This window comes from Mchenga conophoros, linkage group LG16 (genome assembly GCF_057382185.1).
Source record: "Mchenga conophoros isolate Kocher_MC1m ecotype Shallow Benthic linkage group LG16, M_conophoros_male_GT1.1, whole genome shotgun sequence".
NCBI lineage: Eukaryota > Metazoa > Chordata > Actinopteri > Cichliformes > Cichlidae > Mchenga > Mchenga conophoros.
The window spans coordinates 18,974,015-19,096,558 of NC_140541.1; the positions used below are offsets into that span (position 1 = coordinate 18,974,015).

General features: G+C 40.6%; 6 protein-coding genes across 20 annotated transcripts; 3 read left to right on the forward strand and 3 right to left on the reverse strand.

Moving 5' to 3' along the window:
• Nucleotides 1-1,714: 1,714 nt before the first annotated feature.
• On the reverse strand, nucleotides 1,715-9,566 carry mpc2b (mitochondrial pyruvate carrier 2b). Its single transcript, XM_085248335.1, has 5 exons — nucleotides 9,235-9,566; nucleotides 5,220-5,260; nucleotides 4,747-4,831; nucleotides 4,075-4,186; nucleotides 1,715-2,767 (listed from the first exon to the last, which is right to left on the reverse strand). Exons 1-5 carry the CDS (start codon nucleotides 9,326-9,328, stop codon nucleotides 2,719-2,721), a joined length of 381 nt encoding a protein of 126 aa, XP_085104461.1. The 5' UTR covers nucleotides 9,329-9,566; the 3' UTR covers nucleotides 1,715-2,718.
• Nucleotides 9,567-27,786: 18,220 nt separating this feature from the next.
• On the forward strand, nucleotides 27,787-53,967 carry dcaf6 (ddb1 and cul4 associated factor 6). Of its 8 annotated transcripts, none has more exons than XM_085248706.1 (21): nucleotides 27,787-28,176; nucleotides 34,009-34,070; nucleotides 35,885-35,977; nucleotides 37,403-37,588; nucleotides 37,673-37,786; nucleotides 38,951-39,086; nucleotides 41,095-41,306; nucleotides 42,562-42,655; nucleotides 44,120-44,239; nucleotides 44,381-44,725; nucleotides 45,037-45,243; nucleotides 46,838-46,897; nucleotides 48,760-48,943; nucleotides 49,597-49,706; nucleotides 49,848-50,139; nucleotides 50,311-50,340; nucleotides 52,486-52,624; nucleotides 52,774-52,930; nucleotides 53,014-53,102; nucleotides 53,182-53,287; nucleotides 53,382-53,967. In XM_085248706.1, the coding sequence occupies exons 1-21, from the start codon at nucleotides 28,080-28,082 to the stop codon at nucleotides 53,438-53,440; spliced, it is 2,892 nt and encodes a 963-aa protein (XP_085104832.1). In that variant the 5' UTR covers nucleotides 27,787-28,079; the 3' UTR covers nucleotides 53,441-53,967. The 8 variants fall into 8 exon arrangements, with proteins under 8 accessions (XP_085104832.1, XP_085104830.1, XP_085104831.1 ...); XM_085248704.1 differs by having other exon boundaries at nucleotides 27,788-28,176; nucleotides 50,299-50,340; XM_085248705.1 differs by having other exon boundaries at nucleotides 27,789-28,176; nucleotides 48,763-48,943; nucleotides 50,299-50,340.
• Nucleotides 53,968-55,118: 1,151 nt separating this feature from the next.
• Nucleotides 55,119-64,695, reverse strand: gpr161b (G protein-coupled receptor 161b). Of its 4 annotated transcripts, none has more exons than XM_085248713.1 (6): nucleotides 64,490-64,695; nucleotides 62,559-62,946; nucleotides 60,261-60,982; nucleotides 60,014-60,121; nucleotides 57,987-58,112; nucleotides 55,119-57,811 (listed from the first exon to the last, which is right to left on the reverse strand). In XM_085248713.1, the coding sequence occupies exons 2-6, from the start codon at nucleotides 62,900-62,902 to the stop codon at nucleotides 57,540-57,542; spliced, it is 1,572 nt and encodes a 523-aa protein (XP_085104839.1). In that variant the 5' UTR covers nucleotides 62,903-62,946; nucleotides 64,490-64,695; the 3' UTR covers nucleotides 55,119-57,539. The 4 variants fall into 4 exon arrangements, with proteins under 4 accessions (XP_085104839.1, XP_085104840.1, XP_085104842.1 ...); XM_085248714.1 differs by having other exon boundaries at nucleotides 62,559-62,949; XM_085248716.1 differs by having other exon boundaries at nucleotides 64,555-64,690.
• A 707-nt stretch (nucleotides 64,696-65,402) lies between these two features.
• Nucleotides 65,403-71,432, reverse strand: otc (ornithine transcarbamylase). Its single transcript, XM_085248968.1, has 10 exons — nucleotides 71,134-71,432; nucleotides 70,911-71,049; nucleotides 70,739-70,820; nucleotides 69,028-69,115; nucleotides 68,682-68,835; nucleotides 68,481-68,603; nucleotides 68,260-68,313; nucleotides 68,018-68,167; nucleotides 65,900-66,037; nucleotides 65,403-65,788 (listed from the first exon to the last, which is right to left on the reverse strand). Exons 1-10 carry the CDS (start codon nucleotides 71,214-71,216, stop codon nucleotides 65,729-65,731), a joined length of 1,071 nt encoding a protein of 356 aa, XP_085105094.1. The 5' UTR covers nucleotides 71,217-71,432; the 3' UTR covers nucleotides 65,403-65,728.
• Nucleotides 70,994-94,241, forward strand: rpgra (retinitis pigmentosa GTPase regulator a). Of its 3 annotated transcripts, XM_085248965.1 has the most exons (18): nucleotides 70,994-71,535; nucleotides 72,582-72,815; nucleotides 72,990-73,095; nucleotides 73,243-73,412; nucleotides 73,921-75,080; nucleotides 78,277-78,356; nucleotides 79,634-79,759; nucleotides 79,842-79,934; nucleotides 80,429-80,491; nucleotides 80,580-80,738; nucleotides 80,827-80,976; nucleotides 81,077-81,235; nucleotides 81,730-81,885; nucleotides 82,657-82,781; nucleotides 83,315-83,521; nucleotides 84,796-85,351; nucleotides 85,461-85,525; nucleotides 89,560-94,241. In XM_085248965.1, the coding sequence occupies exons 6-18, from the start codon at nucleotides 78,326-78,328 to the stop codon at nucleotides 92,854-92,856; spliced, it is 5,187 nt and encodes a 1,728-aa protein (XP_085105091.1). In that variant the 5' UTR covers nucleotides 70,994-71,535; nucleotides 72,582-72,815; nucleotides 72,990-73,095; nucleotides 73,243-73,412; nucleotides 73,921-75,080; nucleotides 78,277-78,325; the 3' UTR covers nucleotides 92,857-94,241. The 3 variants fall into 3 exon arrangements, with proteins under 3 accessions (XP_085105091.1, XP_085105092.1, XP_085105093.1); XM_085248966.1 differs by lacking the exons at nucleotides 70,994-71,535; nucleotides 72,582-72,815; nucleotides 72,990-73,095; ... (2 more) ...; nucleotides 78,277-78,356; nucleotides 79,634-79,759 and having other exon boundaries at nucleotides 79,865-79,934; nucleotides 80,599-80,738; XM_085248967.1 differs by lacking the exons at nucleotides 70,994-71,535; nucleotides 72,582-72,815; nucleotides 72,990-73,095; ... (4 more) ...; nucleotides 79,842-79,934; nucleotides 80,429-80,491 and having other exon boundaries at nucleotides 80,608-80,738; nucleotides 80,829-80,976.
• A 5,033-nt stretch (nucleotides 94,242-99,274) lies between these two features.
• Nucleotides 99,275-118,678, forward strand: srpx (sushi-repeat containing protein X-linked). Of its 3 annotated transcripts, none has more exons than XM_085249368.1 (10): nucleotides 99,275-99,424; nucleotides 106,550-106,606; nucleotides 110,247-110,435; nucleotides 111,385-111,561; nucleotides 112,146-112,272; nucleotides 112,362-112,483; nucleotides 113,370-113,549; nucleotides 115,550-115,683; nucleotides 117,820-117,941; nucleotides 118,032-118,678. In XM_085249368.1, the coding sequence occupies exons 1-10, from the start codon at nucleotides 99,364-99,366 to the stop codon at nucleotides 118,213-118,215; spliced, it is 1,353 nt and encodes a 450-aa protein (XP_085105494.1). In that variant the 5' UTR covers nucleotides 99,275-99,363; the 3' UTR covers nucleotides 118,216-118,678. The 3 variants fall into 3 exon arrangements, with proteins under 3 accessions (XP_085105494.1, XP_085105495.1, XP_085105493.1); XM_085249367.1 differs by lacking the exon at nucleotides 99,275-99,424 and adding an exon at nucleotides 99,480-99,569; XM_085249369.1 differs by lacking the exon at nucleotides 106,550-106,606 and having other exon boundaries at nucleotides 99,288-99,424.
• Nucleotides 118,679-122,544: the final 3,866 nt, after the last annotated feature.

Consider the following 122,544-nt stretch of genomic DNA (forward strand, 5'->3'; position numbering starts at 1 on the left):
ATAACCTGATATGAACTGAAAAGACATGTTAAGTAAGATTAGCACTTGGCTTGCCTCACTCATTAGATTTGTTGAGCCTGTTTTGAATGGCAAAAAAGTTAAATGACCTCATAGCCATCCTACTCTGACCTTTGTAAACGCCTAATAACACCGGTGAGCGGGATCTAAAGTGGCTCAGGTGGTGCAGGGTGTGTGATCTCTTTCAGATCACTGAATGCTGTCCACACAGAACTTTGCCTTTAAACAGAGCTAAACGTTTTTTTTTTTTTTCTTCAATCTTTCATCACACGGCTCCGAAGCTGTTACAGAGTTGTAGTTCACAGTGTAAACAGAAGGGGGAGTTTTTGTTTCATCTTTATCACCTCTCAACCTGAGCTCATCTTATGGAATTAAAGGTGTTTATACTGATGACCCCAGCTCACACCTTTATGCAGTCAGAGAAACAAATGGAGCAAAGCTCTTCCTGGTGACTCAGAAATGATTCAGTGACTGATCAAGTGTTTGAAGGACATTTGCAAGTTTTTATGGCTGCTGCTTTTGTAATAATTAAGCTATGGTTATTTTGATTAGTTTAATTATTATTCAATAAATGTTAATCATGTGAAACAAAGATCCTCAGTGCTTACTAGGTTTAAGTGGTACTTTAAAGCTGAACTTTCACATAAGCAAAACATTTTTTTACTGTTATAGACGTGGAAAAAGGAAATGTTCATGCTGGGTGATCTTTTGCCTTGAAAGTGAGTTGCCTGAGTAACGGAAAACAGTTTATTAGGTACACAGAAATAGTTGGATCTCATTTTGTCTCCAGAACTGGAGCTGGAAGCATTCCTCTGACATTTTGGTCCATGCTGATATGATAGTGTCAAACAGTTGCTGCAGATTCGTCCATGATGCAACTCTTGTGTTGGATTGAGGTCTAGTGACTGTGATACAATTGAGCTTTCTGACATCGAGAGTTATCCTGCTGGAGGCAGCCAGGTGGACACACTGTGGTCATATAGGGACAGACATGGTCAGCAACACTACTCAGGTGCTATAAAGAGTGATCACTTGGTACTGAGGGGTCCATCACACCATCAAAAGCCAGAAGTGTGGATATAAGGCATGGTGGATGCATGCTTTCAGGTCGTTTAAGCAAAATTGACCCTACTATCTGGATGTTGCAGCAGAAATCAAGACACAGCAGGCTAAGAAAAAGGTTTCCAGTCGTCTATCATCCAATTTTAGTCATGCTGTTTGAGTTTCATTTGAATTATTGTTGCCTTCCTTTCAGCTGGAAGCAGTCTGGCCATTCGCCTTTGACATCAAAAAGGCATTTTCACCCAGGGAACTGCTGCTCACTGTCTATTTTCTTTCGAAAACTTGGAGGTGGTTGAGGAAAATTGCCAGTAGATTAGCACTCAAACCACGCCTCCTTCACAGTCACTTAAATCACCTTTCTTCCAAATTGTGATGCTCAGTTTGAACTTCGTGAGGTCGGCCATGTTTACATGCCAAACTGGACTGAGAATTAGCCATGTGATTGGCTGATTAGATGAGCAGTTGAACATGTATACCTAATACAGTGGCCCCTGAAATATACATTCCTCCACAAATGGTGGATCCCATCATTCCAGCTGTTCTTAGAGGAGCACTGTAATAAGTGAAGCGATGTTAGTGCGGAAAAATGTTGATCTCTTATTATTCTTAGTCAATGCTAAAAATTTAAATCAGCTGTAGGCATCAAACCATATTTATTAGCATTAGACAGTCATCACAGAGCCATAACGATCAATCCTCAAAAGTGCCATTTGTTCAAACAGTCTTCTAATTAATTGTTAGCACTAATTATTGCTAAATTAGTCAGGGGTTAATTTATACAATGGGAAGACCTCAAATAATTATTGTTACACAAAAACTATAAAACACCTTCATCAGAACAACAATTTTGATAATAGAGCGCTGTTAGTGTGTCAGTACGTGCTACCAATCAAGACAAGGCTTCAGAGGTTAAATATGTTGCATTAGGTAAGTATTCCTGAAACACAATTAGAAAATAACAGTATCTTCCTATACAGTTTTGACTGCAAATTTTTAATCAAGTAATTCATAAATCAACATTTGAGTTCACACAGATTTAAAGTCATTAAATGGAAGAAATCGTTACACGGTAATCAATGACAATTTAATGATCTCAAGCGGGACATGATGATCAAATTATAAATAAATCAAAAGGTTAAGTGCAATGACATCCTTAATTTCATCTGGACACATTCCTTAAACCATGTTCAACACAACTCTAAGAGTTACATGTTTCGTTTTTTTGGGAATTGTCTGCCTGAGGTACTGATTGCTACACCTGAAAAATCGATGATGGAAAAGGCAAAGACCTCCCAGCAAGTGTGCAAGATATAAAGCATGAACTTAAATTAAACACTGTACAATCACAGAACGTGTTGAACAAGAAGTATTTGTGCGTTGATGACCATTCTTGAGCGTGTGTTGACTACAGTTTAAAAAGAAAAAAGAAAAAAAAAAGCTTTGTTTTCCTTCCCTCCCTCAGCACACCCTGAGGAGATGTGAAACTTAAAGAAAAGTGCATATTTCCAACAGGGACAACAGGCTTAATGTGGTAGAACAATGGTTATTATGGCATGGATGTTATGGAGACAGCATGGTGTGATGTCGAGATGATAAGAAGTCTCCCTTTTAGTCCGCTGCAATGGAGCGTCGATACACTCAGGACTCCGCAGCCTGTTTGGCCTCCGCCTTCTTATCCTGCTCGTACCTGTTAGATGATTAAAAACAAACAAACAAACAAAACAAAACAAAAACATTGTTTAAATTGCCTCTTAACTAAAAATAGTGTTCCATGTTAACTATGGCCAAAGCTTCAGATAAGGACCATAAAATAATCCCAGTGAGCTCAGATGTCTGCTGAAGAAACTGACCAATCAGATGAAAGTGGGGCTTAAAGAGACAGGAACTCAAACTTTCAGAGAGACCATGAACTGATGTGCTGCATCAAGTACTAGCTGAACGTGAAATAATAATAAATAAAATATAGAAATCGTGCAAAGCTACTTTGGTAGAGTTCTAGAATACAAATAAAGATACTTTCAGCTGCTCCCTTATTTCCCAAGGGAGTACCACAGAGGAAGGATCCACCGATTCAACGGCGGATGCCTTCCTCACACAACCCTCCCATTTGTCCAGGTATGGGACCATCACTAAGAGTGCAATAGCTTGTGATCCCCCCCCCCCCCCGACTGGCTTTCGTGTCTCCTCTTGGGCTTGAACTGGGATATTGTGGATGTGCCGGGAAGCTATGTTCACTAAAACACTAAAAATCTAGTGGTATGAATACTTAGCAGCAACTCATCTCAGCGAAGGGACTAGTTTGTGTAGCAAAACTGAATTCCAAGAATCACTTGACTGATACACTACTGTGCAAAAGTCTCAAATCAAGTCATTTTTAAAAACTTGTTTCCGATGAGCTAAACTTTCCTGTAATTTTTTTTTTTAAGTCCTGTTGAGCAATAGTTCTCCAGACTTTGTGAAGGTCTTTCAACATTGTTGAGACAGGTTTTTGCTGTCTCAGCAAGTGGTGTTGGAGATCTTGCCAAAATTTAATAACAGTGCAGAAAAGTACAGACTGGCCTCCCCAGTCCAAAGAAGAGATTTGAATATCCTTCACAAAGCCTGGGGAACTATTCCTGAAGACTACTTAGATAAATGAGAAGAAAGCTGTCAAAGAGAGTTCAGTGTGTGTTGAAGAATAAAGGTGGTCTTAACAAATATTGACTTGTAATTGAACTCTCCTCTGATAGAGTTCAGCTGACACTAGAAAGCAAAGCACACATGAAGACTACACTACATTATACATTCACTATAGCTACAGCACTCTAGGGTCAAACATTAACATGCCTGCATGATTTCATATCAGTAATGATTAAGAAATAAGCACTCTACATAAGGCTACTGTGCAATTATCTTGCATTCCTTATTATAACTAATCTTTAAAATGCTTCTAACAGTGATTATGAGCTCATGTAACCCACTGGCAGAAACATCATTTACTGTGCATTCACACACCTCCAGATCCTGTAAAGCTGTGAGGCTCCGGCACTGCCGACAAAGAAGTTGACAGCAAACAGGTTCCAGTTTTTCGGGATGATAACCAACGAATATCTGGACCAGATGAGCCCTGATGGAGAAACAGAACAGGAGGAGTGAACGTGACGCACACTGATGGTACACCAGGGTCACTCCTCAGGACAGAGTCTGTGTTTTGGCCAAAGAGTCGCAGATAAGATTTGTTTGAAGAGACATAGTGCAAAAAAAAGTGGAACAAAACAGGCGACCTTTAACACAGATTGGTTAAAAAAATAAAAAATGAATATGGAAAAACCTGAAAACTGAACAGAGATCAAGTAACGAGATGTGAAATGTACAACAACAACTCAAGGCAGAGCTTAAGAACTACAAACTATGCATTACCTCTTTCAAAGTTTAAACCAGGATTAAGTTTCCAGTTAACCTTTTACTCACTGAAAACCCTAAATTAAGAAAAAGACTCAAAGGTGTCGACCAGCTGTGAACTCTGCCCAAGGGGAATATTCTGCAAAAGCCCCAGAGAAAGACTTACCAGGGAAACTTTTCCATTAAACTGTCCATTGTCTCGCACAAAACCCATTTGGATGTACGTACGCGTTTATTCCAAACTGACACATTATGAAGTCGACTTGAGTTTCGGTGTCGTCTCACCTGTGGCCGTCAGCACTGCAGACTGAGAGGTACTGAGTTTGTCTGCTGGTCGAGTCATATCAGCCAAACCAGCTCCAACCAGACCCTGTAGAGAAGAGACTGATGTATTTACTCCATTAATGATCAGTCAGTTTTAAATGAGAATCCCAATAATCAGGTTTTTAAAAAATAAAATATTCTGGAATAACTATAGACCCATAAAAACAAAACAAAAAAAACATCCAAATAACACAATCTTCTTATTGACAGAACTGCCACGTGTGACAAATTTCATCCGAAGGAGTCAAGAGTTAACAAGGGAACTACTTGTGTCAGATAATGTGCGAGCTACAGGGTAAGAGGCTTAACTGCTGACTGTCTGCTGATGAGGTGCGGATAAAGGCATGCTTGGTAGCAGTTTTAAATAAATCAGATTTTTAAAGTCTGTCTGCACTTTATGCTGTGGCTTACGAGCTGGGTGAATGTGCACTTACCCATTTAAACACTGGGGCCCAGAAGAAAACAGTTTTCGGACCTACAGAAAAAACAAAACATAAAATCACACCGTTTAGTTTTCCAGAGGTAACCAGCTTTCCCACAGTATTAACCATACACAATACATTTGAGGATAAATAAAAGCTCCTGATATGAAGGCTGTTTCTCTTATAGAAAATTATACAATGACAACCCAGGTTTGAGCTCATTTAGAAACTGGTGGTTGAGGGGTGGAAAATAAAAACACATAAATAAATAGCTACAGCACAGAAGTGTTATATTTTGGTAGTGATACTGCATCATCTCGTGTACCACCCTCCTACTAATTGAGCAGACTTGTATTAAATAAGCAAACATATGACACTTATGCTGGCATAAGTGGTTGCTGGTTGGCCAGAGCTTGAGGACATCGCACACTCACGACTACTCCTGACTGCAAGGCGATTGCACAGGTCGCCTTTTTTCAGGCAGGATGCTGTCAGCTCAATCCACTCTGATTTTCAAATGTTTGCAAATAATCGCTGTCTAATTTATAAATGCAGAAACTGCTAACATGTTGCCATCACTCTGAATACGTTCCTGCTAGCATCAACTGGCTGCCAGCTAGTTGCATTCTGTTTATGTTTCAATAGAAGAGGAAGGCTGCTGAGCATAAATGCAGTGGTCAATATGAATTTCTATTTATGCAGTCAGCAGGAGATATGGGATGTTTGACGATTTATCGCAGTTAACTGCCGAATTATCAGAAACAAACTGCGTGTAATTGCCAACTTGACCCCATTCAGTTGCAGGCTGATCGACTGTCTTATGGCAGATTTAATCACAACTTTATCTTATTGACTAAAACAGATATTGAAAAAGGTAAACTTTGACACAATTTGCATTTAACAAAAATTTGTTAAACTCACTATGAGTTACTGCAGTACTCAACATATCGCAAAATGTTAGAGACCACAAGAACCTTGTAACTGGAGAGAAGTACTGCGATAACATTGTATTGAGGGGTGTCTGGAGATTTTCATCACCAACAGTATCACCGTTACACATTTTGTCCACAGGAAAATACTGTGAAGCTGACTTTTACTCTCTGTGCTCACAAAAAGATAATTTGTGTCAAGAGGATTGATAATAAAAATGTTCTGTTCTGTTTCTATACTTTCATATATTTTGGGTGGTCAGTTATCAAGTTTAAATGTCACTTTATAAACAAAACCAATTCAGAGATCAGCACATTAATAGATTCTGAAAGCAACAACTAGCTGCAGTCCTTAATGTAATAAAAGACCATGTGATAACATTGCCACAGTTTTTTTTTTGTTTTTTTTTTTAAAATAGCAATACCTTTACACCTTTGAACTCCTGTCAAACAAACACCACCTCAACAACCCTGATGCAATCGTGGCGTTATTACATCAGAACTGGAAAGCAGCAACAGAAAACATCAGATGATCAGGACATCACAGCACTGGCTGTTAACACTCAAAATATAATGCTCGTATTTGAGCTCACTGAGTTTTTCCTGCTTAAGACATCCAAGCTCTGGAAGAGTGAAAAGCTCAAATCAAAACCACACCAATGGATCTGAGTGTCACAGATCAGACACTCGGTGTCTGTGAGCCACTGGGAGGAGACTCACAAAGACTTAATTAGCCACAGCACAGTGAAGAAAAGCTGCTGGTCTGGAATCAGCATTCCCGGCAGCGCTGCGGGGCAAAACAGAAACTAGAGCGTTTGTGGCTGCCAATCATCTTTGAGGGAGTGGGCTTTTGTCTCCACCCCTTCATACCTGATCAGAAAAGTTGTCCTTGACAACCCCGGAGCTCCAGTACCCTTTCTCAGACAAATCTAAGACCAGTATCACCAGTGACACTAGTTACTCCTTAACCAAGATCCCTTTAGATAATATCAAGTGTCCTCAATACATAAGCAAGACTTACGAGAAACACCTTCAGTTTAGTTTGTGCTTCAAATGAGAGCTAAAGATTTTAGCACAGTGTTCTGAAGGGCATTGCTGCTTAATTATAGTGTGTTATACTCGTAGGCGATTCTTCTGTATTTATACTACCCTGACTGATAAATAGTGACAAAATATACCTTCATGAGGGAAAGTGGGAGGTGAGTGCACAAATACCAGAAATGTTCAGTGTGCATTGCAACTCACTGGATAAGGATGATATAGACATGGCCAAATTTGTTATTGGGTCTGGTTTTATTTAGAGTTTATCGTCATCTTTAAATCGTTAAAAACAAAACAAAGAAACAAACAACAAAAAACAAAAAACACCAAAACTGTCAAATAGAAATATGGAGCTACCAATTATGGGGGTCCCCTTGAGAAGAATAATCGAGCATCTAAAAGTAGTCAAGTTTATTCTACACCTCCTACTTCACTCTGCTCAGTGTAGGTGCCGCACGGCCACGCTCCTGGAAATCTAGTCTGCTCTGAGAGGTTAGCCAGCATGATAAAAACAAACAACAGTGATCATGTTGTCCCCAACAAATCCCTTTAAGAACAAACTGTTGCCTCCAACTTTCTCAGCACGGCCTTTAAGTTAGGTGTGTGGCAAATTTGTCGGGGGACAAAACAAGTGGGTGCCAAAATCTGGATTTCAGCTGTGCAGAGCATAGATTTGATTGAAGTGAGCTGTGTTTGTGTCCCTGCTGTGCTTGATACCAGGCACACAAAAAAGTAAGTTAGAACAGTTTTATTTGCAGATTTAGCAAGGATCATATCCAGGATACCTGAGCACAAAGAAGGAGGGGTGTCACCAAATAGAAACATTACCCACTTTATCCAAGCTCAGATGATGTGCAGCAGTAACAAGAGGACACCGCATTCAAAAATAGAAGTAATCCACAGGGTCTTTAGCTGCCCTGATGCATGCAACTCATGCATTACATTTTAAGAGTAAGTATGCAGATTCGGCACTGAAATAAGGAGGTGCTGCTGAAACAGCTGGCTGCATCTGGATTACGTTGAGACAGCTGCTTATTCTTTGAGGCAGTGCCAAACAAGCTGATGGGAGGACATGGTCACTGTTCCATTTATCTCGGAAGTTTTATGCCAGAGCATGATGTCACTCCTGAGTTTAAAACTTGCCAGTTGTAAAGCCGGAAAAGCGAGGATCTGTTTTTCTACCCTGCGAGGTAGAGCAATTCATTCATCACTAGCTAGTGCACGTTCATAGATAGAGCTTGGTCTGTTCCCTGTGTATTAAGTCACAAACACACAACACTTACAGTACACAAGCCAAGTTTTACTAATTTTTTTGTCCACTGTTGTAATGGTGGACCATAAATTAGGCCAACCTTTTAAGTTGACTGGAGGGCATTCCAGCTGAAACTTCCATCTTGGAAGTCAGCATTTCTGATTTCAGATGGAATGGAACATATCTGTGATTCACAGTTAAGTAGATAAATAACAGAAGTAAAGCCTGAACAGAAAAAAGTAGCAGAGAGCATAACGGGTTTTTTACTTCTGCAATCAAACAGATTTTGACCTTCCACCAAAAGAAGAAAATCAGTTTTTGTGCAAGTTGGGCTTAATTTATTCAAAACCAAGTTACGACCAGGAAGCAGCATGAACTTCTGTTTAGCCAACCTTAACTATATGAAACCAATCAGGCTTACATTCATAGTCACTCTCCAGAGGCACAATACTACTTTTCTTATCAAACCGAGCATGCGACTACATAGTTTAGTGATAAAGGACTGATTGAAATGCACAGTTAAACACCCAGAACGCGATAAACTGAATGAAAGTGGGTTTGGCTTCCTCCACAGACCGAGGTTCTTGGCTCAGCCCGCGTTATCCCGGAAGGTTACAGATTACACTGACAGCGCAAACACAATTAATTTCATGCAGCATCGGCGCAAGAGGTGCTACTGTGATCCCTGAACGATGCGGTGCAGAAAGGTCAGTGCATCCTCATCCCATATCACGGCTGGACAGGGCGGCTGCGGTCACCCACCTCCCAATACCAAACAAACTCATTACGGTCAACTGTGTCTTACCTGCCGGGTGGTTGTACACAGGTCTCAGCTTGGCGGGCAGCATGTGCTCGATCCTGTCCAAAATCCTGTGATAGGACGCTCTGAGCGCAGCCATGATGAAGGTGTTGATAATGAATGCGAGAGATGAGCGGAAACTTAGTAGCAAGCTCGCAAAACTGTTAGCTCGGCGAGTAGCTAGAGACCTTTAAAAGCTGTTTGTGAGATTTAGATACGGCTCAGAGAGGATCCTGCTGTCGACCTTCTCCCGGTGGTACTGTGACCGCTGCTAATGGTGCTAACTGTCAGTAGCTTCTCCCACTCTGACACGACGAGGTGACTTTCTGTACGATGCAACCTACCGCGTGACGGCGGGGCTATAGGTTTGCGCTATTCTCATTGGGCACTGCGGTCATACCCATGATGTGATTGGTTTACACAGGCCTGTTAGGTTATTGGCACAGTTTGTGCCAACTGGGTGGAGCTAAAAGTAAGAACAAGTGGAAGAAACATTGGACCAGACGCCTGGTTAAAGAAAATAGTAATGATGAGATATTGTATTTTATGCTTGAGGGCCAGAGAATGTTTAACAGGAGGGAAAAACCTTACAGGATAGATATATGTGCAATATGTGCAATAAATTGTCCAATGGGTCCAATGTGCAGCCATGAACTACACATATAATATTGTAAAAGTGATGAGACATTTAATGCACAGAAGATATCGTTACTGTGCAAAGTCTTTCGCCTCCCCATATTTTTTATTTATTTTTTGCTGGCAACTCTGGTAAACAAGATCAGAGATTTCTTGAAATGTGTGCAGATGTGGTGAGAAATTAAGATGCACTCATCATGGACGTGAATGTTATGGTAATTTGGAGCTTTTAATGATTTCTCGGAGCTGTTCTTTTTCCTAAGTAATATGACTCAACAATATACATTGAAGTTTGAATTTTGTTTTAGAGTTTCTCTTATCCACACTAGTGATGGGAAATTCTGACTCTTTTTAGAGAACCGGCTCATTCAGCTCGACTCACTAAAAAGTGCCGGCTCTTCCAATAGCCAACAGGCACTTCAGGTTGTTTTGTTACTTTAATTAATTTATTATTAACAACAATATAAAATTATGCACAAAAGGAATTACTAATGCAAAAAAAAAAAAGTGGTTTTATTTATATATGTTTATAGATAAATATATACGGTGGCCCCTAGAGACAAAGCACGTACACACTACAAAGCATGTTGCTAGTGTTAACTGAACTTCCTTACACAATTGAAAGCATATGTGTATTGTTTGTGTATTTATACACAAACACTCATATATGTTCAAATAATAATTGTAAAAAAATGTTTATTTACCAAATTCGGTCATTGGTACTTCCTGGCTTGTGTAGCCACTAGGTAACAAAATCTCAACACTGCCCCTTGCATCGAAAAAAAGTGCGAGAGAGAGGGTGAGAGAAAGAACTTGTTGAAAGCTTCACTAAAGATTTGGTTCTGCACGCTATAAGCAAAATAAAAGAGGCAAGGAAATTGCCTCCAGGGGCAGATAAAGCCATTATGAACAGGTTTACCCACAGGATTTGGGCTAAAATTTTGTCGCAAAACCTTAAAATGTCCTTAAAGAACACTGAAGAAGTCAGTGTGAAAGTTGCATTTTCAAAAATACCTGGGTACATGTGGACATAGCCTAAGTGGATAACATTTTTAATTAGAATTATTTGTTGTAAAGGTTAAAACCAGACTAGTTTAAAATAATAGGCTCATGAACCACCTGGTTGAAAAAAAATGTCACCACAGGAATGTTACAATAGGTATAGGCTGCTGGAGGACTCCCATGATGCACTGAGTATTTCCTCTCCAGTCAACTTTCTCATTCAACATGTGTTAATAGACCTCTCTGCTGAGTCATACTTGTTATTAATCTCTGGCTCTCTTCCACAGCATGTCCTTTATTCCGTCTTCCTTCTCTCACCCCGACCGGTCGCAGCAGATGGCCGCCCCTCCCTGAGCCTGGTTCTGCTGGAGGTTTCTTCCTGTTAAAAGGGAGTTTTTCCTTCCCACTGTCACCAAAGGGCTTGCTCATAGGGGGTCATATGATTGTTATGAATGTAGTGACAGCGTAAAGACAGCCTGTTCTTCTGATTTTCAGATGAATTTTGGGAGCCATTTTAACATTGGTTTCTATGGAAAAGTTGCAGCGAGGAGGGTGTGCATTGGTGAAATTTCTGAAAGAACCATAACATCTATTACAATAATAATAACATTGGATGAAAGAGGACAACGATGGCTACGTTTTGACGGTAAAATGATGGCTGTAGAGCAAACGCTGTGTTCATAGCAGCAGTTTAAAGAGAAGATTTTAAGATAAATTTTCCCCCTGCTCCCACTCTAGCAGTTGACCTGTCTCCTCCAACATTCCGTCCCACACACAACCATTATAAACTCTGAAACAGGTGAAAAAAAGGCATGAAACTTAAAGTAGAGCTGAAGAAAAAGTATAAACAATATTGAAAAGATAAATACCAGTTGAATAGTTCAATGTCTTGGCTTTGTTTTAAAGTTTGAATGGTGGTTCTAGGTCAACGTATGTGAAGGTAGATACAGTTGAAAGGGGAGTAACTTGAATGAGGATTTGAAGGGTTTCCCCACTGAAATACATCATAAATATTTGTTGAAGGAAGTTGAATAATTTAAAAAATATAAAAGTTAAAAATGAGAAAAATACAAGCAGTCATGTCCAAAAGAAGAGGAATCTAACGGTGGTTGAATGGTTTTTCTAAGTTGAACGGAGATAGATGCCAAAAAACATACGGAATATGAAAAGTAAAAGAACAATCACCACCCACGCTAATTAATAGTTTATGCCATTTAAATGTCATGCAGCTGTGTCAGAGATTAGCTTAAACCCCGCCCCCAAACCTTTGAAGGTTCAACGTCAAAGAAAAGTGGATGACGTCACAGTGGCTGCAGCCGAACGTGGGCGGGGCTTAAACCTATATAAAGGAGCCGTCCAGACTCCCAAGCATTTGGTTTACAAAGAGCACACATGCCTAGTCCAACTCCAACCAGCCAACAATTTATTTCCTCTTCTACATTTCAGAGTCAGAGAAATAGTAATACAAACTTAAACATGACAACTCCACACAGTAACACCTCAGTGGAAACATGGAAGTCCTTAAGTGACCACTTTTTTGGTACAATTGTACCACAGTGGCAATCTCTGCAGTTCAACCCAGAGTACTGCAACACTGAGCTGCCTTCCACTTTGCTGAAAGACATGTTGAAACTTTGTTCCATGTTAGAGGACGCAATGGACACAACCGTGGAGAAGGGAGATCCAGTGTCCACGCAGAATAATGAGCTCTCTCTTCACTCAGTGCAAACAGAGTCCCCTGAGCAAACAGAAGAAACAGGAGCAAAGGACAGCATCCTGAAAGAAATTTCTGTAGATGACCACTGTGATAAAGAAGAAACAGAAACTCCAGGACTGGAGGACTCTTCAGACTCAAAAAACCTCAAGCTGCATTTGACTGCAGAGGAGAGCAGTCTTGATGAAACATCCACAGATGACAGTGAAAACAGAGAAATTCTAACACTGCATCGTGTACCTGCACCACCTTGCGTATATCCAGATATTTTAATAGGTTTCAGCTGTGAGTCATCTGAGGAAGAAGCGTCTGTGTCATCCCAGATGTTTCCTCCTCAAACCCTCACCGCAGCCACAGTAGAACCGAAGAAGAGCTGTTTGAAGGAAAACTACTCAAAAGACTTGGACAACATAGAAGCTTTCCCCCTGGAAAAGCCTGTGAAGAATGCTATACATGTGTCAGTCGGTAATGGTGATTCAGATATTGGTTCTTATGATGTCACTCTGGCATCTGATTATCTGTCTGAAGAAAAGATTTGTGTTTATAAAGTTATTCAGTTGGTAGTTTCAGAGGCCACAAGCAAAGCCTCGTCTAAATACAAGGACTTCACACGGTGCTCGACTCTGGACTCCAACAGCGATCGTCTGCTTGAAAAAATCTGGCCTCAGATTGACGAGAAAGATTTGGATCTATCTCCAAAAACGCTGACCAATATCAACAAGGACATTTTCACCAATCTTTGCAAAGCACATAACTGCAAGGAGAAGTATTTGATTTTATGTCTGAGGGAACAGCTTGACGATATTACTGTCCCAACATTTACAAAACACCTGTTGGCCTTACCAAAAAGAGTACTCACTATATATAAAAACCGAGAAGAGTACGTAAAAGTTGTTGAAAGCTTCACTAAAGATTTGGTTCTGCACGCTATAAGCAACGCAAATGAGGCAAGGAAATTGCCTCCAGGGGCAGATAAAGCCATCATGAACAGGTTTACCCACAGGATTTGGGCTAAAATTTTGTCCCAAAAGCTTAAAATGTCCTTAGAGAACACTGAAGAAGTCAGTGTGAAAGTGTACAATGAACTCCGGCAAAAGTGGAAAAATCCAAACACTGTCCTGGAGTTAATGTTTAATGGCCAAGACAATATTGACAACGTGATTGTCAAAAGTTTCAAAAGAAATGCCCCATTGAAGAGACCTAATTTCTTCTCTAGGGTTTTCTCACGAACACGTTAAAGTTTACCTGACACCTGCATCTAAAAAGCTGCGTTTTCAAAAATACCTGGGTACATGTGGACGTAGCCTAGATGCATTACATTTTTATTATAATTCTTCATTGTTAATGTTAAAACCAGACTACTTTAAAATAATTGTCTCATGAACCACCTGGTTGATAATAATTTCACCACATTACATTATAACATTTTTCTGTCCTTTATCCCGTCTTCCTTCTCTCACCCCAACCGGTCGCAGCAGATGGCCGCCCCTCCCTGAGCCTGGTTCTGCTGGAGGTTTCTTCCTGTTAAAAGGGAGTTTTTCCTTCCCACTGTCGCCAAAGTGCTTGCTCACAGGGGGTTTTCTCACGAACACGTTAAAGTTTACCTGACACCTGCATCTAAAAAGCTGCGTTTTCAAAAATACCTGGGTACATGTGGACGTAGCCTAGATGCATTACATTTTTATTATAATTCTTCATTGTTAATGTTAAAACCAGACTACTTTAAAATAATTGTCTCATGAACCACCTGGTTGATAATAATTTCACCACATTACATTATAACATTTTTCTGTCCTTTATCCCGTCTTCCTTCTCTCACCCCAACCGGTCGCAGCAGATGGCCGCCCCTCCCTGAGCCTGGTTCTGCTGGAGGTTTCTTCCTGTTAAAAGGGAGTTTTTCCTTCCCACTGTCGCCAAAGTGCTTGCTCACAGGGGGTTTTCTCACGAACACGTTAAAGTTTACCTGACACCTGCATCTAAAAAGCTGCGTTTTCAAAAATACCTGGGTACATGTGGACGTAGCCTAGATGCATTACATTTTTATTATAATTCTTCATTGTTAATGTTAAAACCAGACTACTTTAAAATAATTGTCTCATGAACCACCTGGTTGATAATAATTTCACCACATTACATTATAGCATTTTTCTGTCCTTTATTCCGTCTTCCTTCTCTCACCCCAACCGGTCGCAGCAGATGGCCGCCCCTCCCTGAGCCTGGTTCTGCTGGAGGTTTCTTCCTGTTAAAAGGGAGTTTTTCCTTCCCACTGTCGCCAAAGTGCTTGCTCACAGGGGGTCATATGATTGTTGGGTTCTGTACTATTGTAGGGTCTACCTTACAATAGAAAGCGCCTTGAGGCAACTGTTGTTGTGATTAGGCGCTATATAAATAAAATTGAATTGAATTCAAATAAAAATGAATTTTAAAAAAAGTTTTAAAAGTGTACTTAGTTTTATTTGCTGTCAATTTGCCTAGAATGGAATATCAGATTAGAACGGCCTCTAAAATATAATATTTAATTTATTAAATAAATCAAATGATTTACAGAAAATAAAATTCAAAAACACTTTCATTTTCACTGTATCTGTATGGCTATAGAGGAGCTGTTATTATTTTGCCTGTTTGTCAGTGCTGGTACGAACCCCGTTGGTGCTGTGTTGATCCTTTTGCAGAGGTTTGAAGTTTCTTTCGATAAATCTGAGTCAGTTTGGGTCGATGCTCAGTGTATTTTTCCACAACAATCTTGGTGACGAGGATGAGATTTCTTGAGTGATTTTTGTTCTCTACTTTCATTTTGATTCCAGGAAACCTGCAGGTAGACTCAATGAGTCTGAAAGAGCGCTTATGTCTGAGCAAAGTATGGAGAAGGCGAGTGCGTGGCAACTGAGATCAGACAGAGTCACCGCTGAAATCTCAATTATTAAAGAATCCAGAGTGGAGAGCGGCTGAGACCAACTTGAATTTCAGATTTTATTGAGGGTTTTTAAGGGGCAAGTATGATTAAGAACTGTAAAGTTACCCGGCGTTTGGTAAGGGTGTCAGCCATTCAGAGAAGTTCTGTAAACCGACAAGCACCTGATCAAACTACAAGGGTGCGCCTTGAGAGGTTCAAAGGTTTATTTTTATTCTTTTCATTGTTGGTTGTGGACATCTTAACTGTATAAACAACACACTGATTATACAGTTAAGATGTCCTTTTGTAATAATTACAGTTGGACCAAAATCAGCTCACAAAATGCTATAAGAAAGAAATGTTTTGATAAAATATAAAGTGTGGTAAGTGATAGTAAAATAATGAAATATATAAGAAAGTCAAATGTGTAAAATTATAAAATAATATTGCAAAACCTAGTATGAACCATAACTAAGGTTAAATTACTATGATGTCCGCCCCAAATTTGTCAACAGATGCTGGGATCACCAAAAATAGTGCCAGGAGTTTCATACAGATGTGGTGAGAAGTTTAGAGGCTCTTATAATGATTATGAATATTATATTGTAGTTTGGGGCTTTTAATGATTTCTCTAACTTTACAGTATACATTTTAATGACTTTAAAAAGGAAGAATTGGGTGCAGAAGTTTGAATTTATTCACACAGGGTAAAAAGTATACATACAAGCTCAAGTATACCCATATGGAAAAGAAATAGAAAAAACTTATAAAAGACTTGCATAAGATGTGGCCTACTTCATATAGTGAATCATATAAGGCTTATGCGATTCACTCATGAAGGTGGCCACTTTCTCATTACTTTCATATATTGTTTTAGTAAGTATCCAAAATATACAAGTTTCATGTATATAATTTTTCAAGGGATCTTATATCTGTTTTCACTCTTGTATGCTTTTCATACAAGTTTCACACAAGACAGATACAGACTTTATAAGATGTATATATATATCGTTTCCATATGGGTATGCATGCACCCCACCTTAAGCTATATTAAGATAACAATGAATTAATATCAGTAGATATGAATACAAACTTCAGTCTAAGTAAAAACAAACCCCAACAACTTTTAATCGTACTCAGCTTGAATCTGAATAAAAAGAAGCAAAATAAAAAATATCTATTTCCTGATGCCTACATTAAAATTTAGGGAACACCTAAAATGTCCAATTGTAATTTGATATACAATGAAAAATTACAGTCTTTGAATTATGCATTTATTTAAGCAAATACAAAATAATTTGAAAATATCATGTGGTGAAATTATTATTAACCAGTCTGCTTTAAGAACAACATTTACAATGGGTAATTTAAACTAATAGTTTATGCCATTTAAATGTCATGCAGCTGTGTCAGAGATTAGCTTAAACCCCGCCCCCAAACCTTTGAAGGTTCAACGTCAAAGAAAAGTGGATGACGTCACAGTGGCTGCAGCCGAACGTGGGCGGGGCTTAAACCTATATAAAGGAGCCGTCCAGACTCCCAAGCATTTGGTTTACAAAGAGCACACATGCCTAGTCCAACTCCAACCAGCCAACAATTTATTTCCTCTTCTACATTTCAGAGTCAGAGAAATAGTAATACAAACTTAAACATGACAACTCCACACAGTAACACCTCAGTGGAAACATGGAAGTCCTTAAGTGACCACTTTTTTGGTACAATTGTACCACAGTGGCAATCTCTGCAGTTCAACCCAGAGTACTGCAACACTGAGCTGCCTTCCACTTTGCTGAAAGACATGTTGAAACTTTGTTCCATGTTAGAGGACGCAATGGACACAACCGTGGAGAAGGGAGATCCAGTGTCCACGCAGACTGATGAGCTCTCTCTTCACTCAGTGCAAACAGAGTCCCCTGAGCAAACAGAAGAAACAGGAGCAAAGGACAGCATCCTGAAAGAAATTTCTGTAGATGACCACTGTGATAAAGAAGAAACAGAAACTCCAGGACTGGAGGACTCTTCAGACTCAAAAAACCTCAAGCTGCATTTGACTGCAGAGGAGAGCAGTCTTGATGAAACATCCACAGATGACAGTGAAAACAGAGAAATTCTAACACTGCATCGTGTACCTGCACCACCTTGCGTATATCCAGATATTTTAATAGGTTTCAGCTGTGAGTCATCTGAGGAAGAAGCGTCTGTGTCATCCCAGATGTTTCCTCCTCAAACCCTCACCGCAGCCACAGTAGAACCGAAGAAGAGCTGTTTGAAGGAAAACTACTCAAAAGACTTGGACAACATAGAAGCTTTCCCCCTGGAAAAGCCTGTGAAGAATGCTATACATGTGTCAGTCGGTAATGGTGATTCAGATATTGGTTCTTATGATGTCACTCTGGCATCTGATTATCTGTCTGAAGAAAAGATTTGTGTTTATAAAGTTATTCAGTTGGTAGTTTCAGAGGCCGCAGGCAAAGCCTCGTCTAAATACAAGGACTTCACACGGTGCCACAACTCCGACTCTATCAGCGATCGCCTGCTTGAAAAAATCTGGCCTCAGATTGACGAGAGGGATTTGGATCTATCTCCAAAAACGCTGACCAATATCAACAAGGACATTTTCACCAATCTTTGCAAAGCACATAACTGCAAGGAGAAGTATTTGATTTTATGTCTGAGGGAACAGCTTGACGATATTACTGTCCCAACATTTACAAAACACCTGTTGGCCTTACCAAAAAGAGTACTCACTATATATAAAAACCGAGAAGAGTACGTAAAAGTTGTTGAAAGCTTCACTAAAGATTTGGTTCTGCACGCTATAAGCAACGCAAATGAGGCAAGGAAATTGCCTCCAGGGGCAGATAAAGCCATCATGAACAGGTTTACCCACAGGATTTGGGCTAAAATTTTGTCCCAAAAGCTTAAAATGTCCTTAGAGAACACTGAAGAAGTCAGTGTGAAAGTGTACAATGAACTCCGGCAAAAGTGGAAAAATCCAAACACTGTCCTGGAGTTAATGTTTAATGGCCAAGACAATATTGACAACGTGATTGTCAAAAGTTTCAAAAGAAATGCCCCATTGAAGAGACCTAATTTCTTCTCTAGGGTTTTCTCACGAACACGTTAAAGTTTACCTGACACCTGCATCTAAAAAGCTGCGTTTTCAAAAATACCTGGGTACATGTGGACGTAGCCTAGATGCATTACATTTTTATTATAATTCTTCATTGTTAATGTTAAAACCAGACTACTTTAAAATAATTGTCTCATGAACCACCTGGTTGATAATAATTTCACCACATTACATTATAACATTTTTCTGTCCTTTATCCCGTCTTCCTTCTCTCACCCCAACCGGTCGCAGCAGATGGCCGCCCCTCCCTGAGCCTGGTTCTGCTGGAGGTTTCTTCCTGTTAAAAGGGAGTTTTTCCTTCCCACTGTCGCCAAAGTGCTTGCTCACAGGGGGTTTTCTCACGAACACGTTAAAGTTTACCTGACACCTGCATCTAAAAAGCTGCGTTTTCAAAAATACCTGGGTACATGTGGACGTAGCCTAGATGCATTACATTTTTATTATAATTCTTCATTGTTAATGTTAAAACCAGACTACTTTAAAATAATTGTCTCATGAACCACCTGGTTGATAATAATTTCACCACATTACATTATAACATTTTTCTGTCCTTTATCCCGTCTTCCTTCTCTCACCCCAACCGGTCGCAGCAGATGGCCGCCCCTCCCTGAGCCTGGTTCTGCTGGAGGTTTCTTCCTGTTAAAAGGGAGTTTTTCCTTCCCACTGTCGCCAAAGTGCTTGCTCACAGGGGGTCATATGATTGTTGGGTTCTGTACTATTGTAGGGTCTACCTTACAATAGAAAGCGCCTTGAGGCAACTGTTGTTGTGATTAGGCGCTATATAAATAAAATTGAATTGAATTCAAATAAAAATGAATTTTAAAAAAAGTTTTAAAAGTGTACTTAGTTTTATTTGCTGTCAATTTGCCTAGAATGGAATATCAGATTAGAACGGCCTCTAAAATATAATATTTAATTTATTAAATAAATCAAATGATTTACAGAAAATAAAATTCAAAAACACTTTCATTTTCACTGTATCTGTATGGCTATAGAGGAGCTGTTATTATTTTGCCTGTTTGTCAGTGCTGGTACGAACCCCGTTGGTGCTGTGTTGATCCTTTTGCAGAGGTTTGAAGTTTCTTTCGATAAATCTGAGTCAGTTTGGGTCGATGCTCAGTGTATTTTTCCACAACAATCTTGGTGACGAGGATGAGATTTCTTGAGTGATTTTTGTTCTCTACTTTCATTTTGATTCCAGGAAACCTGCAGGTAGACTCAATGAGTCTGAAAGAGCGCTTATGTCTGAGCAAAGTATGGAGAAGGCGAGTGCGTGGCAACTGAGATCAGACAGAGTCACCGCTGAAATCTCAATTATTAAAGAATCCAGAGTGGAGAGCGGCTGAGACCAACTTGAATTTCAGATTTTATTGAGGGTTTTTAAGGGGCAAGTATGATTAAGAACTGTAAAGTTACCCGGCGTTTGGTAAGGGTGTCAGCCATTCAGAGAAGTTCTGTAAACCGACAAGCACCTGATCAAACTACAAGGGTGCGCCTTGAGAGGTTCAAAGGTTTATTTTTATTCTTTTCATTGTTGGTTGTGGACATCTTAACTGTATAAACAACACACTGATTATACAGTTAAGATGTCCTTTTGTAATAATTACAGTTGGACCAAAATCAGCTCACAAAATGCTATAAGAAATAAATGTTTTGATAAAATATAAAGTGTGGTAAGTGATAGTAAAATAATGAAATATATAAGAAAGTCAAATGTGTAAAATTATAAAATAATATTGCAAAACCTAGTATGAACCATAACTAAGGTTAAATTACTATGATGTCCGCCCCAAATTTGTCAACAGATGCTGGGATCACCAAAAATAGTGCCAGGAGTTTCATACAGATGTGGTGAGAAGTTTAGAGGCTCTTATAATGATTATGAATATTATATTGTAGTTTGGGGCTTTTAATGATTTCTCTAACTTTACAGTATACATTTTAATGACTTTAAAAAGGAAGAATTGGGTGCAGAAGTTTGAATTTATTCACACAGGGTAAAAAGTATACATACAAGCTCAAGTATACCCATATGGAAAAGAAATAGAAAAAACTTATAAAAGACTTGCATAAGATGTGGCCTACTTCATATAGTGAATCATATAAGGCTTATGCGATTCACTCATGAAGGTGGCCACTTTCTCATTACTTTCATATATTGTTTTAGTAAGTATCCAAAATATACAAGTTTCATGTATATAATTTTTCAAGGGATCTTATATCTGTTTTCACTCTTGTATGCTTTTCATACAAGTTTCACACAAGACAGATACAGACTTTATAAGATGTATATATATATCGTTTCCATATGGGTATGCATGCACCCCACCTTAAGCTATATTAAGATAACAATGAATTAATATCAGTAGATATGAATACAAACTTCAGTCTAAGTAAAAACAAACCCCAACAACTTTTAATCGTACTCAGCTTGAATCTGAATAAAAAGAAGCAAAATAAAAAATATCTATTTCCTGATGCCTACATTAAAATTTAGGGAACACCTAAAATGTCCAATTGTAATTTGATATACAATGAAAAATTACAGTCTTTGAATTATGCATTTATTTAAGCAAATACAAAATAATTTGAAAATATCATGTGGTGAAATTATTATTAACCAGTCTGCTTTAAGAACAACAGTTACAATGGGTAATTTAAACTAATAGTTTATGCCATTTAAATGTCATGCAGCTGTGTCAGAGATTAGCTTAAACCCCGCCCCCAAACCTTTGAAGGTTCAACGTCAAAGAAAAGTGGATGACGTCACAGTGGCTGCAGCCGAACGTGGGCGGGGCTTAAACCTATATAAAGGAGCCGTCCAGACTCCCAAGCATTTGGTTTACAAAGAGCACACATGCCTAGTCCAACTCCAACCAGCCAACAATTTATTTCCTCTTCTACATTTCAGAGTCAGAGAAATAGTAATACAAACTTAAACATGACAACTCCACACAGTAACACCTCAGTGGAAACATGGAAGTCCTTAAGTGACCACTTTTTTGGTACAATTGTACCACAGTGGCAATCTCTGCAGTTCAACCCAGAGTACTGCAACACTGAGCTGCCTTCCACTTTGCTGAAAGACATGTTGAAACTTTGTTCCATGTTAGAGGACGCAATGGACACAACCGTGGAGAAGGGAGATCCAGTGTCCACGCAGACTGATGAGGCCTGTCTTCACTCAGTGGACACAGAGTCCCCTGAGAAAACAGAAGAAACAGGAGCAAAGGACAGCATCCTGAAAGAAATTTCTGTAGATGACCACGGTGATAATGAAGAAACAGAAACTCCAGGACTGGAGGACTCTTCAGACTCAAAAAACCTCAAGCTGCATTTGACTGCAGAGGAGAGCAGTCTTGATAAAACATCCACAGCTGACAGTGAAAATTCCGAAATATCACTGCATCGTGCACCAACGCCACCTAACATATATCTAAATGTTTTTATTGGTTTTAGTGATTCATCTGAGGAAGAAGCGTCTGTGTCGTCCCAGATGTTTCTTCCTCAAACCCTCACCGCAGCCACAGTAGAACCGAAGAAGAGCTTTTTGAAGAAAAACTACTCAAAAGACTTGGACAACATAGAAGCTTCCCCCCTGGAAAAGCCTGTGAAGAAAACACTACATAGGTCAGTCCATAAGTCTGATTCAGATTTTGGTTCTTATGATGTCACTCTGGCATCTGATTATCTGTCTGAAGAAAAGATTTGTGTTTATAAAGTTATTCAGTTGGTAGTTTCAGAGGCCGCAGGCAAAGCCTCGTCTAAATACAAGGACTTCACACGGTGCCACAACTCCGACTCTATCAGCGATCGCCTGCTTGAAAAAATCTGGCCTCAGATTGACGAGAGGGATTTGGATCTATCTCCAAAAACGCTGACCAATATCAACAAGGACATTTTCACCAATCTTTGCAAAGCACATAACTGCAAGGAGAAGTATTTGATTTTATGTCTGAGGGAACAGCTTGACGATATTACTGTCCCAACATTTACAAAACACCTGTTGGCCTTACCAAAAAGAGTACTCACTATATATAAAAACCGAGAAGAGTACGTAAAAGTTGTTGAAAGCTTCACTAAAGATTTGGTTCTGCACGCTATAAGCAACGCAAATGAGGCAAGGAAATTGCCTCCAGGGGCAGATAAAGCCATCATGAACAGGTTTACCCACAGGATTTGGGCTAAAATTTTGTCCCAAAAGCTTAAAATGTCCTTAGAGAACACTGAAGAAGTCAGTGTGAAAGTGTACAATGAACTCCGGCAAAAGTGGAAAAATCCAAACACTGTCCTGGAGTTAATGTTTAATGGCCAAGACAATATTGAAAACGTGATTGTCAAAAGTTTCAAAAGAAATGCCCCATTGAAGAGACCTAATTTCTTCTCTAGGGTTTTCTCACGAGCACGTTAAAGTTTACCTGACACCTGCATCTAAAAAGCTGCGTTTTCAAAAATACCTGGGTACATGTGGACGTAGCCTAGATGCATTACATTTTTATTATAATTCTTCATTGTTAATGTTAAAACCAGACTACTTTAAAATAATTGTCTCATGAACCACCTGGTTGATAATAATTTCACCACATTACATTATAACATTTTTCTGTCCTTTATCCCGTCTTCCTTCTCTCACCCCAACCGGTCGCAGCAGATGGCCGCCCCTCCCTGAGCCTGGTTCTGCTGGAGGTTTCTTCCTGTTAAAAGGGAGTTTTTCCTTCCCACTGTTGCCAAAGTGCTTGCTCACAGGGGGTCATATGATTGTTGGGTTCTGTACTATTGTAGGGTCTACCTTACAATAGAAAGCGCCTTGAGGCAACTGTTGTTGTGATTAGGCGCTATATAAATAAAATTGAATTGAATTCAAATAAAAATGAATAATAAAAAAAAAGTTTTAAAAGTGTACTTAGTTTTATTTGCTGTCAATTTGCCTAGAATGGAATATCAGATTAGAACAGCCTCTAAAATATAATATTTAATTTATTAAATAAATCAAATGATTTACAGAAAATAAAATTCAAAAACACTTTCATTTTCACTGTATCTGTATGGCTATAGAGGAGCTGTTATTATTTTGCCTGTTTGTCAGTGCTGGTACGAACCCCGTTGGTGCTGTGTTGATCCTTTTGCAGAGGTTTGAAGTTTCTTTCGATAAATCTGAGTCAGTTTGGGTCGATGCTCAGTGTATTTTTCCACAACAATCTTGGTGACGAGGATGAGATTTCTTGAGTGATTTTTGTTCTCTACTTTCATTTTGATTCCAGGAAACCTGCAGGTAGACTCAATGAGTCTGAAAGAGCGCTTATGTCCGAGCAAAGTGTGGAGAAGGCGAGTGCGTGGCAACTGAGATCAGACAGAGTCACCGCTGAAATCTCAATTATTAAAGAATCCAGAGTGGAGAGCGGCTGAGACCAACTTGAATTTCAGATTTTATTGAGGGTTTTTAAGGGGCAAGTATGATTAAGAAATGTAAACTTACCCGGCGTTTGGTAAGGGTGTCAGCCATTCAGAGAAGTTCTGTAAACCGACAAGCACCTGATCAAACTACAAGGGTGCGCCTTGAGAGGTTCAAAAGTTTATTTTTTATTCTTTTCATTGTTGGTTGTGGACATCTTAACTGTATAAACAACACACTGATTATACAGTTAAGATGTCCTTTTGCAATAATTACAGTTGGACCAAAATCAGCTCACAAAATGCTATAAGAAAGAAATGTTTTGATAAAATTATAAAGTGTGGTAAGTGATAGTAAAGTAAGGTACGGTGGCCCTGAGAGGCCAAACGGACTGCAACTTCAGAAAACACTTGCAAAAAGAAAAATGCTGCAAAAAGAAAAATGCTGCAAAAAGAAAAACGCTGCAAAAGCACACACAACACAACAGAAATAGGAAAAAAGACAACGGAAATGTTTCTGGGGAGACAATAACCGGACGGACCAGTTGCACGAACCAAAACAAGCTAACAATTGCACTGGGACTGGGAGACACTTCAAAGAAGTGGAGCGGCCAAAGAGTAAACTTTCAAAAGTAAGTTCTGAATATTATGTCACTTATTTATGTGCAAATGTTTAATAATGAGGAACATTAAAACATTACTGTTGGCCACATACCGGTGTTGTGCCAAAAAGTGATCGTCTGCCAAAAACTGATTGCTGGTATTTAAACTGCTAGTAACTTGTTGGGCTATAATATGTGAAACATATGTCAAATGCATCCCTCATGGATGACATAAAGTCATATTGAGCCACAAACAACATTCGTGTAACAAGATAGAAGCCATAATCAGTTTTTGGCAGTGACTTTTATATAACATTTATTTATGCAGTTAAAAAAAAAAAAAATCTCATTAACATTACAAATGTCTTTTGTAAGAGTAAGTTGGCCAAGAGGACAGGAGAAATGGCAGCAAATATTACAATAGTTCTGTAAAAATATTTTAAGTGGGGATAAAGGACCGGATTGGTTATAATGTAAGTACAATAACACAGAGTTGTAAAGATACTTGAAAAAACAGATGATTTTTTAATTCTATATATAACCCCTTTGTAAACGCTGTTCACCGAAGTCTATTTACCAACATACGTAAAGATATTACACATAAAAAATACACGGAAACATTGGAAATCAGTTTTTAGCAGGCAATCACTTTTTGGCACAACACCGGCAAAGTTATGTGACATTAGCCATGTTTGTACTTTCAGCATTTACTTTGTTTTAAATCCTTTATTTATACGCCGTTAGATAGTCGACCTTAATCTTACAGAGAATCTGATGATTTTGTGGATAATTAAAGTCAGTCATATATCCACAAACACAACAGGCTGAAAGTCAGTGATGCTGCTCGGTTTGCAGTCCTGAATATCACGGCACAAGCAGGATCCACTGCACTGTTAATGTTAGCTATGTTACATTGCTGCCTCTGTTCGGTGGTGTCGAGCCAAACGGACTTTAACGTGTGTTTGAACGAGCTGACGGTTCACTCGTTAAGCTGAAAGAAAGATGCTTTAATCACAGGAGTCACACATGTGTCCACTGTACCATCTGGGAACTCTTCTTGTTTAGCACTCGTAATAACACAAACACTAAATCCTCCATCTCTTGTGCTGTTTTGTAGCAGTGTATACACCTGAGACTGTCACCTGTCTGTCTGTCCTGCACTCTCTCTCTGTTTCTTTCTCTCTGATTGTGGAATAAAAGTATGAACATGTGTTTATAAGTTACACTTGTGTTTGAATCCTGCAGCTTATCACACATTTGATTTCCATGTGTGACAACTGCAAGTGTCCAGAGTGAGGACAGACTGAGGGACCCACTGCTGCACATCATCTGTGAGGCTTTGCACCCCTGATGATCCACCAGGAGAAACTCAGCAGTGTGTGAGTAAGAGGAGGAGGAAGAGCCAGCAGCAGCTGACAGATGGAGAGAATAGACAGACTGTTCCCTGTTTGTGAAGGACTGCTAGGAAAGTTTAACATAACTAATTGTCTGTCCTGAATCAGTCTTATTAGGTAATGTTCAAATAATTTTATCATTCCAGTGTTTTCAGTGTGGGAGAAAGTACTCAGGGCCTTCAAGTTACACACTATGAAAGGCAGCAACAAGTTTAATGTTCAGAAACCTAAAGTATGTATCAGCAGCAGAATGGAGCTAAAAATAAATGTTTGTTCCAGTTCTATGAAGCTTTGAGTATTTTGGATTAGTAGCACTGCTGTGTTTGTTGCATCATATTGCTGTAATTGTTTATATCCTTTATATATTCTGAGGTAAGTTGATCTATAGTGTTACATCATATTCTATAAGGATGTTATGTGTTTGTATACTTTCTGCCCAGTTTGACCCATTTAACAGAAGTCAGCCTGTTTAAGGCTCTGATATCTATTCTGTATGACTTAAAGCAGTTATGACATGGTCTGATTTTCTCACCCAATAAAGGAATATTTCATATATCAGTCTACTCTTCATTTTATCAGACACAGTTATCACAGCTCGTACATTTTCTTTTTACACATATATGTAAGCATTGAGCCAAATGTAATAATGCCAACAAATTAAACGAACAATATTTGTCTCTTATATATAATACATCTATATATACACTGTCACAGATACTTGTCTTTAAGTGAAGATTTAAGGTGAAAGGAAATATAAATAACTGCAACTTGAATCTTTACTGAAGCTCAGTGTTTGGCACAGAGTTCATGTTCACTGCTGTAATAACTAATAATGATTAATATAATATTGGCCATATTATATTTACATTACCAAAGTGAGATGACTTTAGTCTCATGAACAACATTAGCTAATTGTTATTTACTAACTAATCTTAAATGACTGTTCAGTACAGAAATGAAGCCCAAAAATCATGTTTTACTGTCCTGTGGTCTCAGCCTCAGATACTTATCAAATCACACAAAGCTCATGTAGAAACAAATGTACAAAATATGTTCTCCTTCATTTCTGTCAAACAAAGCTGTATGAAACGTTTCCAGCTGTTAGTATCATGGTTGCTAGGCAACCTGGGCAGCGTGACAGAGGCTAGACCGTCCCATCTCACAAGCCTACAAGCCTCACACTTCCGGCCTCAGCGGTCTTTGAGTGCGGCCCTTGAGGACCGTTAAGGATGCGTACTTTAAGGCTGCAGACCCTGAATTGGGAAACAGTCCCTGAATTGGGATACAGCCATACATACATGTTTTGGTTCGTGCAACTGGACCGTTCGGTTATTGTCTCCCCAGAAACATTTCCGTTGTCTTTTTTCATATTTCCGTTGTGTTGTGTGTGCTTTTTGCAGCGTTTTTCTTTTTGCAGCGTTTTTTTTTCGTTTTGCAGCGTTTTTCTTTTTGCAAGTGTTTTTCTTTTTGCAGCATTTTTCTTTTTGCAAGTGTTTTCTGACGTTGCAGTCCGTTTGGCCTCTCCGGGCCACCGTAATACATCCCTTTATACATACATATACAAAATGTCACTTATGTCAATACTGTTTTTAAAAATCGTTAAGACATTTATTCAATTCATAGCCACCGGTAATAACTGAATAAGAGACAAGCCTGTAGCTAACTTGGCCACTGACAGAAATACTAATAAAAACTGGATGCACCCGCACCGTCAGCTTTCAAGGCGCTAAAATCGAGCGCACCTCCCCTCTGTGGCCAACCACGCAGTTTCTCGCGTTATTTGGACACAGCTGACCGCTTGAAGAAATAAACCAGGCTAGGCTAACAGGACAGATAGTTAGCAGCAGCACGGAGAACAGGAACACAGTCGGGCTTCAGCTCAGTGGGGAGGGGGGGGAACAGCGGAGACCGGACAGGAGCGACTCTTTCCCTTCCAGCAATGCGGACACTGAGTGTCTCCTCCAGCTAACGTCAACGGCGTCCCAACGGGCAGGGACTGCTCCGAGGCGACGGGAGATAAAAGGCGACATCAAAAAAGGGGAAGGGTTAGCTCTGTTTCAATGTTATTGTCAATTCAGAACCACATATGGTCACAATGTCCTGCACTGGCAACCTCGTTTGGGATGTAAACAAACGCCTAATTGGATACAGCGAGCCTAACGCCATCAGGACCAACTATTTAGGTAAGAACAAAGCAATGCCTCTTTACTGCTAACGCTGACATGTATGAAGAAACGTGTAGGAGCAGTGTGCATCTGCAGACTGTGTGTGTGCTGCAGAATCATAAGAAGTGACAGGAAGACTGTGTCCCAGTCCAAGACACTACCTGCTTAATAACAGACAGCTGCCGCTATCCGCGCTCCCCCGTCCCCCCAACCTACACAGTGTAAACACAGCCTGCACCTTTTATTTATAGTGAAGGAGCTAAAACAGTACAAAGACGAGGTTCAGACTTGTGCTTAATTTGTAGCAGTGCGGGCCTGTTCATCACATCATACAGACATAATGTTACTTTTTCAAAGGAAATGCAGTGTAGATCTCATTTCAGTGCGATCGCAGGATTGTGCAATCATCTGTAGAAGGCACCCCCATATATAGTAGTCTGAAGTATATCCCTGTAATGGCACAAATAATGCAATAAAAGCAGGGTTCAATCATGTAATGCATTTATGAGAGGCTGGTGCATTAAAAATAAAAGCGCTCTGAGTTTGGCAGGAGTCTGTTTACAGTAGAAAGTGCTGACAGCATCAGGCTTTCTTTTCAAGACTCACAGAAACCGATGTGTCATTACTGCTGCGTGAAAAGGCCACAAGGTGCTGAAAGTAGCACAACCAGCAGGGCCGGGAAGGATTAGAAGAGGAAATTAAAATGGTTTAGTTTGCAATTGTTTGACTATCAAAATAAATGAGCTAAGATGACATAATGATGATAATAATAATAATGATATTTTTATTCATCGTTACAGCCAAGAAATTCCCATGTTACAGCAGTCAAAACATTTAACACGCCACATAACCAGAGTTTACATTTGACAAAGGAAAATGGCTCAGAAAGGTTAAATTGTACAAAAGAAAGGAACACAAGGAAAATAAGTCCAGCTAGTAAAGATGCTATAATAATAATAATATTACATCTAGGTAACAATTCAAATTGCCTATATTTACAACTTTCGAGCACTGATGCTTTTTACATTACGTGAGCATTTATCAGTAATACTACGTCCTTTGTGCGTTGTAGCATCATATCCAAACTGGAAGCAAGCTTAAAGGACCAAAAATGGTACAAAATGTATTAAATGAAAAATTACTTTATTAATATTTAAATAAAAATGACAGGTTTTATACAATAAAAGTAGCCACAAAATAAATAAATAAATATGTGTGTGTGTGTGTATATATATATATATATATATATATATATATATATATATATATATATATATATATATATATATATATATATATATATATATATATATATATATATATATATATATATATATATATATCTATCTCTCTCTGGAAATGGTGAAGGCGAAAATATCTCACACTGAATGAAATGCAGCAACTTATTAAGGTTTTAATGCAATTGTAAGTAAAAGTAATAGGACTGCATAATTTCAGTCAATAAAATGTGTCGCAGCGCTGCACTGCGTTGATTATTTCTTACATCCTTGGTTCCTGCAGGCAGAAACAGCATTCCGGTTCTGCTCATCACTGATCTGCTAGGAAATGTAATCATTGAATTTTAAGGCTTTCCTCTTTGCTGCTGCATTAAATGCATTTAAACTTGGGGGGAAGATATTTTTCTATCATATATTTCAGTCTGTTTATTTTTTTTAAAGTCCTCTGGAAAAGACTTTAAAAAAATATAAATTTTAAAGTCCTGGTTGCTGAAAGTTGCTATATTGATAAATTATTCAGTCATAATTTGAATGTGTAAAGGTAGGTCTCTTTTTTCTTTTCTTTTTTTTTTTTTTTTTTTAAAGTGCAGATATAGTTATTTTCGAGTGTTGGTTGTGAGAGCACAGTGCAGGAGAACAGAGGATGTTGCCCGTGGTGCACTCGGAGAGATAAAACTGTCAGAAAGTCTGTACCTCACGGCTTTATAAGCCCATAGAGGTGGGGCAGGTGCCTCAGAGGTTTAGTCAGTCCTGTATTTAGCATGTCTGAGAGATAGTCAGAGCTGTTGTCGTGTAGAGGATACATGCTGTGATGTGTGGGTCACAGCTCCTGGAGGATAAATTTAGCTTAGAAGAAGCGTTAGAGGGGAACAAGTTGGGGGTTTATATTCAGCTGAAACTGAGAAACGTCCCGTGAGGTTTAAAGTCTTCTATATTGTAGGGTTTTCCTAGAACTGTGATAGGAAACGCCTAAGAGATGATTCATATAACTAGGAATTACTATTTTTACTCATCTTAAGTTACATCATGCTAAGTCATTTTATTTATAAGAAAATTTAAGATCAACAATTGTTGACAAAAGCTGTATAGGTAGAAGAACAAAATCGTTTAAAAAAAGAAATTACAAATAAATGATAAAGAAAACAAATAACAGGCAGACTTAGTGCATTTTAAAAGCCAACCACTCTTTTTCGAGTCTGAGTCTGCTTCATGACTTCTCTGAGTCTGGTTCATGAGGGCAGCAGCCATCCCTCTCCCTAGCCACCTGAGGGGGGGGGATACTGAGGCATTCAAAAAGTGAGGTTGTTCAGGCAGAGATATAATCTCTCCAGTGTGTACTTGGTCTTCCCTGGGTCCTCCTCCCAGTTGGAGGCAGAAACACCTCAACTAAGAGGTGCCAGGAGGCATCCCAGTCAGATGCCTACACTATCTCAACTGCCTCCTTTTAATGTGGAGGAGTAGCAGCTCCATTGTGAGTCTCTCCTTAATGACGAGTGCCTCATTCAGCTCTGAGGGAGGGTCCAGCCACCCTGCAAAGTAAGCTCATTTCCTCCAATTGCATCAGCAATCTCATTCTTTTGGTCGCTAGCCTCAGCTCATGGCTAAAGGTGAGGTTTGGGATGTTGATCGACCGATAAATCAGCAGCGTTGCTTTCACGCTCGGCTCTCTTTACACAGAGAGGCAGATTGGTACGATTCTGGTCCAGTCCATCTGCCAGTCTCCTGCTCCCTCCTTCCCTCACTCGTAAACAAACCCCAAATACTTGGACTCGTCCACTTGGTCCAACAAGTGGGCAATCCAGCTTTTTCTAACTGACAACCAAGGCCTCAGGTTTGGAGGTGCTCTTATAAAACCTTTATAAAACTTCAGTGGAAGCTGGCGGACCAGGCTCGATGAAGCCACTTAGACCAATTTTTCTGAAAAAAAGCAGAGACAAGTTTGATTGCACTGTTTTTTGTGTGTGAACATTTTTAAACAGAATGTAAAAAGTCTTGCATTTGATTCTGTGAACTGATAGCGAATCTGAGTATTGTTGCAGATTTAGGCATGACTGTACTTAGTACATTACTCATCATTAATCCATTTATAGGTGACGTGACTGTGCTTGCGATTGGTGATATCAGAGAAGCTTTTGAAGTGAATCACTCCCAGACTATTTCTGCAACATTCATAACACCTGTTGAAGCAAGTTAAGGCTCTTGTTAGTATATAAGCCACCAGACTTTTGCAACAGCTCACTGAGTCATTTCATTATTACTAAAGTAGTTAAAAATATAAAGGAAAACATAAGGAAAGCAGCTACTTTATTTTAAAATTAAATATTTCTGTTTTTCTTCCCTTAAAGGCTGTTTTCACACTGGAATAATGTTTTTATTTAATACAATAAATGCTTAATTGTGACAGCAAATTCTTCTGGATTAAAATAGTTCACCTTTATAAAAGAAAAATATTAGCACAAAGAAGTTTATTGACTACTGTTACATGGGGTTTTAGTTTTTGAGGTGACTAGTAGTTGGTCCAACCACACTGACTGACAAAGAAGAGTCCATAAAGTATGATCAGTTCTTATGGGAGCCTGTGCACTCACCCCATCAGGGATGTGAAGACATTGCTGCTCAGCGTCTTGTAGCAGATGCTGCCGTTTCTGCTCATCATTTGTGCAGTACTGCTATAATAATGATCAGTGGCCTGATTGCTGCTGCTGGATGAGGACATTAGCTTTGGCACAGTTTGCTTTTCCCTGTCAGGCTTCACCCTTTAAGTGACAGTTTGCAATGATGAAGGAATGTCTTGCTTTCTCTGGTAGTCCTTTGCTGACATTGACAGTGAAACACACCGCCCTGGCTCACATTGGATGTTAAGGAATTCACGATGTGTGTGTGATCTTAAAACAACCGCGTCAGCGTTGTTAATATCAAACATGTTATTCAGGTTTATCCGAAGCGTCTCTTCCTTTTTTATCTGAGGCACAGGTTGGTTATTTCTTCCTTTCAGGATTGTCCTGATTGTGCTGGTTTCCTTCCAGGCCTCCCAGTAACATTTTCTTTTAGTCTGGACTCTCACCTTCTCCTAGATGTGATTACCGAGTTTGATTCAAACATGCAGATGCTTTTAACGGACTCCTTGCAGGTAGACTTCCTGTAGGCCCTACTACATGGTGAGCCATGTTGGTGTTTGTCAAAAAAAAATGAGAGTGACGAAGTTGTGAAACTCATAGAGGGGAAGTTGGGAACAGCAGATAAACTAACGGAAATTGGGCTCATAATAAATGAACGGCTTTTTGCCTTGTCACGGGTATTTTCCCATTTTCACTCAAATCCTTGGATGTATTGTTGTTGATTGTCTTTGAGTTGATCTTACCACCGTTATTGTGGATTTCCTCTGTGATTGTCTTGAAGTTTATTAGTGGAAACCCGGTTCCACCATTAGAGGTTGAGCCAATTTTTAAACGTTTCAACGGCACCCTTGAACGTCTTTCCTTCTTCCGTGTGTGTGACTTTTAATAGAAGTAGTTTGACATGTGTGGCTCATTCAGGGTGTGCGCTTATCGGCCTGAACCTGTTGATGGAGATGCTTGTGATGCATACCAGCTTTCTGTGCACAGTGTGATAAATGTTATTGGATCCAGAAGACTGCCAAATATAACCACCTTATCTGGATTTCTTATCTTTTTGTTGACGACATGCCTTAGATAGTGAGAAATCCAGCTGTGCTTGCACGCAGATGATCAGAAAAACAGAATTTTATAACTTATCCATCAGGACGACCATATTGCTGTTCATCATGCGGTGATTGTAACTGAATGAAAAAACTGCAAAACTGATGACTTTAGAAAGTGAGACCCTGACCCTGAAGCTGTTTGTTAGAATAGCACATGCTTTGAAGAACACACATCCTGTTGCTACTTATCCAGAGGCCTGAATCTTCCTGTGATTTGCTAATCAGGTAATTACTTCAGTTTCCTTCCCCTTTGTGTGTTTGACTCTTTGATCTCTTTTTGTTTTACTGTGTCCTCTTTACCTCCCCTCCTGTAAAACCTTTCAAATGCCTCCGGGTCACTTACGTCTCTGTTCTTTGTGTTGGACTACCAATAAATATCATGTCAAGGTTTAAATTGCTTACTCCAAAACTGTGTTTTAATATCTGCTATTTGAATTGATTTCTCGTCCAGTTAAATGTCATTTTGTTGCTAAATTAATCAAACACCTGGGAAATCTTAGGTGTGTGTGTGTGTGTGTGTGTGTGTGTGTGTGTGTGTGTGTGTGTGTGTGTGTGTGTGTGTGTGTGTGTGTTTGCCCTGAGGTCACAATAGAAAGATGTTCACAAAAATAAGATAAAATATTAAGGGTTGACATTGTGAACTATGGAACCACTGTTCCTGCATTTCGAGTCTTATTGCAGAGCGGTTTTGTTTGTACTCGCCTCGTTTCTTCCTGTTGGTGCAAACAAGGCTTCCACTGCATGAATAATGGAACACAAGCTACAGAGCCACTGTTTAACGTGACATTTTATTCCTGTTGCACTTAAGTGAAGACTGGTAGATAAATGCGATTCAAATGAAAGTTTAAAGCCTGACAGCCTTCTCAAATCTACATGTTTCTGTTTTCACAGGTAGAAGAGAATTTGTCCAGAGGCTTAAACTCGAAGCAACACTGAACGTACACGATGGCTGCGTAAGTGCCCCACATTTTTATCCGTCTCTTCGTGTTTATTGGTTGAAGTCCTCTCCCTGCCAAACACGCCACGTCACTTTTTCTCAGCTTGCTGGTGGAGCCTTGAACAGATCAGATCAGGTCAGGTGGTTAATTCCTCTGAGAAACCTGAAGCTGACATAACAGTCACACGTCCTGTCACACTACAGGGCAGGACATCAGCCTGTCCAAGACACCACAACAAGCATTGCATGCATGCAGGTCTCAGGAGAGCTGCATTAAAGTGCAGCTCTTAGCCACAATGATTGAGATATTATTATTGCATTTTCTGAATATGTTAGTTTGCGTTTAGTTAAGTAGCTAAGAGCTTCTGTATTAACACGGTGTATGTTTTGTTTTTGTCTTGGACTCTACAAGACTTGTATGATTCATTTCAAAATAATCTTTATTTAGCTATACTTGGCCTTCAGCCATGTTCTGAAATGAGCCGTTTTAGCTCCTTTACTGATTGACTGTTTCTTATAAACAGATGACTTGAACAAGCAGGGGCTGTTGTGCTCATTGTCAGTCTATGAGGGATATCAGACATCCTGACATTAAAGCATCCAAGAGTGGAAAAAACAGTCTGAAACGCAGCATTCAGAGCAGCCTGAAACCCCAGCTGTAAGCTCATAGGGATTACTTGTATATACGCTGACCTCACTATTTAAGGCTTTGGCCATGGCCAATATGAACATCCACCTTTTTAACAATGTATATGTGACAGAAAACAATAAGTGTAACAGGTCCACTTTAAGTTATTAATCAGATAAAGACTTTCTATTTGCACCACCTAAAATGTGTCAATTTAGCAGATTTTAGCATCAGAAGAATAATATTAGTGAATATGAATTATTGTGAATACTTTGATTACTTTTTATTATAGAAATTTTAAGCTTGGAGTTACAGAAGTTTTTCAGTGGACACCGTGAGATACCTGACCTGTTCTGACTCTGCACTGTACCACATTACACGAGATGCTAACCCTAGCCTGTGTTTAAAAATGCCATCACAATAAATAAATAACACCATTTCCTGCCTCATCTGTCACCATCTGTTAATCTTTCATTAGGTGAGGAGGGGCCTCACCTACACTCCACCTCAAATCTAACTATAGATGATGTGCAGCGTCTCAGAAACCGAGTCAAACATGTTAAAAACCTGATTCAGACGTGAGGTCTGCATGTAGGAATACACGCAGTGTAATGTCTCAGCAGAGGCAGTCTGACACGATGAGGCGCTGACGGAGGCTGCAGGTGTTAATGAAATATTGATCCACAGAGTGACAGCAAACACTGACCTGATGCATCACTCTTCTTTTGCTGTTCCTTAGATCCACAGCTAACTCATTCTCTAGCCTTATGTTGGTGGTTATTTCAGTTGATCGAACTGTTAATGAACCTAATTTGAATTGGACGATGGCATCCATATTTTCTTACTGATTTGAAGCAAAGGCATTCAGGGATTTTCTTTGTTGCTGATGCTTAACAAGCACAGAAAAGACAATAATATAAATGTAATTGTGTGCAGGGACATGCCATTTCTTGTTATTCGCTTCTCTGATAGTAATTCACATTCGTCATGCAGAATCCTCTCTCACGTGTCCACATTTTGGGGCTGGACTGAGTTACTTATTTATTTTTTAACTATTTGTTTTACATCAATCTCGTATTACATAAAATGAAGAAATTCAACAAGTCGTCACGTTTATGAAGCTGTAATGAATGGATGTCGGAATTTAACTTGCGTTTGTCAGTGTACACACCATGTAAGCGCTCTCTCTGATCTCTCCTCAGGTCAACACTATATCATGGAACGACACGGGCGAATACATCCTGTCAGGGTCGGACGATACCTTCCTGGTCATCACCAACCCTTACAACAAAAAGGTTGGATGAATGGATGAACACCAAACTGATCATTTTTAACTGTTATTCTTTGCATAAATGGTCAATTAGCCATAAAACAGGACAAAAAGCTTAAATTGGCAGAGCACAGTTGAGATACTAAACTAAAGGAATTATTTAATGGATGGATGTTCCACAACTGTTTTTGTGAGGGATGTCCACCCACTGAAGGTTTGTTTCGCTGGGACAAAAATATCCCACATTATTCTGAACCTTTTTTATCTGCCCACATTTTTCTGAAACAGAAATGTGGTGAATTGGAGGGTGGTGCTAGTCTTTAAAACTGGGATGCTGAGCAGGAATTTGTATGGTTTTTTTTTTTGTTTTTTAATGTGACTGTTATCTAATATAGAGGTAGGAGATCTCCTGGTCTGTGTAGTTGTCTAGTTAGGTTAATCTAAATCAGGGGTGGACAATTCCAGGCCCGGAGGGCCGGTGTCCCTGCAGGTTTTAGATGTGTCCTTGAACCAACACAGCTTATTTAAATGGCTAAATTAGCTCCTCAACATGTCTTGAAGTTCTCCAGAGGCCTGGTAATGAACTAATCATGTGATTCAGGTGTGTTGACCCCAAGGTGAGATCTAAAACCTGCAGGACACCGGCCCTCGGGGCCTGGAATTGCCCACCCCTGATCTAAATTAAGCCGAGTCTCCAGTTTGAGTCTGTATTCATCATAAAACTCTAACTCTTAAACATTAAAATTACATAAGTGTCTAACAATCTATGAGAGTCTTGAGAGTGTTTTCATCTTTGTTATTACAACAGTGGTAAGAGAAGTTTCTGTGGTTCCCTTAGTTTCTCTTTTTTTGACATACTTTGACTTTCAAATGATGTCATATGAGGGAAAAGGAAAAAAAACAAAACAAAATGTCAAACGCCAAACCTAGCAGCAGAGTCGCATTTTGTGGCTAACCGCTAAATAATCCCAGTATGCCTTCTTGTCTTTGTGTAGTTCATGCTGGGCCTCTTTGCTGTGCAATAAAATAAAAAGCTACAAACAGCTGCCAATTGCATATAAAAAATGGCTGTAATTGCTAAATGCAATAATTTTGTTAAACACCTTGAATTCAGTCACATCTTTATTTATTTGAACTTCCGCTGTGGCAGTGTGCAGAAACAAAACAGCAAAAATGGTATCTGTCCAAATACTTAGGGATCTGACTTCAGCTTGGGTTTAGACAAAGATTGGAAACAGTCAGAAAAAGCATGGCATTGCTCCCAGAGACCACTTACCAGCAACTCTAAATACTACAAATGAACACATTAGTGTCTAAAATTATGTAAATGTGTGCAAAAATCCCCCAGGATGTCAACATTTTATACTCTTTCATCTGCTGATTTGCTGCCTCTGGTCGAGCATCCACTCTGATGCAGCTGTCATCATACATTTCTTCTTCTCTGCTTCAGGTCAAGAAGTCAATACGTTCAGGTCATCGGGCAAACATCTTCAGTGCGAAGTTCATGCCCCACACCAATGATCAGGAAATTATCTCCTGCTCTGGAGACGGCATCATCTACTACACCCACACTGAGAAGAGTCCCGAGTACAACAGACAGTGTCAGTTCACCTGCCATTATGGAACCGCTTATGAGGTGCTGATTCACAGAAGCTGATGAAAAGGGTTTCTCTCTTACTCGTTACCCTCCTGTCTTCTAAGCTTCGCTTTGTTTCTTCAGATTATGACGGTACCGAACGACCCCTACACGTTCCTGTCCTGCGGGGAGGACGGCACGGTGCGATGGTTCGACCTTCGCATGAAAACTAGCTGCACTAAAGAAGACTGCAAAGATGTACGGGTGACATCTGTGATGTTTGTCTTTTTTCTGTCTGTGATTCATCACCAGTCAGGGTCAGGATCAATGTGTTTGTAGCTTTGGGGAGGGATCGATTGAAGAACCATCTTTTTGTTGTGAAACCCTGGCAGGTGCCCTTAAAACCAGATTAAAACAGAGAGGTGATCGAGCTTTTGCAGCAACACTATCAGATCTATGGACTAATCTCCCTCTCTGTGTCTGCACAGCTTAGTTGATATAGTCTTTATTAAAAATGAATTTATTCTCTTTGGGTTTTGGCTCCAGTGTGACATTTTTTTTTTTTTAAATGTTTATTTTTTTCTGCTTTTTAGTGTAGCTTTTCCTGGGGCTATATAAGTTTATATTGTACTGTTGTTTTCATTGAGCTATATAAATAATCTTTATATAGCCCATTTAAGGAACCTGACCTTGAGTTTTTCACAGTGTTTAGTGTATAAGAGTTTGTGGATATCTTTTTTTTTTTTTTTTTTTTTTTTTTTTTTCCTCTTTCAAAAATGGCTCACTGGACTTTGTATTCATGCAGGACTGATAATGGACCACCCCCCCCCCCCCTCCCTTTCTTACTTCACTGCTTTCTTCACAAACAGCTTTTGGTCTCTCCTCTAGGAAGCGGTTTCTTTGGCTTTAAACCAGCGTGCTTCAGTTGATAGATGAGTGTGTGTGTGAGAGAGAAACCGTGTCCTCCTAGATTATGTTGCATCTTCTTGTATTTCGTGCTCCAGATGAGAACCTGTTACCCTAAAACTGTCAGAAGAGTTTTACCAGCTGCTGTCACCGGCCCCTCTGCCTCCCCATCATCAGCCTGCAGTAGTCAGACCTGGTAGTGCAGTTGCTCCACTTTATTAGGTGCAACTACTTCAGAGTGATACAGCAGTTTGGGATTTGACATCAAATATCTTTAGTCTGACCAGTGATGTTAATGTGGTTTCATAAAGTCTCATAAAGCAACAGAAACACCTCTTGAGCTTCTAAAACTGTACCTCTCAAAATGATTACAGTTGAATCAACACAGGATTTATTGCAGGCATCAGTTTTACATTAGTTTACATCATTTTTAAAAAAAATTTATTCTCAATCAGTGATATCTGCCATTACTGAGCAGAAGTGACTTCCAGACCTCGTTGCGCTCTTTCATTTCAGGACATCCTGATAAACTGCAGAAGAGCAGCGACCTCCATATCAATTTCTCCGCTGGTGCCGTACTACCTGGCCGTGGGCTGCTCCGACAGCTCAGTACGAATCTACGACAGACGCATGCTGGGCACAAGAGCGACGGGTAAGCAGCCCTGCACAGTGGACTTAGCCACTCTACACGTCACAAATTCGTTATCCTCGTGTTAATGTGTAGGTAACGCAGCCTGTTGTGGTGGAGAAACTAAACTTGCAATGTCCGTTTTTGCTTTGAATGTTCAACCAGTTTCTCGTTTACATGAAGGCAGCGGGGGGAGGATCTCCCTTTGAGTTTTTGGTCCCAGCCTGCTGTGCCTCGTCTCTTGTTGGACATTTCTATTTTTAGATACTTTCACGAGTATTTTTACTTCTTCCTGTGTGTTTTAAATCCTTCTGACAACTGCTTATAAAAGGTATTTATGGAGCGTTGTTCCTACACAGAATGCAAGTCAGTTTTTTTATTCAGAGACTTTTAAACAGACTGTTTAAATAGTAGGGTGTGAGGCATGCCAACAAGTTGTTTTTTTATTAAACTTTATTCATAGTTTTTCTAAACAAAGCTAAACAAAACACTTAAATTCTCCCTATCGCTTATCCCACTGAGATTACAAATATAATGGAGAAAGAAAAAGAATAACACTGATTTAATAAATCGATGTGGATATTAATGGGATAAACACAGTACATGTGTATGACGAAAAAAGTATGGACATTTCTCCTTAACTCAACAATAAGTTTGAGTATACCACAATTACATACACTAACAAGACCAGCAGTAGCTTCGTTATCATAGTGACCAGGTCGATAGATCCAGTTATTAAAAGATGGAGATTTGTCTGATTAATTATTGAATAAGTCTTCGGGCCATTTCTCGGCAGTGTTGCTACACTTCCACCAGGAGTTCAGTGTTTAGATAATGAGGGTGGATTATTACTCTGGATCCTACTGTACATTTTAGATGTGTTGCTCTTTGTGCCGGGGTCTAAATCTAGTATATCGCTAATAATATTATTGGCCAGCAAATATGGGAGAGTAAAATGTTTTAATAAGAAAAATTCATATTTATGAGCATCTGTAAAACTGTCATTTGGACTGTTATAACTTTTGTGTAATGCCTGAAATAACGAGTGTTCCTTAGAACACAAATACATCCTTAAGAAAGTGAATAAATAAATACAGACCATTTTTGTGGCAAGTTTGAAAACAACGTCAGTTTGAGACAACGAGAAAAGACAACTGTTCACCACAGGAGAAACGAAGCATAGCTGATTGATGCAAACAGGTTTTCCAAACTGGAACCAGGTTTTTAAGGTGCGTTCTACAACAAGGTTAAGGATATGAAGTTGTTTTCCTTTGGCCTTTGTTGATCTCATTTAAAAAAACAAACAGTTACTGGATTGATATCCAATCCCCTGCTAGCGCAGACAGGACTTTGATTTTTTTCACCTCAGGCAGAAGTCCAGTCTATTAATTTGGCTGTTCGTGTTGCCCAATAGACTTGGGTACTTCTAGACACGGGGATGGCATGGTAAACCTTTCATCTTGATTATATTCACTCCTCCAGTGACTAATGGGCAGTAAAGCTCAGCACGCCAGCTCTTGTTTTGTAACAGAGTTTTAAAATGATGTTTTTAGAATTCCTTTTAAAACACGTGAGTTTGATTCTCAAGTAGGTAAGTTGTGTGGCTTGAACGAAAGGGAAAGGATTAAAATCTGACCCAAATTCCAACTGACTGACAGGATGTGTATCTAATCACATCAGTAACCCTTTCCTCGGCTCTAAAGGCAGTGGCTATGGATTCTATAGAGGAATAGTGAAAGACAGCAATGCTGCCAAGTATCGCAAAAACAAACAGCCTGAAACCTCAGAGTTGGTGTGCAGTAAAGCCAGTGGTGAAGACTAGATTGTTCTGACCCAGGTCAAAAATGTTGAACTAAACCAAACTGTTTTTCAGCACAGTAAATAGACATTTCCATTCAACACATTCAATTGCTTTTGACATATCATTTATATCAAACCCACCGAATCGTCTGGACCAAATCCACAAATATAATTAAGAATCTTGTTCACCGACTCATTGGCTAAGTTGCACACACTCTCTCATTTTTTTTAGGTAATTACATGGGCCGGGGAACCACGGGCATGTGTGTTCGGTTTGTTCCCGCTCACCTGGCCAACAAGTCGTGCAGAGTGACCTCTCTCTGCTACAGCGAGGACGGTCAGGAGGTGCTGGTCAGCTACTCCTCCGATTACATTTACCTGTTCAATCCCAAAGATGACCAGGCTCGAGAGCTCAAGGGCCCGTCGGAGGAGAGGAGAGAGGAGGTGAGATCCCAATGGGAACTTTTCTTCTGTCATTCTTTTCTCCCAAACTGTGTCTTTTAAAGGTTTATATCGGTTCAGACACTGTGCTGTCATTTAGACAGTTTTCCATTATTCCAAGTGTGTAATAATTGATCTACAAAATAAAAATCTGCCTTATCTGTCAGTCTAAGGCAAAATCCAAAAATATTTACCACTTTTTAAAAAATGGGTAAAATACCCAAAACAATCAAGAGTCTCTGTCTTTTCTTGTTGATCAGCTGACTGACTACTGGAATGTAGATCTCAAGTTACATGTACAGAGAAGGTTAATGGAGGCCTCACATGTTATGTCTCCTGTTAAGAGTGCTAACGGCCTTTTGACTCTATAGAAAATAAACATAATCACGTCTGGCTGAGCGGAGGTGTCCATGCGGCTGATTTTTGGGGGCGAATAGGACCGATTGTTGTAAACAGAACTGACCTTGTTGTTGCTCCTCTGGGCCCTGCAGACATCAGTGCTAAATCTGTGGTGGCTGATGCAGTGCAGGGAGGTGAGCAAATGACCCTGAGAAAAACAAACCCAATACAAAGAAGGAAGAAACGCACTGAGGATGGAAACAGCGTCATGAATTACTGCCTGATCTGTTTGGCTCTTAGTTATATTTCCTTTGTTAGTTTTGAGATTCAAACAACTGAACAATCAAGGAAACTGCGTGTTTACGCTCGGTGGTGGTCTTCACGTGTGTCCGAATGTGCTGGGTCACGGTGCCATGGCGAGTTCAGCTGTGTCTAGATGCAACCACCACACGCATTCCTTTCCAAATACAGCGAGCGACGCAGGCAGCGTTCCTCAAACCACCAAAATAGTTCAGGCTGATTTTGGGGCAGGCGAGGAGCAGTGTTCCTTACCCCCTCTGTTTTCCTCTACCTGCGACCTTGTTTGTTTAATCCTTTTATCTGATTTATTCAACTGTCTTTCAGCTTCTGCTCCTTTTCACCACCTGTCCACACATTTCCTGACTGAAGCGGTGGATAGTCCCTGCTCTAAGAACCTCTTTTTCCTATTTCTGGCTCTCAGCCTGTTGCAGCCAGGGGGACTGGAAAGTGGCAGGCAACCTCAGTCATGCTGCCAGGAGGAGGGGGTGGGGTGGGGGGAACACTTTAAAGAGGACACTGATAGAGACGAGTAGTGTTTTGCTTTGGCAGCGCAGCTATTTTTGACCATGCCTTGACTGACAAACTGCTAATCTCTGTGAATGTGTGTGTGTTTCCACAGCTGAGGCAGCCTCCAGTGAAGCGCCTCCGTCTACGAGGTGACTGGTCTGACACTGGACCCCGAGCTCGCCCTGAGAGCGAGAGGGAGAGAGATGGTAAGATCACAGTATGTGCTCCTGCTCGTCTACAGCGACGGTCTCGTATGACAGGCCCGACCTCTGACAAACTCTGAGAAGACTCCAACCTGCAAAATATATTTTTATATACTGCTCAAAACATTAAGGGAACACTTGCATCACACATTGGATCTCTTAGGAACGAAATCCTCAAGTTTGAAATCTTGACTGCCATTCAGTGGTAAAAATCATCAACTCTTTGAGGACTGGGTTCAAAATCACACCAAAAAGTTAAAGTTGTTCAAGCGTTTCCTTCATTTTTAGCAATATATTTTCCCCATATTGATTTTGTAATCTTAGACGAAGAAGAAATCAGGCCATAAAACTGTCTCATCACCAACTCTGCAACTTATGAACATAACCAATAAAAAGAGAACCAACAGTGCAGTGATCTGTGGTAAATGCATTTAAATCCCAGCTCCCATCTTATTGAACACTCAGAGCACTTTCAGCACAAGCTACATTCACCTGGTAACGGGCTCTTTCATGCAGCACTTTTTCTCTTTGATGCAGTGCTTTCTCTCTGGCGCAGACACTCCCACTGATAATACATCTGAGTTTTTAGGGTTCACTATCTCGTAGATCCAACCTGACCTCTGGACGTCCTGCTGTTCTTCCTGAGCTTCAGTTCTCTTGATGCATCCATCAAGTTTACCCTTTAAACTGAACTGGAGCTCAGAGTATGTAAACCTGATTTAAAGTGTTTCCTTTAAAGTTGATATAGTTGATGCAGAGTGGCCCAAACTAGACACAATAGCAATAAGAGTGAACAAACATCCAACTAAAATAATGGTTGGGTTGAAAAATGGTAAAAAAAAGCTCTGGGGCAATAGTAACAGCTTATATTTCACATATTCAGGTGAAAATGTGTGTAAAAAGCTGAACTTCTTTATAGTGTATCAAAGTTTGCTTGGGTCAGAGAGAGTAGAAACCTCACTTTGAGGCAAATGACTTGGAGCGGTCTCCTGCTGCAGGGTTTTTTCCACCATAGATGAACGTAGTTTAAGTTGTTTAATCTATTTTGTTACTGTGGTTTATTTTGTTCAGAAATAAAATTTAAAAAAAATCAGTCAAATGGAGGAAAAACTCATCTTCGGGTTTCAGGTGATGACTGTTTCAGAGTGCTTTACTTTGTTCACAAGTTGGGTTTTTTTCTTTTCTAGTTGGATTTCTTGTTTGTCATTTTTTGGGGATAAATTTTCCCTAAATTCTCATATATTAAATTAATAATTTGTGTAATGAGTCATCCTTGTGCAGGTCTTAATGAGCCTCTGCTTGCATATGATCAGTTATGATAAGCAGTTTCTTTTGAGTACAAATACTCCAATTTTTTTTTTTTTTTGTCATTTCTATAAATATGGACTGTGTCAAAATGAAAAGCTTGACAGGATCTAAAGACGTTTTCCCTTTTTTTTTTTTTTTTTTTTTTTTTTTTTGTTCCAGGGGAGCAGAGTCCGAACGTGTCTCTGATGCAGAGGATGTCGGACATGCTGTCCCGGTGGTTTGAGGAGGCCAGTGAAGCCCAGAGTAGCAGAGGAACCCGACCTCAAACGCGGCCCCGAGGTGAGGCTTCAATACTCCGGCCTTCAAACGGGCCGGAGTAACTTCAGTAAGACTGACTGTTAAGAATCTTTCTGTGATAATAAACCGTAAACTAGCCAAAATCTAAAATCATTGCTTGATTTATTTATTTTTTGTCTTCAGGTACAGCTCTTCGTCCCGAGGGGACGTTGAATGCTCCAGCTGCCGCAACAGGCGACTCTAGTCAGGAGTCCAGCGCCCCTGAGAGGCCTGTGGGGACGGACTCCCCAGAGGTACCTGCCAGTCCCGCAGCGGCCACCACTGCGCCCATGCCTAAATCCACCTCCTCTTCCTCCTCAGGGTCATCATCAACAGTCACAGCACCTCCTCCTTCCAGCTCATCATCAGTGGAGACCTCGGCCACTTCTTCCTCCCCTCTCACGTCGTCCCCCGACTCAGAGCAGCGGAGTCAGGGTGACACAACTGGGACCCCGACGGCCACGCCCACCTCTGAGCCCGCACTCTCAGGTAAGAAACCAGGACCGCACTCGCACTCACTGTTCACATGTAAGCCTTCAGTCCAATGAGGAGGGTTAACTGCTCGGTGTATGAGTGTGTGTCCGCGTGTGTGTATGTGTGGGTGTGTGTTCATTGGAGCCACTCCACTCAAGCAGCAGCCTCACTTCACTTTATTTTCCTTCAGCATCCTGTTGTCCTCCTCCTCCTGCTTGTTTATTTCATTTTTGCCCGATTCTCTGTGCCGAATCTTCTCCTCACATCCTCCGTCAGTCTTCTAATCGTGCATCCACTCTTCCTCTCTTCCTCTGCCCCTTTGTCAGAGTATGGTCCTCATCGGCTGCCCATAAGTTTAGTGTGTAGGCGTTTGCAGAGGTTGCTCCGGCTGGCTGACCCACCTGGACGGGGTCGGCGAGCGGCCCCTTCTCCTTCTTCTTCTTCACCTTCTTCTTCCTCTGCAGCCCCTGAGAGACAGTCGCAAAGAGCTGCTACCTCTGCCGCTGCTGCTCCTGAGAACCAACCCTGTACAGGTTACCCACCCCTCCGAGCTCATCAACCCTGCAGCAATCCCTCCATAAGGGCTGCTCCCCTGCCATTAACCCGTCCCCGCCTTTTAAGCAAAGACAGCCATGTCTGTTGTAGAGAGGCTCCAGAAAGACCCAGTCTTGCTGTTACTGACCACTAACCACACACTGATCTTCCCCGCTCTCTTATTATTCACCCCTTACTTCCTCTAAACTCCAGAGTCCAGTGTGTCGCCTCTCCACTGTTTGCTCAGCCCTTAACTCACTAATGCTCTCACTCCATCTTTCCACTTGTTGCTTGAGTTTTCACCTGCAAACTCTCCTGCCGGAGTGGCACCAGACGGTATGAAGCTTTGCTTTGGCCTCATGGTTGTTCAACCATGTTTGATGATATAACTTGCCTTTTTTTTTGTTTTGTTTGTTTTCTTCAATGTCATTGGATAGGTCACATTACTGGCTTCACCTACTGCTGATGTTAAAATTAAGGTTATTTCCATCAGTTAGTGTTGCCCGTTTTGTAAATGTGTCTCGATACTCAAAAGCCGGTGGACAAACAGAAAAAATAAACAGACATAAGTGATTTTACTTGCTTGAGTTGAACTAAAATGCTTGAAACAAAAAAAAATAATAATAATAATAATTTTTTTTTGAAATGCTGGAGTGAAAATAAGCAAAAAAGCATCCACTTTGGAATCCACAGACTGACTCTGAAGGAGCTTCGGAAAGACCGCAAAACTATTGCTCGGTTTTCCTATTTGCAACAATTTGTAACATTTCAACAGATTTTTTTTTTTTTTTTTTTTGTCTGTGCACGAGCGCAAAGCAATAAAGTAAAACCCTCGAATCAAATAATGATTATGTAATATATGTTTATTAATAAGTTATTTTTTAAGTTTGTTCTGCTTCAGTTTTAATGTGACAGCATTTAGTTAACCCGAAGAGCTTCTCTCACTTTCAGCTTTTTTCTCTAAAAATGTAGGTACAACTTTAATATTAAAGATATAAACCGATTTTTAAACACACAACAAAACTGGCTTTACATAATGAGGCATCTGTTATGAAAGCTTTTATTGAACACGTCATTGTGCAGTTCAGTAGACACAATATTTAAATTGCTTCTTCTCACTTAATTGGCTTTAGTTGGTCACAGATATCTTGGAGAAGTGTGTTGTGTAGCCAGCAGCCAAACAGATGTTATTGGTTTTTTTTTCTTTTGTTGTTGTTGTTGTTTTGTTGTGGCAAGCCCAAGTAAGCACTTCTTGATGGTTGGGATTTCCAGGTTCTACATAACACAGCAGATATAAAACATTTCTTTGCACATCTGTAAAAAGCATGCATGAAAATCATGTTCTTGTTTCCGTTCAGACTTACTAATCGCTGATTCTCACTGAGCTTCCCCAACACTCTGTAAACCGATCACAGCTGTTATCAGATGAAGGAGCTTTTTTATTTTTGGCTGATGTGAAAGCTCTTTCTGCTTGGCCTTGGATTTATTTATTTATTCATTTATTTTAAACATGATTTAGAAGTTTTTAACCCGTGTGAGCCCTCACGTTTGACCTCTTTGTTCAATGTTTAGTTGGTCTCATTTGTGTTCCAGATTCCCCCTCGTCTGTGGTAAACAAACAGCTGGGATCCATGACTCTTGATGAACAGCAGGGTGCGTCTTTCCCTTCCCCAACCCCATTCCCTGACCCTCACCCTGCCACTCGCTTTGTCTTCTCCACCTTCTGTCTTAACCACTTTCCCTCATCCTGTCTCACTCCACTGTTTGTCCTCCATCGATTTCATGTTTTTGTTTTCTCTGTATCCACTGCTTTACTGTTCAATATTCTACTGTCCAGATGTGGATGTGTCTGACTGTTACTGTTGCTCTGGCCAGGATTTAATACAATTGTTTAAGAAGTTAGAGCTTTGAGTAATGTAATAAACAATATCTCCAAAATTCAAATGGATGACAAAGAAAAGCACTACTCAGACATATACATTTCAGTGCTCTCTGCTGAACCATCTGTGCAATATTTAGCTTTTTCTAAAATGCCCTACTACGTCTGACATTTCTCCTTTGCAATGATTAGCATTGGTAGTCAGATTTAATGTGGCTTCATCTTTAACTGTTCAGTTTTATTTGTATAGTGCCAAAGCAAAACAATGGTCTTTCTAAGGCACATATGTTGTTACATAAACACTTCACAAGAACCCTGAAAAGCCCCAATGGTTCACTCTTGATTTCTCTTGATCAGAGTGGACCATCTACACAGCTTTGTTTAATTTGAAAATAATGTCATATTCAGTTTAATTTAAACGTTTTACTTTGTTGTAATTTAAAGAGGATAATTAAAAGTGGATGATGCTCGTCTTAAGCATGATCAGAGATTTGGATATTGAGCTATCTTAGTAATTCTAGGCTTTAGAATATGCAGGTATACCTGTGATCAGTGCTCTAGGGTTCAACAACTTGCACAGTAGTAAAGTCCCCTTTTGGTATCGCTGATGGTTGATAAAATCCTCACTGCGCACCACATAATGCACAATGTGCCAAAAAAAAGGGGGTCAGAAAAATCTTTTTGTCTCATTTCGTGATGGTGGATCAGTGTAACTATTACACTTACACACTTACTTGACTTCTAAGAAGCCAGGCATAAGCCTATGTGCATGCCCAGACACGCCTGTGCTGCAGATGTTTATGTGTGCAGATGCAACTGGGAAAATGGAGCGAGGCACATTCACTTTAATATGACTCTCATAATAATGATAAGTTAATGGATCACTGGGGAAATTACAGAAAATGATTGCTTTGATTGGAGCTATCACTGCTCACGATCGCCGACATCATCCTCCATCGGCACACTCCCAAGCTCCACCCACCTCCTTCTGGTTGCTAGGGGCAGCCAATCAGTTACTACTAATAAATAACTTTTCTAACTACTCTAGGACAAAGGTCTGAGTCCAGAGGTATTTATAATACTTTTTATATACAACACCAACAGTATAATATCAAGCTACTTTGTGTGTACTGTATAGCTTTATATATGAAGCACTACATCTGTGATTATTTACAGTGCATACTGACAGAGATTTAGCATGTAGCATCTTAGCAACAAGTCCCTCTTTGTCCTCCAGCTCAAATTTTCATCTTCCCTGGAAACCTGTTCCTTTTCTTCAGTGTAGCTAGCAGCTAACGGGTGTAATGACCCTTTAGGGCCTTTGACATGTGTGTGTTTGTGTGCGTCTTGTGTCTTGCTGTTGTGGCTGTCTGTCAATACGTGTCTTTTACGACGTGTCCTTTGTGGTTTTGTCTAACGTTTGCTGCATGTTCCCATTTCTGTTTAATGTTGTTTATCAGAGGGAATGGATGCAACACAGAGTTGCATATTTGTGGTGTGTTTTTAAATGACCAACTGCACACTGCAAACGACAGGAAGAGTTACTTTTGATCAGAGTTTTAGTCTGTACAGCCAGTGCGTCTCAGTAAGCCCCCCTTGCTTGTTTTGCCTGTGTGTATTCTTCTTCCTCTCTCAGTAGCAGCCGAAGCTACAGCTTCACCTGCTGATGAATCTGCTGCTGCACCAGCCAGCAGCATCCCATCCATCTCCACCTCTACTTCCACCAGTCGACCCAGTGCAGCAGAGCCTGTCCTCAGCCTGCACTACAGCTCAGAGGGAACCACCACCAGCACTATCAAACTGGACTTCACTGATGAGTGGTGAGTGATGGCCAGTGGGTGTCAGCTTTTTAGGTTGAATGTGACATTATACTTGGATTAACTTTATAATCTCATATTTATAATGCTCATATCTCCTCCTCTGTATACCTGTATGTCAATACAATAAATGACAATAAAATTTAATTTGGCTCATGTTGACCTTCAGATAAATAAGGTTGACATGATCATTTAAATCTTCATACGGTGCTTTGTATACGTTTGTATGTGTTGACAACACACACCACGCTTGTGAGAGTCATAGTTTTTAAGTTATCAGGCTTTTTGTCAATTTTTTTGACAAATAAATCAATAAGTTGACAGTGAAGACGTTGGTGGATGTAAGCCAAACTTTAATGGAGAGTTAACATGAACCCACCTTACACCCTGACAGAGTTTTATCAGAATTCATTCAGAACTTTTCGAGCTGTCTTGTTTACAGACAGAATGAAAAGCAAAGGTCTCCAGTGCAACTTCACTCATTCCATTCAAATTCAGGTAACTCAATAGGAGTTACCTTCTTATAGTCGGGGCAACTGCATGATACTTGTGTCTTCCCATATTTATTTATTTTTTTTTCCCCAGATAAATATGAGTAATTTTCAGGAAAAAACACCCCAAAAGGACTGATGGTAACTCTTGTTCTTCCACTACAGGAGCAGCAGCACGTCCAGTTCGATGGGCAGTGGAGGCCCCAAAACATCAGAAGCTGCAGCTGTACAGAGCAGAGAGAGTCTGTCGACAGAGAGCTCGGTATCAGAGCAGGGTGAGTCGTCTCCTACAGCATCATGAAAACGCCTCGATCTCAAACATTGTCTGATCTAGAACAATAAACATGACACAATGAATGGCTTTCTGTATTCCAATCCTGATTGCGATGATATGAGTTTGCTGGCTTCCTCCGTAGAACCAGCATGTGATGCCTCCTGCTCCAGTGCCCCCAGCAGCTCAGCAGCTCAGGTTCCAGCAGAGGGCTCCTCTGAGGGAGACAGCATGGCGTCTTCGCCGCAGGAGAGGAGTCAGCCGGAAGGTACAGAGGAGAGGTCAGGGGGCTGTCGGCGAGCAGAGCCCTCTACAGAGGAGGGGCAGGAGGGCGTGGAGGGCCAGAGTCAGCCCGCACGCGGCAACCAGGACTCTGATGACAGTGATGATGATCCTATTCTTATCCCCCCCTCAAGGTTCAGAGGACAGGGGCAGAGGTGTGTTTGAGAGCATAATGTTTCTTACTACAAGTAAGAAAAACTCTGTTTGAATGCAGGTGATCATTTCGCATTCCTTAGTTCAGTTAAAAAGGGGGTGGGTGTGCCGATTTTAGAATTTGTGATGCTTTGCTGTTGACTGTTTTACTACAAATATAGATTTAATTCCAGAGGATCTGCAGTAGGAGATAGGATGATCAGGTAATCTGTTTGCATTGGAAAGTGAACGCATCTAATGCATCAGGAGTGTGACATGCTGCGGAGCATTTAAAATTAAGAGCACAACGTGATGTGCAGTAATCGGATAACTTCTTTTCTTTTGTCTTGGTTTGACGGTTTCTCTCACAGTGCACTAATAACACACACAGCTGACTGTAGAGTGCCGTGCATGTGAGTACTGACTCCACAAATGGTGTGAACAGAAGCATCACAGCTGCATTTTGTGTAGAACAGATGGAGAAGAAATGAGTGTCATGCATGAAATCCTTGCAGAAAGGAGCCAAACGAATATAAAACGGACACATTTACACACAGCGAGGTCAAAGGTTTAAACAAAAGTGGCATTTTCATAAATTTCACGCTGTATGCCATCTCAGTAGATTTGAAATGAAAGTGGCAGCTCATGAGCACTTTTGGCTTTAATTTGAGGGGATTGAAAAAAATTATTTAACCGTTTTAGGACTCAAATGTAGTTGAACATGTAACTAAATAACCTGTCCGCAAATTATTTTTTTAAAGATAAAACATATTTGATTTAATTCGACCTTTATGGTGCCTTTTGCAGAATATTCAACTCTTTACCTTTGGAAACTTGATCAAAGTAGATTTCCTCCCCCTGGTGGCTCATCCTGATTATGAGCACAAAGCTGTCGAGCTGACTGACAGCCTCTGACTGTCGATTCACTAAGAACTTCCTTTCTCTACTAGGAGATTTGGATGTATGCAGACTATTAATGCCCGACTACCTTGCTACCTCTGTGCAGACCTCCCCATGTGGGGTGGCTGTGGCTCAGGTGGTAGCGCAGATCAGCTACTGACTGGAAGGTTGGTTCGATCTTTGGCTTCCCCAGTCTGCATGCCAAGTATCCTTGGGCATGCGGCCCAAGTTGCTCTCCGATGCGTCCATCTGTGTGTGAATGCTTAGATTGCACTTAAGTACAGAAGGGAAGTGCTTGTATGAGTGGGTGTGAATGGGTGAATGAGGCATGTTGTAAAAAGCGCTTTGAGTACTTCCAGGAGAGTAGAAAAACGCTACATAAGAATCAGTCCATTTATCATTTACCCATCACCTCCCTGTTACACCCCCTACCTGACGCAAGCCACTAGTTCCAGAAGAGCTTCTGTCTGTAGTGAAGAAATTAATAATGAAATGAGATTGTGTGGTTATGTAACGTGGTCTTCCTTGCAAAACAATTTTGCAAGGAGGCAGAAGAAGAGATGGGAGAGCGTCTGAGAGCTGGGATTGATGGAGGAAGCCAGTTGCTGTCTCTGCAGTCGTGTTCCATGACTACTGGATACGTGAAGGAGACCATGAAGACGTGATCTTTACTGCATGTGGCTGAGAGTTCTTCACTCGACCAGACGTTCTGGTGGTGGAGTTCTTCATCCTGTAATCATCCAGGCTGTTTATTAGGCCACTCGTAGTGTCACAGCCTAATGGTGGCCTGTTTTCCTTTCATTTAGAGCTTCTTTGAGCCCGTGTTATGGTTTTACTGCAACAGCTTCCAAATGCAAATGCCAAGAATGGAATCCCCTCTAGACTATTTATTTATTTGACTATTTATTTATTTGTTAAATTAAAGTAGTAATAACATATTTTTTTATGCCAATTGAGTGAATTATTTAGTTGACAACCCCAAAATTAGGCAGTGTGCATAATTCCATAAATGCTAACCCATTACCTTCCTCAAATTAAAGTTGAAAGGCTACACTTGCTTTATGTCTTTCTTGCCCCCTCTCTCTCTTTTATTTTTCAGATCTATTCTGGTGGCTTGTCTGGTCAAAATTATGAAAATTGTATCATTAAAACATTTCTGGATTTAGCTTTGTGTACAATACTGTTACAGTGTATATCTGGTTGAAGTCACTCTAAGGTTGAGAAGAACAAACTTTTATTGGCTTGAGTCGGTTATGATGGATCAGGCAGGTGCTTTCGCTTGCAAGTGGCTGCTTTCTCGCTTGGAGCTTGTTTGTTACAATCTTGTTAATGGTTTAAAAAAAAATATCCGTGTAGCTTGGGTCTGAAGCATGAGACTTGAGGCAGCACTGACAGCATGGGTTTGTTTGCTTTCAGGCACGTGTATGAGTCTGGGGTTTCTTTCTTCTTTTTTGTTTTGTTTTTCTTAGACAATCAGCAGCAGCTCGTATTCAGGAGCTGTTCCGCAGGAGGAAAGAAAGGAGGGAGATGGAGGAGAGCGAGACTCAGAATATCAGGAGACCTTCAGTCAAAATGGTCTACAAAGGCCACCGCAACTCCAGGACAATGGTATACCTCGGGCCACGCGTGCTGTATTAGTCTGAACTCATATTAATCCATTGGCTCTGATATCAGTGTTTTAACTGTTGTCATCAGACTGTGAAATTTGAAGAGTACAGTTTCCAAAATACTCAATGTTCCCTTTTAACTGTGTGTAGATAAAGGAGTCGTGTTTCTGGGGCAACAACTTTGTGATGAGTGGTTCAGACTGCGGCCACATCTTCATTTGGGACAGACACACCGCAGAGCACCTCATGCTACTTGAAGCCGACAACCACGTGGTCAACTGCCTGCAGCCGCACCCTTACGACCCCAGTGAGTCCCGCGGATGTCCCGCCTGAACCCGGACGATGTTTCTTCACTTGTTGACATTGCTCTCATTTCCTGCTTTGTTTCAGTTCTGGCTTCTTCAGGGATAGATTATGATATCAAGATTTGGTCGCCACTGGAAGCATCGCCGTCTTTCAACAGAGTCCTCGCTGAGGAGGTAGAGTCAACCCACAGAAAAGAAAAGAAAAAAAAACCCAAACCCACCGTAAAACCTTTCTTCTTCTCTTCTCGTCAAGGTCATCACTCGGAATGAGCTGATGTTGGAGGAAACGAGAAACACGATCACAGTCCCGGCCTCTTTCATGCTTCGAATGTTGGCCTCCCTCAACCACATCAGATCAGGTACACACACACACACACACGCACGCATGTAGCACACTGTTTTTGTTAGACCAATCTCAGCCTCTCTTTAATATTTGCCTCTTCCTCTTTGCAGATCGAGTAGAAGGCGATCGCTCCGAAGGCTCAGGCCAGGAAAACGAGGACGAGCAGTAGCCAGCTGGAATTTTATTTTAAAATAAACACTATTTCTTCTTGCTGTATAGCACTTGAAAAATACCCGAGATTTGTACAAGTATAGTGTAGAAAAACTTCCTTTTGAAAATTAGTGTAATTTCTAGCCCCTTGTGTTTTTTAAGAAGACTTTCTTACTGATGTGTCTGTATGAGGATAAACTATATTTGTGTGAATGTAAAGGCAAGGACGTCAAAATATAAGTGTGAGGAAAAGTGGTGGCTGGTGTGAAAGTTTAAGTGCAATATTATTTTGTTAGGAGAAGGTGAGCTTTGATCAGTGTTAACGTTTGACGTTTTTGAAACTGTAGCACAGCTGAGAAATGTTGATGTGCTGCTCCGGCAGTTACGCATGTGAATACAGACAAAGTAAAACACGGATGCTTTAATTTTCTTGTTGATAAAGAAGAAGAAGAAAGGGGGGCGGGGGAAGAAAGCTGTGGATCTTCTCCCCAAAAATATGTTTTACAAAACCTGGAAAAAATAAAGCCAAATGGTATCTCAAATATATCTGCACTTGGGTTTGGATGGAAAATTTAGACTAAGTGTTTGACTTCAGCAACAGACGGCACCTGCTGACAGATACTGACAGCTGTTGTGGGTGTACAGAGCAGCTGCTCTTGGGTCAAACCTGTGTCATACAGTTCTACTGAACAGCTGCTCTGTTGGTCCAAACCCAGTTTCCTGTGGAAATCACTTAAAAGTGAACCAGTGTTTGGACAAGCAATCCCTGTGACTCGTCAAAGTGATTCATTCTATAGCACCTTTTGAGATAAACATCACAAAGCGCTTAACAACAAAATCAACATAAAAAATTAACCCACCTCAAGTCTAAAAAGATGAGACCACAGAGTCCACAGATCTCAAGCTCAGAAGCAGAGTGTTCTGGGGGGCCTCCTTTTACCTCCATGCATCCCTGCTGGGCAGGTATGGGGTGTAAAGGTGGACAGGTGCTGGTCTGTGAAGAGCTCTAAAAGTGAAAAGCAGATTCTGATCAATGGGAAGCCAGTGTAGCTGGCAGAGCAATGGTGTGACATGAGAACTTGGAATATGTAGTGAGAAGCCTCGCAGCAGTGGTCTGAAAAACCTGCAGATGTTCCAAGGACATTTTTGCTTAGACAAGTAAAAATACAATTACAGTAATCCACATGTGATGAAATAAGTACATGAATAATAATTTCCAGTTTTGAGCGTAACTCAATGGGACTTAACTTGGCAATAATTTACAAGTGATTAAAAACAAGAGTGAAACAGAAGTTTGACATGTATTAAGTGAAATCAGAGCCAAAGATTACTCCTGGCTGCCTGATAGAGACGAGTGCAGATTTAGCTCATTTTGGAAAGAAGACCAAGAGGTTCTTTCACCTTAGGCCCAAATCTGGGGCTCAAACAAGAACTTTTTCTTTAAGGAAGAAACACATTGAACATTTTCGTTAAAGTCATTTCACATTTATAGAGGTGATAAACTAATGTTACTGATGTCTTGAGGTTTGGGGTATCAGCTTTTATTCTTCCCTGCAGCATAAAGTATTTTATGATCCAGGTAACAAGCTGTCAACACAGCTGTAGGTGATGCTGACTGTGCGGCTTGTTTGCAGAACAAGAAAAACAAACAGCTCAGTGATTCAATGTTTTGGTTGCTGTTTGGCTTCAGCTCTCATTCACAGCAGACAAAGAATTCAAACGATGTTTTATGTAAAAACTAAATTTAATGCAAACATTTGTATTAACACTTACTGTATATGAAAAGGTTACATCACTCAGGTGTACATTTTTTTTCTTACAAACATAATACCTGTTCAACATACGAGGTAAGACTGAAGCACCACAACTGGGCTCTATGTATAAAAAAAATTGTCTCCTAATACAGAGAGTGTATAAGATGAGGTACAACCCAGTGTACCAATGAATATTCCCTATGCTCAGGTTTCCTGATTCAACACTAAACACACAAACATTTCTGACATCAACAAGATCGATTATTGATTCTGGACTTCATTTTCCTATGATCTCCATTTCTTGTTAGCTCATTCGGTCTTCACTGATAAGAAACTGCAGTGAAAGAGTACCCATTGTGTGTTTAAGTGCAATAACTCTGTTTGCCCACAGTCGCACGTAATCATGAAATACCAGGCCTCCAGCCGTGCTTACAGCAGGCACCTTATTCATACTACAGATATTAACAGACATTTTAGATTTTTTGCTGGCAGAATATGTTCATATATGCAAAGTGTTATGCCGTACCTTTACTAACATCACTGAACAAAATGCAAACTGCATCCCATTGTCACTGGAATGTGCACATATTAATTGGGTCATTTAGTAGTGTGTAAATGTTGTTATACCAAGTGTCTTTGACTCTGTTGAAACTGCAGCTACTAGAACACAGAACAGCTGTTCAGTCTAACTTAATTTCACTTTGATCTGCAAACTAAAGCCATTTCAACGACTCCTTTGTCCAAATCTACCAGTGATGCCTCTGAAATCAGTAAAACTTCACTGTTGCAGGAGGCAAAGTGACGGTGATAATAATAATATTGAAAATGACTCTTTCCCATGCAAATTCAAATTACTGGAGTTCATCCTGTACCAGTAAGAGTGACAAAGGTGCAGGTTGTCCTGCGTTGAGTAAACACGTACCTCACAGTCTAATTCTCCACAGTGAGTGGAAAACCTGTAGTGAGGATTTACTGAGTGCAATGTTAGGAGAGAAATTCTACCTGAAAAGAGCTAATCTGTCAAAAGATGCTGTTATTTTTTTTTTTTTTTTTTTCCATTTTGCCCACTGAGGCAATTTTTCTTATTAAGCTTAAAAACATACAATAACATAATATATATTATAGCAGAAGTTAATAAAATGATCAGACCAATGAAGTTACAGTAGTTAAGGCTTCCTATTAGATTTGATGCTATGCACTGGGTCCAACATCGTAGAATGAATAACGTGCCTCTTCCTGTTCGCTAATAATTTCAAGTAAGGAGTATCCACATGTAAAGAGGGCAGACTTCATCAGCGGTACCACAGAGCTCTGTAACAGTGTCAAGAGTAGGGATGGGTATCGTTTAGGTTTTATCCGATACCGGTGCCAAATCGGTACTTTTGAAACGGTGCCGGTGCTCGAACGGTGCTTAAAGAATGGAGAACACAAAATTGGTCCAAAAACCTCTCATGTTCAGCTGTTTTTTATAAAAAGATAACAGCCTTTTCTGCAGCTATGGGGCATATATGGTATCACTCTTGGCTGGAAGCAGAGCTTAGACAATGGAAAAAAACACAAACTTTGTCCAAAAACCTCTCATGTTCAGCTGTTTCCCTCTTTTTCTTTGGTCATTTTAGCCTTTTTGGCCAGGGTGAAGGGAGTATCTGCCATCAAACAAGAAGACAGCCGCATGTAACTACGACGCTGTTTGCTAGTTCACCTTACCTGCATTCATGTAATAACGTGGTTAGCCTACTCAACGTAAATTACACACGAACAACATTAAGCTACTCACGCAGAGAAGAACGGCTGCTGCTGCATCATCATCCGTCATCATTTCTGCTACACTGGCAGGGCTAGGGGCCAGGACTCTCCTCTTCGTGTTTTTGGGGATGTTGCTAACTCCGGGTCTGATAACAGGCACCACACCCGCAGTAGATGCGCTCGGTGTGAGGTCTCGCAGCAAGCTATCAAATACGGCGCATTTCTCGGCTTTTAAAAAAAAAAACCTCTATGCGTCGCCAGGTGTTTCATCGGATTTGAGGTGTTACCTCCTTTGACAGTATCACAGTATCAGCTTGAAGCACTTGTTGCAGGCTGCTGAGTTTGCATATTTTGCTGTGAAGTACAGCCAGACTTTTGACTGCTTCGCCTTGGGCATTTTTAATCTGTAGCTCTGCTCTAAAAGAACGTACGTACCTGGCCCCGCCTACTATCCTCGGAAACGTAAAATGATTGGCTAGAATCTAAAGTGTATCACAGCTCAGGAAAAAAAAGCACCGAAATAAAACACTGAAATGTGCGCTGCTTTTCGGTCTGGTTACTACCGTTTACGTCAGAACACCGGTACCCATCCCTAGTCAAGAGTGGGAAAGCTGCTGTTCAGGTGGGTTTCTCCTCTCCATCCTGCTCTTCTTCACCTCTGTCATCCTTAACGATCCCTTCATCAATACTCTCCAGCCTCAGTCTCTGGCCTTCCAGGTATCTGGGCCTCGGTGCGGCCCTCGCTGTGAGGAGTCCTGCTGACAGAGCTGAACTCTCCCCAAACAGGGTGAGCTTAGCATCGCTCTCTATGGCTTTCGCCAAGCAGGAGGCGAACATGTCGAGAGATTTGTGCACCTCTGCGTGGATCTGGACTGAGGATGTGTTTTCAGCTGGGGAAATCAACAGACATCAGTCAAAGCTTTGGTAAACACAAGCTACAGTAAACAATTCTCTTGCCTGGTCCCTTTTCTTTTCTTTTTTTGGTCATTTGTGTATCATGTGAAGTCTAAGGTATTTTCCCTGCTCTCTAATCTTCTGTAGAAGCGGGAAATGAATGACGGATACCTTTGGAATGCTCCACCTGGTCTTCAAAGGTGACTGAGCTCCTCCTTTTCCCGGACGGAGGCCCGTGGTGCTGCGCGAGGGAGGAGCCATCTGTGGAGAAGTTATCCAGCAGCATCACATCTGTGCCTGTGTAGGAAAATAAAGAGGATCATTGCAAGTTAACTGCAAGCAGAACTTAACAGAGATTGCAGGAAAGTTGCAGTAAAAGTCATCTTCATACCATATGGCCACAAATGTACACACAAAGGTGGATCACAAGACATTTGTTTGTGTTGAACATGACACCACTTGCCCTCCCTACAGGATCAGTTAAAAACATGAGCTGGAAAACAAAAAGGCTGCCCAACAAAGAGGTGTATGATGCAGTAAGGTTTGTAAGGCTTTCAAACTTCATCTTTACAGCTTTGTTCTCTTTTAATTTTAAACTTAACTGTAGAAAAAAATTGAGAAAAAAAAAAGTGCTGCTTTTCTTTCTAGAAACGCATAAATTCTAAATCAAAGTTAGGCGATGCAGCATGTTTTTGGCATAATTGGACAAAAAGTTCTCAATAAGCCCTCAGTATGTTCTTAAATGAAAAGGTATTTATGTAGCATTTTTTTCTAGAGCGAAAGTATTCTGAAACAAACGACCAGGCGCTGAAGGGATTTCACCCATAGGAACATGCTTTCAATTCTATTTGAAGCCAAACAGCAGTGATTCACTGTGTTTCGGTCTGCTGCAGGAAAGAGCTCTTTTAACAAACTCCACGGTCTGGTAAGTTTCTGTAGGCTGATGACTGTGTGACAATGCTGTATGTTTATGAAGAATCTCAACTGCTCGATTAGCTGTCAAATGCTGCTGGAAAAATGTAAATATTCTTAACTTTCAGAATACCTTCAGTTTTTCTGTCATCTTAAAAACTTAAGCAGATTATGGTGGCCAATCAAACACTTTTGACATTTTGACCAACCTTATAAACAGTGCATTGGTCTTTGATCAGTAGTTGTTGATCAATGGTCATGAGAATTTACATATTAATGATCATGGAACAGACCTCCCAGCCCATTGTTCCTTCAGTGGTGCTAGTTTCAATCATTATGCAAATGTACTGTTTATAAGATTGGGGTAACCTGCAGTCAGCTGAGACTGAAGAAGTCACTTGGATGAGTGACGAAACCTTTCTCCCACTGAAAAATTCTACGTCCAGATGAACAGAATCAACCTTTTGAGGGATGTTTCATTTTATTCATGAGTCTGTAGGGATAAAATACACGATAATCCTACAATCATCAAACTGCCTCAGTCTCGGGGTTGGGGATCTGTAAAGTCTACATAGAAGAGATAATAATAAGGTACTCATGACAAATTGTCATTTTTTTCAGATCCTCATCTGCATCCAGGGTCTACCCAACCTTTTGACCCTTTGGCAGGTGAAATAGGCTCCAGCACCCCTGGACTAATAGACATGCATGATAATATGCAGGGTTTTTTTTTTTTTTTTTTACTAAATTTAAATTTTTCATACACTTATAATTTTTCTGCAATGATTATTGAAGTTAGTCAACTCCCTATAAAAACGAATTGAAACAACAGTGTTGTGGATACAAAAGCTCACAACGCAGGCAAAAAAGAAAACAGAGGAGCTGCTGAAAGATCAGGTTCGGAAATGTATGAATTTTAATTAGATGCACTAATATCATGTCCTGTTTGTAAAAATAAATAAATAAATAAAAAATGGACACAATGGTAAGACAGCTTGTGCTACATCTACACGTACATGGGTGTTTTGGTAAATATGGCTTTTCTGTGTATTTGCCTTTCGACCACTGAAAAACTCCTGCCAGGATGAAGTTTTTCCAAAATCTTAGTTTCTGCACTTAAATGTGGACATCAGACTGTGCACCGTTTTTATTAGTACATAGTACATTTCTTCACGCTTAGGGTTATATCGCCACCTGTTGCTTTGGCATGCTCTTGGCAGCACTTGAGGATTGCTTGGAGTTTTTGATATGAAGCAATTATTTCCCCCTTTCCGTGTGCAACTTACATGAGTCCTGAGTGAAACTGAAGCCAGTGTCTCCTGTGCTGCTTCCTGGGGCCAACAGCTGTCCTCCACCCGCGAGCATGGCAGTCAGGTGTGGGGACATCCCCAAGTCTGAAAACACAAATTCTCATGAGATCATCACATCCCGCAGGAATATAAATCTAAACCAGCCTTATGCATTTACTAAAGATAAAACCAGCAACATACACACACATCTGCATGACACAGAGAGCCCCAGCTATAGTCCCACCTGTGATTCTGTTGGAGATGCTGAAGAGGCGGGACGTCCTTTGGCGCGTGGCAAACGACTCTCTGTAGTACCGATCTCCAAAGCACATCCCCAGCAGCTCCTTCCTCACCGTTTTATTCCACAGGCCATAGATGAGTGGGTGGCACACCGCGCTGCAGAAAGACAGCCACGCTACCAGAGTCTCCACCCACTGAGACACGCTGCCCTGACCCCACAAGGCCTCAGTGCCCACCACCCCAACGTATGGCCCCCAGGTCATGAGGAAGGTGCCAATCACCACTAAGATGGTGACTAAAGCCTTGCACTGACTCCCTGCGTACACGAGGCTCCGCCGACTTCCATTAGAGGAAGTCGAGGTGCTCGAGTTCTTACGCCCGTTCCTCTGGGCTCCAGTGGAGTCGTCCTGGGCCACAACAACAGTCCCACAGTGAACTTTGCGGGCTTTCATGCGGGCTACGCGGAAAATGACACCGTAACACGCCAGCATAATGAAGAAGGGTGGGAGGATGCACCAGGTGACCCAGAAGGCCGTGTAGCTCGGCTCTCTGTGCCACGACGCCACGCACGTCCACTTGAAGCAGTCGAACTCAAAGGAGGACCAGCCGAACAGAGGAGGCAGGCAGCCTACCAACGAGTGAAACCACACGTAGGCGATGACGACAACCGCCCGGTTGCCTGTGATCTTCATGGGGTAGATCATCGGGTAGAGCACGGCGTAGTACCTGTTGTGAGGAGACATGAGCACGATGAAGAAATCTGCACAACAGGAACTCAACACCGTCCTCCAGGGAGACTTTTGATCAGACTAGCACACAGGCTGCTGAGATTGGAGTCAGTGATACAAAAGCTAAAAGCTGCACTTTTCTCTCTCCCCGACAATCCTGTGAAATGTTTTCCTAAAAGCTGCAAACAGAAGAGAACAGACGGGCTTGGCAGAAGAACAAAAACAGGCTCTGTAATCTAAAATTCCCAAAGGATGCTGAGGATAATTAGGTGAGCAGTGAGAACAGCAGGAACTGTGCGCTACACAGAAAATTTACAGTAGCTCTCGGTAGCTCTGCGACACCCAACAGAATTAAAACAGTATTCAACTGCAGCGGTTTAAAAGTAGCTCCAGAAAATCTGAAAGGCAGTGCATGTGGATAAGAAGTTATTATAAGTGCTGAAACTTTAGTGTTAATCTCAAAAGTCATTCAATTGTTGATTATTGGTCTGAACATCAGATTAATCATTTCAGGCGTTTTCTAGCATTTAGGAAAACAACAGAACAGCTGGTAACAATTTCCTCGAGTCCCAAAGGTGTCTCCTAATTGCATGGTTTTCTGAACAAATAAGCCACAACCCAAAGAATTTAAATTTGCAATCAAACAAAACATGGATACATAGAGAAAACCTCACAGCCGGGGAATGTTTGATGGACAAATAATGGGGCTGGAAGGACATTTTCTGAGATGGTATCGTATGTTACTGTATATTTTTTGATTACCAAAATTAATTAACAATTCTCCCCTTCTTACAAGCAAAGCAAAATAAACTGAACTTTGTGTCTGAATAACCATTTGAGTTTGTTATTACACAAAGTACTTGCACAAAATATTGGCAAAATACGATCGAGTCTAAAAACTGGAACCAGAAAATGAAAACTAGGAAACCCCAAATATCAAAGATGTTTTTTTGTTGTTGGAATAAATAAAGTGCCTTAAAATATCTATAACTTTTTGTCTATAAATTTTGTGCAATATGTTTACTGGCTTTATTCCATGTATTTGTTTAAGCAGGCATTTAAAGTTCAAGCATTTAAGCCCATGCTCATCACCTGATCAGAGAAATCTACAGGAAAATACCACAAATTAAGTCTGTGGTTAACCTCTCTTATTTACAAGAGTGTGACGTTAGAGGGAAATGCACCAAGAGCATTTTTTAAAACTTTATTCAGCATAACATTCATCTGAGCTTGAAGTGGAAAATTGCTAACCTTCAGTTTCCTATGCTTACTGTAACTTTACTGTCTTGGTTACGTTCAGCTTCAGGACTTAAAGCAACACTAAATTTCATGCTCTAGTCCATTTGATGCCAGAATCTCCCAACATCTGGGATAAATTAATAATATAGCGATGCATTAATCAGCTAAATCTTTCTCAGAAATTAGCAGAGACCAAAAATGGGCTACAGGTTCTCCGCTGGAGGGAACCATATGTCCTAATGTCAGTGTAAGGGCTCACTTTTTAAAAGAATTCAAGTTAAATGCTTAGATTGATTATAGGGCTACAATATAATACAGTATAATCTGGCACTAACCTGTCGATAGCGATAGCTCCAAGGGTAAGCATGCTGGCAGAGCTGATGAGGAGATAGAGCAGGGCGGTGAAGTTGCACCACACCACCCCAAACATCCACTCTCTCTTTGCTGAGCTCACAGCTACAAACGGTAGCACCAGCACGGACAGCAGCAGGTTGGACAGAGTCAGGCTGAACACAAACTTGTTGCTGGGTGTGAGCAGATAAGGCCTGCGATAAAGGGTTGCCACAATCAGAAAGTTCCCGAGGCAGGCGAGCAGCGTGATGGTCACAATGGAGACTGACTCCAGGGCAGCCAGACCCTCGCCATTCCCCACTGTGGTACAGTTCCTGCTCGTGTTCATGGTGAGAAGCTGGGCCACCGGACTGGTGAAGGAATGGTGGGGGACTGCTGAGGAGAAGGCATTATTAGACAAAATAAATTGCCAAACTAAGACAAAGAAAAAAACAAAACAATATCATGAATTACAGCGAAAAACAACCCTTCAACCCTCAATCTACATTCATGCAGCTGGAACTCAACTCATGGATTTTACTATTTTCTGCAGCACAAAAACTAATAGCAAAGACCAGGGACCTGTACTATGAAGCAAGTTTGATAACATACGCAGGATATTGTTATCTGGCTTTAGTTAGCCCAACAACAGGATTCGGGCTTAGGGTAACATGAAGTAGTCAATCCAGGATTTATCAAATCTAAAGCGTTGGAAGCATCTGAGCAATCAAAAACATGCACAGGTCATTTTCAGAGGTTAAACACATAATACAGCTGCTGCAGACAAACTATCAATAGTGTTTAACGCTCTGTGAGAAAAGAATAAACGCAAAAAAACGAATTCAAACTAATCTACAGCCAAGTTCAATCCCCAAACAGATGCCCTGGTTTGACATCAAATATTTATGCTTATAGAGCAAAAACAACAACAACAAGTTGCAGAATTGTTTACAGCCAACAGAGAAAACTAACATTACAGAATAAAGATGCATCTAAGACTAAATATTAATTACAGATGGTCTTTAGAGAAAGATAAAGACCTCAGATCTTCCTACTACCTACTAGCACCCTTTGTGCTAGTAGGTAGTAGATATCACTCTTCTTGGCGTGATATATTCCAGAGAACTAACTGGACAGGACGTGGTTGAGGTCTAATCTTGATCATAACCTCATCTAGAACAGGTTAGGACTGCAGCTCATCCACGGGGATATACCGCAGTAAGAAGTGAACTGCCTTCACAGTCGAGGCTAAACTCTGGAGTTACCTGGATTTGCCCAAATTTTGCTCCATGGTACAAATTTTACATATTTATAAAATATGTATGCTACATATGAATACTAAATAGTGACGGCTTTAAGTAAAGTGGTACACACACGTTTCACATTAAGGTTCAAAGTACAAAAGTAAATGTTTACAGGTGAAAAAGAATGTCAGAAATAAAACTAACAAACACTGGTTACTGTACCACCTCCCACCATACGTGTTTATGTACTAGCAATATAACTCTACTAATGTATAACAATAACTCCAGCAACAATTTACTGCAGTTTTAAAAAACTATAGAGGATTTGAACACTAGATTTCACCACGTTAAAAGACTGTTTACAGCCAGGGTAAACTTTTCACTATTAAACAGTCTTCGGTCACAGTTAAAGCCTTTCACTAGTGGAAAGCATTATCTTTGCACATTATTTCGCATCGGAAAAGCGTAATTGTTGTTAAAGCTCACTATTTTGTTTCCCTGTTAGTGTTAACCTTTTGATTTAGCGTGAATATGGAAGTAAAAAAATACAAAATAAAACTGCATCTTACACATGTGAAGAAGGTGCAGCACGGTGAGTTAGCGGTAACGCTAACATTAGCTAAAACTACCGTTAGTTAGCCAAAACTTTCCCCCATTGTCCCCCCTGAAACTCGGCTCTTTTTTTTTTTGACCTGCTTAGGCTCAGCGCTGCGGCTCCACATTTTCACTCTCGACGGGGATAAAACGTCCATCTTACTCCTCTGTTTCCACACCACAGCCCCAGAAGAGAGAGCCAAGCCAGGGAAATCCCTGAAAGCCAGTCGACATTGTTCACTTTGGTAATGTCTCTCTCCTCCGCCGACTCACAAACGGCCAGCTGCGGCTGCAATGGCGTCCTCCTCCCCATCCACCTCCCACCTCAGCTTCGACTCCCTCCCCGAGCAGTCTCCTTCCGTACGTGGGTGGTCGCTTAAGAGCATTGTCTTGCTTTCATATTGCCATTGAACCAGCTTACGTTATTTAATTTAACCGTGTGGAGTTTGTTGTGATCAAATCCTTATGACAAGTGCAGAACAACGATGAAAGTATAGTGTATTCTTTCGCGGATGCCACACGCACCGTGTGCGTTTATAGTAGTGTTTACAAAGCCATGTGAATGTGTGCGTGAGTGTTTACTTGATGACAGGCCGGCTTGTTTATGAATGAATTACTGAGCTGCATCGTTTTATCCAGCTGGACCACCCACGTAGATCATAGCTTCCCGCACTAAAACGTCACCTCCGCTTATCCAATGAAAAAACTCTGAAGGCTTCACGGCTCCATCCCATAGGGGGCACACTCAGCCAATAGCACATAACATGTTTAGTTCTGCAAGTGTAGTATATAAAGCGGTGTCATAGTGTGATTTTGTGAGTGCAGGCTTTCAGCTTAAACTTACAGGGTTTTATGATAAAATATTGTGCATTTTTATAGACTTCCCCATTTTCAGAGGCTTAAAAGTAATTGAACAATTGACTGAAGTGGCTTCAAGTGAGGCCCTTGGTCACAAAATACATTTTATTAAACAGTATCTCTGTATCATTGGTGTATTGCAAATTCCAGATATGCACTAAACATTTACAAAATCAGTGGGGGTATTTTATTTATGGATTAACCTCTAGTTCTTCATCGTCACTGAAGTTTTAAGGCAGCTGTGGTGACACATCACACAAGAGTGAAATAAGAACTGTGAGCAATAAGCGAGTCCTGGGAATTCCTGGGTTCTCTGCACTTTGACACACAGACCTACTACACATAAACAGAAGCACACCACAGCCCCACGCTCCCACATGGCAGCTCTATCCTGAAGTTACAATATGACAGCATTGCAAAAGTCTTCTTTGAAGTCATCCCATGCCACAGAAAAGCTTAGTCCCTCTTAATAACTGATGTTAAAACTTCAGCATGGGGATCTGTGGCGTGTAGTCGGTCAGAAGAGAAACAATGAGGCCCTGAAAGACAGAAGACAGTTGTGATGGTCAGTTGAAAGAAAATTAAACTGGAGTTAAGAGGGGATTAAAACAAACTCAAACAGCACATTGTGCGTTAACATTTCAGCCCACCATGATGGTCCATTTTCTATTCTCTGCCTCCGAAAAAACGAGAGAACGGGATGAGTAGAACACCTGATCATCCACCTCCTCCATTTTCCGAGGGAGACAGTGCAGGAAGGTCCAGTCTGACTTGGCCACACTTCCTGTCTGTAACAGAAGGGCATCAAACCACGGGTAAGTGTTATCGTCCATGGAGTGTAAGGATTTTCAGGGATGTGACTTAGACTTTCCTTCCCTTCCTTGAACTTGTTTTCTTAATATGAAAGTATCTAACTGTGTATACTACAGGGAGTGCAGAATTATTAGGCAAATGAGTATTTTGTCCACATCATCCTCTTCATGCATGTTGTCTTACTCCAAGCTGTATAGGCTCGAAAGCCTACTACCAATGAAGCATATTAGGTGATGTGCATCTCTGTAATGAGAAGGGGTGTGGTCTAATGACATCAACACCCTATATATCAGGTGTGCATAATTATTAGGCAACGTCCTTTCCTTTGGCAAAATGGGTCAAAAGAAGGACTTGACAGGCTCAGAAAAGTCAAAAACAGTGAGATATCTTGCAGAGGGATGCAGCAGTCTCAAAATTGCAAAGCTTCTGAAGCGTGATCATCGAACAATCAAGCGTTTCATTCAAAATAGTCAACAGGGTCGCAAGAAGCGTGTGGAAAAACCAAGGTGCAAAATAACTGCCCATGAACTGAGAAAAGTCAAGCGTGCAGCTGCCAAGATGCCACCAGTTTGGCCATATTTCAGAGCTGCAACATCACTGGAGTGCCCAAAAGCACAAGGTGTGCAATACTCAGAGACATGGCCAAGGTAAGAAAGGCTGAAAGACGACCACCACTGAACAAGACACACAAGCTGAAACGTCAAGACTGGGCCAAGAAATATCTCAAGACTGGTTTTTCTAAGGTTTTATGGACTGATGAAATGAGAGTGAGTCTTGATGGGCCAGATGGATGGGCCCGTGGCTGGATTGGTAAAGGGCAGAGAGCTCCAGTCCGACTCAGACGCCAGCAAGGTGGAGGTAGAGTACTGGTTTGGGCTGGTATCATCAAAGATGAGCTTGTGGGGCCTTTTCGGGTTGAGGATGGAGTCAAGCTCAACTCCCAGTCCTACTGCCAGTTTCTGGAAGACACCTTCTTCAAGCAGTGGTACAGGAAGAAGTCTGCATCCTTCAAGAAAAACATGATTTTCATGCAGGACAATGCTCCATCACACGCGTCCAAGTACTCCACAGCGTGGCTGGCAAGAAAGGGTATAAAAGAAGAAAAACTAATGACATGGCCTCCTTGTTCACCTGATCTGAACCCCATTGAGAACCTGTGGTCCATCATCAAATGTGAGATTTACAAGGAGGGAAAACAGTACACCTCTCTGAACAGTGTCTGGGAGGCTGTGGTTGCTGCTGCACGCAATGTTGATGGTGAACAGATCAAAACACTGACAGAATCCATGGATGGCAGGCTTTTGCAAAGAAAGGTGGCTATATTGGTCGCTGATTTGTTTTTGTTTTGTTTTTGAATGTCAGAAATGTATATTTGTGAATGTGGAGATGTTATATTGGTTTCACTGGTAAAAATAAATAATTGAAATGGGTATATATTTGTTTTTTGTTAAGTTGCCTAATAATTATGCACATTAATAGTCACCTGCACACACAGATATCCCCCTAAAATAGCTAAAACTAAAAACAAACTAAAAACTACTTCCAAAAACATTCAGCTTTGATATTAATGAGTTTTTTGGGTTCATTGAGAACATGGTTGTTGTTCAATAATAAAATTATTCCTCAAAAATACAACTTGCCTAATAATTCTGCACTCCCTGTATACGCATAAAAACTAAACTAAAACCATTTAAAACCAGTTTCAATAGGTGGTGACATGATGCATAAAAACAAAACTTTCTCAAAAACCATTTTTATACAGTTTTCTTGTCTTTATCTAAAAAAACAACAACAATACTTTTCCGTGATTTGTTATATATTCATGTATCATTAATACACATATACACACCCAAACATATAGCAAATAAATGATTTTTATCTGAAAAATATTAGTGTTTAAAAACAGGTAAAAAGGTGAGAGTAACTACTTGGCTGAAAGTAATGTCCTTCTTTACCTGCATAGAAATCTGGTATCCATGGAAGTCTTTTAGCCTCTTTTTCTTCTCCTCTTCCTGTCCCATACTGACCCAGGTGTCAGTGACCAAGACATTGCTGTCACGGGCAGCCTCCATGGGGTCAGAGGTCAGAATCAACTGAGTACCATGCTGAGACAGAATATAATATTATTTATTAACATTAACCTTGGCAGAATACTTGAAACTAGAAGACATTAATGGCAGGTTTTAGAGGACCTCACCTGTTTGGCGAGCCTGTGTGCCTCTTCAGTAACGCCCTTGTCTGGCTCGTACCCCTGAACACAAAGATATGACTTTATCTTACTGACACAAGAAGTGCGCAGATAAGAAGCTCAAGGCTGACTGCCTGCCTTTAACCTCAAACTACACAAAAACACATAAGATACAAAGACCAGAGTAACAAAGAGATCACATGCATCCAATAGCGCAATAAGAAACCAACCTTCGGTGTAGCAACCTTAAGATGAACTCCGAGTTTGGCTGCAGTCATCATGAAGGAGTGGAGAACATTGTTGCCATCTCCAATCCAGCTCACCGTTAGACCATTAAGGGATCCGTAATGCTCCTGGATTTAAAGAAAACAGGTACTGCATGGTTATCAACTAGTGCATTAAAATTGCAGAATACCACAGGGTAAGAGTACCTGTAAGGTGAGGAAGTCAGCCAGAATCTGGATTGGGTGATACAGATCTGACAGTCCGTTAATGATGGGGATTGAAGCCTCCCTATCTAGCTCCTCCAGCGTCGAGTGCTTGTAAACACGAGCCAAGACAACATCACAGAATCCAGAGAGGACCCTGTTGTGAAAGATCAGACATGCACAAGGACTTTGTGGTTTATATACTGAGCCAGGAGGGAAATCTTGTTGAGAAAAACTGCGTTTCTTCTTCAGCAATTACATACAACAATGAAAATCATGAGGAGACTGCTATAGAAAAGGTTAAAGCCTGCAGCTGCTTTTATTTCCCTGAGATAAACCAACAGCTCACCTGGCTGTATCTGTGCAGCTCTCATTCACTCCCAGGTGGATGTCCTGTGAGGTAAGGAAACAGGGGTGTCCACCCAGCAGAGAAAATCCTGGAGTTACAAGATTAAGGTACTTTTAGTTTCCCTAAAAGTCAACTAGTGCTTTAAAAAGTGTACTTAAAGTAAATGTGCAGGCAGGAATATATAGAGGAGTGCACACTAAGGGGAGTGTGGGGGTGGTGGAGAGGGGAAATGAGGAGTGCTGATCAGTGTTTTGGTGGGGGTTTGTACTGAAAGTCGCCTTTCAGCAGTTCTTTTGTGACTACATTAACAATGACTGCACTGAATGGCATTAGCCGGGCTCCTGCACAAGGATAGTTTTTTAATTTATGTAATTATTGGCTTAATGACCTTCCATGCAGTAAGATACCACTGTTAAAACCATTGTACTTTTAATCCCTATAGGTAAAGCTACATTAGCATGTTTTCATCAGTGAAATAAAGCAAGCATTCATTCATACATGTCATCTATGTAAACAAAGACTGACTTTGGCCTGATGTGACAAGACCATATTACTCACTGTAGGGTGTAACTGTATGGATCTATGCCAATATTAAATCAAGAATGATTCAGTTAATACATATAAATAATAAAAAAGCTGACTAACAAATAAAAAGCTACAAAGCAAATATTGGGATGTATAATTGAAACAGTAATTATGGAAAAACTTCAACTTTCTGCCTCTGAAAAAATAAAACAAATAAAAATTTTGGGTTATTATCAAAAGATTGTGTAACTTATTAATTTCGCATCTTGACATAGTTAACTAAAAACGTCTAAATTGAACGAAATAACTTGAAATTTTTAAATTAAGGTTAAGAAAATTCCAAGTTTCGTTACGGTCGTCATGAAGGTGTGCAGTTATGGATAACAACAATGTTTTTGTGTGTGTTTTGTTGTTGTTTTTCCAATGGGAGAAAGCATCCATTATATGCATAAAGAAACACACAGCAAATTTCAGAATCACTTTCATTGCTCAATTTATACACAATAACAACCTAAATTTGTGACTTACAGAAAAAAATGTTGTTTTTTTCAGTGGTGGAAGCAAGTTTCCATTAATTTAACATAATATTAAATAAAAAAGAATGACTATTAGGAAAAAAAAAACCCTGAAATATATGAGTAACCAAACACATGAAAAATATAAAGATACACAAGCAAAACAAAATGAAGACTGAATCTGATTGAGATGCTGTGGCGTGACCGTATAAAGGCGGCTCATGCTCAAAAACCCTCTAATGTGGCAGAATTACAACAATTCTGCAAAGATCAGCAGCTGAAATTCCTCCACGGTGCAGTGAAAGACTCATTGCCAGTTATCGCAAACACCTAATTTAAGTTGTTGCTACTAAAAGTGGCCCAACCAGTTATTAGGTTTTATTGGGCAATAATTTTTCATACAGGGTCATGTAGGTTTGGATTTTTTCCTCTTAACAAACACCTTTATTTAGAAATTGCATTTTGCGTTTACTTGCGTTATCTTTGTCTAATATTTAAATTTGTTTGATGAGCTGAAAAATTAAAATGTGACAAACAAAAAAAATAGGAAATCAGAATAGGGGGACAAAAGCCTTTCCACACCACTACATATAGCAATGAAATATCTTGCCTCTGTCAAATCCCATACCCTGAGCCACGTCATGCATATGTTTGCATAGAAAAACTGACACCTGTTTCTGTGGACATTCTTGTTCTGGTGCTCCTCTTCTCAAATATCATTGCAATCGACTTTCCTTGTAGAAGAGGCAAATACTGAAATAGAAATGACTCTTAATTACACATCCAGAGACCACAGAGTACACCAACTATAAGTACTGAAGTTTTGCAATTAAAGTTAAATACCTGTTTTTCGTGCTTGATCCGATGCTTGAGGTCTCCGGAGACCCACAGCAGCTTCTTGATTTCATCTGAGCTGAAATCCTTCAGAGTCAGACAGCTGCGACCTTTTAAATTCACCGAGCCGAGGCAGGCGGCTCCGGCGCTGGAAAAGCAACAAATATATTTTATCTTTTATCACCCGCACCCTACTTTCACAGCTCTTCTTCCACATTCGGATTTATCTTACCCAAACGCTCGTGCTGAACAGCTGTGCAGAGATTGGAAATATCTGGAAAGCGGGCTTTTTGCAGCAGACAGCCTCAGAGGCATGGTGGCTCACGGTAAGTGCAGCGGGAGCGCAATGCTATGTGGATATTTCATCAGAGAGGAACAACTTCTGTATGCCTCCTGTGTTTCAGGTGTCCTGCCAAAAGTAGTTACCCCCGGCAAAAACTGTTTCCCAATCTACGAGAGCGCGCAAAGGAGGAGGAGCCACTTGCCCAGCTTCGTTTCTGTACGCTACTTGTCACTGATCTGCAATCCGCGCAATAAAGCGTAAACCTGGAAAACAAACAACAGACTCGATTCGTGAATGGATTTTAATACTAACTTCGTGACATTGTAATGTGCCGTGCGGAAGACTATTGAAGTAAGTGCTTCCCAGTATCTGCTGGGAATAGTTTGTCCAAACAAAGACGTTGATACTATGGTTTACATTTCTGTAATGCACATTAGCGGTGCTATCACGAAGGAGTTTATTTGCAAAATAAGAGTATAACCAATAACCCCAGTAACTCTGGAGAGGATTTCTTCCTCCCAGCAAAGGTTATAGAGGGGTACAGATTTTATCAGGCTGTGTGGCAGCGTCTGCCAAAATGTGTGTCCTCTCCATCAATAATAAACGTTAGCAGTTTTTCTTTGACAATAAATAATTTAAATAAAAAAAAACATATAAATATACACGTCTTTGTCAGTAACAGGGCTTTTCAAAAATTTGCAAGTCAGTTTTGGGCAACCTTTCGTAGGCCTATTCGACTCCAACATTGACACATTTTTCCAAAATCTTAGGTCACGTGGGTTTCCTCGTTAATTATTCAAATTAGTTCACGTTGTGAAAACCCGAGTTCCTCTGAGCTAACGAGAAGATAACAATTTATTTTATAACCAACACCACAAGAGGATGGAACCAGACGAGTACAAGAGTTTGGTTGCAAATAAACTAAAAGGCGAGTATCCAGCGCTTTTCACGAAAAAAGAGAAATTTCTTCTCCGAAGAAAAGCTGCTATTTACGACATTGAAGGTAATAACAGCAACTTCGTAGCGTTTATAAACCTCATCAATACATATATTAACACACACACACAATGGCAAAATGTGTAGTCTTAATTAGTCTTAATTAGCTTGACCTTTCTTTGACCTAAACAAAAACAAGAGAAGCCATTTCAAAGCGTTTCTACTGGCCAGGGATGTCATTGGACGTCAATAATTGGGTGGGTACTCAAAAGAAACTCTGTAATTCTACTACAGCTAACTTATTTTAAGATGAACACAGCAATGTTTCTGTATCTCTCAAATTAATTTACTGTTGTGTTTCTTACTGAATTGCTTTTGTTTTTGATTAGGTTTCCCAGTGTGCAGTTTGTCAGGCAAGTGCTGCAACAATTAATTAATGTAACTATGTTTTTCTTTTTAAGGTTTCTCAGCCATTTTAATTGGTTGGGATGGACATTATTGGGAAACCTACTGAAACCAACAGCGGACATCAGTATATTTGTGTTTTTATTGACTATTTCACAAAATGGCCACAAGCACACCCTTTGAGGTCGAAATCAGCCAAGGATGTGACAAACTGTCTCATAAAATTTGTCCACCAGTTCGAAGCACCAAAAAGGATTCTCAGTGACCAAGGCAAAAAATTTGTCAATTCTGTAAGTACTTTAGTCTTTGGCAAAAATATTTGGACACATATTTGATTAACTTTTTGAAAATGGTTCCATTTCTGGTCTTTATAAATCTCTTTTTGAGATATTAGTATGACTGTTGTATATTTAAATTCTTATTGTAATGTGCTTATAGTCAGTGTATATTACTTGCTTTTGCAGCTCAACAGAAGGGTATGCAGATTGTTAAACATTAAAAGAAGCCTCTGCTCGTTCTATCACCCACAAACAATGGCTTGGCGGAGAGAATGAATGGCACCATTCAGAGGTAAATTGGAGTGCATGCAGCTTAATGCATAACATGTTATACTTTTATGGGATTCACTTCAACTAAAACATTAATGCATGACATTTAACTATTAAAAAATTAAAATGATCTTTCATATGAATGTTTTCCATGTGCTTTCATTGTCAGAGGCCTCTGTAAGGTTGTTGGTGACCATCCAGAATTGTGGGTTGAGTATCTGGATGCTGTGATGTTTGGACCTTGGAACTAAAAAGCAAATGACCACCAAATACTCACCATATTACCTGATATTTGGCAGAGAGGCTCATTATCCAGCCGAAATCCCAGAAGAGTACATGGTATGTCTTTCTGTCTGTGACAAACTACATGAAAATCCCACAAAGAACCTGTGTAAGTTTTTGAGGCACAGGCAGATCAGTTTCAATACATGCATGCATAAAAGCACTACACCACTGAATATTTTTATGGATTGTTCCATCCCCCAATAAGTTTTCTTCATGTACAATCAATCCCAAGATACACTGAAGCTGTACCAGAAACGCATTGTCTTAAAACCTTACCAAAGACACTTAATGTTAATTTTCACTTTATTTCTCAGTTCTTTTATCTATGATCTGTGTGTCTTACACAGATTATAGTAATAATAGACATTGCTTTCGCAAGACATTCAAAAGCTGTTGAAACTGGTGAAGGACAGTGTGGTCAAAGCACAGGAAAAAACAAAGAGCAAAATAAAAATGATGACGAGAGATGTTGTCTTCAAAGTTGGTGACAAAGTTTTAAGAGAATTGAAAGTGTTAACTTTATTCTTTCATGAGTTATTTGCAAGTTTCTCTTTGTTCACAGCCATTGACATGTCGAAGAGGTTAACACGTGAGGAGTGGATCGAAATGGTGTTGATATCTGGTGAACGCAGTAACCGGATCGTTGCAGCAGATTTCAATGCAAGACACCCTATGAGACCACCCATCTCCCATGCTACAGTTAGCAAACTGCTTGCTAAGTTTCATGAAACTGGTTCAGTGTTGGATTTGCCAAAATGTGGACGCAAGAAAACTGTCACTAATGAAGAAACATCAGTGGCTGTCCTAGCTTCATTCAGCAAGAGCCCACAGCGTAGCACTCGCCGCATGTCACTGGAGAGTGGCATTAGTCGAACATCCCTTTGGTGGATATTGGCTACTCACAAATGGCACCCTTACAAACTCCAGCTACTGCAGCATCTCAACGAGGATGACCCAGATCAGCGCACAGAATTTGCAGAATGGGCAAAACAAAAATTGGAACAGAACCCTTAGTTCACGCAGAAGATTTTGTTCAGTGATGAGGCGAACTTTTATGTGAATGGTGAAGTTAATAAACAAAACCACCGCTATTGGTCTGCGGTCTCTCTGCGACTGTGTGTTTCCTGGGTGAGAGAGCGCCTTGTTGTTGTGCTAAGCTAATAGGCAGAATGCTACAGGCATAGCCCAATGACTGTATAGCCCTAAAGAATGTAGCCTCATGGGCAGTGTAGTCCGTGCTGCAGCGAGAATGGACTGCCATACCCGTTATGTGTCTGTGAGCGCGAGGAGGGAGAAAAAGGAAAAGTACGAGCTGTCACTGAGCAGAAACGGGAGCTGGAAGTAGAGCTGGGTGATATAACGATATGTATCGCGATATAACTTTTACTCGATAGAGAAATTAAGCTATCGCGATAGACCTCGCCGCTCTTGTCCTCTTAAAAAAAAAAAAAAGTCAGCCAATCCAAATTAAGTAGCGCAGAGCCGAACCAATCACAGCCGCAGCGTCACGTCGCGTGACTTGTTACGTACAGCACAAGTGCCAAGCCGCACGTGTGTTTGTTTGGGAAGCAGCCAGCGGGTAATGGAGCCAGCGCGTAATGGAGGAAATGAGTGTGCCGACTAGAAAAATCAACCGAGCGTGACCGAAGAGAAAACAGATGATGGTTCCAATGCCGGAGAGATTGTCGAACGGAAGAGCCATAGAAGTTCCGTAGTGTGAAGGTATTTCGGCTATTTCAAGTCTGACAAAAAACAGTAGCGTGCACTGTAAATTGTGCCGAAAGCAAGTCTGGAAATACAATAAACTGGTGCATGCGTCACACTGTGCGCCACGTTATTGTTTCGGTGAAATGAATTTCTACAATACTGTTAATTCTACTCTCTGCAGTGTTTAAATGCTTACATATACACACAGTTACTGTCCCTCCACACATACGACTCGGTTCTGCTTCTATGCCGCAGCTTTGTTTACTTTTTCCCACCGAGGCTTCTAGACTTCTGATTGGCCAACATTTCTGCACGGTTAGGAATCTAGCGCCACCTGCTGCTTTGGCATGTTCATAGCAGCGTTTTCCTTCATTTCTGCCTTTGTGTGGACGGGATTATTTTTTAAAACGAAAATAATCAACACAATAATCAAAAGGTAACAGATTAAACAGTCCAGTGTCCCATTTGTGGACCAAGTAAAAACACACAGTCCAAGTCCAGAGCCAGCTATGCCACAAAGCCAGTTGAACTCCACACATTAACTTGAACAGGGTTAGCAGTTGTCCTATGAGACCTACCACCCTGTAAATAGATAGCCAGTGGTCACTCCGGCCTCTGCAACTCGGCTGCCTTTAGGCTGTGGCATATAATAGGCACTGGCCTATACAGAGAGACAAAATAGCACCTTCACTATATAATTCACAGCACACAACCCATCCATCCCAAACAGAACAGGTTTCAGCACATTACATACCTGCACAGAGAGACAAACTAACACAGCAGTGTTTGTAGTGTGGGCTATAAGTAGACCAATGTATCAGTGCAATCAATTACACCTGCCTCTAATTAGTCCAATTCCATTATAGCCATTGGCTCACTGTAAATGTGACACACACAACCACTCCCAACCCAGTGCAGCTTCACACAATAATATGGAGATGAATTAATCCAGGCACATTAGTCTACCATGTTACACCTGTGCAAACAAAAAGCCCAACAATATATTCAACACCAATACACATTACCCAGTGTGTGAGTTTGACAGTGGTCTAAATCAACATGAAGATATGGAGATATAATTTCTGAGTATTCTTCAAACACATTTTAGCTGGACCAGACTCAACTGCTTTTAAACTCATACATTCCCAATGATAAGCTAATGCAAATTGATGTTTCCTTGCAAGTGGTACAGTCAAATTCTTAAGGTTCTTAATACAGTCTTTGAAAAATTTGTGTTTGGCTTCAAATCTCATGGTCCAGATATGAATGAGAGGACCAATCTTTCGAACGCACCTCGGATAGTGGACCATGAAATGATGTTTTGGAATTAAGTTGCTTGATGGGTATAGTTCTCTAAAGAGTCTATGGTGTACAATAATCAGGTGCTTTAAATACACAGTCATTCCTTCAGTGATAGAGATTGGGAAAACGATGTTTAGAATGTGCAACAAATGCCAGTGCAAATCATCTTCTGGGATGAGATGAGATGAATGAATTCCCGCTGTTGTGCCTACATCAATATTGTACACAGAGGTCTGCAAAAATGTGTGCAGGCTGGACAGAGTGTCTTCATATTTCACACGTCAACGAAGTGACACTTGAACAGCTCATCAAATGCACGCAGTGATGTGCATGACTGACATGGAAGAAGCTTCCGATCCAAGACAATGTAGAAGCTGAAAACCTGTGCTTTCTAAGTCCCTGTGGCCAGGAGATATGGCTGGGGGTTTCCTTCATTATTCATGAGGTGATCCTCAAGGCTCTGGTAGGACTGAAACACAATAAAAAGCATAACTTTATAAGCCCCTTAGGTTAAGAAAGGGTGTTCCATGAACCACAGTATGTGGAACTGGATCCAACACTCATCTTCTTAGGACGTTTCCTTCCAGCTGGTTGTGGCGTGAGAAGATGCAGCAAAACAAGAAGAGAAGCCATGTCTCGTTGAGGGTATGAGCAGAAAAGAAGTGATCCATACACACATTATGCACACTACTGCTTTTTAAATAACTTTTAAAAATGAAAACTAAAATCACTACATTAATAAAATGTTACCATGGGACACTACCTGGCTCATCAGCATAATCCCTTCCTTTGTTCAAGGCCGATTTCAGCAATCTTTTTAGAAGACAAGTCTCTTTAAGGTCTCTGGCTTCCCTGGCTACCTTGTCTTTAAAACTCGTGTTCCATTTTTCCAGGAACCTGGAAAAAATTCGACAATTTTTAGCCAAACAACTGTTTTAATCTGTGGATTATACATATGAACTACATAAGATACTGGACTCTTTCACACACCTCACATCTCCACACGCACTCTGGTTTTTCCTTTTGCACGCTTCTTATAATTTATAATTTCTTTTTATTAATAATTTCTTACATAAACTGTTATTTGCACATCTTACTGTAAATTTCTAAATTAAAGCTGTAATTTTTTGTAGTAATCTGTAAATATTACTGTCAATTCTATAATTTAATGGTCGGGCATTGCACAGCAATAAGCATTTCACCTCATGTCATACTGTGTATGGTTGTGTGTGTGACAAATAAAATTTGATTTTGAAATTTGAATTGGAACTCCAGACAGCTGGGCAGCCCAGCACCTGAGGGCTCTGGGACACACACCATCAGGGCCAGCAGCTTTACTGGAATGGAGTCTGCCCAGTTCCCTTGTGATTTCATCTGCTGAGAGGGACAAAGAGAGACAGGCTGAGGGGGCAAGACAGGGGGGAGGAAAATGGAGAAGATCGGAAGAGCTGGGAGTGGAGACAGAAGACGCAGGCAGATTTAGTTTGTTTGCACATTCAACGTCTCCATCTATTCCCACACCTTTCTTTTGTCTCTGGCCAGTAATGGTCCACATTCCCTTCCACACCTCCCTGGTGTTGTTTTCTTGGAGTTTGCTTTCCAGCTTCCTTCTGTAAGACTCCTTTCCCTCAGCAATCTTGGCTTTAAGCTCCTTCTGCACCAGTTTCAACTGTTCTTTGTCCCTGTTTCTAAAAGCTGTCTTTTTCTTGTTCAGTACAGCTTTAATGTCTTTGGTTACCCAAAGTTTCTTGTTGGGGAAGCAGGGAATATTTTTTGGGGGGAACAATAATATATAATAAAATAAAATGACCGTAATGCAGCATCTTCCTGTGGCTAAGCCTCTTCCTGCCTCTCTCTCTCTTTCCCCCTCTCTCTCACCTGTCCTCCTGGGTTTGATCTACCTAATCAGCAGGGAGCCGCAAGGTGAGGAGGTGTGAGGGAGACAGCCAGCAGTGAAGATGACCGGGCAGACCGATGTCGACATACCAGGTGAGCCTTGCTACATATTATAAAGCCCTCGGCTTCATGCACACCTAATCATACCTAACACAGGCTCCATTTTGCTCACGGATAGCATGTTTCTATTTCTGTCAGCCTGCTGATACTTAAATGGCTTGAGCTCTGACAGCAGGCTTGGCTGGGATTTAGTGGGTGTTAAGTTCGGGAAGTACTTAAACTTTCTGTCCCTGGGCTTTCTAGAGATGAATCACAGACAGCAATGTGCAAAATTCTTGAACCGCTTCTCACCTAAAACCATTTCTTTAAGCAATAGTTCTCTTTAGGACACTGGCTGCTGTTTCATTTATTTTCAGTCCAGTCTCTATGCCTGACCGTTTTCAGGGGGATATTTTAATTTTTATTTGTTTGTTTGTTATTGTTGTTAAGCCAGTTAACACTGACTTATGAAACACAAGCATTAAAAAGACACCTAATTTAACAGCTTGTCATAAAACACAATTTGTTCCCATTTCTTTGGCACCTTAAATCATATAAAAAATGTCAAAGAAAACATATTTGATAGGCATGAAACAGTATTGTTGCAACCACAAGATGATTCCTAAAGAGCTATTTGTCAAAAACCTAAAAAAGATCTTATCATGGTGTGCAGTGTGTTCTTAAAAATTTGAGGAAACTTTACAGTTGTAAGATAAAAGAAGGTAGCAGGCTTAATAACCATCTACAGAAGATAAGCAGTATCTGAAAATCATGTCCTTGAGAAATCCAGCAAAGACCTGACACAGGAACTGAGAGATGCATCTGCCCTTCAGCTGATCCATTTACTGTTCACTGAAGTCTCATCAAAAATATTCTCAGTGGAAGGGTGGCTGTCAAGAAGCCATTATTAAAGAAGTGAAACCAGGAGAAAAGGCTGAGGTCAAATTGCAAAATAACTGGTCTGGCAGCAGCTCTTATGCAGTGATGAATCCAAATATGAAATTTTTCGTTCAAATAATTGCCAAAATACAGAGGAGGTCAGGAAAGAGGTACAACCATCTGTAAAACCCTGTGTGAACCCTGTGTCATGGTTTGGGGCTGTGAGAGTTCAGACTGTGTTTAAGAATAAAGGTGGTCTAATATCAACTTCCAAGCTTGTAAGAATTACACAGACTTGTTTTTTGCCTTATAATGGTGTATTTCCATGTATGTTTGCATGTTTCAATAGATAACTGCACCTCTTTCCCATTTTCATAGCAAAATATATATTACAAAAAAGAGAGGTCGCTGAAGACCTTTGCACAGCTCTGTATTTGTCCATCTGTTACCAGAAACAGGAGCAATTTTCACATTTGGAAGGACCAGCTTTGCTAATAATGTTCCCAGCAAGTTCTGGCTGAAGAATGACCATCCAAAGAAAATGTCATGTGGCGGAGAGCACTCTGCTGTTATCACAGGTACACTGTATGTATATTTTAGTAATGAAAGCTGACATTGTTCACTAATAACATTCTTTTTGTGCCTGCAATGGCGTTACAGAAAATGGGAGGTTGCTGATGTTTGGTGGCAACACATGGGGCCAGCTGGGGTTGAGAATTAAGCCTAGTGCCAGGAAACCAACCTCTGTGAAAGGTTAGTATTTTTCACCGTGGCTGGGTCATATTGCATCAAACTAGTTATTTTTTGTGTAAAGCATAAAAAAAAATAAGCCCACATGACTTATTTTGTTAATCTAAGCCCCAAAATATAGAGTACAGTGCAATACAGTTTTATATACTGGAATCTTTATAATTAGAGCTATTTGTATCTATTCAAGCTATTTTGTTATATTTTGTAACTTATATATTACTTGTATGTAACCAGTTGTGTTGTATTGTTACTGTTCTTACTGTCTTGGAGCAATTGTGACCACATAGTTTCCTCTGGTATTGTGATTCTAATCACATAAAAGACAAAAAAATGTGAGACAAAAAAGGCAGAAAGTTGAGAAAATGTGTGATAAATTTGAATTATTTTTAATTGTTAACTAATGACCAGAACCAGAATTTGTTAGTCCATTAACAAGAAGATAATTGTGGTATTTTGAAGCCATTTTACTCACTATAATTACTGCATTTCCTTTCCAGCCTTGAAGTCTGAGAAGGTGAAGCTTGCAGCTTGTGGGAGAGACCACACAATTGTTTGCACATGTGAGACAATAAACACATATTTAATTACACGTGAGAGATGTTTCCATGAACACTGTTGTCCTCAAAATTAGTATACTTGTATATTTAGTTCATGGCAGTGTATACAGTGCAGGTAGCAACCAGGACGGGCAGCTGGGTTTAGGCCATTGTGACAAGTCTACATACTTTCACCTGCTCCGCCCCTTCTGCGACTGGGCACCAATCAAAATGCTTTCTGCAGGATGCAACACCTCAGCCGCCTTAACAGGTTTGAACAATGACGATATAATAAGTTTCTCTGCTAGAAAAGATGATCTGGGCATATGTAAAGTGTATGTACGTATGTGTGTTGGTAGAGGATGGGAGGCTGTTCATGTGGGGGGACAACTCTGTGGGTCAGATTTCTTTTGGGGACGAGGGATTTGCTGCAGAACCCAGAGAGGTCCACGTTGGAGAAGCAGTCATATGGGTGTCCTGTGGGTATAAGCACTCAGCTTTTGTGACAGGTACAACGCAGTCCAGCCACATGCATCACTGCAGTAGGTCCAATGTTAAATGAACCAGTCTTCAATACTTGTGTCATTTATTGTGTTGGATTTGTCCCAGTTTATGGTCGTCTCTACACGTTTGGTGAGAGTGCGAATGGAAGACTCGGTCTTCAGGAGGAGCAGCTGGCCAATCACAGAATTCCTCAGCAGGTGCAGGGAGTCCTGGGTCATGTCACCCGAGTGTGCTGTGGAGGAGAGCACACAGTGGTCCTCACAGGTATGCTAACAATTTGTTATTTTTAAAGAAAAGCATAAAACATCTGTGAAAGGAGCTGGTTAAACAGCGATGGAAAAGGTATTCAGGTCTTTAACTTAAGCAAAAGTATCAGTGTGCCTGATAATGATTTTCACATTATTGTGGGAAAAAATAAGGAGAAAATACTATCGCTTTTACTGTATGCATTAATATGTATGCAACATTTAATGTCAGCTGATCAAAGTAGGGCTGATTTTAACTGTAAAACACATGTGGTGATCACATCGTGTTTCCTTCTTTAAAATCTGCCACAGAACTCAACTTGTTTGATTATGTTAGACACTTTAAGGGACAGAATAAGTGATCTCAGCTCAAATGTAGCACAGACACAATGAAGAAGAACATCAAAATAAATTCCCCTGAGAATAGTGCTCTTGTACAGTAGTTGAGTAAATGTACTATACATCGCTTTGAATCAAAAGGGTTCTTTCCCTCTGTCTGCTTTGCTGTGCCAGAGAAGAACGTGTACACATTCGGCAGAGGTCAGTACGGTCAGCTGGGCCACGGAACATTTCTGTTTGAGGTTCATTTGCCAAAAGCGCTGCAGCACTTTTGTAACAGCAAGGTCAGACACATCGCGTGTGGAGAGAACCACACAGCTGTGGTCACAGGTAAGCCATCTTTGAAGGTCATTGTGACTTTAAAAGTAGCATTTCCCATTCACCTTTTTAGATGTCCATGCATGTTTTATATATGAAAGCATATAATAACTGTTTTAATGGAATATAATATATCTACAAGCTTTAAGGAAGGAATTATTTAAAAAAGTTTTTCTGTGATAAGTTCAAGAAACAAACTTCTTTAGGACATATGACTTGTGTACCACGCATAATTAAACACACAGCAACAAACCTGTAATCAGGTTAAAAGTACCATTAGTGAGGTAAATAAAACAAATTAACTGATGATGAAGACGAAGTGGAATCTCTTTTTTCCCCATCCAGCATAAACATGTCACTGAGGTGCTGTTTAATCACACAGCAGCCAGTCTGCCACTGTGAGGTGTTCAAATGCAAGTTCAGCAACTCACAAGCTTTCTCTAGAATTTGCTAAAGTGACTAATTTCATAAACTTTCTCAGATGTTGTCTGCCTCTAGAGGTATTCAGTTGATTATCACCACATGTGAGTCAGTTTTCGAGGGGGTAGATAAATCCAAGTTTTGTCAGTTAACTAAATGATAAATCAAATTTCAGCCAAACAATGTACTAAAAACCAATATTCAGTATTCAAACTTTTCATTCCTATGTGCATTTAAAAAGGGAATTAAATAAAAATCAAGGATTTTGTTGTTTATAAAATGTGTTAAAAGCAAAACGACTTCAGCCAGGATAGAAAACCTTCAGTCTGTGTTTGATGCATTTATCCTCCCCCTGCTCCACAGACAGCGGGCTGCTGTACACGTTTGGTGATGGTCGTCATGGAAAACTCGGGTTAGGGGAGGAAAACTTCATCAACCAGTTCAGCCCGACACTCTGCACACGTTTTCTTCAATACGCTGTTCAGTCAGTAAGTGAAGGTGATGTGAAGGGCTTTAAAAGTAATCTTCATAATCAGTCAACTCCCTCCAAAAAGGCCATAAAATGTATGAGAGGCACCACAGCTTGTAACAGGAAGCCTACTACAGCAGGATGTATCCACAGCACCATCAGTGATCGATAACAGAATATTCTTCACCAATCACCCCAGGAAGAGCAGCTGAAGCTGTGCTCACAGCCAGCACCTGGATACTTTCAGAGATCAGCCTTTTAATGAGTAATGAGCTCTGAATGGATCGTGCAGTGTCACATCATATCGCCTTTCTTTGCATCTGCAGGCTTTCTCCTATTTGGCAGCTGATTGTTCATAGGGAGCAGCATTCTTAGATACATCAGAGGTAAACTTCTCTCAAAGTAAGGCAAACGTAATCTCGAAAACAATCTTGCTGTAGCCTTGAGGGAGTAATATCCTGTATGTCAGCAGGTAAATGAGTGAAGAGCAGACTGAGAGTTAATCAGCTAAATGTAACAAAGATGTTTTCTTGTGTCCTCTCTCCCCGTCAGGTGTCGTGCGGTGGTCACCACATGCTGGTCGTGGCTACACCCAGGCCAGCAGAGAGCCAAGAAGCGGTGCCAGAGAAGGATGTCTTAATCGCAGACTACTTTCTGGAGTCAAGTTTTACCAAAATCATCTTTAAAAACAAGTTCATCAGTCCAACTCCACCATCACCACTCTCAGCCCTCTCAGCCCGGGCACGCCACCGAGACAGAGTGAGACCCTTCAACTTACTGCTCATTTTTAAAACACTTAATTCAATTCAATTTTATTTATACAGCGCCAAATCACATCAACAGTTGCCTCAAGGAGCTTTATATTGTAAGGTAGACCCTACAATAATTGTTTTTTATGTTATAGTTTAATTCATGGAAATAAGTTACCCAAATCTATTTGGCCCTGAATGAAAAAATGATCGCCCCCTAAACCTAAGAACTGGTTGTGCCACACTTGGGCAGCAAGAACTGCATTCACGTATTTGTGATAACTGGCAATAAGTCTTACATCTCTGCAGAGGGATTTTAGCCCACTCTGCAGGATTTTTTTTTTATTCAGCCACATTGGAGGGTTTTTTTCTAGCATTTTGGATCTCCATTGGATTTCTACGGAGCCCCGCAGGGGACATGGGAGAAAAAAAAATTAAGACGGACTTTTGCGAGATCTCACAAAAGTTTTAGCCGCATTCTTCGGACGCCGGCTCGAAGCCAACCGGGAGGTCGAGGCACGATGTGCCGGGAAAGCGGTGTTCCACCCGGCTGTAGTAGGTCTCGACCTCCCGTTAACGGGAGGTTAAGAATGCGGCTAAAACTTTTGCGAGTCCCGAGTTTGTTTTGCGAGATCCCGAGTTTGTTTTGCGAGATCTCGCAAAAGTCCGTCTTAATTTTTTTTTCTCCCATGTCCCCTGGTTCTCAAGATGTTTTTTGGCAAAAGTGAGACGAACCTTTGTGTTGTTTTAGATCAGCAGTGGTTTTCTCCTTGGTGCTCTCCAATGGATGGATCAGACTTCCAAAAAAATGTGGTTGACCACAGTTAATTCATGATTCAACAAGGGTGCAGATTACTTTTTCACACAGGGCCAGGCATGTTTAGATACCTTTTTTCCTTAATGAATTTAAAAAGTGCATTTTGTAATTAGTCAGGTTATCTTTGTCTAATATTAAATTTTATTTGAGGACCTGAGTGTGATAAACATGCAGGCATGTTGAAAAAAGAAATCAGTAAAGGGGTTGGGGTGGAATTGATTTTTTTTCTTTTATTTTTTATTTGACCTGTGCAGTCATGAAACAGGTATTTAAGTGTATTTTATGCGATAATAAAACGTTAAACATTTGAAACCCATGCTTGCAGAACCCCTTGGAAAACTTGTATGACCTGTATTATATCAATAGGGGGCAGTGTTGCACCACACTGCAAATCTGCCACTGGTTGCTGACGCTCCATAGATACATTTCCAAACTTAAACTCGAGAATCTCGTTTCCTATTTTTCAGGTTCGTTCTGTGGAGTTGTTTGGGGATAAGTTTCAGAGCCTCCCACGGCTTAACTCTGACTTTCTCAACACATCTCGGCAAAGATCCAGAAATTCCCTAACTCTGAAAACCCTTTCAAATGATGCTACTACCCCTTCATCATCCCCTAAACCAAAATCAGAGGTGACAGGAAGCCCACTTCTCTCCCCCAGATCTCGATCCATATCCCCTCAGAGTCCACTGTTATCCTCTAAGGCATCAACCCCACATTCACAATCATCATTCACGCTTCAAAGTAAAGCATCCACGTCTGCTTCTTCTAAGTCTAAATGCAAAAAGGTGCCCTCTCCTTTCCTTTTACCAAAGTCTATAACAAAATTAAACCCCAGCAGTCCTGTAGCTACTAAAATGACTGCAAAGCCTAGACTAAACCGAGCAGCAGCCACTAAGAAGCCTCTAAGTAACAAATTCTCATCTCCTGTGCCACCTAAAGAGCCCTACACCCCGACTAGACCCCCCAGTAATGTTTTCATTAAAAATCTAAAGGAGGAAGAACATTCTGCCCCAACACAAACAGGTACTTGAATTCTATGGTTTCAACAAGTGGCAATAAATGTTATAGCCAGCTTTTAGCTGATGCTTGAGCGGGTTTAAGCTGTTTAACCTAATTTTGTCTGTTATTTCAGGAAATGTTAAGAGACAAATAATCACTGAAGAAGTGGAGGAGAAAGAAGTCTTTTCACCATATATGGTGAGAGAAGACATTTTTGATGGCTCATTATGCGATGGTTTCTCTTAGATAGAGCAGATAAATACAGTATAGTCCACAGAGTCTTAAATGTAGAGTGAGACGACTGTTATTTTCCTCTTCTGGCTTCTTCTCTCTGGTTTGGATTAAATGCACTGCAGGGCAGGAAGCAGCAACGTAGAACACTCTGACTTTTTCCAGGAAATGTGCATACATCAGCATACGTGCTGTGTATACTGTATGTGTGTGTGTTCTTGCAAGTGTGTGTGTGTGTGTGTGTGTGTGTGTAAAGAAATTTTCCACTTGGTAAAACAATGAAGAAAAATATAAAATTGAATATCTCTAATGAATCTTCATCAGCCAGTTTCAGATATTTGGACAGCTTCTGCTGATACACAAATTTGTTTGGGCTCCAGCCCCTAGATGCACAAACACACACACGGATACACACACACACACATGCAGTGCTTTGGAAAAGTTCTCAGGAATCTTGCCACATCTCATCAGTGTTTCCACAACCAGTGATGAAGCAAGTTGAGAAAGAGTCTCCTACTTTGCTGTGTGCTATGGGTTACTGCAACATGTGGTGCCCCCCCCCAGCAATCCTGTCCTCACTGCAGGGGTAAATTTGTGTATTTGTGTTTGCACAGTACTGTATGTGTGTCCTCACATGTGTGGGTTTTAAGTGTGAGAGAAATTTCAATTTTATTTATATCATGCTAAATCACAACAACAGTTGCCTCAAGGTGTTTTATATTGTAAGGTAAAGACCCTACAATAACACAGAGAAAACAGAGAAAACATATCATATGACCCCCTATGAGCAAGCTTTTTGGTGACAGTGGGAAGGAGAAACTCCCTTTTAACAGGAAGAAACCTCCAGCAGAGCCAGGCTCAGGGAGGGACTGGCATCTGCCGCTACCGGTTGGAGGTGAGGGGAGAAAGATGGTACAAAGACGCGCAGTGGCAGAGTTCCAGAGATGACTAATAACTAATTGATTGATTGATTGGTAATTTATTTCAACATGTGAACAATATACAAGTACATTTAGAAAAGAAATAAGAGAGAAAAAAAATACTATACAAATTACATACAAAAAAACATTCTGATTAATTTACATGTTGAAAGGGAGTGGGAAGAAGTATACACTTATTTAATCCCACCCCTGTCCCATAAATTATCAGTGAATATTTAGTCAGCTTCCTTACTGATATAATTTGTAATAAAAATAGTGAACAGATTTCTGATATACTATATACTATAATATCACATCATGAATTTTTTGTTTGTTTGTTTTTAAATAGAGACATTCACTTAATTTAAATATTTTCTTTTTCTTTATAGATCGAGAAGATCATATTTTTATAACTCTTTTTGAACAGTTTTATGTTTGGACATTGCTTTAATTCCATATTCAGTTTGTTCCATAGTTTCACTCCATGAACAGAAACACAAAAGCCTTTTCTTGTAGTACGTACCTTCATTGTTTTGAAGTTACAAAAACCCCTTAAATTATAACTTCCTTCTTTCAAAAAAAACATACTCTGAATATTACCTGGCAGTTCTTTATTTTTTGCTTTGAATAGAATTTGTGCTGTTTGGAATTTCACTATATCGTCAATTTTCAATATTTCAGACTGCAAAAATAGTGAGTTTGTATGTTCCCTATAACCTGCATTGTGGATGATTCGAATTGCTTTCTTTTGAAGAGTAAAAAGTGAATGTAATGTGGTTTTATAGTTATTGCCCCAGACCTCTGCACAATAGCTTAAGTATGGTGAAACCAGTGAACAGTAGAGAATATGAAGTGATGTTCTGTCGAATACCTGTTTTGCCTTGTTTAGTACTGCAATGCTTCGTGATACTTTGGAATGAATATATCTTACGTGAGCTCTCCACTTAAGTTTTTCATCTATTATTACCCCCAGAAATTTATTTTCACTGACTCTTTCAATATCAACACCATTTATTTGAATCTTTGCATTTGTATTTAAACTACTATTTCCAAATAACATCAGTTTAGATTTATTCAAATTTAATGATAATTTGTTTTTATCAAGCCAGAACTTCACTTTACTTATTTCATTAGTCATATCCTCCAATAAATTCTGCAGATCATCACCAGAGCAAAAAATGTTTGTATCGTCAGCAAAGAGAACCATTTTTAATACTTTGGACACTTTACAGATGTCGTTAATGTACAAGTTGAAGAATTTTGGACCCAAAACTGACCCTTGGGGTACACCACAAGCAATGTCCATACATAAGGAGCAACCACCATTTATTTTCACAAACTGCTTTCTGTCACTTAAATAACTCCGGACCCAATCTAAAACTACCCCTCTGACACCATAACGTTCTAGTTTTCTTATTAATATATCATATAATGATTGCAGAGAAGTGTATAAACGCATAGTGGGTGAGAAAGGTGGCTGAAAAAGAGAAACTCAATGCATCATGGGAATTCCCCAGCAGCCTAAACCTATTGCAGCATAACCAAGGGAGGATTCACGGTGACCTGATCCAGCCCTAAATATATGCTTTATCAAAGACGAAAGTTTTAAGCCTAATCTTAAAAGTAGAGATAGTGTCTGTCTCCCGAATTCAAACTGGAAGCTGGTTCCACAGAAGAGAGGCCTGAAAGCTGATGGCTCTGCTTCCCATTATACTTTTAAATACTTTAGGAACCATAAGTAAACCTGCAGTCTGGCAGTGCAGTACTGTGCTGGGGTGATGCAGTGCTATAAGGTCATTAAGATAAGATGGGGCCTTATTATTCAACACCTTGTATGCATGGAGAAAGATTTTAAATTCGATCCAGCATTTAACAGGCAGCCAGATGAAGAGAAGCCAGAATAGGAGAGATATGCTGTTGCTTTCTAGTCCCTGTCAGTACTCTTGCTGCACCATTTTAGATTAACCGAAGGCCTTTTAGGAAGTTTTTACAACATCCTGATTATAACGAATTACAGTAGTCCCGCCTAGAACTAGTTTTTCAGCGTCAGTCTGAGACAGTGTAAAAGTGTAAAGTGTGCGTGTTAGTCCCCATAGGGAAATAGTTCCTCTGCATTTAACCCATTCACCCAGTGAAGCAGTGGGCAGCCACCAGTGTAGCGCCCGGGGAGCAGTGTGTAGGGACGGTACCTTGCTCAGGGGTACCTCAGGGTAGCCGTTCAGTGGAGTCGAACCACCACTCTACCTACTGAGCTATCCCTGCCAGTATGTTTTCTAAAATAATCAGTAATCAAGAGAATAAAATATTGTATTATACATAGGTATTTAATGAAAACAATCAATTTTGGAGAGAAGGTTTATGAGGTGCTGAACTTGTTTTTAAACACCTCACAATGGCAGACTGGCTGCTGTGTGATTAAATAGCACCTCAGTGACACCCTGTGAAAGATTTTCTACTTCAATATGTAGAAAAGTTTCAGCTAAGACATCACAGACAGTGGATTTATGCTGGCATCAGGTAATCCACTGGGACTGTATCCGAGCTTGACTTTGTGGTGTTATGCTTGATTCTTGGTATTACAAATGAAATCTATATATGTGTAATTTAGCATGAATTGACATTGAAATCGTTGAGATTTAACAGAACTTTTACAGTCATTGGTGGTCAAAAGGCGGGTTCACTGTGACATCATAATTTTCAGCAGAAACACTTTTTTTCATTCACTTTTTGTCAGTGCCATAACTCGGGAAGAGAAGGGGAATATATTTCACCAAACTGCTGACACTAATTATTCGTGCACACCTACTAAAGTCTTCAGTGCAACTAATTATACGAGTCTGCCCTGACATTCTATTTACACTTTGAAAACCACTGAAATATACCTCTAGTAGTCTATAATAGTAGGGTGCAAGTACAGTAGGTAGGTAAGATGATATTTAAAGCATTAAAAACACATAAAACATTGAACAAATTACATATGCAGTTATACTGACAGCCGCTCCGCTTGTGCAGCTTTCCTTCTTTAATCTACTTTTCTTTTTCGTATTATATCTTTCTGAATCCTTATGTGATTTGTTACAGGGAAAGAAAAAGGGCAGAGCTTTTAGACATGCAGTAAAGGAAGAAGAACCATTTGCACAACAGATCCAGACTAACGAGAAGACCGACCGAAACTCCCCTAAGGTTTTGCCAACAGAGCTTATGAAGGGCCCCAGCACCTTGAAGACAGAAGTGTCTCCTCTGAAGAGCACAAAGAAAAATCACAAAGTGACTTCAAACAGCAAAGAGAACATCACCAAGGAGTCCAGCAACATCAAACCTTCAGAAAACAGGCAAGCTCAAAAGCAGCTCCCGCATTTTAAATCATCACAGCAAGATAAGAGGAAACCGTCAGAGCATAGCACAAAAACACAACAGACGCTGACAGATGCACAGGAGAGAGTGACTGAAGTGAAGCACAAGACGAGGAAAACTGAGGATTTGAGAGAAAGTAATGAACCGAATGAAGAGGATAACAGCTCTCTGAAGAAAGGCTTGACAAGGACCCCAAAAAAGGAGACAAAGAAATCATCATCTTTAGATCCGAAATCTCCTTCTATCAAGGTCAGTAAAGTGAATCAAGCAGCCAGTCTAGCATCCACAGAAAATGGCGTAAAGGAAAATGAAGCAACTCAGAGGGGAAGTGATGACGTCAAACCTGTTGAAGTGGCGAGTCGGGGGACACGGCGAGTCAAATCGACTCTAACAAAAGATCAGCACAAGGTTAAATCTGTACCAGGAGTGGATGCTAAATCGCCAGCAGCACAGGAAGAAAACACAACACCTTTTAAGGCTGAAACCAAGAAATCTGTCTCCAGAAAAACACCATTGCAAGTTAAGGGAAAATTGCAAGAGCTTAAACCAACACCAGTCAAGGATCAAAGTAAATGTGCAGAAAATCCCCTCATTGAAGGTGAAAGCAAAGAAAAGTGTGAGGAAAATGAGTTAAATTGTGCCAAAGACGCCACTCTGAAGATGAAAGGTGGAACTGTGGATGAGCAGAAATTGTCAAAAATAAAGGACAAAAAGACGGCAAAGGAATCCGGTGCTGAACAGAGGGCAAAAACAAAACGAAGAGGAGGAGGCAAGGAAGAGGAAATCAGAGTTAAAGGTGAGGGGGATGTTGACTCTGAGAATAAGATGAAGGCTAAACCAAAGAGTGAAGCTTTCAGCCTGCCGTCATCTCAGCAGGATACACCTACAGAAGTGAGAGGTAACCCAATTTCCCCTCAAAGCCCAGAGGTGGATTCTCCTAGAGCTGCAAAACCCCTGCGAGGCGCTAAGCCTGTTGTTATGGATTCCCGTGTTTCTGAAACAGATGAAGAGGACACTTGGGGCAAGAATGGGGGAAAAACAAATTGGGGAGAAATTCTCAGTAATTCAGCGTCACTTCTTCCAGTTGCTGGGATTGCAGGTGCAGCTATTGAGGTCCTTCGTGAGGCAGTGACAAGTGTGCAGTCTGACAGTGACAAAGCCACCTCGACACCCTCTAAAACGCTCAGTAAAGTCAGACAATTCACGAAGCAGAGTGCAGTTACGGAGCCATCCTTGTGCTCCACATTGTCACATTTTTCTTCCTCGAATGAAACGGAGGATGGCCTGAAGACAGATGCTCAAGCTGGTGTTCCATCGGAATCTGTAAATGAATCCCAAGAAGTAGAAAATGATGACAGCAGTTGTGATCCATCAGAGGGGGAGGCAGTGAAAGGGGGCCTGTCTGAGCATATCAGGGGTGAACACATGGAAGATTCACAAAAAGAAGTGGAGGAGAAATCCGACAAGGCATCTGGAGAGGATGAGGATTCTGAGGATGGGGGAAAGAATGAAGATGAAGATGTCGAGAGTGGAAGTGACAGTGAAGATAAAAGGGAAGAATGTGAGAGTAGTAGTGACAAAGAAACAGGAGAGGAGAGCAATACGGGAGAGGGAGAGGAAGATAATGTATCTGAGGAAGAAGAGGGTGACGAGAAAACAAGCAGGAGTGATGAAGATGAAGGAAGTGATAAAACTAATGCTGCTGAAACTGAAGGAGAGGAAGAAAGCACTAAGAAGACAAGTGATGGATTGAGTGACTCTGATGGGAGTGAAGGAGCTGAGGAGGAAGAGGAGGAAGGTGAAAATGAAGAGTCCAGTGATGAAGAGAGTAAAGAGGATAAAGAGAAGGAGAGTGAGGATGAAGAGAAGAAAAGCGGTGATGAATCAGAGAGCGATGAGAGCACGAACCGAGAGTCAGAGGGGGAGGAGGACGGAGAGGAAGGAGACACTGCAGAATCTGCCAAAACTGAAGAAGAAGAAAATGATGAAGATGAAGAGGGCGAAACTGAGGAACAAAATGATGCCTCCACAGAAAATGAGGATGAGGAGAAGGACTCGGTTGAAGATGAAGAGGCAGATAAGAGTGAAGGAGAGCAAGACAGTGATAAGGGAGAGGAAGAAGAAGATAGCGAGGCTGATGAAGAGGAACTCCAAGATGAAAAAAGTGATGAAGAAGAAGAGGAAGAAGGAGGTGAGGAAAGGGAAGAAAGTGAGTCCGTAGGTGATGGGGAAGCTGAGACAGAAGATGGAGAGGATGAGGACAAAGAAGAGAGTGAGGAGGAGGAAGAGTCTGCAGAAGAGGAAGAGGAAGAAGAGGAGGAGGATACAGGGGACGAAGACATAGAAGCTGAGGAAGAAGAGGAAGAGAAGGAGGAGGATACAGGGGACGAAGAAACAGAAGCTGAGGAAGAGAAGGAGGATACAGGGGATGAAGAAGAAGAAGCTGAGGAAGAGAATGAAAGTGAGGAAGAGGAGAAATCAAAAGGAAAAAATAAAAGCATGGAGCCTGCTAAAAAAAATCTGTTAGAGAGTGATGAAGGGGAGGAGGAGGAGGGGGAGGAGGGGGAAGGTGAGGAGGAAGGGGAAGAAGAGGAAGAACAGCAAAAACAGACAAGGCTAAGAGGAAAAAGGAAAGACATGAAAGGTAATGATGAGGAAACTGATGATGAAGATGAGGATAGTGAGGAAGAGGGTGATGAAGAAGAAAGGGATGAAGAGAATAAGGAAAAGGGAAATGAGAACCAGGAGGAGGAGGAGGCAGAAGAAGAGGGAATTGAGGAAGAGGAAGAAGGAGATGAAAATGAAGAAGAGGAGGAGGAGAATGAGGAAGAGGAGGACCAAGCAAAATTAGCAAAGAAAAAAAAAGAGAAGCGACAGAAACCGCCACCAGACAGAAGCAGCAAACAGAAAGAAGCACCCAAACCAGCACCGAGGACCAGGCAGAGAGCTGCAGGGGGGGCGAAAGCTGAGGACTCTCAGCAGTTCTGGAACGATGTCCTGCCTCAATACCTAGACCTTCAGTGACCACGCCCACGGTGAAGCCACACCCACAGAAATCTCAGCTAAACACGAGCTTCGTCTGAGTTATTCTTTATGCTCTGAAAACACATAACAAGTGTGTCTAAGCACTTTTCAAAAACCCTTACACTGTCCAAGGCAGTCAAGCCATTTATACTGCAATCTAAGTTTTGTCAAGAACTATTTTCATGTGCGTATTGATATCCATGTGGTGCTCTGTGTAGAACAACACTAAAGTGGTGTATTTGGCACTACCTTTGTCAGGATCCTGGGTCTCCTGAACCAGCGTTTTTAGTTCTTTGTGATTTTTGTATTTTGTACTCGTGTGATTTATTCTATGGTTTCTAGTTTTGATCCCCTGCCCTTCATGTTTCTCTGTGCCCCCTCTGTTCCGTGTAAGTCTCTGTGTTTCTTAGTTGCTGTCTCCACCGTGTCAAGTTCGCGTCTCCGTGTTATACTTCCTGTTTTACTTTGAAGGTCTGTGTCTTATGTGAATGTGTTCTGCTTTGCTTCCTTGTCTCATCAGTTCTGATTTCTCCCAGCTGTGCTCTCCTTCTGTGTCTCATTCCCCTCGTTACTTCCCAGTGTATTTAAACCCTGTGTTTCTCTGCGTCAGTGTCGTGTTGTCCCTCAAGCTGTGTGTTTCCTCATGTTCCTCTCTGTAAGTTGTAGTTCATATTTTCCCCAGTTTAGTTTTGTATGACTTCCCCTGCCAGCAAATAAAGCTGAGTTCTTTGTGTTTAAACCTTGTGCCTGAGCGCCTGCATTTTGGGTCTGGCTCCTGCCTTCCACACAGCGCTTCTTGACAACCTTAGCTTAAACCTTAGCTTGAGGGCACTGAAGCCAAAATGTGAACACATAGACTTGACATGACTTAACTGTTTTGCGAATTTGCTTATTTTGCACATGAGTGACATTGATATTTATAAAGAAAACACACTGAGAATGACATATCTTAATAATAATAATAATGATGATATGGAGGTACGACACAGTAGGTTCCAAAGAAGCTCAAAAGCTGCAGCTGTTGAAACAAATGAACGTTTAAGATAACATGATTATGTTCAATGGACACATATATTTCCAGGTTTCAGTGTATCTAATTACGCTGCTATACTCAGGAGTCACTTGGATGGATGTATAGCTAACAAACTGTGAGATGCCATCATGTCAATGTGGATCAAAATCTCTGAGGAATGCCATGAAGACAGTCATTAGCAAATGTACCTAAAAGTAACTGGTGATGGTATCTTCCTATTGTCTTAACCCTAATCAGAGTGTTTATGTATTTATTATAGAGCCTTGAATTGAATACTGTATAATTTTCTAATGTATATCTAGGCTCCAGTCTTCCACCTGTTCTGATGAATGTATATAAAATACTGAAAACAGCTTTTTTATGAGTCAGTTATTTCAGAATATTTCATATTTGTCAAAACATATTACGTTTGCAGCAAAAAGTGTACAATGAAGTACTGAAACATGTCACACAGAAATAGGAGAAAACTTGTGTTGATCACAGTGTAGTTAATAGAAAAAGATAATAGATAATAGAGAAAGCATTTTGATGTGTGAGTGTTGTTTTTAAGACAAAAACATCATTCAATTGGGCTTAAGTTAAATATGCACACATATTTCTGTTTTAAGGCTCTTCAGACATGCTCCATTACATCAACCAGCTGTGTCTGTTATCTGATGCTGAACAGAGTTTTTACAGTGGAGTTTTCAGAGCACCTTCATTAGAAACTGCTGCCTGCTGCAGAGTAAAATGAGTAATTTGTGGCCACTCAGCTTAGAATAATAAGACAAATGTTATTGTTAAGATAGGACAGCATTTGAGTGACAATAATTAATTTTTTAATGCACATGTTTTTCTTCTTTGGGAAAAACATTCTGCAAAAATTACCCACAAGTCTGCTTACAGTGCTTACAAGGAGTTTCAGATGTTAGAAAAGGTATGCTTGGAGGAGTAAAGGTGAGGCTTTCAAACCTAAGAACAGCTGTCAAGCATGGTGGCAGGTGATAGTAGCATACTCTGGGCTGTTAAAACTGCTTTTTACTTTTTCCTCGGGAGTGCAGGTCTGCCTCAGGGCAGAGTCAAAGACCTCAATTCTTCTCCTCACACTTGGACAGCAGCCCCACATTAAGTGGGCGTGTGCAGCACACGTTGCCAGATTGTCTTCACCTCCATGCCCCGATCAGTAATAATCTGTTCTCTCTCTGTTCCCTCCTGCTGTCAGCTGAACCCCGTTAATTGGTCTCCAGTCTCCTGCCTTTTGTCAGTGGAGCAAGTCCAAATGTTTTCTCAAAACCCGTAATCAAACCCTACAAACCGAACCCCTAAAGCACCCTGGGGGTTAAACTTGCAGCTCAAAGAAATCATCAAAAGCCCAAATTTTATCAGGATGCATAAAAATTATGTAGAAATCTTTCTTATTTATTTGTAATAATTCACTGATTCAAATTTTACATTCAGCATATGGCTCAAGTTCAGTTATTCTTTGCTACCTTGATGTTGACTAAATTCCTGCAACACTACTTTGTGTTTACACTAGGCACAATTCTTGTCTTGAGCTGGATCAGAAAGCAGCTCTTGCCTGTAAACAACAGTTAAACTCATCGGACTAAATCCAGAGACAGTCCTAAGACAAAATTACTGGTGGTAACCAGCACAACAAAGTGTTAAACGAATCAACCAAAGCCAAGACGGTCACCTGAACCCACATATAATTACTGCTCTGGAGATCCTCTCACAGTCGTTTCACTGCACGCCCCTCTTTCCTGTTCCCTGTCGAGACAAGGAGAGTTTTGACACCTTCATGTGTGGACTCGCTCTGCTGCACTACACACTACACAGGGTTTCTATCCAAACCTCATGCTTGTCTTAGACAGAAAATTAAACACCAATTAGTCCTGCAGGAGCTCTGTACTCTCTCAGCTTTTCTGCAGTGCGTGCATGTACACGTGTTATGAAACAGAGCAATCATTAGCTCTAGAAGACTGTCAAGTAAACGTCAAGTCAGATCTTGCAAAAAACATACTACAGAAACAGCTTCTGTTTCAGCTATAGGAGACAAAACACTAAAGACAGATCATGATGGTTACTATAGAACATCTCATCAGAGTATTGTTGCTAGGAAACAACTTGGATTCAGCTCGACTTCTTATAAAATGTTCATCATTAGGAAACTGAAACAGGAGCAAACTTGTGCCCAAGTTTCCATGTTGCACTGTTTCTGCAGCTCTCCAGTGGTGATGAAAGAGCAGAGCGGCTCAGCTTAAAGGTTAATATAATTTAAACCCTATCAGGTAAACAGAGCTGGTTCACAGCAGACATTTTGACTTGTGAATCACAAACACAATGAACGGCTAACATTACTAAGTGCTGAGCTGTGTTGCTGTAAGCAGCCATTGTTTATGTGATATTATTTTCAACTGTTAAGACAGAATGGATGTGACTTATTAAGGGGACGAGAAAGAAACAAGAGCTCTCTGCGGGGGAATATTTCAGCTTCCAAAAGGGAACAGAGCAGAGAAAACGGCCACAACAATACACATCAATACTCGTTTCCAATCATAAATGATTTCATTAACACTCAACTTTACAAATATACAGAAGTTCAGACAAAATTTGTAACGGTTTACTAACTACAACCTTTTAATGTTTATTTTACTTTACCTTTACTTTTACTGAATTATTTTATATTCTGGTGAAACATGCAATGCTTTGAACATAAACTTAAAGCAAACAAACAAAGATCAAAAGTCCTGCCTTCGCTAAACTAAGAGTACCAAATATTATACTATTCTACATGCAAACAAGATCATAAATAAAAGTGTCAGCAGTGCGGTATGTGCATGCGTAATTTTATATCTGTCACATTTAGGTTCGTTAAGTGTTTGGATGATGCACATTGTTCTTAATAGTTGAATAAAGTCTAGAATCCACTGAGATGTTCTGCTTGACCTTCCTTGCTTTTCTGCTTGGCCTTGAGAAACTCCTGGGTTGCCTTTGCAGCCATGCGATAACACTGCCTCCACTGTGTTTGACAGATGCTTTGGATGATGAGCAGTCTCTCTCCTCCTCCATACTTGTCTCTGCTCATCATTCTGCTACAAGTTCATCAGAACTGTGCAAGCGCCTTTAAATGCTTGCTGCCAAAGTCTAATCTAGCCCCATATTCATTAGCGTAACCAGCTGTCTGCACCTTGTTGTAAGATCTTCTGTATTTACATTCATGAACTCTTGATTGTAGACTTTTAAAATGATGTGTTTGCAGAGTCATAAGTACAAAAGCTTTGTGGCTCCAGTTATATCTAATTTTATAAAATACTATTCAGTGGTTCACTCTGTAAGTTAACCATAAATATTTTCTACTTGCAGTTTTAGATCAGTGATAGAAAAGGCATTTGGAGGCTTAATAGCACCTAATAATTCAATTCAGTTTTACTTATATTGGACTAAATTACAACAACATTTCCCTGAAGGTGCTTTATATAGTAAGATAAATCCTACAATATTAGAAAGAACCCCTAACAATCACACGACTCAAGCACATAGCAACAGTGGGAAGGAAAAATTCCTTTTTAACAGGAAGAAACCTCATAATGAACCAAGCTCAGGGAGGGGCAGCCATCTGCTGCGATTGGTTGGTGGTAAGAGGAGGGGAAAGAAAAGAGAGCAGAAGGAGACAGGACAAAAAATAAAGTGCCATATCTCTGATTTTTTTTTTTTTAATTCTTGGACTCTAAGGTTGCTCTGTGATTCACAGCTCAAAATTATAATTTTATGTCTAATACTACTACCATCCACTGTCTTAAAGAAGCTATTTTAGCTTATTTCCCTCTCTCTTTAAGGCAAGTTGCTTCTGATTGGTTACCCCTTGCAAACAGCAGGTAGGTGGGGATTGTGTGCTCACAGTCAGGCGTGTATGCTTGAGATGACCATATTAGGGATATCCGCTCTCACTGACGTCACACAGAGTTAAAAGTGAAAAACAAAACAAAACGCGTTTGGCCAGTCTGAAGCCTGAACTCTTGGCTCACAGAGATTACTGACCTCATTATTTTGAAGTTTGGACATGTTTGTAAAATAAAATTAAATATACCCAAGTGTGCATAAAAGCCCCCTTCCATTTCTCACATTAAATGTGATAGATTAAAGAACTCACACTCTAATAAAAGCTTGTTTGATGATGTGTGTGAAAAACACTGCTGCGAGGCTACTTTTATCTTCATTTTAAATCAACTTGCTAAAAAAAGGCAAGAAAGGCTCTGAGTTTTCTGAAGATTTATGATTTTTTCTGGAAAAACTTTAAAAAGATTCACTGGAATTACAAACTGGTTGTACAACTGGCTGATACTTGTCACTTTTGAAAAGTGTCCATCTGATTTTAAACTAGGCTGAAATCTAAAATCTGTTAAAGATGTTGAAACTCTGTACAAAGTGCTATTGCAACACACTCTGAAACTCTCTCCCACTGAGCCGAGTTCTGTGGTCTCTTTTAAAAAGGAGCTGAAAATGTTGCTTGCAGGTAACTTTTTTGGACTCCATGTTTTTAGTATTTTGTTGTGAAGCACTTTGTGATATTTGTCTTGAAATGTGCTGCATAGCACATAGCACAAAACTGTACTCATTTACTTACTTTTCTGAGATGCAGCGAAGCTGTAAAAGTGTGAAATGTGCAGGGGTGACATTAAATCTTATTTCACCAATAAAGTGGTGGGATGGGATACTGCAAATTTATGCTTTCTTTTTTGTAGAGACCTGGGTTGCAGATGAGCTATAAAACTATTTAAAAAATAAATAAATAAAATAATATATATTAATTACTGAACTTAGAGGATCAAAATCAAGTATCGTGCTAGTGTTGATCCAATACCATCGGTATTTGGACCAATCCTCACACCTTACAAGGGGCACCAAAACGTGGAGAGGCAAACATGATGACAGAACATTTGCAGGTAAACCAAAATATTGTGACTTATACATTGTGTCGGGCTTCAGTCTCAAAATAAAACCTATCCACCACTTTATAACTTTATTTTGCTCCTCAAGCCATCACCTAAATATGAGCAACACACAATGAAATGTGCATGTGTTGTATCCATGTTGGTGTAGGGAAAATGCTCCAATCAAATGTCGTTAAGGGGCCAAATAAACTTAGCTATCTATACAACTGATAGTTTTTCGTGTATTTTAAAGATAGATAAAATAAATATATGCACAGTAGTCACTTGAGTAAAATACACAAAGTATATCAGTAAATAAACAAGTTAAAGGAATAAAAATAAAATGGGCTGATTTGATGCACTTGGGTCACAGTTTAGCCTTGAGCCTGGCACTGTCCTCCCTGTCTGGCTCCCTCATGCCGGTGGTCGGGCCAGGCTGTGTGGAGAGAATCCTCCCTTGTTTCTGGAGCAAGAGGCGGGCCTTTAGAAAGAAGGAATGCACTGAAGCTTTCCTGCAGGCTCCCCTTCACATGTTGAGGAACGTCCGTCCCGCGTCCCGACATGGACATGTGGCCGCTGCTGCTCCTGTTTGTCCAGCTCTGCTTCTGCTCCGGGTATGAAGGTAAACAGCAACTTACAGCCTCTCATTCATCTTCCGGACGTTTTTAACCGTGCTGAAAAGAAGAAATATCAAATGGTAGAGCAGCTTATCTTGAGAGAGAGTCCACATGGACAGACTCTGGCGGTGCCAGTGGCTTGGTGGAAGGGTAAGTGTAGTTAAATTATGCGCTTGGGGCTTAGAGATGACTGTAAGTTGAACTGAGTTTGAGGTTTCTCGTCCTCCCTGCTGCTGGTGTTTGGTGAACCGCGGCTGTGTTTACGTGGAGGGGGTGGAGAGCGGGGGGAGTGCAGTGTGCATGTGGGGGACGTTTCTGTGCGCACAGCTCGGTCGGTGGCACTAATCACAGGCCCGCAGCTGATCTGCGCTCAAAGTTTAATTTTCGCTTCTTCATGCCTCCACCTCTTAATCTTTGATACCGCGCTAAGAGGCTGAAAAGACCTCAATAACTAAGAGCTTTGAATAAAAATAAACAAAGGGCCTTCACATATTTTGGCTTTGGGTGTTTGGAGTTATTTACACTACTTAACACGAAAGAGTTTCTGTTCTAATATAGTTCCAAAGAGTTTACTGCCCCTGTTAACTTTTCTATCACTGTTCCTTCATGGAAAATAACTGCTTTTCTTTGGATGAATGAAACAAGACGTTGTCCAACACAGCAGTCACTCCATAATGCAACTAATCACCGTTGATGTGCAAGATCCAGAAACATAAAGCCTGTAGCCTCCAGCGAGAAGCTGAATGACTTCAAAGCATACGTCCGGATGAAGTGTTGTGTGTGCGTGCGTGTGTGTGTGTGTCCCAGCTTGTGCAGCCAGTTGCAGTGGCTGTGTGCCTGTAGATGGTTTGAGAGTGGCTCACCGCTGCTGTATGATCATACAGGCTGAAACATGAACACAAGCTGTGGAGCAGATTCATACTGACACACTAAAAACTGCTCATTGAGCCGACAGTCAGGACTTTGGTCTGTTCTTGTGTATGCGCCAGTATCTATTATGAGGAGTTTATTTTACTGGGCTCTGTTTGTGTTTTTTTCTTTTGGTTAGTAAGCCTTTTATTAGTTAGGCATGGCCAGGGTTGTTTGGCAGTGCACCAGAGTCAAATCTAGAGATGTGCAGTTGCTTTTGCTCCTTTCGGGCTCTTTTTTTTTTGTGTGTGTGTGTGTGGGGGGGCTTACTTGTACGGCCATGTAGTCACTCAATCACAGCCAGATCACATTTTCCATGAGGGTATGTTTTACTGATGTGGGTCATACACCTCATGAAGGGAGTAGTTTGAGGAAATGCCAGCAAGTACCATCATCGAGGAAGTCTGCTTGAAAGCAACCTGCATAATTACAAAGCAATGCACAAGGACCAGACCAAGAACTCTCTAGTAATTCCTCAGTCAGTGCTAGAGCTTTTTAGAATTTTCTTAAATTTACCATCCAGGATCCACAATATTTGAGTTGAGGGTGGATCTGGTTCACGTTCTTCATTGCAATACAGGGATATTGACCTTGGTGAAGGATGCACTTTCCAAATGCCTTTCTGGTTAATGGGTAGCTAGTTTTAGACTGAAGTGTTATTAGAGGCGTTTGCATGTGGCTGAAAGAGAAAGCAGCAGGAGGATTTACAAAATGTTCAATGAAGTCTTCATTATTCACTTGTGGCCATGATGTACTAAAACCATATTTGTAAGGATTAATAGAGTGAACTCAATAAGTTCAATCTATAAGTTAATAAGCAGTGTGAGACGGGCCCTTGGCTACCTCCAGTCGCTAAGGTGAAGTGTGCCTGAGTGGTTCTTGGCTGTGAAATTGGTTGCAAAGATGCTGCAACAAAAACCTCTTTTTGATTGCTTTCGTTGCTAGCAGATCGCAGTGGTCAGTATAGTTTGCCCTGAAGATGCCGTCTTGTCTGCAAACTCTCACGAACTTTTCATGAGGTCATCTCAGGAACACAGTTCTCCCACTAAACTGATATCCAAGCCTGGTGGTTATTAGAATCCGAGCAATACTGGCTGGACTGATATATGAGCCAGTATTAGCTGTTTGTCAGTATAATGGCATCAGCATTTATAACAGCCAATAACCTAAAATCAAGAGTAAAGAAGTGACGAGAGAAACACATGTTTGAGAAATTTTAGAGAAATCTGTTTCGTGTGTCTAAATATCACTCTGTTATATTTTTAAATCACCGGATATCGATGTATGGGTCTATCGCTCTGCTGTTTATGAGGGACAACCGCTTGTCTGAGAAGGTGGATGAAATGAAGGGCTGCAACAATGGTTACTTTAAGATAAATGCAGATTATTTTGGACTGTGAATCCTGAAAATACATGATGCATACATCCATTTGAATGGCATGTGTCTGTGTGGTGCTGATCAAATGTTTCTCTAAAAATTGTTGCCTTCCTCTGAAAATGTTGAGTGAACTGAAACACTAAAACAGGAGAAACTGCAGTGTTCCCCACATCTCCCCTTAGTGTTCACTATCCTTCCTGGGGTCCATCCGGCCCATTGTTGATGCAGAAATATTGATTGTCTCTGCTTTACGAATGGACAAACAGATGCTAAATAAAGACCCGGTGTGGAATGATTGGTTTCTAGCAGTGAACCTGGTGAACACTAACTGAATGAGTCAAACACCTCAGCTGCCAACAGCTTGTAGTTATTTTGTATCTCTCAGGTGATGAAGTGCTTCATCCTGCTTGGCTAGTACCTACAGAGGTTTTACTGGATATAAGTATTTGCTTTTACACGAGACACGCAAACCAGATGCATCAAGGCGTCATCAGTTGAGAGCACTTAGGCGAGTTTACTTTCCTTAATAGGTTTTCACTCGCTGTGGTGGGTTGTAGGGTGTGACACTGTACCTCTATGTAAGGTAATGGAGATGAAACCCGGAGCAGTTTGCTCCTCAGGGTCAGAAACTGCTGATGTAATGAGAAAAGCAAAGCAGACGTGAGTGTAAGTGAGACACAAGTCATTAGTGCAGAAAAAAGGGAATTATGTAAGTTTGTAATCGTGGCGTTTTGAATTGAGTTCTACAGAAATGACAGCGCATTTTATTTATTATTCTTCCCCTCTAGTAGCCTGCAGCCACGATTCCACATTTACCGGAAAAGAGCTTCTTCCACATAATGACGGTTTGTATTACAGGCCTGCAGAGAACAGCTAATTGGAGAATCAGGCTCTGTAATTTAAAGCATATTCACTCCCAGAGGTTTCTCAGGAAGGCAAGCTCCTGCCGTTCCTGCACTGTTAACACTGACAACTCCTTTGAAGTAAGGGAGATGGACAGGAAGATGATGCTGGCTGCCGATCCCCTCCTCATCGCGTTGACAGATTCGTTAAATATAAATGAAGGAAAGTCTCAGATCGCTCAATCCCTGTTTTGAAATCCTTTGAATGTGGAGCTCTCTCATCAACAAGCACAAACCAGACCCAGTCCATTTATTCCAGCTGCGTAGCTGCTGTGATCCAATCAAATCTGTCCCACCTATGGGTGAGAAAGGTATCAGCAGCTGTTGAGAGCTGCAGATGGAGACATCAGTGATGGGAGAGTTCACGCTGCTCTGAGCATCCTTGTGTGCCCTCCGTCCTTCATGGCTGCTTGTTTGTCTAAAGATAAAAAAAGATGTCTACTCCAAAAGTAAACAATATAAGAAAAAGTTATTTGTTCTTTGAAGATGAATATCTGAGCTCCAATGCTTTTGTTTAGTTGCTTTTGTTTATTACAGAGCCAAGACCCAAATTGGTTTCTGCAACGTGTAAACAAAGTGGATGAATAAGTTACATGTGTGCTAAGCATTTTTAGAGAGTGGGAAGGGTTAACTATTTGTTCCCTGCAGGCCAGTGTGGCACAACAGCGTTTCATCTTATTTAATTATACAGAGATTAATAATTGAGTTTGGGGAGAGGCTATTGATCGGCTCGACTAAGATTTATGGCTGTTGTATCTCTCCTGGTGGTGAGATTATCATTCATCATGGATTTTGTATCTGATCCCATTTTAAAGAAAATTATTATTCTTTTAGCCAATATAGCTGAAAGATGCAGCTTTTGGTGAGGTGTCCTTAGACTGAGGCTGTTCCTAAACCAAGGTCGCTCCTGATGGCAGGTGACCACCTTGGTGTGTGAGTGTTTCTGAATGGGTGAATGAGAAACACCATAACACACTCTTGGGTAACACCAAGCTACAAAAGTGTTACATAAAGCGTTTTTTTATACTGAGAGGAGCATTTCTGTTTGTTTTATTGATCTTTATTACACATGTTGGCTGTTTTAGTTGTGAATGATAAGGAGTTATAAGTTACACAGTGAGGCAAATGGGTTTTTTTTTTACCTTAAGCTTATGAAAAGTAGTGATGTGCATGACTTGTCATGGTCTCATTGTTTTTATGATTTGTTAGTTGTTTTTGGATTATTGTGAAGCTTTTAACTTATTTTCATCCTCTTAGTTATTTAGGTTATTTTATCCATTTGTTTTAAGTTTCCCAGCCTTTCCTGGTATTTCCTGTAAAAGTTCAGATACACATTTGTCTTTAGCTTTTCTTTCACTTGTGTCCTTATTGGTTTCACCTGTGTCTCATTACCCTCCTGTGTCCAGAGACGGGATGACTGTGAAACTGCATGCTCACTTGCTAACACCTTGCCAATCACATATCATTAGCCAATGAACATACCCAAGATTATCCTCATTTCTAAAATATAGAATGACCAAGATTTAGAAAGGAGACATTATTTTTTAATTCAGTATGAACCAAAATTAGCAACTGGGTCCATAAACTCAGCAGAAAAGTTCACACAGTTCAATAGGACAGGGAGCATTTTTGCAGCCACAAGCACTGCCCCCTGGTGGCCACATAAAGAATGCAAATTTAAGGCACTTCGTGGCTTCACTTTTCCGACTATGAAGCTACATCTATCTTTTATATTGTCTGTGGTTTTAGTAAGGCAAACTGTGTTATTACAACAACTTCAGTGATCATGTCAGACACACTGACCCATTCTGATAACATGCAGCCAGTGAAAAATGAGTGGCTGTAAAACAGTGATCACATTTTTATAGAATACGATAGAATGCACTTTATTTATGTCACAAGCTTTGAAACTCTCACACTGCAGTTACCAAAAAACACAATTTAGAACAAAATGGATTAAATGAAGTAAAACTCAGGAAGATAAAGGGTGACTGAATAAATTAGCTCACTAATGTTAAAACTGCAGAAGGAATGGGAACTCAATTTTTTAAAAAAAGGTGTTAAAGATGAGTAAGATTATTGTATTAAAGCCTGTTTATGTGTGTTAGGAAACCCAAAGGGAATCACTCAGCTCTGCATGGATCAGAGTTTGGCATAAACAACACAAACGCGTGGATGGATCCACTAAACGTGGCTCAGTGGATTAAGGCCAAACATCTTAACTTTGGTCTTAACAGTCCAGCTGACACTGTTCCAGAAGTCTTTTTCTTTGTGCAGCTTTACAAAACTAAGCTGTGCTGCCATGTTCTTTTTAGAGAAGAGGCTTTCTCCTGGCACCCCTTAGGCAGCTACTTTTCTAGTAACTGGTGAAAAAACAACCTGTTTTAATAAATAAGTCTGTGAATAATTGCTTTTTTCCCAATATTTAATTAGCAGATTTCTTGTTATGCAAAGTGCAAGCAATTTCTCACTGTAACTGCTCCATCTTGGTACATTACTCCACAGTAAAAGTGAAAAAGGATCCAGTGATGATTTTTATTTCTTTTTGTAAACACAGCTCTAGCAACGGTGTCAAATGCACTGCTTTTCCTGCCTTTTGATTCACAGCAATTACATTTTAACTGATAGTCGTAAAAACACGTTTTTTGCATGTCTTGCAAACTGAACTAGTAATCTAGTAAACAGCGAGGTTCTAATCAGTTAGATAACGTTAACAAATGCACAAGTCCTTCAAATTCTCTATAAATGAACGTATCTTTAAGTCTACCCATAAAAAGCACAAAAATAGGGTTATGAGTGCCAGTTGCATCACAGTGTAAATGATCACATCCTGTTTGTTTGCAGTTGCTGCAAATTCCTTCAGAGCTGATAACTTTGACGGTGTATGTGGTTCTAACTAGTGTTCACTATAATGCTGAAACACACACACAGAGACACACAGACACACCTGTAATTGGTTTTCCATAACTTTCTTTCCTCCCTCCCTCGCCCCATTAAGAAGCAGACACTTAAGTTTTCCCATTAGACAGCTAAATCTGACTCACTCAGTATGTGGGTTTGCTCTGTGCAGTCGATGCTGTGTGATCTGAATGCTGAAACCTCAAAGCTTGTTGTGTGTGTGCATGTGTGTAACTGTGTGCTATATGACTTGCAGCATTTTCGCCCAGACAGCATTTGTTAGACTGACAGAAAAACCACGCTGAGGAAGAAGGAGTGGTAGCTACTGGTGATTTTTATCTTGGGCTCATTGACTGACATGTGGCCGATATACGGTGCTGAAGGAGGTCTGAACACTCCTCCTTTGTGGACCCTGAACAGAGAACACATTCACGCCGGGCTTCATAACGTCTCTGAGCCAGTTTTATTCCTGCTTCTTTAACCCCATCCTTACTCATTTCCTCTCAGCTTTATTAGCTCCAGGCCTGCTCTATCTTCCCTATCCCTTCATCCTCTTTCCTAGATGAATCCCCCTGGCTCCTCACAGGTTGGCTGTGAGTGCCTCTCAATGATGTGTCACATTTCAGCTTTTTTTTTCATGTTTTCTCAGTAATGTGTCACTGCTAAAGATGACACAATATCGATGGCTATGGTGGGTATATGTTTAGGAGCTGTTTTGTAACAAAACGTTTCAAATGAGGATCACAGAGTGTATCCCTGTGTTAAAAAGATTCGTTTTTCCAAGCCAACTGGAAAACAGAGATCTTTTGGGACTTACTTATTCTTCTTGCATGTGTTCTGTCCAGTGGATTCTGATTACTCCCACCCGTGGTATCTGGATTAGATGAAGTTGAGCAATACTTTTAGGCTGTTCTTGGTGCTGTTTTGCAGGGCGGATAAAAGCCCTGCAGGTCAGCTCAGGACAAAGCTTTCAAACATTGCCCAACATAAACGTAGCTCTTCATTGTATTAGTTGCTTTTTTCTTGCTTTCTTTTACCCCCAGGGTCAGGACGGTACGCCTACGGAGACGACGAGGACTGGTATTCTCATACCTATAGAGGTAACGACACTTGGTTTGTCACTGCCACAGCATGCACGCAGACATACAGGATCAGTTTAAACTTAACTCGCATTTGAATTCAAGACGTTTTTACATTAGAAGTAGACAATTAATGCACTATAGTTAAGAAAGTACACTCACCAGCCACTTTGTTAGATACACCTATTCAGCTGTGCAATAATGCAATCATATGGGTGGAACTCAGTGAATCTAAACATGGTAAACATGACCCCCTGAAGTTCAAACTGAGCATCTGAATGGGGAAGAAAAGGGATTTAAGTGACTTTAAATGTAGCGTGGTTGTTGGGTATTGTTGAAGATTTCAGAAACTGATGATCTACTGGGCTTTTCTCTAGACAACCATCTCTAGGGTTTACAGAGAGTGATCGAAAAAAGAGAAAATATTCAGTTTCCTGGGCAAAAATGGAAACCACTCATCATAAATAAGGCATGCATAAGAGCAGCTGGGCTACAGCAGCAGAAGATGCCATTCCTCTCAGAAAACAGGAAGCGGATTGAAAAAATGTTGCCTGGTCTGATGAGTCTCAATTTCTGTTGTAACATTCAGATGGTGTAAGCCACACGGAAGCATGGATCCATCCTGTAATGTATCAGTGGTTCATGCTACTGTTGGTGGCGTAACTACTACTCAAATGGCCTCCACAAACCAAAAGAGCAGCTTTGGGATGTGGTAGAATGGGAGATTCTCATCATGCATGTGTGAGGCTATCATGTCAATATGGATCAAAATCTCTGAGGAATGTCTCCAGCACCTTGTTGAATCTCTGCCATGAAGAATTAAAGTAATTCTGAAGGCCGAATACACAGCAATGTGTACCTAATGAAGTGGTCAGATAGTGTATACACCCAAGTTTAAATTGAGGCAAGAATTTCACAGGATAAAATTTTCGATAAAATACTAAAAAATTGTTTAGCTTGAACAAAAATAGCTGAACTCATTTCAGTTCCTCCATTAATTCAACACCAGCTCATTCAGCCAGTTTTGTAAACTGACACTGTTACGTCAAAGTAGCTTCCCATTTTAAATCTAGGGTCAGTTAGACACGGAACATTATCATCCCGGCCAAACCGCACTCTCCCCTCGTGTAAAAGCTCAGATATAATATTTTCTCTTACTCGTTGGCTGTGGAAGTTTTGCCAACACACACACCAGCACAGAGAGAAGGAGCAAGGGTGGTTTGCTGTGTAATGAAAACTCATTTTGACTCCACCTGGAAGTAAGCCTGAGCTTGTGTGTATTCTCCTCTGTGTGTTTGTGGTGGTCTGCAGGCTCAATGTTCAACTAGAGCCAGCAGGAAATAAACTGCAGATTTTGATTTTCCTGTATTGGAATAAGAACCTTGTGGCCCCTTAAATTTGGCAACATTCAAGAAATTTTACACAAGCATCACAGAGATGGGCAGCTATCCACTCTGTGAGGAAGCGAGTTGAAATGTGCAATTTCAAGCAAAGATCTCAAAGGAATAGTTTGATTTTTTTTTTTTAAAGAAATACTTTCTTTCTTACTTTAAGTTTGTTGAGAAGATTAGAAGATTGATTCAGTCTCTTTAATAAACGAATCTATCAGAAGTGAACACTGAATTCAGTCTGCAGAGTTTAGCTTATGCGGAGTCACTGAAAGTGCAGCACTGTGCAAAAAGTCTTGTAGTAGTAATTCCTCAATTCCTTATACTTTGCTAGAAAAATGGAAAATGGATGTAATGAATGATTGAAACATATGTAAACATACATGGAAAATATATGAGGCAAAAACTGAGTTTGTACAATTCAAACAAGTTTAAAAATCGATATTTGGTACGACCACCTTTATTCTTCAGCACAGCCTGAAATCACTTAGATATACTTTCTTCTTGAAGGACATTCAAAGCTCTTATTTGGATGTTGGCTGCCTTTTGTTCTGTTTTCAGTCTAGATAATCCCACACTGCCATTGAGCTCCAGTCATGTATTGGGGAGGCCAATACATGACTGATAAATAAGACAGACACGATCTCCAACACGACTGCCAAAATGCTGCTCCGAAATGTTGAGAGCGCGAGCAACACATCGCGAGCGAGCGCAAGTGCAAAAACTGAGCGACAGGGGCTGCTATTGTGTGCGTGTGTATGGATAATAGCAAACACTGAAATACATTTTTTGCACGCAGCAATGAATTTTGTTCACTCAAATTTAGCTTTTCTTTGCTCAATAATAAATTTCTCCTCAAAATGCAACACTTGTACCTGCAATTTATTTTTACGTGCGCTCAGAATAGTGGCACAAAAATAACGCCATAGTTTTACAGATGTAGACATTCACTGCTGTACCTCTCTCCTGACCTCCTCTGTACATTTTGATGATGATTCAACTTTGGCCCAAAGGACCAGTCACGACTCACTTACCTGATGTTTTTCCCACAGGTTTTTGCTGTATTTTCTCCTAGTTCTTCAGGACATGACTTTCAGATACAGTTCATCTGCTGTAGATTGTTTTGCCACTTCCTTATTTTTTCCTTCACACCATGTGCACTGGGTCCTTACTGTCTTTAAGGACACACTGCACACAGTGCCTAGAAATATGCCAAGTTTTCAGCTAATAGCTCTTTGCGAGTCACGTTCTTGGGACAAAATTACTATTTTATGCCTGTCAAGATGTGCTATCTTTGGCATTTCTTGTCAATTCAACCAAAGAAATGGAAACAAATTATGTGTTTTTATGACAGGCTGCTATTAACAAAGTGCCTAAAGAAACAAAAAAATGGTTTTGCTAAGTTGTCTGTTATGTGTAGACACAGCACCGGTTCATTCCTTGCTTTTGGTGCCCTTTGTATGTTTGAATAATTTATAGGTCAGTCTTAAGTGGCTTAACAAAACAAACAAACAAACAAACAAACAAACATACATCTGAAATGGTCAGGTATAAGGACTGGACTGAAAATGAGTGAAAAAGCAGCCAGTGTTCAAAGACAAATTGCTCAAGACTGCTTTTGAAACATAATACAAAGAAATAATAGTTGGCTCAAGACTTTTGCACAGTACTGTAGCTCCATATGAAAACCTGAAATAGACTTCTTAACTGTCTTCTCTAAGATCTCCAAGAAAGTCAAACTCTTCCTTTAATTAAGGCACTATTTTTCGAGACTTTAACTTTCCCTGGTCATCCTTATCAGCATCAGGAACAGTCCTAATCAGGGAAAGATGATAATGGATCCAGGGTACCATAAACTTTGATTCCTAAATCAGTTAAGGATAAGGATAAAAAAGAGCTGCATTCTTAATAAAGACTGTATTTGGTGTGGTGCCTTTCACGCTCTGAAACCACGCGCACACACAAAAACTTAAGTGCTCTCTACACACATTATTATCAGTCTTTTACTCGAGTGAGACTATCTCCTTTGCCTCATGAGACTGTTGGATAATGGAAGTCACTGAAAAGGTAATAAGAAATCCACTGTATCTGCCTGTACTCAAGGTGATGGGTGGGTTTTTGTTCTTTCACTCTGGCAGTGGAAGTCTCTCTCTAAGCTTCTATGATCACAGGTAAGTGCTTGTTACTGAGCGTCTGTCACTCAAGGCCACACCATAAAGACATGAGATAAAACGATGAAGAAAAGGTCAGTGCCTCGTTCTGCTGTTTTTTAGGAACCCCGTGGTGCGCACCCATTAAAATTAAACATGGTGACGTGAGCTGTCGCACACCCAGAGGAGAGCACTACAGGAACGTGATGGGGACACGGTGTAAAATCCGCTGCAAGCAGGGATATGAAGCTCAGAGCTCAGAGGTGGTGTGCATGGCGAGCAAACACTGGTCCTCTAACTACGCCTGCCGAGGTGAGAAAGTCCACTTGAACATGCGCACACATTGTGTTTCTTACTGTTTAAATGCATGCATGTATTCAACACACGCATTATAGCCATGCTTATCAAAATGGATGAAGGGAGGTGGGATATCATCAAACTGGGAACCCAGAGATGCCGCTGTTTGGAGCCAGAACCTTCCACAGAGCTGCCAATCAGCAGAAAAACTGCAGAAACCAAAGCTGTCTATAAGCCTTCAAATCTTATTAACAGAGCCGTCATCCAAAATGACCACAGGCACGCTTTGTGGACGGCCCAAATTTAGCAAATGAGACCGTACTGACTGTTCTAGAGAGATTTTGTTTCTGAGTGCAGCCAGATAGCTTGTAGCTGCACATTAAAGCATCACGTCAAAGTGATTCCTGCGTGATTAGAGCTCATTCCTGATTCTAGAAGTAGAAATTTTATATGCTTTGAACCACATATCACAGTCTTCTTTAGGGGATGTAGTTTGTTGGATTTTTTTTTTTTATACTTTTGTGTGCCACTTGTCTCCTTAGGAATTTGCATATGCATGCAAACGTCAGCAACTCGGTTCAGTTTAATTTATACTGGTCCAATTCACAAGTTCAGTGTACTCAACGCTGTAAGGTAAAGATGCTACAATGTGAGTGACAGTTAGGAGAAAAAACTCCCTTTTTTAACAGGAAGACATTAACCAGGAGAACCAGACTCAAAAGAAGTTTGTGGATCAAAAACCTGCAGCAGAAGCAAAGTTTCAAACCAAACATTAACTGTGGAAAGAGCGTCTACATCCTGAGTCTGATCTGGGAGCTCGTTCCATAGGAGAGGAGTCTGGCAGCTGAAGGCTTTGCCACCTCCTGAGACATGAGTGTGTGTGTGTATAAGTATTTAAATGCATCTGTTGCAATGAAACCCTCATGCAAGCACCACAATGACAATGAGCTCACCCTGCTTTCAGAGATCCGTTGTCCTAAGCTGGATATGCCCATTAATGGTGGCTACAAGTGCTCAGACGGCTCTTACTTCAACTCTCGCTGTGAGTTCTTCTGCTCACCCGGATTCACTCTGAAGGGCCAGAAGACGGCAACGTGCCGCTACAACGCGGTGTGGAGTGCAGGAGTGCCCAGCTGTGTTGGTAAGACTGTTTGCATTGTTGTTGTTGTTGTTGTTGTTCTTTTGTGTACAGTTTGATCTCCCACAGAGGACTGAAGCCTCTAAGCTGCTAACAAGTAATTAGCTGCCAGAGGCACACCGTCAGCTCCAGCTCTCACTTATACATCTCTATTACTATTTGTCCTGATACAGTGTTTGGCGAAGTTAGAACTCTGTGTGTTATACTCAGAGACACATACGCAGACTTTGACCGTCACCAGTGTGTAATGTGTTTCATTTCTTTGCGCCAATCTGAACTAAAAATGGCTTTCAGCTTTGTGACCTGTACATAGTGTCATAGTGTCACAGAACTAAAGCCAGTGACAGTGTCATCACCTGAATCTGTGAGGACACTTTCCTCACAAGATTCATCTTTGTCTCTGCAGTCATCCTACTTTTTGTATTGCTTTAAAAGATTTTTTAGATGGCTTTCATGTACTTCAAGCATGTCTTTCATCTAGGCTAGATTTGGTTTAGGAGGATGCACCGTATAACTTTATGTTGCAAGAGTTACAGTGATGACAAGATTTGACAAGTTTTTTTGTTTGTTTTTTTAATTTCCTGTAGATATTGATCCTCCAAAAATCAAGTGTCCAAATGTGAAGGATAAGTGGGCAGAACCTGGAAAGCTGACAGCGAGGGTGACTTGGGACACACCAGAGGGTGTTGACACTGCAGACGGCATCCTCACAGAGTCAGTTGCTTTTCTGCTTCCTTGTTAAGCCCCCAAGAGCAAGTTGAAAGATTAAAACTGAGAATGTGTTTTTTGTTTCCCCCCCCCAGTGTTATCCTTAAAGGAAAGCCCTCAAAATCCAACTTCCCAGAGGGGCTCCATAAAATGTCTTACACTGTGTTTGATCGGGCTGGGAACAAAGGGTCCTGCCGCTTCACTGTCAGAGTGCGAGGTGAGCCTCTAAAAGCAGAGGATAAGATTTTGATCGTTTGTCTGGAACAGGGTTTTTGGTCACACACTTTTTCAGGGGGTTATCTCCAAGAAGTCTCCAAAGATTATAGAAATATATATTTAATTGGTAGACTAACATTATGCAATGCAATATTTGCTAGGATGCGTGTTAAACGTGTTAGATCAAGACAGAACAGATGTACGGTACATACAGAATATGTGTGCAAAAGTCTTGCAGTATAATGCAAAATAAGTGCAGTGATTTATTGCAAAAATAAACATGTGCAAAAATATATGGAAATACAGTATATATCCACCTACATACATCCATCTCTCTGGTTCTGTTTCAGATCTTTGCTTGAATTTTAATGCCCATAATGTCTATCTGCTGTAGATAGCATTTTTTAGGACTGCTTATTCTTCTTGTCTAGTTTCCTCAGATTTTTTTTTCATGTCTAGATATGCCAGAGGTTCTGCTAAAAACCTTGGTGGTGATAAAATAGCCATATCAAAGTGGCTAAAGATACAATTTATTATGAGGGGACTAAACACTGGTTCATTCCTTGAGTAAGGTACCTTATTTATGCTTGAATGATTCGTTTTTCTGAAAATGTAATCTCCAAAGATCCCTTTTTAAAAAAATGACAAGACTGGCTGCTTGGAAGCAAAATAGAAACTAGGGGCAGCTCAAGACCTTTGCACAGTACTGTGGCAGTTACCTGAATGCAACTCCAGCTTTTATTTTCCCCTTTAGCACAACGGTTTATGCATAAGCCAAGTCTGAACATATGATACAGACTAATATGGCAAATATCTATTAGGCAAGAGTTAATCAGGCTTGTAAAAAGCTAATTCTCCAGAATCTTACCGTCTCTTTTTGTGAACAGTGCGTCGCTGCAGCCCTCTCTTTCCTCCGGACAACGGTTACATGAAGTGTGACAGTGACAAAGACAACTACGGAGCCACCTGTGAATTCACCTGCACCGGCGGCTCCGAGCTACGGGGCAGCGCTGCCAGAGTGTGTCAGTATGGACTCACCTGGTCGGGCTCAGACACAACCTGTGCACGTAAGTACTGCATCCTGTTCAAGCCATACAAGCTGTTCTCGTACAGACATGACAATCTTCATTTAATAATTGTATTAGTTTAAGTCATTCAGAAATGGAAGGATAAACATAGACATAGACCTTTCTTACTCGTTTTACCATCACTGTGTCATGTGCTTAGCCTGTATTTATAAGTAGACATTGTGTACTTCAGGATTTATTAAAAAGACAAAATCTGTAGTAACAACCAACACACATGCAAGTAGTTTTCATCTCACTGCTCACATCTTCTCCAGTGGGTTTCTGTTTTATGTCTCTTTATGTTTTTGTGAGTATAAACGCTTCACTTCCAACCATTTGAATCATATGCAGTGGTTTTCATTAGGTGGTTTTTTTTTCTACTCAGTTTGTCTGTTTTTCATATGGTTTGGCTGTCAAAATGTTTTTGTGTCTTGCCGTCATTTTGGCTGCTTTGTCTGGCAGTTTTTTCCCCCCATCTGGCTGAAATGCAGCGAATCTCTACTTCATTAAAGAGAAGGTTCAATATACAGTGACTTTAAAGACAAAGACAAACTTCTGATAGATCAGTTTTTTTGTCGATATGATACAACTTAAAATAATAAAATACAATTTAAATTGGCAATTAAAATATATATATACCACTAGCTTTTATCTAGCTTCCCTAAAAGCCTCATTTTCACTGTTTAGTTTTGCTTTTTGGGATGAAATCTTCAGAGGAAAAAGCTTGCTCGTGCAACAAGTCAGTAAGAGAGACACTTTGTTGTCCTGTAACCTGCTGGGAGTTTTTACAAGTAGCTGAAATTGCTGATGATTAAATTAATTGTAGAAATATTGCAGTATGAGAGGGAATCCTGAAGTCTGAAAAGGTGAATGATCACAGAAACTGAAACCATGAGCCTTGGACATTACTCAATAGAGAGCTCAAGGACTTTAGAGAATTTAGTTTGCATTCATTTACAAAATCTGCTTACTTATTAGCCCAATATGACGTTTTAAAATCGAAATTCTGTCCTGTTAAATATTATATGGCCTGATATTTATGTAAGTGGGTTTCTTCACCATTGAATGTAATCAAAACAGAGGTGGAGGTCATTTTTTGACTACAGAAACTCAGAGGGATCCTGCTTAATGCAGAGATATTGGAGTGCATTTTCTTTTTTCATATAGTTCCTGTAACCTTTTCTGGTTTTATATGAGAATCCAAAATGAGGACAATATGGCGCCTCTTACCGATCGATTGGACAGATCAATACTGGACGGTCCTCCATTAAATGTTCAAGAAGACAGAAAAAGTGCAACAGTTGAATAACAAAAGTCATGTGTTCGACTCGGTTCTGTCACATTTCCAATGAAACTCATAAGTTGGACCTACAGAGACAGACTGGAACGCAGAATAAATATAAAAAGTGCTTTTATTGTTTACCAAACGTAAAAAGTGATGCGCATTGTGGCACGAGAATCAATACAGAAATAAAATCCAATCGCAAAGAGACTAAAAGAAAGCAGTGAGCCAGCTGGAGAAATCAAGAGCGACTAAAAAACATGAGGGTGATGGGACAACAACAGGGTTAGGACTGTGGGTCAGAGGACACAGACTAAATGCTCACACCAGGGAGAGGGATAAGGCAGGGATGGACTCAGTCAAGACAATAATGAAGGCAGGGAAAGGAACAAAGGCGAGACAGCCACAGGAGGAACTGACTTTCAGAAACAAACACACAGACAAACGATGAAAAGCAGAAAGAGGAAACATAGGAGGCACAGAAAACGAGGAAAACCCTCCAGAAACACAAAGGACCGTTAAAAGGTAAGGATTATAATCGAAAACAAGGGTCAAAGACCGTGAGCCATTAATTTGATTTTATCACCTGAGCAGCCAAAAACAATCAATGATGAAACATCTCACAGAAATAATGTGTTGTAATAGCACCCTTTTCTTTGTAGCGTGTGTGTCACGCCTTGTCTCATCACTTTAAATTGTCCGTTCAATGTCGTCACAGCCATGAACATCAACGTGGGAGTGCGTACGGCTGCTGCGCTGCTGGACCAGTTCTATGAGAAGCGAAGGCTCCTCGTTATCTCCGCGCCAACGGCTGCCAATCATAATTACCGCTTCCAGATGACTAACTTGCAGGTGAGGCACGACTCTCAGTTAATGAGCTGAATGTGAGTCGACTGAGATGGAGGGGTGGAAGTCAACGCCGGAGCGTCTTGCGTCCTCTGTGATGATGCACACAAAGACAGCCTCAGTGTGTTTGTGGGGGGTTTTTTCGCCCGATTTGCCACCTAAGTGGGTAAAAGTGGTGACATAAATAAATAGGAGAGAGGGTGTTGTGGTGATGAACACGAAATGTCACGGCAGTGAATAAATGATAGTGACACTGGCTCTGATAAGGCTATTCTGGGGTGGATGCTTTCCCACATCATCAGACAGCATTAAGTCAGAGCTGTTTTTAAATGCCTGACCTTTCAAAGTGACTCGGATATCAGCTGAAAGATAAACCGGTGTCAGTTTGTGAACAAGATGACTGATCGGTCCTGCAGTCTGTCGACTGGTTATCAGGAGTTTCTACAGTTAGTTTGAAAGTGAAGGAAAAAACAGTTCATTTTCACCTTATTTGGGAAAATGGTGATAATTTTACACAATTACACAACTGACCCATCAGTATGGTTATTTATTCACTGCAAACACTTTAAAAATCATCTTGCTGCAGTAGCAGACAAAGGAACTGTCAGAAAGTTTGGGCTGTGTGGAGTAGGCAGATCTAACTTGAAATGAGTTTTTATGCAAACTGTGGAGAGATTTTCCCCTCAGGGCTCAGTGAAGTCTGTCCAAATCTATCTGTGTTGTGTGCCACAACTTCACAACTTAAAAAGCAAAAGGAGTGTCAGTGTAGCTGTAAATTAGCGTAAATGTACTAAACTGTATGCTTTCATAATAACATAGCAGATTAGCCATGATGTCAGGCGTCTCTTGGAAATGAGAATTTTAATCTCAATTAGATTTTTTACCTGGATAAATAAAGGGCTAATAATTAGCTCAGATAGTTTCACATTTTAATAGCAAGATAAGCACATGTGTAGACACTGTTCTAATACTTACCTTAGTATATTAATACTAAATAAGTAGCAAACTGCAGTGCTGTACAAGTTCTCTATCACCTGAACATCATTCGAAACACTGACAAAAATCCCCCTGTACATTCACAGATGTATAACCCACGTACGCAGGGATCCTGTAGCATTCGTGCGTTTATATAAATGGATGAGTCGAAATATCAATATTACAATAAATTGTTTATTAATATGCTTGCAACAGTTATTCAGTTAGGTTTTACTTACAAAGTGCCAATTCACAGCAGCAGTCACCTCATGGAGTATTATATTGGAAGGTAAGGACTCTACAATATTACTTAATCAAAACCAGAAAAAATGAGCCGTCTGAGAAAAGAGCAAAGAGAAGTAAGGACAAATAGGAATGCAGAAAAAGTGCTTTCAGATTTTAATCCACCATGTAGTTAGGAGTACCATCTGGAAAGAGTCTGATTGCCAATAGCTTCATTTTTCAGCATGGCAGTGAACCCTGCTAATGCAATAAAATCATACCTGGATAGAAAAAACACACACAATAGAACATTATCAGACATGGATTGGCCTCCCCAGAGCCCGGATCTCAAGATTACCGAAGCAGTGTGGGATCATCTTGACAGAAAACGGAACAAGAGGCACAAAACATCCAAAGAAAAGCTTTGGGAGTCCTTCAAGAAGCCCGGACATTTAAATAAATTGTTGGACCTAAGAGGTGGCTCAAGACTTTTGCACAGCACTGTAGGCACATTGTTTTTTTTCAGTTATTGGAAAATGTCTCATTTAAAATCTATTTTTGTTAACTTTAACCTGCTGAGCAACATCAACAGCCTGCCGGATTGTTTGAATTCCTGTTCATGCAATAAGGACAGGAGTGGGGTTTCCACTGGATTAAAATTTCCCCTTCTCTTCATGAACAAAAATCCAGTGTGTATACTTGTTGGACACACGATGTCTCCCAGTTCTGCTTTCTCTAGTGTGCTGCGGATTTGAGATTCCAGATCAAGCTCTTAACTTGAAACAGAGCCAAGATTGGCTCCAAATTAGTCACAGTCTAAAACAGTGTAGTCATACGTACATGTGGAAAACACATGCACAGAGACAGCATTGTTTTCGAGTGGCGCTGAACGTAATCAAAAACATAAAACTGATGGATCTGTGTGTCTGTGTCCTGTGAGAACAGCAAGCTCAGTGTGGCCTGGACTTGAGACATGTGACAGTAATCGAGCTGGTCGGGACTTACCCGGCACAAGTCGGCCGGATTCGACACAACCTGCTTTCTCCAGGACTGGCCCTGCAGCTCAGGTACTAACATGCAAACACACCCACCTCTGTTAACTTCAGCATGTGTGACTTTTGCTCGCTCCTGCTCATTGAACTGAATGCATTTCTTAGGTTACTGCTCCAGATTCCTCAAAGGTCTTTCCAAATGGTGCTGGTAGACAAGCAGGGCATAGACAAACAACGCTACCCGTTTCCAATCACAGCGGCTGAATTATTCACCACCATCGACACTTTCCCCCTCCGCAAAGACGAGATGCTGGTACAGCAGGAGGCAGGCCAGACCTGCCAGTCATAAAACGCAGAGTACACTTCCATGGACTGTCAGCCATCTTTGAGCTTTCCCTCCTTCGTCACAGCAGAAAAGACTCGGATCTCCCGTTTCCATCCACATGTCACACGTTCCTACCTGAACCAAATCTGCCCTGTATCCTGTGTGCGCGAGCATGTCTGTTTGTTTGTGTGTGTGTGTCAAAAGTTTGGATGTCAGTCATGGTGCTAATCACACAGTGCATTACAGTCATACTGATTCCTGTGTCTTGTCTGTATTTTATTTGTTCTATTATTATTATTATTATTTTCAAAGCAGAATAATTGTCTTACTACTTTGTAAAAAAAAAAAAAAAGTCTTTTTACTGTATGAACTGGAAGACCTTTCACCTAATATTTATGTCGCACCTTTCCCAATAAGGATGTACTCTGTACATGCAGTGCATCTGTGTCTGAATTTGCAAACACTGATTAAATATGTCTAGTGCGAAGGATGTGCTCCTGTGTGCGTCAGTGTGAGGAAGCAGTCTGCAAAAGTGCCCGAGGACAAGTAAAGAGAGAAAGTTAAGAGGGCAAATGATTCACAGGAGAACTCGATAAGTCAGTACTAAATATTTTCCTAAAATACAAATTGTCCTTGAAGCAAAAAAACTTCCTTCCACAACTTAAAAAACCCCCACTGAATGCAGTGATTTGCAAAACATTTAAACCTTATGTTTAATTGAGTAATCTGAGGAAAACCTTGAATATTTAATGTATTCTTGTTTTGAATTTTATGCCTTAACAATCCTCAGCTTCGTTTTGTGTTCAGTATCACTTACTAGGTTGTTCCAAAAAAGGATGTGCAGCAGACAAATTCTGGTTTCAGGACTGTTTTTGCAACACTGCATTTTAAATATGGGAAAAAAAATTTTTATAAGAGCCAATAAGGGCATGCTATGATGTTTAGCTCTTTGTTTGACATCTGGTTAATAGTCCTACAGCTCAATGGTCCACTGGTTTTCTTTGGGAAAAGGAAAGATGTGGAAGCATGCAGAGAATCACACATCCTAGTCTGGCATATTTATGACCTTTGAAGGTCTTCAGTTAGATGATTCCTGAACTTGACATTTAAATTTTCATGAATATGCCTCATAGCTTATGAAAAAACAAAACAAAATATTCAGATTATTAGTATATTTATTTCAGTTTGAGTGAAATACAATTTAAACAGTATGAATACTTTGCATCTTCAGTACAATCAGCCACAATCATGTTGTTGACTCCACAGTTACCCAGATGTTTTTTTTTCATCATCCATCAAAACATAAACAGAATACTGGAAGGGAAAAGGTGCACAAGCAACAGGGATGACGGCAGTTTTGAGAAGATCATCAAGAAAAGTTTATTCAAGAACTGACTGAGGATGATGTCATTGTATCAAGAGCCACGACACACAAACACATCTTTAGGAAAGAAGCTACAAATGTCTCATTCCTAATATTAAGTCAGTCCTGAACCACAGACATCAGAAAGCGTCTTACCTGGACTGTTCCTCAGTGATCCAAAGTCCTCTTTTCAGATGAAATCACATTTTGCTTTTCTTTTTAGAAATCAAATTTTAGAAATTAAATTCTGGTGGAAGAGTGGAGACACAGCGAATCCAAGGTGTTAACGAGTCCCGTGGGATGTTTCTGCAATATAATGATTGTGGTTTCCCCGACATCTCCTGGTGTTGGCTAGCCTGAACATTAAAAATTTAAACTATGGGGATATTTTTCCTTTTTTTTTGCTTTTATTATTTATTTTATATTATTTGCACTTGCTACACATGGGACAGACATGACTGGGGGAAAGAAAAGAGAAAAAAGAAAGAGGGAAAGAAAAACAGTGATAAAGGGCAAAAAACAAAACAAACAGACGAAAAAATACATATCAATCACCTGGATCACCGGTTGAGAAAGAATAAAGAGAAAACAAGCAAAAAAAAGAGCAATATAATAAACATCATCTATGTGAATATAACAGTAAATACTAAATATTGAATATTACAGGGAGTGGAGAATTATTAGGCAAGTTGTATTTTTGAGGAATAATGTTATTATTGAACAACAACCATGTTCTCAATGAACCCAAAAAACTCATTAATATCAAAGCTGAATGTTTTTGGAAGTAGTTTTTAGTTTGTTTTTAGTTTTAGCTATTTTAGGGGGATATCTGTGTGTGCAGGTGACTATTACTGTGCATAATTATTAGGCAACTTAACAAAAAACAAATATATACCCATTTCAATTATTTATTTTTACCAGTGAAACCAATATAACATCTCCACATTCACAAATATACATTTCTGACATTCAAAAACAAAACAAAAACAAATCAGCGACCAATATAGCCACCTTTCTTTGCAAGGACACTCAAAAGCCTGCTATCCATGGATTCTGTCAGTGTTTTGATCTGTTCACCATCAACATTGCGTGCAGCAGCAACCACAGCCTCCCAGACACTGTTCAGAGAGGTGTACCGTTTTCCCTCCTTGTAAATCTAACATTTGATGATGGACCACAGGTTCTCAATGGGGTTCAGATCAGGTGAACAAGGAGGCCATGTCATTAGTTTTTCTTCTTTTATACCCTTTCTTGCCAGCCACGCTGTGGAGTACTCGGACGCGTGTGATGGAGCATTGTCCTGCATGAAAATCATGTTTTTCTTGAAGGATGCAGACTTCTTCCTGTACCACTGCTTGAAGAAGGTGTCTTCCAGAAACTGGCAGTAGGACTGGGAGTTGAGCTTGACTCCATCCTCAACCCGAAAAGGCCCCACAAGCTCATCTTTGATGATACCAGCCCAAACCAGTACTCCACCTCCACCTTGCTGGCGTCTGAGTCGGACTGGAGCTCTCTGCCCTTTACCAATCCAGCCACGGGCCCATCCATCTGGCCCATCAAGACTCACTCTCATTTCATCAGTCCATAAAACCTTAGAAAAACCAGTCTTGAGATATTTCTTGGCCCAGTCTTGACGTTTCAGCTTGTGTGTCTTGTTCAGTGGTGGTCGTCTTTCAGCCTTTCTTACCTTGGCCATGTCTCTGAGTATTGCACACCTTGTGCTTTTGGGCACTCCAGTGATGTTGCAGCTCTGAAATATGGCCAAACTGGTGGCATCTTGGCAGCTGCACGCTTGACTTTTCTCAGTTCATGGGCAGTTATTTTGCGCCTTGGTTTTTCCACACGCTTCTTGCGACCCTGTTGACTATTTTGAATGAAACGCTTGATTGTTCGATGATCACGCTTCAGAAGCTTTGCAATTTTGAGACTGCTGCATCCCTCTGCAAGATATCTCACTATTTGTGACTTTTCTGAGCCTGTCAAGTCCTTCTTTTGACCCATTTTGCCAAAGGAAAGGACGTTGCCTAATAATTATGCACACCTGATATAGGGTGTTGATGTCATTAGACCACACCCATTCTCATTACAGAGATGCACATCACTTAATATGCTTAATTGGTAGTAGGCTTTCGAGCCTATACAGCTTGGAGTAAGACAACATGCATGAAGAGGATGATGTGGACAAAATACTCATTTGCCTAATAATTCTGCACTCCCTGTATTGTGCGGCACGTAGGATCGACACTGCACAGTGTGCTTTGAGGTAGGAGCTAAAAAGGGTGTAGCTTGTGTCTGTGAGCACCTGTGTGTACACCTGTGAGCGCGCTTGTATTTAAAAGGTTCCTTCATGTAATGATCTCCTAGAGGGTGTGGGGAGCCATAGCCCCGTCCTCCTGGGCATGAAGCAGGTATGGAGGAGATCCAGGCTCCAGACATCCAGAGGCCCTCAGAGCACACGAGACCAAGGAAGACCAACGGAGGGGCAACCGTTCTACTATCCCGGAAAGAGCTGAGGAGAGCCCCAAATGAGGGGTCACTCACCAGTCACGAAGCAGAAGCCAGGGGGGGTTGCAGTGACGTGCTCGTGAGCTCCGCCGGCAGCCAGCTGTGCCAGAGTGACCAAGCCCCAGGCTGAGGGCACCCCACCCCCGAAGAGGTCCGAGCGAGCCCCAGGCTCCAGGCTCCGACAAGCAGCCACAAGGAGTGAGCCGGTGCGTACCTGGACGCCCATCCCCGGACACAAAGAACCGCCCGATGTCTGCGGGCGTCGGCCACTGGCAGGGGGAGTGGTGAGGGGAGATAGGCCTCCATACCTTGGAGGGCCTGAGATGTCCCCAGAGAGGTGGCGTCTGATACCCAACCTGACATAAAGACACAAACAAACAGGCACACACAGATACAAACATCCATTCCCACCCTCATGCTCTCATATGCAATTACTCAGCAATCACCCAACGTGGAGACAGACATAAATAGACACTGTACACACA

Bases quoted from the DNA above. Each gene is read 5' to 3' on its own strand.
- mpc2b (XM_085248335.1), bottom strand. From the start codon at position 9,328: ATGGCTGCGCTCAGAGCGTCCTATCACAGGATTTTGGACAGGATCGAG. The intron at 4,187-4,746 runs GTGAGACGACAC...TTTCTCCATCAG, and splicing joins TGCAGTGCTGACGGCCACAG to GGCTCATCTGGTCCAGATAT. The intron at 2,768-4,074 runs GTGTGTGAATGC...ATCATCTAACAG, and splicing joins CAGCTTTACAGGATCTGGAG to GTACGAGCAGGATAAGAAGG.
- dcaf6 (XM_085248704.1), top strand. From the start codon at position 28,080: ATGGTCACAATGTCCTGCACTGGCAACCTCGTTTGGGATGTAAACAAA. The intron at 42,656-44,119 runs GTAAGATCACAG...TTTTTGTTCCAG, and splicing joins GAGCGAGAGGGAGAGAGATG to GGGAGCAGAGTCCGAACGTG. The intron at 53,288-53,381 runs GTACACACACAC...TCCTCTTTGCAG, and splicing joins CCTCAACCACATCAGATCAG to ATCGAGTAGAAGGCGATCGC.
- gpr161b (XM_085248712.1), bottom strand. The intron at 60,983-62,558 runs GTTAGTGCCAGA...TCCTCACAACAG, and splicing joins GGAGCTATCGCTATCGACAG to GTACTACGCCGTGCTCTACC. The intron at 57,812-57,986 runs GTATCCGTCATT...TGATTTCCCCAG, and splicing joins CCAGGTGGAGCATTCCAAAG to CTGAAAACACATCCTCAGTC.
- otc (XM_085248968.1), bottom strand. From the start codon at position 71,216: ATGCCTCTGAGGCTGTCTGCTGCAAAAAGCCCGCTTTCCAGATATTTC. The intron at 71,050-71,133 runs GTAAGATAAATC...TTGCTTTTCCAG, and splicing joins TGTTCAGCACGAGCGTTTGG to CGCCGGAGCCGCCTGCCTCG. The intron at 66,038-68,017 runs GTAAAGAAGGAC...CTTCTGTTACAG, and splicing joins GATACCAGATTTCTATGCAG to ACAGGAAGTGTGGCCAAGTC.
- rpgra (XM_085248965.1), top strand. From the start codon at position 78,326: ATGACCGGGCAGACCGATGTCGACATACCAG. The intron at 81,886-82,656 runs GTAAGCCATCTT...CCTGCTCCACAG, and splicing joins CCACACAGCTGTGGTCACAG to ACAGCGGGCTGCTGTACACG. The intron at 83,522-84,795 runs GTGAGACCCTTC...CCTATTTTTCAG, and splicing joins GGGCACGCCACCGAGACAGA to GTTCGTTCTGTGGAGTTGTT.
- srpx (XM_085249367.1), top strand. From the start codon at position 99,497: ATGGTAGAGCAGCTTATCTTGAGAGAGAGTCCACATGGACAGACTCTG. The intron at 111,562-112,145 runs GTAAGACTGTTT...AATTTCCTGTAG, and splicing joins AGGAGTGCCCAGCTGTGTTG to ATATTGATCCTCCAAAAATC. The intron at 113,550-115,549 runs GTAAGTACTGCA...ATGTCGTCACAG, and splicing joins CTCAGACACAACCTGTGCAC to CCATGAACATCAACGTGGGA.